This window comes from Chiroxiphia lanceolata, chromosome 5 (genome assembly GCF_009829145.1).
Source record: "Chiroxiphia lanceolata isolate bChiLan1 chromosome 5, bChiLan1.pri, whole genome shotgun sequence".
NCBI classification, from domain to species: Eukaryota; Metazoa; Chordata; class Aves; order Passeriformes; family Pipridae; genus Chiroxiphia; species Chiroxiphia lanceolata.
Window position 1 is genome coordinate 52,265,387 of NC_045641.1, and position 141,151 is coordinate 52,406,537.

Consider the following 141,151-nt stretch of genomic DNA (forward strand, 5'->3'; position numbering starts at 1 on the left):
CTCTCAAAGCCTTACTCAGATGTAAAACTCCTGTTCTTTGATCAGTCTAATCAGTTATAGGTCTGTGAGGACCTCTCTTCCTCCTAACAGTAACTGACCTCCACTGTCCCCCATGACATGTTGATGGAGGAGTGTGAAAGCAGGCCAGGGTGTGATAATGCCCCTGTGGTACCCTGCAGCCTCTGGCAGCTTGAGCCTCAAACACTTCCCAGGCCAGAAGTGGCCTCCCCACACTGAATAGCCTCCAGTGGATTTTTCTGCTGTGAATTTGTTTCTCAGCTGCTCTAGGAGCCTTTGAGACACTCACAACTGCGGGCCCTGGCAGCGCATCAGAGGTCCCATGTCCACACATAGACTACCATGTCCAAGGTCACTGGGGATGCCCCAGGGTAGCGAGAAAGTTGTTGCACCGAGAGAGGATCCTGAAACTCTTATGTGCTCACGCAAGTACGTTGTTCTCCTTTCCCTGAGGGAAAAGCTTTTTTGTGCAGCTGTTCTGTTAACCCTGGCCCAGCAGTAGGATACTGCTTCACATAGTTGCCCAGCCTTTGCTTTACTCACCTCTAGGCCTGTTTTCTGCCCAGCACCTTCTCTGCTGCACTCTCCCACTAAGGCAGAGGTGCAGGGCTGTGTGTGTCAGACCGTGTTTCTTCCCTGGGTTGCAGGTGGACCAGCTGAAATGCAAAGTCTCCAGCCTAGAGGAGGAGTGCAGCCTGCTGCGGAAACAGGCATCCGCACCACCCCAGCGGGAGGCGGAGGAGCAGGGCCACCCCGACACCGTGTCTGAGCTGTGGGCTGAGAACCAGCGCCTCACGGCATCGCTGCAGGAGCTGCAGGGCATGTTGCAGGTACCTGGCAGGGCAGGGCAGGCTCTAGGTCACCTCCTTTCCCGGGCCACCCCCTGTGCTGGTTACATAGGCACTGGAAAGAGGGGGAAATCATTATTTTGGACTGACTTGTCCTGTCCTCTGAGCATATTGCTTGGCTGTGGTGGCTGCCATTGCTTCCGGGTCTGGGTAGTGATGGGTCCTTGTTTCCAGCCCTGTAACTCTTGGATGTGCTCACAGGTGTGACTTAGCGCCTTGGAGTGCACAGTAGATCAATGCAGGAGTGATGATGGCAGTTGTGCCAATCCTCCAGTCATTGCCCTGGTCTGGTACTCCCTTGGTGCTTGTGGTGCAGTGACAGTGCCTTCTCACCTTCTAGACACCCGGTGAGGGTCCAGTGCCAGGCTCTGAGCAGATCCTGCTGGATATCCTGGAGCATGACTGGAAGGAAGCCCAAGACGACCGGCAGGATCTCTGTCAGAAACTCAACTCCCTGCAGAATGAGCTGCAGTGGGCTGAAGAGCTGAGGGATAAGGTAGAGCATCCATCACTGCCCCCATCACCATTCCCCGTCCTTGCACACCTAACAGGGCCTGGAAGAGAGGGAAGGGAGGGGGCTGTGAAGCCACAGCAGTCACTTTCAGGAGAGCTAATGCTTGCTGCTTGCTGTTACCAGTACCTACAGGAGGTGGAAGATCTGCAGCTGAAATACCGGACGTTGCAGAAGGACTGTGATCTCTACAAGCATCGTATGAACACAGTGCTCCTGCAGCTGGAGGAGATCGAAAAAGAGCGGGACCAGGTAAATTGCTTTCCATCTCCCAGCACGGCATTTGTCTCTGCTCTGGATACCCTTTCCTTCTCCAGTGAATCTTGTCCATCCGTGCCAGGGTGGGAGTTCTCTGCCTTTTCTCACTCTAGCTCCTTGCAGGCAATCCAGAGCCGTGATGGGGTACAGCTACAATATTCCCAGAGCCTGATTGAGAAGGACCAGTACCGCAAACGTGTGCGGGCCCTGGAGGAGGAGCGGGATGAACTCCTAAGCAAGCTAAGCCAGGCAGAAGGGCTGAACAGCACGCTGGAGGCACAGCTGCAGCGATGCCAAGGCAGCCGCATCCTGGGCAAGGTGAGGGTGGCTAGAAAGAAGAGGGAAGAGAGAAGGCAGAGGGGTCAGAACTCATTTCTGGGGGATATAATGGGATGATGGAGTCCCTTCTCTCCCAGATGTGCAGCTCTTCCTACTCCCTCTGCTCCAACCTCAGCAGCACCTGGAGTCTCATAGACAACACTACGACTGGGCTCATGGATGCTCTGGGGACTTCTGTTACTCCATTCCCAGGGGATTCAGCTGTTCAGAGCATGGTGAGTGCTTGGCTGTGAGAGGCTGACCCTCAGCATGAAGGCAGCGGAGACCCACACTACTCAGGAGGGGCATTTGGAGTGGGTTCTTCATGGGGCTGTGACTTGGTGGGAGGCTGGGCGTGGGATCATATGTAAGGCATGAACCGATCTAGCTTGTAAAGCTTTGCTCTCTCAGTCTCTGACAAACTGGCCTATGCTGCAAAGTGTGCAGTGCTCAGCTGAGTGGGGAAGAGGGGGAAGGAAAACTCTCTTTGTCCTGTATGACATGCTAGAAATCAACAGCCTTATGTAATATATTATCCTCCCCAAAATACTGTTTAATCTATGCATTCTTGGGGAGAAATCCAAGCTCTTTTGAATCCTGTAGCAACATCACGTATTTAAGAGAGTCAGGTTCTTTCCTTTGACTCCTTGAACTATCATCCTAGAGCACCCAAAAATGGGCAGTCCCACAGGTTACTCACACCTCTAGGTGCTCAGTGGCTAGAAGTGATAAGGGCAAGATTAGATATTCTCTTCATCTGCTACTGCTCGCACAGCTTGTACATTGCAAAAAGATGGGGATGCAGAGCCATGGATCTCTATCTGAGCTATCTGCTTGGGAAAACAAAGTGTCTCTGGGAGTTTGGAAGGATGTAGGTTATCCCTAAAGATGGATGTGGTATCTGAGGAGCTGTTTGCAACCTGGCCTGATGGGAGGGGAGAGTTGGTGCTGGGTTGATGTTAGCAAGCATCTCTCTTTCGCTCTGCCCAAGGACGTGACTCCTGAGAGTGAGAAGGATATCAACCGCCTTTCCACCTTCCCCTTCCCTCCTTGCGTTGGCTCCATCCTCCGTCGGCAGCGGGAAGATAGGTGCATGCCCTACAAAAGGTGATTGCTGGGAGCTACTGGAGTCTGGGTCTCCTCTGTGGGGTTTGTGGGGGCCAGGGAGAGCTGCCTGGCACGGTTAGGAGATATCCTGGAGTGGGAACTGAGAGTGGGAAGGCTGGCTAGGAGCTGTGTGCTGGCTGTGGGGGTGCTTGTAGGCGGCGGGGGAGTCTGTGGAGGTGGGATTGAGAACAGAATGCAAACAGGCTTTGGAAAAGCTGCGGCCTTACAGATCCATTTTGTGTTTCCTTTGTAGCTTGTCCTGTGGCTCATTTAGCAGCATCGAAGATGGAACAGGTACCAGGGTGGGGGCTTTCCACAAAGGGGTTAGCTAAAAAGAAGTGGTAGCTGTGGGGAGAGAGGTTGGACAACTGACCCTCCCTCACACCTTTGTGCAGCTCAGTGTGAGGGCTCTGCAGTTGTAGCAGGGTGCTATGGACCCACACACCCCCCCATGCCTTGTTAGGCACAGCAGCTGGAAAAGCTGGCTTTTCCTCTGCAGAGCAGGTAGCTATGCGTATCAGCTCTGTTTTATTCATCGAAAGCTGTGTTGGTGGTGTGGATTTGGGGGAGTAGGTAACAGGAGAGGTAAATGCCCTTGCCCTGGGTTGTTATTGGATATTCCCTTTGTCTGCTACTGCCTGGGTGATGGGTTGTAAATCTTCTGGAGTGAAGCTCCTGATGCTGGCAGGTCCTATGGTGGGCACTGGTGGCTGATCTCTGGGCACATCCAGGTGGCCCAGGCTGCTGTTGCCTTCTGACCAAAATGCTGACAAAGGGAATGAAGATTTGCTTGTTGGAAAGCCCTTCCCATGAGAGTGACTGTTCAAAGCCTCCCTGCAGCCTCAATTTTCCAGTCAGATGCTAGAAAACAGCCAGGAGATGGTGACAGATCCTTGCCACCCTGAGAACATTAGCTCCCTGCAATGTTAGGAGAGGTGATATGCTCCCTCTCTCCCTTTTGCTCTTTCCTAGGCAGCAGTTTTGCTAGCACCTTGCTCGGGGCCTCCTCCTCTTCTTCCAGCAGCAACTACACCAGGGTGAAGTCTGAGATCTGCTTGTCCACGCTTCCCAGCCGCAAGGAGGTCACCAGGAGGTGACTGCTGCTCTCTAACCTAGGCACGCTGTGCCAGCTGCTTGAAGGGACATTTTGTGGTGTCAGGAGACCATGCCTGGGAGACCCTTCCTTTCTGCCTCTCCCCTTGCGGGCTCTTTCTCACTAGTAAGAGAGGAGAGAAATGAAGACCCTACAGTCCTTGCTTCCTAGCAGGACTTCAATTTCTTGTACTGTCCCGTTTGTTATGGCAGGGGTGTGGGGATGTTGCCCTGGGCTGGACATGCATATGTCTAGGTAGGGAAAGGACCATGAGGGCCCAGCTTGGCTTCAGTGTTGGGGCTGGTGGGATGGAAAGGGCTGTGTGGGTTTGTAAGCTCTGGTGCACTGTGAGTCATGAGCTCTACACTGCAGTAAATACCAGGTAGCTGGACACAAGGCATGGGGGACTGGTTCTTAGAAAAGGCAGTAAACTTCAGTTGCCAGACTTGGCATTTCTCCTTGCCAGGTCACTGGTGGTACAGCTCACTAGTGTGGGTCACCCCAGCAACCTTTCACCCCAGGAGAAGAGGCTTGGATCAGACATCTCCATCCTTGGAGGGAACAGGACAGGGATTTATGTCCAGTGGGTCAAGCCAGGCTCACGGGTCATGGATGCAGGACTCAGGGAAGGGTGCCGGCTTATTGAGGTGAGTCTGGGAAGGGCTAACTTTGTGGGTTTGCACGGCACCTGGGATGTTGCGAGGGGTGTGAAGTGATCCCCAGTGCAAGCTGACCTCTACCCAACTTTAAGTCCACCTCCATTTCTCTTGTTTCCCAGGACTGTTCCCTGCCTAGAGCTTTATACAGCACAAACACCCATCCAGGTCTCATGGCACTCAAGTGTACCTGTGCATATAAAAATGCTGAGACCTTCTGAAACACTTCCTTGAGCTGTGGGTGGGGAGAAACAAAAAGGAGTCACACGATTAAGATGTGTGTGTCCCTGGAGTTGTCTTTCACCTTTTAGGTTTTCAGAGCAGTTCGCATCCTGCACATGCCCATTGCAAAGCAATCAATTTTGGAGCACGATCTCTCAGACCTTTGTGACCCTCCTGAGCTACAGAGAATAATTGTTCTGAAGAAAACTCCTGGAGGGAAGGAAGGGCATTTGTTTTGCTAAGAATGACACCACTTGAAATACAGCTACACTGCTTGAGTTAATATCCCACCTGTAACTGAAAACAAACCAGTGCTCCTGCTCCCACACGCATTCACGCACACGCGTTTCCATTCATGGCAGTCCAGCATCCAGACTGGGTAGTGGCCGACAGCAGGTATTTCAGAGGCAGAAGAGGGAGCCAGAGGCAGACTGAGGATGCCTTGCCCTCGGGTGTAGCTTTTCCCAGACCGGTCTTACTCTGTAACATTTCTTGTGTAACCCTGATGGGTGAGGAAGCTTGGGGGGAGCCTGCTCTTCCAGACCTTATGATTAACAGCATTGGGTCCTTGCTAGCTGAGGGTGCCATCGCTGAAGGAAGAGGTGCTTTCCCTGGAGAACTGCACACGGGAGGTTGCCTACCTGAGCCTGCTGCACTGGGATGAGCCCTCTAGTCTCATCTTTCAGCTGGACCTGGAAGGTAAGGTGCTAGCAGATGGGTCTCCTTTGAGCCTGAGCTCTCTGCCTCCCCTTCTAGATCTTCCACCCAGCCCTGGAGATAAATCTCAGTTATTCTCTCTCCTCTCCTGTTTGGTCCTAGGCCACCATGTCTGACACGGGTTGGCCGTAGCTCCAGTAGCTTTCCCTGTCTGGTGTGACTTGTGCATCCTCTGAGTTACGGGATGGAGGTACAGACCTTCTGTCTGTTTGCCTCCTCTGCACCCCCCCACCCCAATCCTTAGTGTCACAACTGTGCTGGGGACTGGCCTATCTTATTGCTGATGGTTGTCTCCTGTGTCACCACCTGTGGTGACCCATGTTTTGTGCTCCAGGATACCAGCCTCTGCGAGAAGCCCTGGAAGAAGGGAAGAAGTTTTCTGGAGACTCGTTCTACGTACGCACCAACCTGTCCCTCCTGGAGCCATCAGACCCGTATGCACTGTGTGTGAAGTGTCGGGAGATCCTCCATGTCACGGACACCATGCACAAAGGGCGTCTGGAGTGGTACTGCTCGCGTGTTGATCCCTTGACCATGCGGGACCTGGACAAGGGGACAGTGCCCAACTACAGCAGGTAACTAGGGTGAGGAGGAAGGCAGGGGGTACCTGCTCCATTTATCTGTGGTGAGCATCCCCTAACAGTCATGAGGAGTGCAGACTGGCCTCTCAATGGTGTGGGATGCCCAAGCCTTGCATGGGGACCAGCGTGGTAGTGTTTGGGAGCCCTTGAGAGACCGGGAGGTTGAATGATATGCCTATGCTTCAGCAGGTCTATAGGGCCGGTGAAGAAGATCACAGCAGGCTATGGTCCCTAGGGCCTTTGGAGTTGCTTGAGTGCAAGCTCTCTGTCTTTTCAGGGCTCACCAGCTTTTGAAGATCCAGGAGAAGGGCCAGATGCCTGGGCAGCAGAGAGGCCACAGAAATAACGTAAGCCAAAGAAGCAGGCAATGAAAGCCATGTGTGTGCTCATAGCCATCCCACCACCTCAGCATGCAATCTGCCCCACTCTTTTGGTAAAGCAACCCATACAGAGGTGGCAGATGGGTTAGAAAGCAAAGCAGGGGCTTATAGCCCAGGCAGTGTTACTGCTCTGTGGCTGCTTTTCTACCACTTCCCCACATCTCAGGCTGAACCCAATGGGCAGCAGATCCAAGCCCATACTTTTTGTAAGAGTGCTCCATCCTTTTTGCCAGAGGGTGTTCTACAGCCAGTTCTGTGTGTGTGTGTGTGTGAAAAGATCAATGTTCTCAGCCTTATGCTCTTCACTTTCTCCTCAGCTAAAGAAACGGGCCTTGGACCAACTGCGCTTGGTGAAATCCAAACCACAGAGGAGCCCAGAACAGCCCCCTCAGCAGCTGTGGCTGGACCCCTGCTCAGGTGAGCTGTTAGCCCTGCACCTGCCCTGTCATTCTTGGAGACCCAGTTGTGCCCTGTGGGCACTGAAGGGACACTGGCATCTGAGATGCCTCAGTCTTTCTGCCCAGGATCCCTCTTATAACTCTGCTAATGGAATTTTGAGAAGTTTATGCATATTTAAAGTCTCTGCCCCTTTCCTCTGGTTTTCTGGGGCTTTCCATTGCTGCTGTCATTCTTGGGGTCATCTAACTTTTTATGGAGAATAAACTGGTGTGTAACTCAAGGGAGTCCCAGGAAATGGGCAGAGGATCCACATCTAGGGTATCTGCCCATGAGCAAATGTTGTAACTGGGGTAGGATCTTTCCTGGGGTGTGAGATGGTTGGTAGGTACCTACATAATTCAAGATGAGGGGGTGGCACAGGAAGAATGGGATGATCTGTAGGCTCATTCTCACCTTTGGCTTTCTCTTCTTCGCTCCTGTCTGCCAGACCCAGACATGAACCTGAAGCCTTACAGCCTGGTGCGCCCTGTGGTGGTCAAGGCACCCCGTCCTGTGGTGCTGTCACCAAACTGCATTGTACCACGGCTCATCAGGAACCTGCTGGACTTGCCCACCTCTCGCCTGGACTTCCATGTGTGCCCAGCAGGTAGGCACAAATGAGTGGTTGGCACATCCAGGGCTGTTTTAGTAGCCTGTGGCTGAATGAGGTAAAGAACGAGAGTCTCCTACCTCCAAAGCCTACTTTCCCTTTTTTTCTCCTGCCACTTTTTAGCCATACAGTGGGAAGCTAAGATGTTGCCCAAAGAAGACAACTCCCTCTTTCCTTCTTGCTCCTCACTTCTTCATTGCTCTCCTTTCCCAGTGTTTTGAGTTCTTCCTTTGCCAACTGCAGGACTGAAAAATGGGCCAGTATATTTTTTGGAGGGGTGATTATGAAGGTACTGAAAAATCTCTGTTTTGCTGAAAAAGCATGGCTCTGAAAATTTTGGCCACTGGACTTCTTAGCTGAGTGAGTTGGCCATGTATCCCGTCCTGCTGAGCCCTCTGCAGGGTCCCCCTCACATTGCATGGGGACCTGCTTTGATGCCTTTACTGCAGATGGGAATTTACACTGAGGGTGAAAACCATCCCCCCCTGCCAGTTTTGCCTGCTTCATGGGAAGGAAAGTAATCTATGAGACCCAAGCCATATCTCTTTTCTTTGCTGCCTCTGTTTTCCTTTGAAGAACTCCTCAGCCAGCTGATCTTCCACAGGAGCCTGCTGCCTGCAAAGGAAACAGGGCTTTGCAGGATCCATGTCTACCTAGGAAGTACATGTGCCACCAGCCAGAGGTAGCAGAGGATGCCCGGCCAGCCTGGGCCTTGGGATAACTGAAACGTGCTCTGTACCCAGTTCCAAACATGCCTTCTCCTAAATATATCACTTTATTTCTATCTTAGGAATGAGCAGCTCCTAAAAGCCTTATTATATTCCCTCCTTGTGTTTCCGTGGCAGTGTGAGCAGCTGCCTAGAGCAGCATGGTCAGCAGGTAAAGCCCAGCACCTGCTTCAGCCACACTGGGCTGCAGAGCCTGTGGCTCCCAAGCCAGGTGTGCATTGTGTCAGCTTCTGTTGTGAGTTACTGCATCTGGCAGTCATTGCTTTGACCACACTGCAGCTTGCTGTACTGCCAGCTCTGCCTGCAGTTCTCTGTCTCAGCATCACCTCTGCTGCTCTCCTGCCTGGCGCTGGCTCGGCTGCTGGGTGCTCTCCCTCTGCCTCTGAGCAGGGGAAGTGGCTCAGGCTGCCACCAGCAAAAGGAGGTTCAACTTGCTCCCCATCTTCCTCCTACTCTCCATGCCCGGATGCACATTCCTCTTACCTCCCCACAGCTGTGCTACTCACTGGAGCCATCTATGAGGCCATGTAGCTCTCAAATCCTGCAGAAAAACTAACTGGCAAAAGAGAGTGGTTATTTTTCTGCCATACACTGTTGGGAGGCTTGGGATGGTGAAGCAGTGGGGAGGAGGGTGGATAATGTCCGTGAGCCAGCTTAGGCTGCTGTGGTGCAACACAAGGTGCTACTCTTGCCATGAAAGGTGTCTTCAGCTGTGATATCTTGTTTGTTCCATACCAGAAAGCTGCAGAAGATCCATGCCAGCACATAATGTTGTATAATTAGACTTGCTCTCCAGAATCCATAAACACCGGACTCAGTAAGCACCTGCTCAGCAGCAAACGTGCAGGATCAGAGGTAGAAAGTATTGCAAGACTGACGTCTCCCTTTTCATATCTCCTCTTGGCTCGCAGAGAAGCTGGCAGGAGGAGATCCCAGCGCTACCCATGCTCAGGAGTACTCTGTGTCTAGAACTGCCCCGCAGGACCCAAGGGAGAGCTGGCAAATCCGCACGATCCGGGAGGCGATGGAGAAGGTGATTAGCTTTTTGTCTGCAGAGAGAGAGCTAGGATGGGGCACCTCATTCAGATTGGAGAAGAGGAGAACAGGGGAAGAGGGAGAGTGGTGTAGTGATAGAGAAGGAGCTGCTTGCTTGGGGGCTGTGTAATTTGGAGAGTGTTTTAGATCCAGGTGCTGTGGAGTTGTGGAGCAGCAGATACGGACATTTCCTTCCCTGAGTCTCTGATGAGCTCAGATAAAATAAATGGCAAATGAGGATTCGTGGGGGAGGTGGTGGGACATGCCATATGCAGAAATGACCTGCCTGCTCTCACATTCCTCATCTTCACCAAAGTGGCAATAGCTCTGCTCAGGGCAGACAGAGAAGTGTGAGGCTGTGGGTGACAGCGATGACAAAGGGGATGTGAAGATGGGCTGTGGCTGAGAGAGGGGTCCGGTGGGCTCTTGGGCCAGGTTGGCAGTGATGGAATGGGCGACCCTGCTCTTTAATTCTCCCCTTCCCGCTTGATAGTGTCCATAAATCTCACTTTTAATGGAATTAGTATTGGAAAAGCAATGATATTACACAGTATGGGGTTTGATTTAATGTAACTGTCAGGGGCTGGGGTTATTTTTTCTCCATTTAAATCAGTAAATCTATTCAATTTCCCTTCCAGAATAAACACTGCCTGCTACAGCTGGGAGTTCAGGGTGTGAGGGATCTAATTAAAAGTGAAATATACCCCATCGTTATCCATGTCGAGGTCACTGAGAAGAACGTTAGAGGACTCAGGTAAGAAAAGACAGAGTGGCATGGATGAAGGGTATCACGGGAGGAGAGATGTCCAGAGGCTTGGCTCTGTTCAGAGGGAGAACAAGGACCAGGTGAGAGCACTTGATATGTGTGTTGGGGTTGGCTGCTATGAGGGGAGTAAAGGCAGGAAAACTGGCTTTTTGTACATGTCAGGGAGTTCCTGGGTGGTTTTGTCACCCCATCTCTCTGTGCCAAGGGTAACATTTGTCCCTGTGTTTTCCCCAGGAGCTTGCTGGATAAGGCGGGCCAGCGGGACTCTGAGGTGCTGAAGGTGTGCCGTGGTGTGGAGCAGGCTCTCCACACTCTGCCGTGCTCCTGGGCCCGTGTGGAGCCCCATGCCTGGACCCATGCTGAGGAGCTGCCTAAGGTTGTTCGTGGATGCATCTTTCAGGAGCAAACCCGCCCGCTGTGGATTGAGGAGGGCAATGACTGAGCTAGGGATAGCAGAGCGGGTACTGCCAGCTACTGTCCCTAAGAGCTGTTCTTGGAGGTCCCTGCCTCCCTGAGCCCCTCCAGGTAGTGTGTTCTTCCCCCCCAAGGGGATGCTGGCAGCAAAGGCCCCCAAGGGTAGCCTTTCTGGTCCCCTTGAGGGCCACCAAGAACTGGGAAGTAACATGTACTGCCTCCCCCATCTGAGCCTTCTGTATTTTATTGGAGAGATGTCTTCTGCCATCACGGTGGAAGCCGCCTTCCTGGGCTGCTCCCCATTACCTTGGGCTGCCCTTGTCTCTGGTACGTGGTCAGATGACAGATAGGGAACGCAGGGGAAAAGCGTGGGATCAGGCTGTGTAGGAGCATCTCTCACACACATTTGAAGTCCTTCTCCCATCGCCACCATCTCCCCTGCCCTGTGGCACCGTGTGCTCTGCCTCCCCTCTTCCCCTGTCTACCTCACCTCTGGCCCCAGGGCACAGGGAGCCTGGCTTATATGCCTGTGCCTCACTGCGGCTGGAGTGACACTAAGATTGCAACAAACCCTCGTTTTATAGGAGCTGTACTCTTTATTGCTTGTAAATTATTAATGGAGCCTTTTATTGGCAAACCGTGTGTAAAGGAGAATTAAATACCATTCATAATGGGAATGGGTGGCAGGCTGTGGGCTTGTGTGTTACTGGGAAGGTATGGTCGATGCACAGTGGAATATTTTTCTTCTCCATTAGGCCAGCCCTTTAGGGGAAGGAGGGAGCACTGAATCTGCTGTGGTAGGGCAGCAAGAGGTGTGGGTAGAGGACAGGCTAAGTGTGCCACAGACTAAGTCCCCTCTCTTTTCTACTTACTCCCTGGCATTCAGTCCCTTGCCTCTCCCCAGTGCTGATGTTGGCCAGGTTACTTTAGAAAAGTCAGAGAAAAGCTCACTTGATGTGTCTGGCTGAGTCCCTAGAGGTTCACATCCCTCCATGCCCTGATTAGTGTTAAGTGACAAGCCAGTTACCTCATCCTCCTGGGGGACAACAGGGAGACTGAGCCCAGCCAGGCTGCTAAGAGAAGGGGGGATGGTGTCCCTGAAAGAGGTGGTTCTCACCTTAACATAGGGCCAAGCATGGGTTCAGACTCTGGCAGAGGGAAGACAGAGGGTTTGGGTAGCTGCAGCAGTGCTCACCTATGATTCCTGACCAATTGCCATTATCAGACCCACTGGGGGAAAGGGGTGCCGGGATACCCATGCCGTGGAGAGGTGGTGGTAGGTGGTCTTTCCTGAGGCATGTAAGAAGAAAATGAAATCTGTGGCTCTGTGAGACTTCATGGGGCACGTGGTCAGGCAGAGAGCTGGGTCCACTGATTCTGAGGTTAATGGGAGAAGATGGGCAACCAGCACCACAGTCAAGTCCTCTCTGTGTCCTCCTTGCCCCTGTGATTTGGCACTGCTAGTGCCATGCACTTTTGAAGCTCTGAGCAAAGATTAACTTGCTGATGTTCACGAGTCCCCTGTGAGGTGTTATTTCAGGCTCTAAACCAGTTGCCTGTGTCTTTTATGAGGACGACAGTGAAGGGGGGAGGAAAGAAAACGAAGATTTTAACTTGCAGTCACTAAAATGTAGAGCAAAATCCTAGGTCTGCCCTGGAGCCATGCAACTCTCCTCTCAGGGAAGGGGGAACTGGCATACACATAGCTCCAGATGAAAGCTCCCAAGTGCCACCCACTCCAGGGGATGCAGCCTGAGCATCCCAGCACAGCCAGCCCCCTGGGAGGGTACTTGCCCTGCGGGCAAACAAAGTGGGACTCTTGTTGAGCTGATGAGAAGACAAGTCCCAAAACAAGTTCTCATCCATCCTGTCATGGGTTTGGAGATTAGAATTTGCAACTTTGCAGGAAAAAACATAGTGCTTGAGTATCCAGGAAAAACACTCTGTATGAGGCACTGACTCAGGGCTTGAAAATTCCAACTGCCCTTGCTGTCACTGAGAGCCAGCCCCAGCCCTATGGCCTAGGCTGAAGGTGGTAAAAAGCCAGCCCTCCCATTTTGGGCAGTCAGGCTGTGCTCCCAGCTTAGCACTTGCTGGTGCCCAAAGAAACATGTCCCCCAGCACCTCCCTGGGCCATCAGCTGGAGGGAAAGGGAGGCAAAAGAAGGTTGCTGGGAGGCAGGTTGGCACTGCTCAGGTAGCTGAGCAGCAGGAGGCACTGCCTTGCCTGCTTCCAGGCTTCTTCCAGGCTCTCTTTATCCAATTTGTCTTCCCCGAGGCTTTCAAAATCCAGCTTTAATTTGTTCTGGACACAGGTGAGAAGCGGGGCAGAGGGCTCCAAGGCAAACATAAATGCCTTCCCACTGCCCTGCACGCCCCAGCCCACCTTCTTTGTACCTTTGGGGGGGGTGGCTGCCTGCTTGGAGGAATGAGTCATGGGTTAGGTAACAGGCAGACTGCAATTAGCAGCCCTGGGCACCAACTACCAGCTGTAACAGTTTTGTGCAAGCCCCTGTAAAGAGTCACCAAGAACACCATTTTTCCCTCCAGGGAGGGAATCAGCATGGCATCATGTGTGTCACCCTGGGAAGTCACCAGCCCTGTCCACGCCGGCCCCCTGTCCCAGCAGAGCTTTCTGGCACCATGCTCTGTACAAGGTAGCTTTGAATTATATTTGTAACATCTTCTGGGGACATCACTAAGGCTCCTCTGCCTCTGTCCCATCCTTCCCTCCCAGATGATCTCCTAAGCCAGGTTGGGAAGTGCTGCAGGATGCCTGGGAGACATGGAAGATGCCTTTGCAACTGCCTGGGGCTGCTGGAGTGTGGCAGGAACACTCAGGGAGGTTAATTTCTGGTTCAGGAGCAGTGGCTAGCTGTGGGAACAATCCCAGTATTGAGCATAGAGGCAGTGGATCAGTCACACCAGGTTCACATCCCTGCAGTAATGTAAGGCCTGAAGGTGAATGACTCCCCCTCCCTGCCCCCTGTAAGCATCACTATTCAAAGGAATCTAAAAATAAAACCTGCAGGGACCCTCCAAAGGGATATGGGAGGTGCTCTGGAGATGTTCTTGCTTCAGGGGAAGGCTAGAGAGAGACTTGGAGAAATACAGTGGGGGAGGGAAGTGGATTCAGTGGTTTCTTCCTTACAAAAGAAAAAAGTTGTACCCAGGGACAAGGCTAGGGTGAAAGTGTGTGTCTGAGACCTGGGGAAACTGAGCACATGGTTTTAGCCCTGTGGGGCAATCTTCCCTGTGTGCCCGGAAAGTGTCTACGTCCGGACACATGGTGGGAGCGTGGAACAGAGGGACCCTGATCCCTGCCCTGCCCCTGTTTTCTAAGGTCCTATGGTCTGACATGTGCACAGGGAGGGGGTGCCCTTTTCCACATGGAGCCATTCTGCACTCCTACCATTTCTCCTGGGTCCCCTTCTTATTACTTTTTATTTTTATTTTTTTAGTATGCTGAGATTGGATGCCCACAGCTTGCAGCTCCCTGAGGAGGTGCTCTGATTTTGGCAGCTTATGTAGAGCACTACTATCCCCCACTCGCTGTACAGAGAAGCTGGGGTGGGGGTAAGGATATCATCCCCCTCCTGGGCTGGTTGTCTCTCTGTACCCCTCTGGCTGCTCTGTAGAGTGGCCTACAGGTAGTGTGAAGGGGACCTGCATGGTCATCATCAACCCCAAATCAAACTGAACCAGCAACAGAATGCAGTAATCTGCGGTGCTGACCCCAAAATTTCCCCTCTATGGTGGTCTTTATCTTAGGAGGAGCTCTCATACCTTTTGAGGGTCTCTGATATCCCTATCCCTTGTTGACAACCAGATGGCTGGGAGCGAGGGTGGCCAGGGGAGATGCACACCTGTGTCTGATGGTGCAGCGGGGCAGTGAGGAAGGAGCTGTAGGTAACATTTTGCTGCTGTGCCTATGGGTCTCTGGGGTTTTCCAAAGAGAGGAGATACCCCCCTTCCTTGCCCAGGAAAGGGGAAAAGGAAGCTTTGTCATGGACAACACAAGAGCCACAAAGGACAAGTTGCTGAGCTCAGCCCTGGTACAGCAGCAAGGACTTGGGTGGGATATAAACTCAGAGGTGAGGCTTAACCCCATCCCTGGAAGTGTTCAAGGCCAGGTTGGATAGGGCTCTGAGCAACCTGGACTAGTGGAAAGTGTTCCTGTCCATGGCAGTGCACTTGTAGCTGAATGATCTTTAAGGTCACTTCCAACTCAGACCATTCTATGATTCTATGATTGAAAGGGAGGCAGCAGGCTCTCCATCACACTATCTGGTGTACCTGTTCCTGTGAATATCACTGGTTCTGAAGTCACCTGGGCAGCAGAATGTCCTTGGGTATCCTGTGGGAATGTGAGATGGAGTGGAGGGCAGGAGTTGTGTGGCTGGAGGCAGAAGAAAAAAAGACCTTCAAGATCAGAGAGTATCTGGATCATGGTTTGGGAGAGGGGTGTCAGAAGTGGGGTTCACACCCCAACTTGAGACTCTGGGGCATGGGGGGCTGGGGGGAGGCCGAAGGGGACACACTGTCCTGCTTTGGGGAGGCAGGCTGGGATTAAAGGGCAGGGACAGCAATTCAGACCTGTGTCCAGAGGAAAAGTTTGGAGCTGAGGGAATTCCTGGGGTAAAAAACGTTCTTCCCAAGAACAATATAGGACCCTGCACCTTACCTTCACCAGAGCCCACATCAATGCCACCGTCCCCTCCTCCTTCAGGAGCAATGGGCTGAGCAGGGCTGCAGAGATCGCGCTGGACTGAAACAGAGGAGCGGGGAAAACAGTCAAGCAACAGGTTTGTCCTCCCAGATCTGTTCTTTATCACCTCGGAGGTGTCCCAGACTGTGGGGGACATCAGGTGAGACGAGTGGTGAGACAAACCCACTGTCAGACCCAGGGCTCCCCGCTCTCCATCCTTCCCCCCGCTCCATCCTCTTCCACCCCCGGGGCTGGCGCCCCGCCCCGTACCCGGAGGCGGGACCGGGGCTGGCAGGGAGCAAGAGCTGCTGGAGAGAGCAGGTGGAGAGGCAGTCCAGCCGCACGCTGGACCCCCGGCCCCGTTCCTGCAGCCTTGCGTCCGCCGCTCGCCTGCCGCCCAAGCCCCTGGCTCGGATGTGTGGGCTGGTGTCTGCTGGGGAACTGATGCCTTCGGTCCAGACTTCCCGCCGATGGCTCTGATCTCCTTTGCCGGCTCCTCAACACCCAGCCTAGGACCCTCGGTCTCTCTGTTGGGAGCGGGGATGCCCACTTTCCTCCTGGCAGGCTGTGCTAGCCACGTGCCAGTCGCCTCGGAGTATTTTCCCATCATGTGTTCCTTGCCTCGCTGGGTCATCGAGCCCTCTGTAGTCTGTGAAAATTACCCCTGCTTGACCTGTATCCTCCAGGTCTGCTGCCTCTTTGGCTTCCTGGTCTTCACCCCTCTTATTCCTTGACCACACCCTGCTCAGACCTTGCTCTTGGCTGATCCTGCTGTGTTGGAGGCTTTGAGAAGAGCGGATAGCTTCACGTGGAGATACAGGCGGAGTTTGTCCTTGTTCAGTAGAATACCAACTGCAGTGAGAACAGTTTGGGAGCCATGGGCCGTCGGCTCATCCGTGGTCTCTCTGGAGCTGCAGTCTTCCTTGCCAGTGTGGCTCTCCTTTCCATGCGGCACCGTGGGGCTCAGGAAACAGCTCGGTATCCAGGGCTCAGGGAGGGGATGTTGGAGAAACCAGAGCAACGAAGCAAAGTGAGCGCAGAGAAAGCTGGTGGCAGGGGGCAGAAGGACCTCAAAGTCCATTCTCTGGAGGAATACAGGACTGAGAGAAGCCTAACACTTGGAGACATTTTCATAGCTGTGAAGACAACCAAGAGATTTCACCAGAGCAGGATGGAGCTGCTTCTGGACACCTGGATATCCCAAGCCAGTGAGCAGGTGAGCGTCTGGATTAGAACTAGAGAGAAGGTGTTTGGTAATGGGGCAGGGATGGAGTGTCAGGGTAGGGGTATAAAAGCCAAAGGAAGGGGAGGATGGGCACTGTAGTCCCACTCAGTACTTTGCCTCATTTTCTGTAATTCTCACGTCTTTTCACATTGAAAGGGGGATGCTACCCAGCAAAATGTTTCACTAGTAGCTGCTTCGTGGGAAAGGCTGGCAGAGGCCGCACCAGACTGAGTGCACTGACCATTCTGGGGCTGCATGAAAGGGTGGTTTTCTACCTCCTAGTGCCATAAGTTTGCTAGGTTTGGAGCTGATTTGCTCTCCTGGCCCTCCATCAGGATGCTTGCACTGCACCTGGGCACTTGTTGCCCTGGGAAAGTGGAGTGCAGTGGGCAGGAGAACAAGGTAGAAGGACCTGGAAGACCTCCTGGAGTCAGCCCTGTTCGCTCCCTGGCACATCAGTGTAATCCATTCCTGTCTTTCTTGGATGGATGCTTTTAGGTGCATGATCTTGAAGTGATGAGGGTGTATATTTGTTTTTTAAAATATTTCTTTTAACTGGGGGTCTGATGTTTCCAGCCTTTGCTAAAACCATGTTTGAAGCGTTTCCTTCCTGTTAGAGGAGCTGATGTGGGGCACCACATTAGTGGTGCTGTGCAGACTGGCTTGCTGGTGGGCAGGAGTACTCCCCAGAGCCTGTGTGCTTTTCTCCCTCCCTCACAGAGCTACTCCTCAAGAAAAAAGAAATCCTGTGGTTGCCCTGAGGGGTGGATTTTTTTGCCTCTGCCTGTGTGTGATGGGTGCCTAGAAGGCACTTTCAGGCCTCAGTGAGGAAGGGGGATGAGGGCGGAGGTAACTGGGTAGGAGAGCGCTTGAAGCAATGCAGGGTTTTCTGGGTAAGGGTGGTTTTCCACTTCATGGCGCTGCAACTGTCTGGTCTGCTGCGGTCGTCACAGGAAGCCGTGTCCTATTTTGAGCACACTTCCTCTCCTGTCTGCATGTCCCTCTCAGCATCTGAGGTGCCCTGCTTCCTCCTCCAGAAGCACTTCTCTCTATCCAACCTCAGCCCAGCAACTCTTCGGAGAAACCAAACCCAACCACTTGGCTGCACTGGCATTAAGATATTGTTACTGGGGCCTTTGGAGTGGGTTTTTAAGGGACAGTTTCTTTCCTCATGTGTTTGACAAACCTGGCCATTCTGCTGATGACAGGAATTAGATACTAGCTCCCCATATTCATCTGACCCTCTCTGTTTGGCATGCAAGTGATGTCCAAACCTGGGAAGAGGTGTTGAATTTTCCATCCTGCTGCCAGCCTCTGGTAAACCTTCACAGACTGAGCAGGAAAATAGGAAGGAAGGATAGAGTGGGAGTGTCAGTCATTTTTAAACCGTGTTTTTTCAGTGTTACCAATTTTTGTTGTAAGCTCAATGTTTTCCTTCCCCTCCTCAATTTTCCATGTTTTTATTCTGCTCTTTTTACTAAATGGCTTTGAGGGAAGGGGAATGGGAGCAGGAAGAGAGATAAAGAGAAGTACATGAAAGTCAACCCCCCCTTTTTTTTTTAATATATTCCTGCTTGAGGGGTTTTTTGAAATTTAGGGGAAAAGGTTAGTTTTGAAAATTTTACAATACAGAAAACCTCACTTAGCAAAAAAAAAAGTTTTCAGTTTGCAAAGTTCATGTAACTGTTGTGGGGAAAGGGATAGCGCACCAGACCTATTATTGAGTTCTTAGGGAGAGGTGTAGGTTTTAGAAGCCAATCTTGGAGAGATCCAGGTCTAAGAAGTCCTAATGGACAAAGACTGCCTCCTCCGAAGGCTGACCCAGCATCTTTCTGTCTCACTTGCCCTTACTCAAGGCGGGAGACCAATTCAGTGAGTCCTTCTCCATCAGTGGCCAGCAGGGAAATTTTAGCAGCTGGCCGTGTTGCTGATGCCTGTCCTGGCTTCAGAGCTCATTACCTGCTTGGTGTCCTCCTGGAGGAAGCAACCCAGACCTCATAGGTCGGGCTTAGGTGACTGTAACAGGAGGCAGGAACAGCTGTGGTTTTTATCGCTAGGACAGACTGTATGGGAGCCAAATTAAAAGTCCTCTATGTTGGACTCTGTTGGGGTAGGCAGTGAGAGAGAGACATTTTCTCTCAAACTTCACTGCTCAAAGAGAAGATGTGCAGTTGGTGAGAGATTGGGAAGTGTGAGATGGGCACTCTTTGCTGGACCACGCTCTGCCTCTTGAGAACTGATCCATGACAAAGTCCCCACAGGAGATTGGCATGAAAGTCATTTTAGCAAAAGGCCTTTTCCTCAGCAAAAGTTTAATTTAAATAGAAGTGTTGTTTTTGATGACTGTTTAGGCTGGACAGAATCTTGGAGTCACTTACGTTCTTGGCCTCCATAGTTTTGGTGGAGGTATGTCTATCTTTCTGGCCTGAAATGGCATTTTGTTTGGTAATGTAAACTAATTCTAGCAACTCCTCCTCTTTTAGAAGCCCACATATCCAGCCAAATGAAATGAAACCTTTGAATGACCCATCCTGAACTGGCTTTTAGATTTTCAGTGTTGTGAATGCATTGTAGATTTTGAGTCTGTGCTCTGGGCAGGACACAACAGTAACCCTGCTGAGGTATTTGCGTTTTGGAGGGGGATTCTTCACAGGCAAGGGATACCCTGTGAGCCTGGGAGATGATCCTGGCCTTGGATTGTCAGGTTCCACATCTTTTTTTCATTTTCCTATTTTTTCCTTGCTAGCCTGCTTCCCCAGTTTGGGGTCAGGAGGTCTCAGAGCATAGTATTTATCCATTGAATGGGCTCTTATGTTCATGAAGAGCTGCCAGGCAAAGCTGTTTGACACAGTGGCTCCATATCACTGCTTGCACTGCTGTTGAGCAGACATCATTTCCCAGCCAGACATCTTGTCCACTCCAGAATGGAGGGACACTTTCTGTACTTCATCTCTCCTCGGGCCCAGATTGGCTGTCTTGCTGTAGCACTGACAGCTGTCCTGGCCCAGTCTGTGTGCAGAGGCACCACGATTGGAGATCCTGCATGGCCCTGTAGATGGTCTGATGAAGAACAGGAGAGTGGATATGAGGGGGAAGCTACTCCTGTCTAGCCCATTTGCCTACAGGGGCACAAGTGACATTAGATGATTTTCTGCTCCCACGTCCCCAGCAGGTGGAGTAGGTCTGGCAAGAGACCTTCTAAATCTCTTCCAAACTCCATTAGTATGGACAACAGTGACTCGTGTCTCCTTGAGAAGGAACTGCGTAACTGGACCAAATGGTCTCCAGGCAGGGCTGTTTTCTCTCTCTTCCATCCCAGCCATCGTGTGTGGCTTTGCTGAGGGACACATGGTGGTGGTCACTTGGATGCTGGCAGCAGCTGCTGTTCCAGGTTGCCCACTCTCAGGGATGTGAGGGATGGAGAGACAAGGATGCAGGCAACTGCCTGAGCTATTGTGATCTTCTTTAGGCATTTCTAGAGTACTGTAGCCAGGTTTGCCATGGAGGTCAGAGTTTGGAAGAGCCAGAAAAATCAGATATGCCAAGTCCCCACACTCATAACTCCCTTTTTCAAGTTATTTTGGACAGTCTAGTGTTGCTCATGGTGACAGTGTACCTTTATCATTGGGTTCCCACGAAACATGTTGGGTGTCTGTAAAAAGACGTTTCCCATCTTGCATCAAGAGAAAAGTAGGAATCTCAGAATATTTTCAGAATTAGAAAATTTGGGAAAAGATGCAGATTGTTACTTTAAGTCAATCAGATGTGATGTTTGGTAGACACATGTTTTCTGGTTGGTTTTATATCTGTAAACAAGTAATTTCCAGCAACAATATTTCTTGGGGTTTTTTGAAAATGTCAGAAAGTTTCAACAGTTTTTTTTTTCTTAAGATGAAATATTTGTCATAGTGGAAATTTCTGACACTGACATGCTGGCAAGGGAAATCCCATGACACTGACAATCCCTGCCTTGCCTGAAGGTTGTGCTATAGTCCCCTGATCCAGAGCAACTCTATTACCTGAAACTTAGCTAATTGCTTCTTGTCCCATGATTATCTTGAAAGTGATTTTAACTAAGAGATTTTACTGGTGGGAGAGGTAGGAATGTGTGCATGTTCCATTGCTGCAGCTCAGCTGTGGGAGAGTAGTTCACCAAGCCACTGTGGCACATACATCTGAGACCATGAAACCATCCTGCTGCCTCTGCTTGAGCCAGGTGATCTCTGAGCGTCCTTCATTGCCTTCTTTTCACGTACGGAACATTTCTCTTGCTGTGTCCTCTTGATAGGGATGTATCTCCCAAATGCTGGGTGGGTGTGGGGAGATGTAGAGACTCTTGTCTCCTTGCCAGAGCCTTTGGGAGGAATGATGGCTCCTGGGGCTGTTGTCTGCCTGCCTTGTTCCCTTTGTCCCTGTGCAGGTGCTGTGTTTAACCAGCCTGTGGGCAGCTGGTGGGGAGACTGTTTACCGCTCGCGACTCCTTTTTGATTTCATGAAAGCTCATTTTCTGCCTGAGGAAAGCTTTTTTCCACTGGCCCTGATCCTCGCCAGGCCCTGAAGAGGGGGAGATGTGCCACATAATGGCAGTGAGGGGGGTTAGAGAAGCCTGGGGGTGGAGGAAGAGGAGAGGAGGAGGGGCAGAAAGTGGCAGGGGGCTGTGCGCACTTAACACACAGACAGATGTTCTCCTTTTAATCCAAGCATCATTTAACCACAATGCTTTAATTTTTCTACCACTGACACCTAAGCCAGGGCTCCTCACCCCCTCACTCAGTGTCATGGGCCCCCCGTTCCCAAGGCAGTGGGATGAGGGCAGAAATGAAGCCACAAAAGCGCTGATGATTGTGCTGTGCAGGAAGGGGGAGCATAGCCCTCCTTCTGTTCAACTGCTGTTTCAACTGCTGCCTGAGAGCGGGCTACAGCAGCAGAGGATGGGGTTGGAGTAACCATATTGTGTATGTCCAGCTGTGGAAGAAAGGAGTGGGCAGCCAGGAGCAGCATCAGTCCATCCCTGAGAGTAACCTCTTTTCCTTGTTTTCTCAGACCTACGTCTTCACTGATGAAGAAGATGATGCCTTGAAAAGGAGAATGGGTAATGATCTATCCTATAATACCATGTTTCCACCCTGCTTTCAGCCTCTGAACGGCCACGACTTTGAGAAGGGGTCTGGCATGAAAACTGGCTTTCCTGCACCATCACTGCCCATTGAAATATGTGCCTTGCCTTTCCTGTGGGAGGACCTCAAGCTATGGTGGTGATGATTTGGTGTATTTGTCTTGCCCCAGGAGAGGCAACTGGAGGCAGGGTGCTGCCTGCCTTAAAGCATCTGTGGGTGGAAACTGCCCGTGACAGAGCCCCTCAACCTCTACATCATGGTTGGCAGTGAGCAGGGTGGAAGTGCGGATGGCAGGTCTCCTAGTCTTGGCCAAATTACTTGGCTTTGTCCAGGTTTCATCTCCTGGTAGGGGGAAAGCTGGAACCCATGTCACCATGGGCTGGGGTGCCTGTTGGGAGGCCATGAGGAGGCTGGCTGTGAACAAACCCCTTCCTTCCTGCCCAGATGTCCTTGTGACTGCTTTCCCTTGTGACAGTGCTTTCCCTCTTCTGGCAGGTGACCATGTGATCTTCACCAACTGCTCTGCCGAGCACAGCCATCTGGCCCTCTCCTGCAAGATGGCAGCTGAGTTCGACGCCTTCCTGGTCAGCGGCCAGAGGTGAGGCAGAGCTGCTGCGGGAAGCTCTTGTTTCCCTGAGAGCAAGAGGCACCCTCCTTGCCACAAACCTCTTGTGTTTTCCTATCTTCCCCAGCTGGTTTTGCCATTTGGATGATGACAACTACCTGAACCCTCAGGCCCTCCTGAAGCTCTTGTCCTCCTACTCTGAGACGTGGGATGTTTACCTGGGGAAACCCAGCCTGAACCGACCCATCCGGGCCTCTGAAACACTGCCAAACAACCAGACGGTACAGCCCTTGGTGGTGGTGCAGGGGCCAGTGGGTTGTTTTGGTGCTCTGGCTCATGGGCTGTAGACACACTACAAGGAGAGACAGGTCCCAAGAACAATGGGCAACAGTTGAACAGCTGAACAGCTGAACAGCAAAACTCGCCAGTGTTGTCTGAACACAGTTGTAGGTGTTGACTAAATTCGATCAACCTAGGGGAAGAGTCCCACATTGCTGCTCTGCCTTTGGCTGCCTGTCTGACAGCAGATAAGCCTGCCCTGGGCTGCCCACGTGTTGATACCAGCAGGAGCTTGGCCGTTCCAATTATGAGGAGGTCAAAATAAATGCTGTACTGCTTCTGGTCAGCAGGCAGGGGTCTGGGATGACAATAGGGCCATGTTTGTCCTGGCATCAAAGCCAGGTTTCCAACATTACCATCTCTGGGAGTATGGTATCATCTGAGCCTCTGCCATTGATTTTCTCTGGTGTTTCTCTCCAGAAATCTGTGCGCTTCTGGTTTGCCACAGGAGGGGCTGGATTCTGCATCAGCCGCAAGCTGGCAAGCAAGATGGTGCCGTGGGCCAGGTGAGCTGCGCAGCTGGTGAGCATGGGAGCCATCGGGGACGAACAACATGGCTGCACATTAATTCCTAGCAGTGTCAGATCTGGATTTGTACGTGCAGTGTTTGCAAAGATGCAGAGTGCCACATCCTACACATCTGAAAGCATGTGGGACTGGAGGAAGGAGGTAGTGGGTAGGTCTGCCCCTTGACTGAAAACAGGCAAGAGCAGGCACAGCAGCAAACATGATCATATGATGATATACATCCCTTTCCCCCTCTCCTTTAAGCTCTTGGTTACTCCCCACATTCTTTCCCATCCCTTTCAGCTTCCTCTGACTCTTTTCCTAAGTGCTTTCCCTGTCTGCCTATCTCCTCTCCCCTTCATCTGCCTCTTTGCTTAAGCTCCCTTCTAAGCTAATTTTCTGTTCCCTCACCCCAAACCCTCTTCAGCTTCTTAGAGTAGCCATTGTCATTTCCTCAGCTCGATGCATGGAGAACAGAGGTATGTCCCATGGTATTGTGTTAGCACAGCCTACAAGAAGATAATGTATTCCATGATACCCTAGGTTATGTCACAGGCTGTATGCACATATACTGGTAGGCATTGGCTTTGCCAGCTGTAACCAGATCTGAGCATACCCAGAAAGACAGGTCTGATCCACACCAGGTGGCTGGTTCAGATGAAGCCTGTGATACACATTTTATGGTAGGAGGAGGATGATCTGTGATCTAGCGTAAAATGAAAGTGGCACAGAGGATAATGCCTAACCTGGCAAAAAGTCTGCCACTGTTTTTTTTAAAATGCTTAGAACACATTTGAACTAGCTGAGTGTTGTTATAGTAGACAGTGCTTCATGCTGTGTAACTGATTCCAGTTACAGAGGCCTTAAAATTGGGTATAGCCTATCATCAAAGGATGGCCAAGCGTGTGGTGTTACATTACAGTGGAGCCATGGATGGCTTATGCAAGCTGCAAAACTGTTTCTTCTTTCTCCTGGTCCTGGCTGTGTGCTCCCACCGTTTCTGAGCCCTCAGGGGCTCAGCACCGCTCACCAAACAGGAGGAGAAGTGACTCTTTGAAGTCTGTCAGTTCTCTGCATCAGCTCACTGAGGAGCTGGTACATATCAGGGACAGCACCTGACAATTCGTGGGACAGCATGGCTGTGAATGCTCAAAGAGCAAACACATTCCTGAATCTTTGCAGGTGGAACTCAGGGATTTCTTACCTAGTTCCAGGATTTACTCTGGTTTTCAGTAATCTCCCACCCAAGTGGATGCCTATATCTGTCCCTACCGTTTTCCTAACCCACACAATCCTACTCTCTTCCAGTGGCAGGAACTTCCTGAGCACTTCAGAGCTCATCCGCCTGCCGGATGACTGCACCGTGGGTTACATCATTGAGTGCAAAGTTGGTGGGCAGCTGCTGCCCAATGCGCTCTTCCACTCCCACCTGGAGAACCTGCAGCTCATCCCCACCTCTCAGCTCATCCAGCAGGTGAGGAGAGGAAATGGAGCAAGAGGGAGATGTGTGAGGAAGGTGAAGTGGAGGGGAGCTTACAGGCACATTGCTCCATTGATGGCACTGATGTGCATTGCATCAATCATCTGCTCTTTTGGGGAGGCTTTCCTGACAAACGCTCCTTTGAAATGGAGCAGATGTTGCCTGCAGCACAATTGCCAGGCACAGTGTCCTGGGATCAGGAGTGGGGAGCACAAGTATGGGGAGTGATGGAAGGATTGAGGGCATCCCTGGAAGAATGTGTCACAAGGACAAGCAGAAATGATGATTGACTTGGAAAGGGACTTTGACATGGCACCATGTCTGCCTTGTGTGGGGGTGTAGGGGGCTTGGAGAGGCAAAGGACTAGCAGGGTCCTCCATGGGGAGGGAGACAGGAGAGATATGCAAGGCAGAGGCCAAGCCAGCAGAGAAAGAACCAGAATGGGACCTTCTGTCACCCAAAGCAAGTTCCTTGCTTTTCAACTCACCTCTACTCCCTGCTCATTTCTCGCCACCACTTTGTAGGTCACCCTCAGCTACGGTGTCTTTGAGAACAAACTCAATGTTATTGAGCTCAGCGGCCCCTTCTCACCACAAGAGGATCCCTCAAGGTATGGGGCATGTGGTGTGAGCCCTCAGACAACAGGTTGGGAAGGGGAGGGCAGCCAAGCAGCATGCAGGAGGCAGAGAGTGAGGGACAGAAACCTTACAGTCACATGGCTTATGGGGTGAGGTGCACACCAGCAGTAAGCTGTTTGTGAACGCTTACAAACTTTGCAAATCTTTTTGGATGAGTGGGAGGAAAAGGAGCATTCAAAACATTTTATTTGGACAATATCTAATCCAAAAGTATTGCAGTTTTTCACATTTTGAGGCTGAACAAGCTAACCTTTACCTCAGGGACAGGAACACAAATGTTCTTTTAAACGCAGGAAAGGAAATTCTGCTTGCTGTTTCATTTTATGCTTTGCTGAGAAAACTGAAGGGAAAAAAGAAAAAGGTTCACTTTGGGCTGACTGCAAACAAAACTGTTCTTTGATTTACCTTCTCCTCTTTGAGTGAACAAACCTAAAGTTGTTATTTGCAGAGCACGGATAGGAAGATCCTGGCTGGAGATAGCAGGGGTGGGAAGCAGCTGGGTTGATGAAAAGAGCATCAACAGAATCATGTAGCAGGGACTAGTGCAGTACCCATCTCCCTGCCTGTGATCAGGGTGAGCTGTGGGCTTGGGCTCCATGGGCCAGAGCTGGATTTGGGTATCAGAGGGAGGCTTGTCTGCTTAGCTTTGCTGAGAAAAGACATCTTGAAGTGAACAACCAGTCCTGAGCTCTGTGGGGCAGGTTGGGCACCTGATGTGGAATGGGATGTGAGGAAAAGGTCTTCCATTTTACAGCTGTGTGCTGGTGTAAAAACTGTTACCTGACCTTATTTTGCTTTCTTCCCAGCAGGTTTCGATCACTCCACTGTCATCTCTATCCCGACACCTCCTGGTGCCTGCAGCCTGTTGGCTGGTGATGCCTGAGCCTCAACTACAGTTGGTCCTGGTGATGCCTATGCATCTTGTAGGGGATGGGACAGTGAAGAAGCTTGGTGTCCTCAATTTTGCCTTTTCTACAGTGGTCGTGGGGCTCTGTGATGGCTTTTTTGGTCCTTGCTCAATACTGGTGACACAGGACAAGAGACAGGATCTGTCCCAAAGATGGATAACATGGGCTGGACACATGGATGAGCTTCCTATCTGTGCTGGGATACATACAAGGGATGGGAGCAGTATGCCTTCTGAGCAGATGAAGGACCGAATAGTAACTGCTGGGCATCTTGGTAAAGATGAGGACTTGCTACTCTGTGCTGTGGCTGCATCTCATTGACTAGAAAGTCCTCGGGCGTGTGTAACCAGTGCATAGCTGAGGATGGCTGGCAGCATGTCATTGCTCCGGACTCTGAGCAGGGCCTCTTCCTCCACATCTGCTTGTGCTTTCCCTGCTTGCAGCCACTGCCCTACTGAGTCTCTGCCTAGTCAAGGTCTATAGAAATGGAATGTGACCATTTCTGTCTTGAATGAATCCTGGAGAAGCGTGGTCCTTGCTCAGCACAGGGGAGATGGACAGGAAGTACAAAGAATCAGGAATCCCTCGCTCTGCTGGGACAAGAGAGGAAGAATGAAAGGGAGCCAGGAGAAGACTGATGGAGTTGAGGACAGTTCCCGGATTGAACACTGAGGGTCTGATCTTGTATGGTGCTGCATTATTCCTCTCTTTTTACCTTCTTGATGTGGGGTCAGGATAATCTCTTGCTCTAATTACCAACCTGTCGTCTGAGATTAGACTCCAGCTCCTATCTGTGAGAGGAGACATAAAGGATTAGAACTGGCTGAAAGAGAGGAGAAAGGAAGAGATGGAGAAGGAGCTCTCAGGAGTGGATTAGGGGTTACAGCTTTATAATCTTTTCTGTCTCCAACTAAAAAAATTAAGTCATGAAGGAATGGAAACAGCAAGGCAAAGAGCTTTTTATCTCTGCGTTTCTTTACTCCAAAGGCTAATAGGAGCTTTCTGCCTACCTGCTGTCCCTGCCGAGTGCAACAGGGGGAAGGAGAGGCCCCAGATAGGTTTCAAGCTTTCTGGCATGTTTGTGAAGAGTCCTATACTAAATAGAGAGCCTGGCGTGAAACCTAGGCAGTGCTGCTTGCTGGAGAATGAACTTTGGCATCATTTTGTCCTTATACACACGGTTAAACAGCCAGGGGAGAGCATTGCAGGGTAAGCTAGAAGGCAAACAGACTGTTTTAAATGGCAGGTGGTGCCACAAACAGGTATTTCTCTTTAAAGAGCATTTCAAAACAGACTGCTGGGATCTGTGAGAGGTCCTGTAATCTCGAGATGAAAGGACAAATGCCCTTTCTCCAAAGAGCTGCTCAGCTTTGATGCTGCTGATGTGACTAAGCCTGCTGCTGGTGGGCTGGAAGAGCCAAAGGCAACTGTCACTGTGGCTTTGCTGTTTTGAAAACTGGCCACTCTGTCACCTCCTTCCCCCCCCAATGCACCAGCATCTCCTACACAGCACACATGAGGTTTAAAGGAATGGCATCAGAAAGACGTTCCACCTCTGCAAAGGGGATCTAGAAAGGAATGAGCACTTTAATGTCAAGAGAAGCAGAGGGCAGCAGCCTGTAGAGCTGTTTTCCAGCCTGGTCATTCTTACTGGCATATAATCAGCTTGTGTAGCAGCAGAGACCCCTGCTTTCTTCTGTTGCACAACATACCTTTGAACTGGAAATTCATCCTGAGCAGGGACAGGGGCCAGCTGATGCCAATGGCCATTCCTTGAGTTGTGCAAAGCACTTGGCTCACACAGCTGAGCTCACCAAGGAACCACGCGACACAGACACACAGCTATCGGAAGAGAGATGCAGCATAAAGAAGTCCTGCCCCACAGGGCAAGCAGTTGGGTTTGAAGAAGATGAAATACACTTTCATGAGAAGAAATGAGTCTTCAAGAGAAATCTACACTACTTGGATATATCCTTTTTCCCCATTCAGACTTTCAGCTGATGTTATAGAGACTTTGAGTTAAAAAGCCAGTCCTATCTGTAGATGTCCTGGTGACAGTCAGAGCTAAATGCGATTCATGTGAGGGAAACTGGTATAGCAGCTTCACTTCCCGGGGAAAGGCAAAGCAGAGAAACTGAAAGCTTGCTTTAGATCCTGGCCTCAGCTGGTCTGAATTGACCTGGTGCCTTTTGCATGTCTGAAGATCAGATGTTTAATGGGTTGAGTCCTTGAGTGGCTGCATGGGACCAAGACTGGGCTACGTGACTGAAGCAGTTAAGTGTCACTTTTGTGGGAAAATGTCTTGTCTTATAAGAAAACAGAACAGATGAGATGTCTGGGGCAGGGCATCTCTTGGGCTATAGGGAAGCGAATGATAGAAAATCCTGTTATGCCTGTGACGACAATATGCTGGAAAGAAAATAGCTTCTCAGAGTCGACAAAAGAAACCAGGTTTTCTCTATGAACAGAGAGACAGCTTAACGGGACATTCACCACATGAAATCTGATCAATGTTAAAACATGAGTTTAAAATTAGTTTCAGGAATGGTTCTTGCCCCTGGGGCTTGCTGTCGGATGCTATGGTTTTACAGTCTCATTTTCCTTGTTTATTGAAATGTTTAGCTGCTTGGGAAAATGAGAAACAATCTCGTGTGAAACTTTTCAGGGGACTGTCTTTTTTTTATTCTCTTTCATGATTTTCTGATGTAACAAAGATTCTGGAGAGGTTCCACTGGGTCTATTAAATTTCTATTTTTTTCTTCTCTCTTTTTTTTTTTTAATATCTCTACCTTTCTCTAGCTCACTCTTCCTTTTCTTATTGCAGGAAAAAAAAAAAACCAAAAAAACTCTCCAAAGAACGAAAAGGAATAGAGATGTGGTCTTTATATTTTACTGGGAAAAAATGGGGTCAAAGTCAAAGGTGTTGGCATGACCCTGCTGTTGTACAACATTAAGTGTAGTTCAAGGTTCAAGTACAGAGACCTCTGCCTGCCCAGCACCATAGCAACCAACACTATTAATGATGTTTAAACTGTATACTGAAAATTCAGAAAAAGGAGAAGGAGGGGAAAAAAAAAGCAGTTACAGTATTTGAAATGTAAAATATTAAGTGAGGCTTTCATGTTAACAATATCTTTTCTTCACTTTCCCCTTAGCGTGAAGAATTTTTATAAGAAAACCCCTATTTGACAGTGCAAAAAAAAATGCTAATGACTATCCTTTCTTTAGGGGGAAAAGAGAAGTTAGTTGAAATAGGTGGGAAACTGCAGTTGTTGCTAAAGACTTGAAGGGGAGAGAGAAGAATAGTAACACTAGACAATGCTTCTGTCTCTGGTGCCAACTCCTCTTAACAGCTCTGCTGCCGCAGAAAAACAGATTTTTAAGCCACTGTGGGATTTACCCAACTTGTACCCAGATTGCAGCCTTCAGCTCTCTCCCCAGGCTTCTTGCTAAAGAAGCAGCCTTCAAAAGACAAGCAGTTCATTAGACAGAAGCCAAAAGATGAGAAATAGGAACAGGAAGAAAGGAGATTGGAAGGAAAGAAACCACTAAGCAGGGCCTTGGAGGAGAGCATGGGAATTTCAGCTGTGCATTGAAAATGGTGTTTGGGAGCTGCCCAGCAAGAACAGGAAAAGGGGTGTTGCCTGCCCCCACCCCACCCCACACCCCCCAGCTCTGGATGCTTTTTTGTGATCAGGACAGCCGCAGCTCACCAGTGCCACTGAAGATGCCAGCCTGTGAGTCAGTTCACCTTGGAAGGGGTGGTTTGGTTGGCCCTGAACCTCTTTTTTTTTTTTTTTTAAATATCACTCCAGATAAGTCAATGTCTTTTCATCAATGTTATACTCAATTCCTTACAGCAGATTTAGCTTCTTAATTTTGATACTTCTATCCTTGCTTACAATGCAGACTTTTCAGACAGTCCAGGGTGGGGTCAGCAGCTCCTTTCATTAATTTAATTTATTTCTTTTGTCTTCAGTCTCTGAAATTGAGATTGACAGCTGGCTCTACACACTTCTGGGATGGATGCAAAGCTGAGGGAGGGTAGGTGACTGCTCCATTCAGTTATTGCATGGTCACAGAGAGGCATGGACCATCCTTATGTTCTTCCTGGAGGAACCTGCTAGCAGTTGGTGCCAGAGATGGAATCTCATACTAACTGGGACTTTCTTCTGTACCAAATCATGCTCATAATATGGCTCCACTGAAGAGGATGCAAGTGTTACCACAGATATAAACAAGACCAGGAAGAAGAACGCCATCATAAATATGCAAGTAATTGTGCCTGTTCTCACCAGCTCATGCAGGAATTTTTCCTGTAGACTTTCTACACAAATACCTGGGAGGTTAAAGGAGTGCAGAGCTGAGCTGTTGTTGCTCAGATGGCATTGCCTCTTTAAGGCTGTCCCCTATGGGCCTGAGATTTTTGTCACTTCCTGCTTGATCCAGCTTGGACTCCAAGAAAGCTGAGAACTCCTCTCTCTCCCTGTATGTGATTAATTACAGACCCCGAGAATGGGCTCCTTGCCTGTCTCTTGTGTTTAAATTGCCTTCCAGCATTTTGCAAGGCTAAGGAGCCTCTTCAGATTTTACATCTGACTGTGCCTTGATCAAGCCTCCCTTGGTTTTGTTGGGAGCTGCATCTGATCCATAGTGAACTTCAGGAACAAATTAAACTGTGTGCTTTGTACATGGATTTGCTGGCCCTGACCCTTCTGATGCTGCTTGAAAAGAAGATGATGTTGATTTTAGCAGTGTAGGAAAAAGAAACAGGACAATTGGATGGGGGGAGATGCTGCTATTCTGAAACTCTGCTTTTGCTATCCCACCCCCAGAAGTGGGGCACAGAGAGAATCTGCAGCTGGTGCCTTTGGCCATGGTGTATCAGATGGAGGATATGCCATGAAATACCCAGCAATTGCACTGGCAGGGAATCCAGCAGCTCTGGTTATGAGCCAAGGCCAGCTTGTACTTCGTGCTGGACAGGGTGCCTACCCTGAATTACTTACAAACAGAGATAGGATGGGGAAGGAGGGGAGGGCTTACGTGATTCATGAGACAGTATTGTCATGTCTAAGCAGGAAGAACAAGATGATCTTTGGGCCAGGGAGGGGCAGAATTCGGGAGCAGAGTTCCCTCTTCACCCAGAAATACCATGAAGTGACAGATCTGAAAGATATTTGATATAAGCACGTGGGAAGGAAAAGATGAAGAAAGTGGTTTGATAAGAGAAAGAACCAGAACAAAATCTACATCCTCTTCATGGCTATGCTGGCAAATAATGAATGTTGGCCTGATGACCAGTACCTTGGGGCTTAGGGGTTCAACAGAAATAGAGGAAAACTGGAAAGAAAAATGCAAGTACTGTACCTTGTCTTCACCTACCCACACACTTAATGCTGGCTTGTACCTTCTCACTCATGGCTCCCCCAGTAGCATAGGAGGAGGCACGGGGCTTGGAAAGAGCATCAGCCTCTATTCTGTGCTGCATGTCTTCTGCCTGAGCATATCACATGTAAGTCAGCTTTCATGAACACCCAGAGAAGCAGCAGAATGGGGCAATGAGCAGAATGGATGTGCTGAGAAGAGTCTGCCCCTTCCACAGTTCCCCAGCTTTCCCACATCACCATCAGCTTTGGCTGGAGTAAGGCTGACTGCAGAAGCTGGCCAAGCTCTCTCCACTTGTGATGGTGTTTTTCCTACTTTGCAGGGGAGATCTCTCCTTCTGGGCTCTTGGACAAACCTGTTTCCCAAAAGTGTGATGTGGGGTGCAGACAGACAAGGTCTTGTGCAGCTGGTAGAGAGAGAAGGGCCCTCCCATGCCCCCCTCCCTTTACCCTGGCATATTCAGCTAGTGTTGGACAGTGTCTGTTTTTAGCAAAAGTCGCAGATTCAACAGCTGAGCTGATTTTCCAAAGGGACATATAAAACAAACAGCCTGCCATCTGCTCTATTGTCCTGGAATAGCGGCTTGGAGGGTGGGTAGAGGGAAGGAGGAGAATGAGGGGAATGAGAAATGGAGGTGAGGGAGAGGGTTGGGAGGAGTGGGAGCAGAAGAAAGGAAGAGGCAGAAAGGGGAGGCAGGGGAGGTCAGGCAGGGAAGGGAGGATTGAAAGTGAAGGTGGAGGTGGAGGCTGAGAGAAGGGTGATAGAGAAGGATGTAAAGAAAAAGGGAAGCTGTGTGAAAGTGAGAATTTGGTAAGGGGAGAGGACTAGAGGCAGGCATGAGGGCAAACACGGCTGGCTTGGGATCACCCTGGCTGGATTTCTATCAGCACCGTGAGCCACAGGGGCAGGCACTTTCAGCACCCCTGTCCTTGCTGAGCCAGAGTGTTACTGCAAAAGAAAAAAAACTGGACTTAGTGGCCTGGATAATCACTCCCCTTCCTCCCACACAGCCCTGCCTGCTTGCCTGCTGCACACCCCCACCTCTGCGCTGGCTTTTATTGAGTGCCGCAGGGCAGGGATTGACTCCAGGTTTGGCAGCAGAGTAAATAACAGCAACACTGGCCTCTCTGGCCCGAGGAGGAGGGCTGGTTTTAATCAAAGGTAAATAACAGTCAGTATTGTCTGACCCTTAATCCAATTTCCTAGAACTGGAGAATTAAGTTCCAACTTAGACACATGGCACTGGCCCACTGGAGAGGAATGGCTACTCAGCAAGCCAACTGCTGGGCACAGGACAGCCAAGGAGAACAGAACTGGGGGAGATACCACAAGGCAGGTAATGTATCCTGGCTGACGTGGGACTGTGCTGTTCTGTTCTGACTCTTTGTGGTTATTTCCTTGCTTCAGTCATCCCAAAGATGGGGCTGGCTTGCTGACAGGTAGCACATCCCCATAAATGTGGACCCAGTTGATTAAAAGCTCCCTGATTTGCTCTGTTGATAAGAGGGTTGGAACCCAACTGATGCCCTGCATCTGCATCCCTGAAGGTCATTTTGCCTTTCATGGTGACCTGGAGAATGGTGCTTATGAAGCATTTGCTGTTATATGGTCATGCAAAGAATCACTATGAGTTCCTGCTACATGTAAGTTTCAGTGTTAGAAAGAAGTGTTTGTGTTGTTGTTATTTGGTAGCACAAGCATCTGTGTGACTGGAGAGTGTGTGCTCTGACTTGGTCACATATTAGAATCACAGAGAGTTAACACAGTGGTGTTATTGAGCTGTGAGGAGGTTGTCTAATCCTGCAGCAGGGCCAGTCTCCTTATACCACTTCTTTCAGATGTTTTTCCAACTGACTCTTAAAACATGTTGTTCTGGTCCAGACTATTAGTGTCAGATTGGAAAATCAGGTTTGCTGTTAGCAAAGCACTGATACCAGGTTGATCTTGGAAGGACAGGTTTATTCTGCAACTGTGTCCCAACACCATTGTAGATGCCCATTGAGCAGCTCTGTTAGGGTCCTGGGCACTGCTTTCGCCCCTGTGGGGCAGCTGATTGCAATTCTCTGGAACAAAATGGCCTAGTGAGGCTAGGACATGTTTAGAAAGAGGCAGATACACATACTAGAGCTGAGGAGGCCAGCTCCATTCCATCTTCCACTCCTTCATCTTGCAAAATGACTTGGCAGTCCACAGCAGGGGCTTGAACTGCTGTGGGGGCAGAGCAGCTGTCCACCCTGTGGGTGGACCATGGTTTTAAGACCTCTTTTCAGACTAAGCCTTTTGTAACCATGGAGTGAAACCTCCTCACCAAAAGCTCCCTCGGTGGTGGACGTGGCCCAACCACACGCAGCACTTGCGTGACTGCCATTTCTGATCGTGTAATCTGGACAGATGAGGTGCAGGTGGTATAGCTGTGAGTCCGTCCTCCCATCTCAATCTCTGCTCTTTCGGTGTGGATGCTGAGAGCCTGGGATCCAGCAGCAAAAAGGACAGAGAGCACCCAGACACACCCAGGGCAACACAGGCTAGGAGTGCTGAGAGCCTAGCCCGAGGAGGAGGGAGGTCTGTCCTTCACAGAGAGGTGAAGACGATGTCCAATCCTTACATTTTACTACTGGTCATCCTGTCCTGCCCGTAGAAAATGCAGCCCCACGGCTGAAATTACTGGCAGGAGAGAGGAATGGGAAAAAATATCTTTTATATCTATTATATCTAGTTGACTGTGTGTTTCTCTTTCCCCTGCCTCGAGCTCACTCCAGGAAGCACACTGCTTTTGTAGGTGCCTGGGGTCCCTGGAGTGGCCTCTGCCCTCTGTGACGGGAAAGAGCAAGAGGAGGAGAGGGGCCGGGGCTGGAGGCGGCGGGCTCTGGTCAGACCCTGGACAGGGACGAGCCCCCCGCCCCTGCCTGCCCTTGTCTTGCCTTTCTCTGCCTTGCCTTGTATAGTTTTTCTCTTGCCTTGCCTTCCCTTCGTCATGGTCCAGGCTGGTGGGCAGCCCTCCTGGTATGTCCCGACCCCGCTTTGCCTTGCAACCTGCACCAGCTCATTTTTGCTCTTGCTTAAGAGCAAATACACAGTGCTGTGGCTGTGTACGTAGCTGCTCTGAAGCTGTGGCTTAGATCTGGGTTATTTTTGCAGATAATCCTCTTTTCTATCAGATTTGACATCAGGCAATCCCTCCAGATCCCTCCGTTTCTCCCTGTCCTGACTTCCCCCTTCCTTCCCTGTTCTGTATTCTCTTTCCTTGCATCTGTGATCTCCCTCTACGTGCCTCTCTCCTTTTCTTTCTTTATAGCTGCTCTCTGTGAATATCATTTCATCTGCTCACTTCTGCTGCTCTGCATTTCCACATTGCCTTTGTGTCTCTGCTGCCCTCAAATGGATGCATTTTTCTGCTTTCCTTTTTATATCTCTTTTCTCATTTCCTCTCCTGGTTGTTTCTCTGTGGTTATTTCCACAGTGCTCCGAGTTTCTCAGAGAGCCCTCTCTGCCCTAAAGTGCTGCATGTTGAGATCAGGTTGCAAAATACCTAGTGTGTTCTTGTTTTTTTGGGACCCCGCTACAGCTACTGGAGCTTGGCGTTTTCTACAGGGACTTAACTGTTTCACATATTGCCCCTTGCCTTCCAGCAGATCTGAGGAGGAACTTCCAGGGTGGTAGAAGCAGAAAACCAATCACAGAGAAGGAATTAAAGCTGCAGGCAGTCTGGCAGACAGTGGGAAGTCACTGGCTAATGGATGGGTGGATTGGATAGGGCTCTGATAAAAAGCATTTCCATATGTCAGAAGAATGCTGGCCTTTGTTTTCCACATGATCGTGCCCACACAGAACAACCAGCCTGGGAATGGGGCAGAAGACCATAGAGGCCTTGAGGGAAAGAAGCTTGCAGAGAGTGTAGTCAGGGTTTATTCCAGAAATTCAGTGCGATATCTGTCCTCTCAGCTCTTCTCCTGAGAGAAGATTTGATGGCACAGGAATCAGCACAGACTTCTTTCCCTGGGAGCTCTGCAACCCTGAGATGTCCCGAAGCAGTTCTTCAACACCACTGCAGGACACCGATAAAGTGTATTGACTTATTGGTAGGAGCTGGTACCTAGTGGGTGAAAAACAGGTGCTGAGGCTTCTGTTCTACTTGGAAGGGATCAGTTTGGGATAATGGGATCTCAATTTCAGTTGCAGAACATAATTTCATTACAGGAGCCCAGGGAACTCCCAGCCTGACACCACTTTGGTTGGGATTTAGCCAGGGGACCATGGAGAATGGGATTGATGCCAACATCTAGGGATCTGAATTTGTTGGTGAGGAGAAAGCGAAGGAGGTCTTGGTTGCCTTTCCCTTGTCTTTTGGTGCTTTTTTTACAGGAGGCCCTTGGGCAGGGACAGGCCCATCCGGTGACAGATAAATGGACTGCAGCAGATGGAGAGTGAGTAGATGGGTCCTGGAAAAATAGCGGTGTGTTCCACCTTGCTTGCTCAACAAGCCATGGCATGGCATCCAGAAAAGCTCACAAAGTATTTCGAAGAGGCGATGGATTTTCTGTCAAACTGTGGTTGTCTTCTGTAAAGTGACATTTACATTTTTGCCAGACAAAATTTTTCTGGCCTGCAATTCTTCCAGCACTTTGGGTTAATAGGAGCAGTGGTTGGCTCTCATTGTCTGGTGGCTCGACATTTAGATGATGGTCAGAGAGGGAGAGAGGGCAGTGGTTTTCAGCAGTGCTTAATGAAAAGCTGAAGGAAAAAGAAAATTTTTACTACTCTTTGGATGCTGTCATCTTATTTTTTCCATTACTTTAACAAAGACCAGGGGAAGAATGAATCCACTCATAGTTTTTCTCCCTGGCAGGGAGCTGCCATGCATGGCATTTCAAGACCACAAGCAGTCCCAGTGAGGGTGGCAACACTATGTGTTAGTCCCATGCTGAAGTCTTTTGATGGACTGCATGTGTAAGCAATTTCAATGTCTTCTTCCAGTGCAGAGCACAGCACTGTTACACTTGATGAGGCTGTGGGACACCTTTTATCTCCTTTAAAAAACCTCCTTCCATTGCATATGATTTTTTTTCTGCCACTGTTTTGTAATATTTATAAAGGGCAGTTCCTGATGGAAGTACTTGCAGGGCTCAGCTTCCTCCCCCATGACATGTGGGAGGAAGTTCTCCTCAGGGACTCTCCTTCAGGGCTCATCTGGGACTCCTTTCTGCTCTGTCAGGCTCACTCATACTGGCGTGTTCAGCACCTCACTGCATCTCTCCCTCCTAGGCCCCCAAATACCTCAACACACACCACAGTCCATTTCCCAGGATAACCAGTTTCCATTACCTCTTTCCAACTAACAGTTGCCCTGAACAGTAAATAGACCTGGTATTCAGCATTTCTGCAGCACTGGAACTTTGGAAGGAGCCCGAAGAGAGCACTGCTAATTAGGTCACATCTTATCTGTCAGGTCAGTGGATCCCTGCTTGAATGACTTAAGATACCAAAGTGCAAGAGTGACCAGCTCCACAGAGGGACCCAAACACTTAGATTGTAATCTTGCTCTCTCCTTTTCTCTTCTGCTGATAGCACTGAAGGTCACCTCTGTAATTCTCGACCCAGAGACAGTGTGTCAGGGGTAAATCAGCGTAGATCCACAGGACTTCAGATCACCACTCTGTATGCACAGTCTTGGGACATTTCTTAGTGTAACTTGGGAATCACTGTAGGTCAAACCTAGTTGTCCTGAGTCCAGGCAGAATGATTCCAGTGTTCCCTGCCAGTTTCACCATGGAAGACTGGGTAGTCAAAACACTGGGAGATATCTAGGGGAGCTCTGCAGGAAAATTTTGGGTAAAGAATAAGGCATGTACATCCCAGGAAGCTCCAGCCACCTGGAACAGGTAAATGACCAGGATGTGTTGCCCCAGCTCTGTGGAGACTCATTTACAGGGTCAACCATCTGAATGGCACCAAGCCTAAAGGAGAGAGTGTGCTCCTTCTCTGCCCCTTTCACCACATCTCTGATTTTCTTGCCTCTTGGAGCTAAGGTGCAGGGGATTGGACTTTTCCTCCCATGGATTGGGATCATACCCAAAAAGCCACTGGGAGTATCTGCCACATCTCCGCCGTAACACTCGAATGTAACCATGAGGGTGGTCACTGACATAACCTAGTTGTTTCTGTCCCTGCTTCCCCATCGTGCTGGCTCCTCTGGGCTGTGACCCTGCACTGGCAGGGCTCCCTGCTGCTCGTGGGCTCACTCATGTTGCTGCTGGAGTAGTGCCCACCATGGCAGGGTTGTCGGGGCATGGCAGGGGCAAGCGGAGACCCAACTTTCCAGAGGTACTGGGGGTGTGCAAGGCTTGGACAGTCCAAATAGTCCGGAAATGGGGCCAGCAGAGGGCACTCCGATACCACTGCTCACCCACCAGACTGAGCCTCAGATGGGGAACAGGGCTGCCCCCAAAACCCTACAGCCCTTGTGGGCTTTGCCCGACTGAAGGAGGAAACGAGAGAAGCGTAGCAGCCTTGCAGTGCTGTTTTCATCACTGCAGGAGGGGCAAGGAGAAAATGGGTAAGGAGCAATGCAAGGGAGAGATGTCCCATGAATCTCCCATGCCTGTCTCCATCAGCCACAGCAGTCCCATCACTCAGACACAGACATAGTTGGTAGATACAGTACAAAGAGCCTAGGGTTTCCTGCCTAAGGCGATGGGACAGCTGAGGGAAAGGCACTGCCTTCCATTCCTTGGAAGGACTGCTAAGCTGCAGGCTCAACAGTAGGACCCATCAGTCCCCTTCCTTTCCCAGCTGCCTATCCTGGTGACATCCCTGCCACTGTGATAGACCAGCTCTAGGCACATTCCAGCCATCCCTACCTTCCAGACAGTGTCATCAGGACTGACTCGCAGGCGGAGAATGGTCAAGGCTGGCCCTTTGGCAGATTAGAGCATTGCCCTTAATGGAGAAGACAGGAGCCATTTCAGCACTGCTGCTCATGGCATTGGATGGCCACAGCATTGGAGAGGGACCTGGTGAAGCCTGATGGGGTTGAGACATCCTTGTGAGAGGTGCCTGGCAGCAGAATCTTCTGGAGAAGTGTTTTGTGCGGGCCACAGTGCAGCAAAACCAGGCTTGCTGGTAAACCTCGCAGGAAGTCGAGGATCACTGTGGTGAGCCCTCTCCTGTCTCCTTATCACCTGGAAGCAGCTCAAGGAGTGCCATATGCTAGTGCAGAAGGTATCACTAGAGCTGCGCTCACAGCAGAAGTGGCAGGATGGTGCCTTGCAGTCATCTCTGGGCTGCAGCCACAAAATCAGAGGTGCCTGAATTAGCCTCCTGCTTCTTGCCTGAGGTCTGGACACCTTCCCCATCATAAGTTAGTACGACAGCTACCTGGGAAACTGGGATTCCCTGGAGCTCTTGGGAATGAGGGTCTCCCTGGCTCCTCTGCAGAGATGGCAGGAGCAGAGCACCGTCCTACGGCTCTGAGAGCCTGAGTGCCTTGTGGTTTTGCTGCAATAAATCTGGAGCAGCTATAAATCTGGAGCAGCTGGCTTAGTTCCTCAGGGTTCAGAAGAAAACACATCCACCCTGATGGTGTTTTTGTTTGCCCACTCACTGTGTTTCCTAATTGGAATGTCTGTAGCTCGAGAAATTGCTTCTTAGACTACAGTACCCACAGTCCTTCGCTGGCAGCTTGGCACAGCCTTTTAGGGCAAAGCAAAACCCAGATCTGAAGTGGGGGCTTTCTTACTGGACACATGCAGTCAGCTGGAGGTCTTCAGTCAAGCTGGCCGACCAGCAGGTGCACTTACTTGGTTCACTGCAAAACGACTGGTGAGATCAGTGAGTGAGAAATGTGCTGTGGTTCCCCACCTCTCTCAGAGACCATTTCCAGACCCTGATCCTAGCAAGCAGGTTCTCCTGAGTTTATTTCTTCTCCATTTCTGCACAGTCCCACTCAGAATTTTTTCTAAATGAACCCTGAAGTCCAGTTTGAGAAAAGTCGCAAGGCAGAAACAACAAGCATAATGAACCATATTTAAAATGATATTTTTTCTGCCTTTGGAGTTTGGTTAATTTATAATCTATAAAAGTCTCTGCATAATTGTATCTTGATTAAAATGGTATAATTAGGCGCTCTGGATCTCTTTCCCCTTTCCCTAAGATTATTTCTGTCTAATTGCTTTAATCTGTGTTTTCATGCACCCACTAGAAAATCAAAGCATGCTCCCATGAGGATGTGGGTGAGAGTGAATAAAGCTGACGACTCATTAAGTGCAGCAGAGAGAGGAAACTGCATCTAAATCACCACTACATTAACGAGGTAAAATAAAAAATCAAAACCAAATAAATAACAAAGAGATAGAGGATTTAAAAAAAAAAGGCAAACAAACAAACAAAAACAAAACCACAACTAAACAGCCTGACATAGATTTTAACATTAATTAAGAACATATTGAATAGCAAATTGTCTGTTCTTAAAGCCAACTTCCTCCATTGTTGAAGGAGAGCAATAGTCTGGGAATTTTAATTTTCCAAGTCTGAAGGTGGTTTGTGGAGGGGGCAACTTGTGCAGAATAGAGCCCTGCTAGGGGCAGAACAAAGTTCACTGATCAGAGATAGGAAGACGTGGGTAGGAAAGGCATCAGTCCAATACAGCAGTTTAATAACAGAGCGCCACAATTAGCCTCAGTTTTAGTGAGAACTGGATTAGACTCCAGGGAGACCACCGTCTGGACTCACGCAAAAAGTAATGACTGACTGACTGCTTTGCTAGGGAAGCTTGACAAATCCCTCAAGAGTTGACCAAGTATCCTATCCTCTGTCCTAAGACCAGAACAGCTTCACCTCTACCTTCTAAGTGATTTCTATCTTATTATCAATGATGTTCAGGTACAGACTCTGCCAGCTAGCACCAGTACCTACAAACAGGTCACTTACTTTCGTCCAAGTGAGAAATCAGGAAAACAAGACATCTAAAAAAGATTCTGGCTATGTGAATGGTCTATTAACATCTGCTTTAGTCTCCTGAGGAGAAGGTCAAGGTAGTGCTGTCCTCTGGCCTCCTATTGCAGGGGAAACTAACTGTGCCATTTGCTATTTGCCTAGCTCAAGTGCAAATTCCCACCCGTTGCAGTGCAGAGAGGCTGATTTGTGCCCCAGATGTGAGTGGAGAACTTTGTCACCAAGCTGTGCATGGCACTGTTTATTTTCAGCAGTACTAAGCCATCCAAACAAGACACTGTACTGACGCAGCCCCTCTCTTCTGGGATCTGGAGCTCTACACTGTGTGGCACAGAGGTGGTCCCTGGCAGGGTTGGTGATCCAGCTGCCCAGGACATGGGTGCACATAATGATTTCCTTCATGGCAGCTGACAGGAAGATACTGAAAAAGAAAGGAAGATCAGCTGCTTTCAGCCCTTGAGTTCAAGAAGAGCCTAATCTAATTAAGTGGAGACCACTATCAAATTACCAGCTCTCTTTTAACGTAGCCATTTTAAGTGGTTTGGTGTATTTATAGTAGGCAAGTTAGAGAGGGCTTTTCTCTCTTGAGGTTATGCTTGTGTGTAAGGGAGAGATGTATAACATTAAAACTCCTGCTTTGACTTATTTCTCATCCCCAGCCTAGAAAACATTTTGCTCAAGGTTTAAGACACCAAAATCTGCTCCAGCCAGCCTCTTCTTATGCCTGTGATTGGAATGTTTGTCTGGCCTGTTCCTGAATATTGCCCCAAGCCAGCAGCAGGGAAGTTTCCTCTTGGGATTAAGCTTTCCTTAAAGCAAATCCTTGTGCATCTATCTCGGGTCAGTTGGCAGCCTGAAAAGGGCAAGAGGAGGGGCTGGCTTGCTATGGTCAGAAATCAGCAGCCTTTTTCTGCTGAACTTTGACAGGAGTGGGATGCACCTGTCACCAGTTGTTAGGGAGTGAGTGGAGAGGCTCTTGGCTCCACAGCCCAGTGTGCATTGCTGGTGGATGGAGCGGCCCCAATTTTTCTTCCCCTCATTAGTGACTCTGGCAGCCTGCAGCCCTCTCTGTTACTCTCCCTATAATTCTATCTCTGGGGGAGCTCCCGTGTAGCAGGATCTGTGTCAGATGATCCCCCAGGCTTACAGGAGGGAGAAGATGGGAAATGCTCGTTAGGAGTTGTTTCCATGCATAACGACAGTAATAACCCTTAGCCCTTTATCTAAAGCTTTTACGAATGTTAATTCATTAACCTCTTGAAATCACCCTCTGAGGTGAGGATTGTTATCCACAGGATTGGACAGATGGAAGAAGCTGAGATGTGGAGTGCCCAGCCTGAGGCTGTGGGACAAGTCAGTCAGTGCCACCAGGTCCTCCTTTGCCCTCCAAGAGCTTGTCTCTTCTCTTCTGGTAAGGGGTGGGCTGGCTTCTACAGGTCACCCTGTGTCTGACAAAAGGAAACCTGGCTGGCAATGTTTGCTGTTTGACTGTGGCTGCAGAAGAGCCTTTCAAGAGGAACTGGGGCACTGAGCCTTGTCCATCTGTGCCACCATGGACTGTCACCATGGGAGGGCTTGACCTGCACCACACATAGGCCATGGCACTGCCCTTTCTCCAGGTGCTGAGGCCCCTGGAGTTTTTCTGTGTCTATCAGGTCACTACCTGTATTATTGCTTGTAAGCAGAGAGGAAAAAGGAAGGAGGGGAGAGAGAGGCACAGAGAAAGAGAACAAGGCAAAAGGCTTAGAAGTAAAAGGACTTTTTATCTCCTTCACCATCCCCATCTCCCTTCCAACTGGGTTTTCTTCTACTCTTAATGATGTGTCTCATTCCTGATGTGAAAGATTAAAAACCAAGAGATTAAAAGATTACACAAAGTGGATGAGATGGACTTTGCTGCCTCCCTCCCTCTTGCTGGGACAGACCACTGGGAAACCTCTCTCTCCTGCTTTTTCCGTCTTCCTTCCCCTCCCTTCCCCTCCCATGCCTTCATCTTTGCAGATCAAAAGGCCCTTGCCTTCTGATGGTTTTAGCCATGCTGGCCACCTTCAAGGCCACTCTCTGATGCTTGCTCAGGGGCAGGTGGAGAGAAAGGATATGTGTGAGCTTGGGGGAGCCACTGACACAATGCCTTAGGTGTCCATCTTCAGTAACTCTAGCATTTCTTCTCTGAGGAATTCTCCTTTCCCAGGCAAGTCATTTTTGCTGGAGAGATCTGGGATAAGGCAGGAAAAAGGTCCAAGGCATCCTGAACCCATTTTGATGAAGGTACCACCCATGGTGATGTGAAGGCCCCCTTGGGAGGTAAGTGTGTGGAAAAAAGCAGATCAAACTGGTGTCGGGTTTCCTTGGCTACTCCTCCTCTTGCAGAGCAGGTGCCTGCATAGGTGAGGGACCCCCTGAGTAGATCTTCAGCACTGACAAAGAGATTTTTTCAGCAGCAAGTCTGATATTTGCTCCTGTTCACTCCTGAGGTGTTGGGGATGTAGAGACCAATATGTTTGTTGCACTTTGAGTTGGAACTTCTGTTCTCTGCTCTTTTGCCTCCAGAGTGCCTTCTGCTAATGGGGCCTTTGAGGGCTTGAACTGTCCCACTGTAGTTCCAGATCAGGCCTGGAAAAATCCAACACTTTTCTGCCCTTTGATTTTGTTGCTCCATCCTTGCCTGAGTTCACTGTTGCTCTTCTTGATGGCACAAGAACCAACAGAGTTAGAACTAAGTCTGGCTCACCCTGAGCAATGTCTACAATATCCACATCCAAGGGAGGGAAGAAGGTCAATTCTGGGCCAGGAGTTGCTACCTTGTCCCAGGAGAACCTTCTGTCTGTAGCATGCTCACCTCTCAGCCTGATAGAGACAGCAGCACACAGCCCTTGCCCTCTCCTCTACATCCACAGCTATAAGAGGAGAACCTGGAATCACTTCCACCCTGGAATCTGTAAGCAGCTTTGTGGCCAGTGCACTCGTGGCATGTTATTTCCAAATATGCTGCCCCTTTGATTTGAAAAATGGGCCCCCCTCCATTTGGCAAAGATCAAGGCATTAGCATAACAGTGCAGGAATTGTTCATGGTATGTGTGCCTCCGCAGTCCTTGCTGTCTCTCACAGCCACTGCAACATGCATTTACACATGTAGAAGGAGCCTCATGTCTTTATTCCTGACAAATGTCTGACCCTGGAAAACAATCCCTTCCCTCCCTCCTCCTGGAGTCCCAAAGCCAAGCTGGGAGGTTGGGAGCGCACGAGCAGGGAAGGAAATCTGCCAACTTCGTCTTTCTCCCTGTCGCTCCCTCTTTAGCTGCCTGTGAGCGAAGTTGCAGTAAAATAATGAAATAAAAGCCAAGGACCAGAGAAAGCTGATTCATCCACAGCCCAGGGCCAGCAGCCGGCTCCAAGCAGAGCTGTAAAATCAATCTGTCACTGCTCACCGCAGTATAGATCAGTGGAGAGATTCTGACTGCAACGAGGGCAGAGCCCAGCCTTCTCCCTCGGCCCGTTTTCCCCAGCCGTGGGACCCAGTTGTACTCTAGTGGGAGACAGGCAGATGGGCAGGGGAAGAGGTAGAGAGGGAGAAAGGCTGACTCGCCAGCTCTGTGAGCTGGAAATGCTCCCAGTGAGACTCCCTTCCCTGGCAGCACACAATAAAGGCAGTGCAGGCAGACTGTGTGGCTGCCTTCCCTGCCTGACTCTTCCTCGTGTGGGTAAATGGCACAAAAGCCAGGTGATGAGTGAGGGGGTGAATGGCTGTCTGCACTCCCAGCCCCTGCTCCCTACAGGTACCAAAGGTCCTCGTTGAACATTACCTCTGATATTTCCCAGGTTGGGCACAGAGGGTTAAAAAATTGGTTTTGTCATCACTTTTGTGGCTCCCAGATTCTGGGCTATTCTGGGACTTAACAGCTCCCCGGCATATGTTGGAATAACACTAGGGAATTACTCTAATAAGGTCAGCTCCCTTGTTCACCCCTAACAGCATCTCCAGTCTTAGAGGATGTAGCAGCCCAACAGAGCAGCAGCTGAGCAGAAAGGTGTAAACCAAAGTGGGTTTTGGGGCTATTTCCTTCCCCAGTAAGGGGGCAGAGTGGTAAGGCATGACTGGAAGGTAGTGTGGTCTCAGAGACATAGGTACAAAAGAATTAGAAGGTGATTATTTTTCTGTATGCCTGGACATAGGGAATGAGGCACCTCTGCAGCTGACTGAAAGTATCTATGACGTCCTTAGGAGTTTTTTTTTCTCTCTCTTAGTGATTTTTTTTTTTTTTTTTTTTTTTGCGAAGGAAAAAAAAACAGAGTCTTTCCAGGGCTTTTGGCAAGGACAGAGCCTCTGCAAAGCAAACACAAGGGTGAGCCTCTAGATCATCTGTAATGGGACAAATAAGCATGGGGGGACTGGCTTTGAATCAGATCAAGGACCCAAATGTCCCACACCACTGGTAATGTGGTGTTTGCTTCTGCTTGTCTCTTGGGGCACTTCTATTCTGCTGGAGTTAAGTGTTGTTCCTGGGTCAGTGGGAGTATGAGCAAGTACCATTTGACCCCCACAGGCTCTGGTGGGGGATCCTGCCCCAACACTTCTGAGTCCTGAAGGGATGTGGGCCAGCAGGAGAGCCTCTGGGAGACTCATCACGAACAGACTGCAAGATGATCCTGGAGGAACTCAAGCAGGAACAAATCCTGCATTAATTTGGAGTTGGAAACCTTTTCTCCTACTTCAACACCCTCCAAAATTAGATAATGTCTGTCCTTGGAGGAAGTAGAGGGATATGGAACAATCTCTGTTCTTTTAGCTTTTAGCTTCAAAAGAGCTTGGAGGAAAAACCCCACAGTCATAACTCCCCAAAGTGATAAAGGTAAGGAAACTGGAGCCTGTAGTTTCCAAGACAAGCTTCCTTCTCCTCTGATTCCAGAAGGAGTGACTAGTGCTGGCATTTAATCCACCAGGAACCGACATCTACAGATGGTCCAGGGAACATCCAGGCATGTCCTCAGCTCTGCACATCTGTCTTTCTGAGGAGCCTGTGTGTGTGTGTGTGTGTGTGTGTGTGTGTGTTTTCCCACTTGGGGTTGCAGGTTTGGAGTACAAGAGGGCACAACAAGCTTCCTATGTGTCAAATAGCACTGATGACCTTGTGCGTTTGTACCTGGTGGACCAACTTCTTTCTTTTTGTGTGTATGATGCCTGGAGTTAGTTTTGTAGGTGGGTCCTTTGCACTTGCCTGTATTTTGAGGGAGGCAACTCATCCCCACAGGGCTATTTATTGTTTCCCTTCCCATGTACAGTGTTTGTGGGTTTCGTGTCCTGTCCATGAGTCTGCTGTATGCAAGTCAGAAGGCTAGGAGCAGTCCTCTGCTTACGGGGATTGGATTTATATGAGATTATTTCTCTTCCAACAGAGAAAAAAATGCACAGGGCAGTCAAAGGAACTCACCTTCCTTCTGTAGAGCTGCAGGAGTGAGGGAGATGGGGCAACTACATTGTTCTGTACCTTAATATTAACTAGCAGGATGGAGAGGTAGGCCACAGGTGAGCTCCTTTAGATGCAATGGGCACCACAATTAGAATAGAATAGAATAGAATAGAATAGAATAGAATAGAATAGAATAGAATAGAATAGAATAGAATAGAATAGAATAGAATATCCTGAGTTAGAAGAGATCCACAAGAAACATTGAGTCTAGTTCCTGGCTCTGCACAGAACAACTCCCAAAATCACACCACGTGCCTGAGAGTATTGCCCAAATGCTTCTTGAACTCTGTGAGGCTTGGTGCCATGGCCACTTCCCTAGGGAGCCTGTTCCAGTGCCTGACCACCATATGGATGAAAAACTTTTTCCAAATATCCAACCTAAATCTCCCCTGATGCAGCTACATGTCATTAATATAACACATTTGATAACAGTGCTGCTTGCAGTGGGGTGTGTGTGTCAGATTAATTCCTCTTTAGTTTTTAGACTGCATGAGGAAAGTAATTAGTTTCCCATTAGAGGTTTTACGTGTTTGTATATCTGTACCTGTGTGCACATGAGGGCTATGGGTGGTAGGGCTAGGTGTCTATTTACTTAAAAGCTGTTGCAAGCATGTTTGATATATATGCTGAGAGGAATGTCTTCATCCAGATGTTGCTTTTGTGTATGTCTGTGTGAGGCAGAGTTGCAGATGGTGTCTGTTCAGGTGGAAGTGGAGGTTTCAGAGCAACCTCTATGAATGCTCGCGTGAAGAATGTGGTCAGCCGGCACAGGAACATGTGGGTTTGAATTGGACATTAATAAATGCAGATATTAGGGCAGGCTTCTAACATCAAGGTGGCCAGAGGCCAGAACAGCTTCTGAGCAGGAAGCAAATAGTCTCACAGTACTCAGATGGACCTCGAGACATTTGTGAGCAAGACTGTATAATGTGGTGGCCCAGAATAGCAGGAGACTGGATTACACATCCCAGGAAGCCAGCTCCCATCCAATGTTCCCAAGTTTTTTCATCTGTTGAATGTGTACATGTGTCTGAGTTGAGACAGACAATCTCTCCACTGCTGTGGTGAGTGAGAGAGATGCATCATGTCCTTCCCATTGTGGTCTTGCATGTCTGTGCAGGGATTATTTATGTGTGTCATGTGTGCTTCTGCTTTTTGTGAAGGGACTGGGGAGTAATCTCTTAAGAGTCACTTTGTGTTTGGTAAGGTGGTTTCCTAGCAGGTTTGCCTGTGTGCAGTATTTGGGGGCCAAGATGTGGTTGATTCCCCAGCACTGGTGCACATGGATGCTTGTTTCTGACTGTGAGCAAGATATCCACTGGTGATGGCACGTATGGGTACATGGAGGTGGAAGGTCTTCCTGCAAGCTGTTGCATGTACATAAGGGTATATGGCTCTGGGTGGTTTCCAAGGAGCTGTTGCATTTCTGTGGTGGTGATTTGAGAAGGTGTATGAAAGACAGTCTACACAGAGCAGTCACACGCATGTGTTTACGTATGGATGAAACGTTTCTCCCGCCTCCTGTTATAGTTTCACGTGTCAATTTTTTTAGCAAATACCTCAGGGGCATGTATCAAGGTGTAGTTCCCCACAGCTGTTGCCATACCTGTGTCAGTAGGTATATGGCTGCTGCATGCATATATGCGTGTATGTGTGTAGCTCCCCAGGAGCTGTTGCTTGTAACTGTGTGGTTCCTAGAAGTTGTTGTATTTTCATGTGGATGACCTGATCCTAAGAAGCTGCAGCCTCTGTGTGTGTGTTTCCCCAACAGCTGTTGCTTCCTGGGAAGCTGTTGTATGTGTTGTGTAGCTCTTAAGCAGCTGTAGTAGGGAAATTGTGTGTGTGTGCGTGTGTGCGTGTGCGCGTGTGTGTGTGCAGTTCCCCAGCAGCTGTTGCATGCGTGTGCTCATGTCTCCGGTGGAGGCCCACCCCTTTCCGCCTGCACCGGAGCAGTGGCTGTGCAGACGAGGAGAGCTAGGAACTGGCTCCATGGGAGAGGGTCCTTCTGCTGTCAGAACCTTCCCAGCTGGGAGAAGCAGTGCCGCCGGCTCTGATCCCAGAGCCCTATCAGCCGAGCCTGTGGTGAATTAATCACTTGCGTTTTAAATGCCAATACAGCCCTTTCTGCCTTCTTCCCCCAGTGATGCGGATGCGGCGAAGGCAGCAAATCCTCCGGCTGTGTGTGCCCTCCCCGGACTGCTGCTCCATCCCCGCCTGTCGTGCCCGCGCGTGTGCACGGCTGGGAGTGCTGCCTAGGTGCGGCCAGGAATGAGACAGCTGTGGGGCACGGAACAGTACAGCTCCAAGGGGTGACACAAGTGGGGGATACCCCCCCCCCTCCACACACACATCTGCAGGGCTGCAAGTTGCTTGAAGACAGGGGTCTTTTGTGCCTCCACTTCATCTCTGTCATGCCCCATATGGAAGCAGGGAGCAATCGCCCCTCCAGAAGCAGGTACGTGCATGTGTATGTGTGACACGTTTTTGTGTGCAGTCCTTGTGCAGCTGCCTCGGGTGTCCTCGGCTCCTGGCTGTCATCTGTGTTGCCTCTCGAAGAAGCGGCTGAGATTGGAAAGGGGGGAGAAGGGCAGGATGCATGGATTGCCCTTTTCCTCCAGCTCGTGCACGCACTCCCTGGGGGGTGGATGTCTCTGATCTGAGGATGAAGGCGAGGGGTGAGTGTAAGGGAGATGGGGAAGTGGTCCGGGGGGGTGGGGAGGGGGGAGATTATGCCTACATGGGGTGATGGGAGGGAGGGAGAGAGGCTTGGAGACAGGTCTGTCTCCCTTTCAGTGTGAGTGGATGTGTGAGTGTGTGCACTTGCTTATGATCAGGATGCTGAATAGGTTCAGGGCTTGCTGCACACAGCTGGGTTTGACCCATCTGCATCTATTCAGACCTTGCAAGAAGAGGGGACTTGTGTATATGTGCATATATATGTGTGTGTGTGTCTTTGTGTCTGTATACATATATACATATAGGTATAGCTATAGGTAAATGTATATACCCCCCACATACATGCATGTGCAGATAGATACACAGATAGACCTCTATGTATATTGTCTGCAGTTATGGGATGAGAAGGAGACAGCCTCATCCCACAGCCCCCTGGACCCTGCCTCTTTGCAAACTTTGTTGGGGAGCCTTTGCGGGCAGTGATGTGTGTGTCTATGTGACTGTCCGTGTGTGGTGTGTGAATATTCGCCTGGTTTGCATGCAGGGGAGTGAGTAAATCTCTGTTCTTACACTGCTCTGCTGGGAGGCTGACTGGCTGCAGAAAAGTCATTGCGTGGTGTCTGTCGGGCGTGTGAATGTGTCTGTGGTGGTGGTGGGAGCTGGGTGTTTACGTAGGGGCCCAGGACAGCTACTCGAATGCATATATAAGTGCATATGTATTGCCTGCAGGGTGTCTGCGTGCCCATTTATTCCACCAGAGAAAGCATGCCCACATTTTTATGCACAAGGATCTTCCTGCTTTGGGGCATGGGATGGGGGGGAGGAGAAGCTGAATGAATGAATGGGAGCAAAAGGAGGGGGAAGGAGGAGGGGGGGTGGGGAGAGAGACGAATAGACGCATCCTATTCTCATCCCAGGACAGGCAGGAGTGTACAGCTGCTGCTGTTCCCATTCCAGAGCTTGGATCTGGCTGGGGAAAGGCAGCATAAATCTGCTAATGCTGCAGCAGGCAGCATATTCGTGAGCTGCTGGGTGTAATGCCGTCTCATGTGTGTGTGCTGGTGTGCCCCCCACCTCTGCACGCATGCACTGCGAGCACACGCGTGTGTATTCCATGTGTGTGTGTGCATGGGGGCGGGGGTGGCTGTGCATAAACAATATGCTCGCAAACATCCTCGCAAGCACCCAGGGAAGGAGGTGTCGATGGGGAGGAGAGCATCGCTCGTGCGCTGCGGGCGCGTACATCCTGCAGCCGTGCACAGCTCGTGGTCCAGTGGCACCAGCTCTGGGCTCATGCAAGCACAGTGGGTCCACACAAAGGGGGTGCGCACGTGCAGGCCAGACTCAGGAGCTGCTCCCCTTCCTTTTCACTAAAGGCTGGAGAGCAGGACCCTTCTCTCCACTCTGGAGGTAGGGAGCTATAAACCAAGGTGTGGAGCAGGGAGAGGATTGCTGAAATTGCAGGGGGGGTAAAGGTTACGTAGGGAGTGGGGAGAAGGAGGGGGGTCCATCTCCCTGGAGGGGGCCTAGGGGACTGGGAAACCTGGCTGCATTGCACGCTGCGAGCCAACGAATTTGTCATGCACCGGGAGCTTGGAGGGAGTGGGAGCGTGTGTAATGTGGGGGAGCTGGGGTGGAGGGGGAGAAAGGAGGCTGTGTTGAGGTATGAGGGGATTTCTGGTGAGCCTTACCTCCCCACACCCGCCCTCCTGGGTCCCCACACATCCCATCACTCCTGGGTCCCGAGAAGCGCAGCCTGACAGCATCGCTAATGTAATATTCAAGAGAAGCTTCATTTGCATGGAACATGCATTATTAATATATTTAAATACAGCCCCCCTCTCGCCTCCCCCCTCTGTGCAGACGGTACTAGCAGCACTGAGGAAGCTGCAGGGAGTGGAGGGGTGCCGATGCAGTGCCAGGGGTGAGAAGCAGCTACTTTAATCCTACTGAATTCCCCAACCCAGAAACCCACTCCCACTCCCAACCTCTTCCCCACCTGCCACCCTCCTCACCCCATTATTTTCCTTTGGGAGGTGGTTGGGTTTCAGGGCACCCAACCCACAAGTATGCAGATTTTTCGGTATGAAGCAAGCTGCCTTAATTTCTCTTTCCCCCCCCCCCATCAAAAACTACGACACCAAGGGAAGAACTGTGGATGTGTGGCCTTTCCCTCTCTTCATCCAGCTCCAAGAAAAGCGGGTATTTGGGAATATGCTCTCTGATCTGCTGCATCGGTTCAAAGCTAAGCTGTGGAGCAGAAGCCACTTGGAGGGTAGAGGGAGTGTTTGGGAAAGGGGGGCATTGGGAGGTGTAGTTTTTGCGGGGGGGGGGGCAGCTTGTGGTTAAAATCGGAAAGGTGAAAATCACAGGGAAGGCAGAAGGGAGGGAGGCATAGCTGTGATGATGTCTGTGATGTTTGTTCTTACCTGGGTCATGTCAGAAGCCAGATGCAGCTCCAGGCAGAGTGCAGCTGCCTCATCTGACCCTGCTGAAGAGTAGTGGAGAGCACTGCCCACCTGGGAAAAAGTTAGTGGTCACATCAAGGCCTGTTGAAACCTTCCAGTGCTGTTATCAGTTGTGTCAGAAAATATCAGCATATTTGCTGCACGAGAGAGAGCTGGCTGCTCTCTCCCTTGTCCCAATACAATAGTTTTTTTCCCTTGGTCCCGTGTGTGGGCCTGGGCTAAGTTGTTTCTTTTATTAGTGTGAGGTAGGGCAGAGGACATGTATGGAACACCTGTGTCCTCACACTCTTGTGAACTGATGAGGGGTGCCCTGCACTGGTAAAGGGATGTGATGACCACAAAAACCACTTGCAGTCCTCGCCCATGCCTGGGCACCAGAGTAGGACAGAGCAGCTTAGGTGCAGAGCAAATGTGCTCCATCAAAATATCCCCTTTTTCTGGGAACAGGGGAGCTTTTGCTTTTCTCCTCCATGGAAGAGCAGAGCTGTCCTGAACAGTGATGGATCCCCGGGCTGCTGGCAGCTATGGGGAAGACTGGAGTTTCCTTGATAGGAACTGCAGGTTCTGCCAGTGGGTATTGTCCAGGCTGGTCCTGATGATGTTAGGGTGGGTGCTTGAGCAGTTCTGAAGGGGGAGAGCTCAGTATCCCCCAATGCCTTTCCATGTGGGAAGAGGGGTGAAGGAGAGCATGGAGAGAGCTACTGAACACATGGGAGCCACTTCCCTCACCAGGGAGGGAGGCTGAAATCCTTTTTATGGGCTGGAAGAGGAGGGTGCAAAGCTCAGGGAGCAGATAAAGGGGCTGTGACCCACCTCCAGCCCTTTCTCTGTGCTGGGTCAGGATGGGTTTCTCACAGCTGTGAACCAGATGAATGCTGTATTTAAAGCCCCAGATGAGTCAAACTTGGCACTTTGGAGGTGACAATGACTGTGGGACTGCTGTTGTGTTTGCTTCAGCAGTGAGATGGTCTGGCAGCAGCTACAGCTTCACTTCATCAGAGCTGCATTTGTGCCCTGGCTTTCCTGTGCTCCCCAGCTGATGCCTTTCTTTGCCATTCCCTGACCTCCTCTTTAAGGTCTCCTGGGTACCTCAGGGGTACCTAGTCATTGCCTGAAATGAACTGTTTTCCTCACCAAATAATTTTCTGTCACTGAGGAGAAATGACCTCATTTTCTCAACACTCATAAGCCAAAAGGAAACCGAGTTCCAGCTGACCAGCTGAGGTACAGAAGGAGGGTAGGGCAGTTGTCACTCTTTCCATGGTATTTAAGAGGTGGGAAACAACTACCAGGAGTCAGGTTGAGATAGATGACAATGGATTTCATCCCCAGATGTTGTTTCTTGCGGGGGAGTCTTTAAAGGTTTCTGGGCAGCACTGGTTTGGGTAGTCTCAGTGGCTACATGGTGCCTTATAGCAGTCAGTCTGATAGCAGAGAGGTGGAGCAAATACAGTTGTGAGAAAGGATCATCAGTGGCATGACACAGGGAGGGGGTCACAAAGTAGGAGGAGGGATCCCTAGCTCTGCCACAATGACCCTGTGGAGAGTCCCTTTCTTCCCCTCTATGCTCCTCAGCTCTCACCTCACTTCTGAATAGTTTTGGTGGCAAGGTAATCACCACGGAAGGTGCTGTAGATATGAAGACTCTGCCTCAGTATGATGTATGTGATACCAGTTGTCTTAAAGCAAGGTGTCATATGTTTGTATTCATTCTTTCCATGGCTCATGGGCTCAATCTGTAGACCAGATGGGTCAGAACTGCCTGTGTATTTTTAGGTTACTATGAGACTCCATGAGCTATCTTTCCTCTGGGAGTGTTGGTTTATGCATGAGAACATGTATGTTTGTGAACAGGAAAGCACCATTTTGTGCTAGACTTTATCTGTCCTGTCCTTTTGTATGCACAGATCGTGTATGCTTGCCCAAAGTCTGTGTGCACATGTACGTCATTCCTGCCTCATCTGTATTATCCACGTGTTCCCGTGTTCACTTGTGTACGTGCCTGTGTGTGATGCAGGTAATTGTATGTGGGTTTATTTGTGGAGTGAACAGGTGTGTACATGTGTATGTGTGTGTGTATTCACCTTTCCATCTCTTGGGCTTGATGTCTTTTCTTAGTATATTAGTGTGTTTGTAGTTGTGCTCCTTGTTCAGCTGCAGGATATCTGTCCTTCCTGCCCATGTACCTTCTTCTCCCCATCCCTCATGAGTCTGCTTCTTCCTCTCCCTGGGGAGATAGCCTTGAGTTGTATTACCTGGTGTCACATAGATGAGGTGAGCTAGCTTTCCTGACATCCATGTACTCAAGCACATCCAGAAATACCAAGCCTTGAAGCACAAATTCATGTTTTCCCAAGGCTTTAGTGAGACCACTCTGGAAAACCTGGCATTCCAACCTGAGTGCTATACTAGCTGAAGGAGGGTGACAAACTGGAGGGAATTCAGAGAAAAGCAATGAAAGTTATGGAAGGGCTGAAAGTACTTATTTATGAGGAGACAATAAAAGAACAAAATATGTAGAGCTTGACTAAATGATGATACGTAACAGTTAAGATGTATTGAGGACTGTAAACACCAAGGAAAGGAAGACATTGTTTAAGATGGCAAAAAATGGGTAAAGTCAGAGGTACGGGATGAAGCTGAGAGAAGAGGAGAATATTTGTCTGTCTCTTAGGGATACATGCAAGCTTCCTGTTGTGAGTGCTCAGACCAACTATGAAATAGTGTGGCAGGTTTATGGAAGCACAACTGCTTGTTGCAAAGAAACGTGGTGGTGAAAAGAGGTGAAAGGAACAAGCTAGGCACTGCCAATGGTGGAAGTGGAGTGATCTGCAAGGCCTCTTCTTTATATGCAGCATTACCAGGGAAATTTTGAGACATGTTTGATTGTCTTTCACCTTTTATTGATTCCCTATCTCATGGCTGGGAAGAACCTGCAGACACTGTTGTTGAGGGAGCAGAGGTGATACAGGAGAAATGAGCAAACAGAGTCTGATGAAGGTGGAGGACATTATTCCCCTCCATCTCTCCACCTCTGGCTTGAGAGATAGTCTAGGAAGCAGTCTTGTAGGAAGTGCCTGTAGGTGAAAAGGGGCTTTGCTACAACAAATTTTCAGGACAGTACAGACTGAACCTCTCAAAGCAAGGGGTTGACAGTGGGGTCAGAAGGATCAGACTTCCCTCCTCTAAATTCCTAGTCACAGATGGTCCAGAATTGGGACAACAAGGTCAGAAGGATTAATACCCCTCCTTTTTCTCCTCATTGCAGTCATAGGCCAGGAAAATTGAGTGAGATCATAATAAAAGGATTAGTGTGGAGAGGCTGCCATGAATAGTGTGATAGACAGGTCATGGAAATGGAAGGGAATTCAAGGGGGTTAGACCTGTTACAGATGGTTTGCTGAAAAAGCTCTGTGTTTATCAACAGGCAAAGGGGATTTGGTCTTAGAGAAGTCTGGAATGAGGCATCAAGTGGGCTAGGGCTCAAGCAGAGATGTTATTCCTAGTAAGGATCTGTATGGAATGACTGGTTTAAATGACCTCAGACCTCCTTCAAGCTTTAGGTCGAAGGAAAACAAATCCTTCTTGGAATGGGCTCCGTGGTTTGCTCCCTTGTCTGTCCATCTCCAAAACGATGTAATGCACCAAAATTATGCTGTTACTCAGAGCTACTCTTTGTCCATGACTTATGGGTCAGTCTGGCTTTGGAAAGCCACAGGAACATCAAAAGGACCCTACTGAGCCAGGTCTGAGATCCTTCCAGTGCAGTATCTCCAACTGTGGGTTGAAGAGGGAAGGGCATACAGACAGGACAACCATGGAACATCACTTCCTCTGAACACTCTTTCAGCCTCCAGCGATGTGTGTCTGAGGGACCTGGTGCTAGAAGATCTGTTGTACACTTCATAGTTGTCAATGGACTTGTTCCTTCCCTGAATTTTTCCAGCTAATTTTTGGAATTGGGTAAAGTTAGGGTCCTCAGAATCTCATGGTAGGAACTTCTGCAGCATAAACATGCAATTTGTCTTGAACCTCTAACTTTCTGATTTAATTTCCTGACCCTTGATTTTTGAGTGGGAACATACAGTTAACACCTCTCTCCTCTACTCTTCCTGTGTCATCTGTGGTTTTATAGACCTGTCTCACTTTATGGTCTCTGCTGTCTCTTTTCCAGCATCCCTTCACCTTTCATCTTTCTGCATCTGTCAGCTGCCTCTTTCTTGGCTACAGTGGTGTAGCTTTTCGAACAGGACATGGGGCATTGCTAGGTGGGAAGCACATCACAGCAATGAGTTGCACCCAGGTTCCCACGGAGGGGAAAACAGTCAGCTGCACTGGCATGGGGTAGGAGGAGATGAAGAAGCTGGGCAAAAATTCTGAAACCAGTTGAGGGTGCACTTGGCCATCGAGGCAGAACTGGGCAGGCTCTTAGGAGGCTTGAAAACTAGGAAGGGGATTGTCCATGATCTTCCCAGGCACAGAGGTAATGCTGACTGTTAGTTTCCAGGGTTCTCCTTTCTACCCTTTATAAAGATGGGTACAATGTTTCCCTTTTTTCTAGTCACCTCGGACTTCATTTTAGTGCCATGACTTTTCAAATGTCATGGAGAGTAGCTTGGCAACTATATCAGCCAGTTCCTTCAGGATTCTGGGATGCATCTTGTCAGGCTTCTCAGACTTATGTGTGTTCAGGGGGTCACGAACCTGAACTTTACTTACAGTGGGAGGCACTTTGCTCCCCCAGTCCCCATCTTGCTGTCCATCCACTCAAGAGGTGTGGGAAGAGACGTTGCAATTGAAGACTGAGACAAAAAAGGGTGTTGAGTACCTCAGCCTTCTCCTCATTTGTTGTTACCATTTTTCCAGCATTGTTTATCACTGTTTATCTCTAACCTTCTTCTTCTGGTTAACATACCTGTAAAAGATGAATGAAAATGAACATCAGCCATCTTGTGAGTGGTCTTCAAACTGAATAGGTTCAGAAGGAGAAAACAGGCTCATGCCAAGGAGCAAAAGGCCCTGGTGGGGTGCAACAAATATTGGAGGGTACGGGGAAAGAAGAAGGTGCCCTCAGTAGTCCTTATGACGTTTCCTACAAAGGAAAACTGTTCTGAGTAACCTTCGAACTAGTGGCTGTACGGCACTGAGGGAAGTGGTGGGAAGTCTCTTCAGATGCAGTCAAATGCAACCTGAGTGAGGACAGGCCACAGAGAGAGTGAGGGACAGCACTAACAAGAAGGGAGGAGATGAAGGGAGAGGTCTGGTGTGAAGGAAGGGTTAAGGGGTGAAGGCAGAAAGGCCTGAACAACATCAGATGGAGAGATAGTAATGAGCTCTGTAGCAGGCACTTATAATTTGAGATTTCAGTCAAGTCCCCCACTGTGAACCTCTCACAGAGCAAGGACCTCTTCCCCCGTCCCAGTACCCTGCTCCCAGCCTGGTCACACCGTGGGAATGCGCTGCTGCCTTGCTCTTCCTTACAGAACAAGGAAGGTGGTGGGACACGTTATATAACACTGTATGTGTACAAAGCTTTTCCACCAATATTCAAGTGTGGAGATGGTGAGGGAGAAGTTATTTTTTCTTCCTCCCCTCTCACTTTCAGTCCTTTCTTTTGTTTTGCCTCCTCCCCCATGCTGGTTGTAACCTTTCTTCCCATCTCTGTCTGCTCACCTAGCACCAGCTGCATCCTGTGTCTCTGTTTGTTTTCCTTTAATCCACGCAATGGATCAGTGACAGACCCTCACTGTAATTTTTTAAATCAGAGCCCTTTATCTTGAATTGAGCAAGGTCAGGGGAAGCTTCTTAAGGCATCTTTTTATTTTCTATCTCTGCCTCAGAGCAACTTAAAGGATGGCTCAACAGGATTAGTAGAAAGCACAAGATTGGACAAATGGATTTGGCAGGGGCTGGCTGGTGGGCCTGGGGGAGTGGGAGCTTGCTGTGCTGCAAAGTGGAAGAGCTGGGCTCTGCTCAGGGCCTCCATCTTTGCCTGCTGCGCCTCTGGGCATGTGAAGGCAGCTGGGCTGATGCTGAGTGCAGTCCTGGGAGAGAGCAGCCTGGCCTGAGGCATCGCTCTGCACTAAGCAAGGATACTTAGCACTGGTCTGATGCTCCAGGGCCCAGGCACAGGGATATCACCCTGTGCTTCAGGGATGGTTGCCCTCAGTGCAAGCCCTTCTGCAAAGCCTGGAGGGACACACTGATCACAGTGGAGGTATGTACAGCTGGAACAGAACAGTTCAGGCCTCAGGAACAAGCCAGGATGCCATTCCATGCTGTTGCAGGTCCCCAAGGCAAGCTTCTCTCTTCACCCCCAGCCTGCTGACTGCTGCTGGGGGTGTGAATTAGCAGTCCAGAGGTCCTGTCATTAGGCTCTGCTTCCTTCACTTGGCTTTTTCTGCTTCCCTCCTCCCCTGTTTTGTCTTATGGTTTTGAAGTTCATGTATTAGAAGAAAGTGTCAGGCTTGCGATCTCTCCTTGCACAGCTGATGCACAGTGCATCCCTGACCAGTTTGTGCCCTTTGCTCCCCCAGCCCCTCGGTGCTGCTGGCAGCATCGGTCTTCCCCTCCTCTACCCAGGGTGTCTTCTCCCCAGGGAACAGCTGCCTCTGCCTGGGCTGGGAGAGGGTTTGTGCCAGGCTGCCCCTTCACCTGTGATGACCAAGCTGATTTGACCAGCTACTCATGCAGCCAGCCACCAGCCTGTCCCAGAAGGGACTTGTCCCTTCCCTACCACATGGTCAATCTGCACCAAGTGGGAGCCCCCATCCATTAGTTCTTTGGTTCCTCAAGTGACTGCTTCTCTCCTTCACCTGAATTCCCTCTGTCCTGTCCTGTATTCTCAGCGTACTGGGACTCGGTGGTCAGAAAGGAGATACAAGAGGAGCATCTTTCCCAGCTGCAGTCAGTTCCTACAGCCTGTTCCCCATCAGACAGGCAGCTCCTCCTTACATGCAGTGTTCAAGTGCCTACACCCATTGTGTTATCCTATGTGCACACATACAGCAGCGTGAATCGAGCATGCAAGGGAATAGAGATTCACATAACCTTGCCCTTGTTTTCCCAAGCCTACCAGAAAGATGGGATGGCTGGATTAGCCAGAGACGTGACTGCTCCTTCCCAGTGAAAGAATTTCCCTCACAGGACTTGCCACACTGTAGTCTTCCCATTAGCAGCCCCTCTTCTCCCAGGCAGATGAACGGTCTCTCTGGGATCTCGTTTCCTTTCCATCGTCCTCCTGTCCCAGCCTAACCGTACGCTGCAGGGTTTGTCTCCAGTCTGGGGCACCCCAGCCCCTCAGCATGTGCTGCCAATGGGGGAAGCTCATGCTGTTTCTGCACAGAAGAGGATTTGCATGCATGGTGGGGGAGAGACAGCCTGCCCTGTTTATTCCTAATGCTCCATATTATCTCCATTAATAATGCCACCTCTGCCTCACATGCTAATTAAAGCTCAAGATTGTTAATGTAATAGGGAATTTGGGCAGAGACCACACAAGACTGGCTGGATTAAGTTAACCTTATGGACTGTTAATGGATCTCCTGGAGGGGCATTTCTGCCTAATGAGAATCCAGCTTGAATGGTAATCAGGGGCTCACTCTCTGCATGCCTGGTGGGGCCTGGAAAGCGAGTGGAGCTGCAGGGCAGGGAGCTGCAGGGCAGGACGCAGGAAAGGCATCGGCAGGAGCTGCTCATGAAGCCGAAGAGGGCTGGAGGGAAAGACCTCAATGTGAGGGAAGAACTGGGATGAATAAAGTAGCAATGCTGTGGTCCTGCACAGCGGAGAGCCCCAAACAGGCTTTGAGACTGGCTCTGTGCTTTTTGTGGCGGGCATTTAAATACCACAACAAAGGGTTATTTTTCTGGTTGTGATTGCCAGCAGTGAAAAGGTCACACAAACTGTGTTAGCCATGAGCAGGACTCCTCTCTAGGGAAAAAAACTCAGCAAGATCCTGACCTGTCTCCTGGACACCTGCACTGTGGGTCATTGCTGCTACACTGTGGGTCTGAGAGCCAGAATTTCCCAGTCTGTCTTGTTGTACAGTGTGGAGAAAACATCAGGGAAGGGATCTGCCACTGAGCACTCTTATGTGTAGGGTGAAAGGCTGGGTTCAGAAGAAACCTTGAGACAAATTAAAGGGGTCAAAATAGAGCTTAGAGGCTAGGCTTTCAGTGTCTGGATTGGGTGAAATTTGGTGATACCACAGATCCAGGATTGCAGTTGAGGAAAACGAGATGATGCTTAAGTGTTAGGCTGCATTTCAAGGAAAAACTGTATATTCCTGGGCCTGGATGAAACCGGGTCTTGCTGGGAGCCCATGAAGCCTTCCAGGGAAGGTGTGCATATTTTCACAAATGGCTTCTGTGTACTAGTTTTGTTCTCCAGAGGGAATAGGTGTGAAGTGGGATATAGGGCAAAAGCGAAGTCTGAAATGGAGGCCAGTTGTTCACATTTCAGTTTGGGGAGTAGAGTAATTTAGATCAGCCCCAGAACAAACAAGTAGAGGTGTTTGGGAGGAAGGTAGTGATTTGGAGAACTAGTTAAAGGAATAAAGAAATATCTTTGGGGTTTTCATCTTGCTCAAGTCCCACTGCCCCAGGAGGTGCTCCAACTGGGCAGACTCCATGCTTTGGAACCTAGCCTGAAAATTGCTCAGTACATGCAGGATCTGGCCAAAGGTTTAGCCTTCTTATGGCACCAATGACAGAGCAGCTAAGACATGTTGCTTTGGCTCCAGAGGGGTGAATTTGAGCTGTGCTGACTGCAATTCATGCACAACATTTCTTACACCAACCCCAGCTGTGGGTGATTCTGGCTGGGGAGCTGAGAGTCAGGCAGGCATCACTGCAGCTGCAGCAACTTCTCTCTACTCCAGCTATAGGGACTATTCTCTCCTAACTCTCTTACCTTGAGTTGCCTTACCTGAGATGTGTCAGCTTGAGATGGCCCATGGCTTCAATGCAAGATATGAGTCTGGTTTGTAGTGCTTGGGGGGCTTGGGGGTGAAAGTTTGTGGCTTTGGCTGAAGGTCTGTGAGTTTGTGATGCTGTACCTGGGGGTTGGAAAAAGATGACAAGGACATGGAAAGGGAATAGGTCCAGTTCTGGTTACCCAGTGAGGGTTTTTTTCCACTTTCTGGCTCTTGATACTGGAAAATACCAGGGAACTGCAAAGAAAGGAGTTCCCTCGCTGTATGGTGTGTGGGAGTTGGTTCCCAGGGCAGAGCATGCCGCTGCCAGTCAGCAAGGGGACCTGAGGGAAGGCGAGAAAGGAAAAGCAGAGATCAGGAGGAGATGCAGTGCAGGAGCCAGACGGACTGTTCCACCCAGAGAGGAGATCCCGTCCCTGCAAACCTGTATGCTCCCAGGGGTGCATGGAGCACATGCACACTTTCCAAAGTTTTGTGCTGTTGCACAGCATTGCTTTCAAAAGGATGCTCACTCTGCATGTGTGCAGTAACACACTGGTGTCACACAAAAGAGTAAATGCTGCCACACAAACAAGGCAACCCAGAGAGGACACATTGCTCCCTACGACACCTCACAAATGCACCGCTGTTTTCAGCAAAGAGCAGATTCACGCACACAGGTGCTGTTCACCCTGCAGTACAGCACTTGATGCACACATGTACACATGCACGTCCTAGACACCAATGCCTGGTGTCCGCTGCCCACAGCAGGCACATGCAGAACACCAACACACAGATGCTCACCACAGGCCACACATTCCTGCACAGCCATGTGCACACATGGCACCATATTGTCCATGTTACCCCCTTTCAGCACCATCCCAGGCAGATGGACTCACTCAGGGATACATTGACAGACAGCTGTATGTTTGTGTCTTCCAGATCTCCCTGCATGCCAGCACAAAACTGGAATGTGAACGTGAGGCAAAACACATCCCTTTGAGATGAGCAACATGAATACCACACCAATGCACACATACAAACTTACATATGCATATCACTCAGGTCCTGTTTGCCATGCTTTTGCAACCCCTTTTCCTTTGTTTAGCCAGTCACGGTACTTCTTCCATGCCTCTGAAGCACAGGAGCAGATGGTTTGGAGGTTAGTTTAGGATGGTGGTTACTTTTTCCACTAGTGGCTCTCTTCAGCTGCTTTGGTCAGTGCTAAGTGTCTCAGAGATGAAGATCCTCCTTGCCTAACCATGCCCAACACCTCTGTGGTACTTCTCAGCCACTATTAGAATTTCTGACTCCAAATGCCTCTTTGAAATGCCTTCATGACCATACTTTAACCCAAGTAGCATTTCAGGCCATAGTGACTTTTCCAGGTTTGGCAGCATCTGTTAGGTTTGACCAAATGAGGCAACTCCATCTCCATTCTGCTCTGTACACATGCCTTGCTGAGACCCAAAAGAGTCTCTCTTGTCCCCTTTCAGCATGAATTATTCATCTCCTGTAATGCACAATGGAGGTTTGTGGGAAGCGGCAGGCAGGTACAATTGAGCACAGTGCCGAGGAACCGATGTTCCTAGCAAACTTGAATTGCCAGGGTGCACAGGTCAGGTTTGGCTGAGAGAGAGCAGAAATTTTTACTCCTTCAAAGCACTTCAGAAAAGTGAATGGTGGTGGCAGCAGTGGAGGCAGAGGGGAGGAGGGGGTGTTTTGGGGGGGTCGAGGTGGTAGTGGAGGCTTCCCCACATGTTTCTTCTGGCTCCTTTCATGCTGCTGCATGAACATGCATGTGGTGCATGCATGGGAAGGTGGGAGTGCTCTGGGGGAAGGTGGGAAGTAGGTGGCTTTTGGTTGTGGAGAGTTGGCATGCCTGAGCAACGGTGGGGAAGGTGTAGTCGCATGCTGAGGGTGTTTGGTGAAGGACTATGGAAGCAGGGTGCTGGGGCACACAATATGTGTGAGGGCAGGGAGCCCCTGGAAGAGGCTATTGCAGTGTATGCTCCACTGACCTACACTGAGGTGTATTCGTATGTGCTCAAAGCCCATGCCTGTCCAATAACACAGGACAAGAGCTTTTGGGACTCCTTCCATATTTCCTCCATGTGGCTGGGGCTAGACCCAACTGCAACAACCCCTGCATTGCCTGTGTCCAAGCCATGCCTTCGTGTCTGTGAGCTCTTCCTTTTGTATCTGTGCCACCACTGCTCCAGTGATCCCAGGACAGCTATGGATCCCTGCACCACATACCTGCTGTTGCATGCACACCCAGCTGCTCTTCCCCCCGGAAACCCCATGCTTTCCCATGCCTCTCCAATTTCCCAGGGGCACACAGGTACACTTGCTTGTCCTGATGTTGAACCCTGGTTGTTGTCCGTCACCGCTAGCAGCATCGTGCTGTGACACTACCGAGCTTGTTAAACAAGCCTGGCAGAGTGTTCGCTGTGCTGTCCCTGGTGCCAGGCCGATCTCCCCTCATTCCCTTGCTCTTTCTTACCGATGTTGTGTATCTCCTTGTCTTTCCTCAGGCCTGGGGGAAGCTGGCACCTTCCCGACCAAATCTCTGCTTCCCATACAGGTCTATGTGCATCTTCACTATGCTTAGGTTTTGCAGTCACATCCCCTGATGTCCCTATCAGCCAACTTCAGAGCACTCGGGACAGGTGGGACTGCGCACTCTTCTTTGCATGCAAATTATGCACACCTAACACCAGGATGGAGGGTAGGAGAAGGAATGAGTGTGGATGCTCTTCTGGGATTTCTGCTTCAGAGACTTCGCTTCCATGAGCTGCAACATGTGTCAGTGGACAGATACATAGGAGACTGTAGAATGGGCAGAATTAGAGAAAGTGCAAAAAAGGGAAAATCTCAGAGATGGAGGCAGTTAAAACAGAGTTGGTGTGGCAGCGGTGCGTGTGTGCATATGCACCCGTGCAGTTGCACAGAATACAGCTGTCTCCAAAGTTAGTTCCAGCTTCCTAATTTTCAAGAACATCTTGTCTTTGATTTTTTTTGGGTGAATGATGCTGACTCTCTGTGCTTCATGTGTAGTTTGTGTTCATCTGCCTGTGTTGGATGTTGATGAGTATTTGTGTTTTCCATGTGACAGAATATGTCTGGTGTTTGCTGGGGCTAGTGTTTAAGATCCAGAAGGATGCTATGCCACTGTGTGGGCTGAGTTTAGGTAGGTAACAGTATCTGGTACGATCAGTTTGTATGCTGCAGGCAATTCATAAGTAGACTATATTTCTGTGATATGCAGCCAGTGGTGCTTGCTTATGTTCCTGAGTATGTGAGGATGTTTTATGTGCTCTCATTTTCTTATAAATGCGTGTGTTGTGATTTGCTGGTGCACTAATATAGATGTGTGTGTATGTGACACTTTATGTTCATGGTCTTTGTTATGAGAGTGGGCTTATTAAATGTTGTGTGTTTGTGCAGTGACAGTCACGTATAAGGAGTCAGGAGTTTGTGTGGTAGATATGTTTGGGTATTCAGCGTGTATTTGTGCAGGGATCGCTATTTGCTGTGCCATGTAAAAATGTTTTTGCTGTGTACTCATACGAGTGGTGGAACAGGCTGGGTGGAGCTGATGTGGTTGTGTGATGGTTGTCTGAAATATCACATATGCATCTTAATAGAGATGTGCAACCTTGTAGGTGCAGGATAAATGTGAAGAAGGGAAGTACCTCATCCTTTAGAGAGGCTCTGAATTTTTAGAGGTTGTACACAAGGTGGTGCATGGCAGTGTGTAAAGACCAGTGAGTGTGAATGTGTGTGCATGTGTGCGTGTGTGTGTACAGTGTGTATGTTCTGAGTGTGAACAGCATCCTTGCAGGGGGGCGTGTCTGGGTGATGTGAGCAGGGCTGGGAGGTGGCGTGTCTGTGTGCGTGCAGCCGTGTGTGTAGGCACACTTCACCTTCTCCCAGTGCGGCTCCGTCAGCAGCACCTTACCCTGCGTTGGGTCAGGTGCTCTCTCCTTTTTGTGTGCAGTGGGACAACCAGGCTCTTAGGATACCGGCCAATCTCTTCCCATCCTTTAAGGCTCCTTCCATCTGGCTGTCTGTCTGCTCTGCTGCCTGTGTCCAGTTGTCTGTTCCCCTAATCACCGATACGCCCTGACTAGCTCACACCCCACACTGCTTGTGGACTCAGCAGCTGTGCATCTCTCTGTCCCTCCCACACGCACACACATTCACACACACACACCCCCCCTGGATCTTCATCTGTGGCATATTCAGTTGCCATTGGAAACCTAAGAAAGAAGTGAATCTACCCTCCAAGTCTTAAGCTGGTGGTTTTTCTCCTTTTTTTTTTTTTTTCCCTCCCCTTTCCTCCTCTCCTCACAGAAGGCAAAGTCGTTCGCAATGAATCCATGGCAGCTTCGATCGAGCGGTGAGCTGGAGCACCTACTCACAGGCCACTCCTTGATGTGACTGAACAGAGACCTTGCCCAGCACTCGCCGAGGAGAGCAGAGCCCCGGATTTACCTCCCGCGCACCCAGGCACCCCCAGTGCAGGCACCGTGAGGTAAGCCAACCTCGGCACCTCTGCCTGCTCCTCTCTTCATCCCTCCCTCTCTCCCTCTTGTTGCTTGTTCCCCAGAGGTGTGAGGGAGGGGAAGGGCAGGGGTTTCTGCTATGCTGTGAACAAAATCTAGGTTTTCATCAGCACCCTCCCCACAATGGAGAACTGCTCCCTCCCCCCTGAGCCCCTTTTTTTGCGGCCCTGCAGGCATGTGCAGGGAGGGGTTGTTTGCAGAGCAGCCGAGGGAAGCGCTGCAGGTCCCCTGCACACAGTCCTGAGTGCATTCCGCCCCTTTCCCATCCCTCCCTTGGCACACACCTGTCTGCTCTTCTTCATTCGTCATTTTCCTCCACCTCCCCTGTTTCTCGGGAGAAGGGGCAGCCGGGCTGACTCTGCTGCAGCCTGGCCAGCAGCATGGCTGGGCTCTGCAGCCCTGGCCTGGGTCCCCTCAGGGATGCAGCTTGCAGCAGAGCAGGAGTGGGCATCATGCTACTGGGAGTGGGGCATGCAGGGGAGAATTCCCCCTCCCTCCTCATCTATGGATATTTTGGGTATTCCAGTTCCCCACGGAAGATACTGGCCTCCATTTCCTAGCGAGGTACCTCCTCTGAATACACAGCCCAGCCTGGCATAGCTTTTGGGGTGATGAGCACGCTCTTTGTCACTGCTTATCTGCTGTCCCCTGGTGCTTCTTCCCAGCTGGAAGGGATGTTTTCCTACTGGAGACAGTGCGTTTCATAAGCTGGGAACGCCGTGTGCCCTGCACAGGCAGTAAAGGGGCCCTGTGCTGAGCCTGACCCATTTTGGGGCGCAAAGCTCTTGGGAGCACCTGAAAGGGCCTCCTGCTGCCCGGGGCTGCCCTCAGTGCCCCTTTCCTCAGCTCCTCTGCAGGGAAGGCAGGAAGATCAGCTGCACTATTTCCATGCCATGTCTCCATGCTGCTGGAGCTGCTGCGGTGTGGGAATGGGAGGGGAGTGGGAGCAGCTGTTTCTCCCATTGCCTGGGCAGGCCCAGACGTGCTGCCAGTCCTCGAGGAGCACGAACGTGCCTGGAGATGCCTTTCCCCAGAATAGATCCTAAAGAAACGAGCTGCTGACAAGGCAGCGGGCAACCTCAGAGGAATGGATTTTAGAGGGGAGGTTTGGGAGTTTGCAACCAGCCAGGCTGTGCTTTCAGGTTCTGGATAGAGTCTAGAAGAAACCAGGATTTTCTGAGTCAGATTTTGGGGGCTATTGTGTTTCTCTGAGGGGAACAAACTGGCAGGGTCTGTGTTGCTGTGCAGCCCTGGCAGTGGTGCTGGTGTGGTGTCCCGTGAAGGAGGTGATGTGTTGCTCTCCTCCTACCCAGGCCCCACCTGGTGATGCTGGCAAGGAAGGTGTCTTCCAGGGCATGTTCCAGTGCATCTCCCTGCTGCCACCACAGGACCCTGCTGTCAGTTCTCCACATCTACAGTTCCTCAATCCCCCTGTCCAACCACCACAATCCCTACCCTTCCACATGAACTTCTGCCTTTTAACTTCTCTTTGGTGGCACTAAGGTGTTTTTCTTCTTCTTTCGGGGTACCCCAAGCCGTACTTTTCGCTCTTTCAGCATCCCTTCCTCACTTTTCATCCTTTGTGACTCCCATGCTGGGCAGGACCAGCTTTGGTCAGTCTCGGGAAGGGCTGACTTTCCCCAGCGGGATCATTTCTGGATGCTGCTGCCAGCTGACAATACTGTGAAGTGATCTTTTCCCCTGTGGTTCACACCCTATGGTGTGTGCGCGTGCGTGTGTCTTGCAGGTGATGGAGTGACTGTAGCATTGTTGATGTGTCACTCTTCCTCTTGGCTGGAGCTTGACAGGGAGTGTGCCCAGGCAGTCACACTCAGTTTTGTTGTTGGGGAGTTTGCAGAAAGCAAGCTCTTCCCATATGGAGCCTCCAAAGTCATTTGGCATTGGTTAAGTTCCTCAGCCCTCTCAGGACATGGCTTTGGCACTGACACAGGGTGGACATGACAATAAACCCAGCTCTAGGGAGCTTGGTACTGGGTCAAAACTGCTGCAGCTACATGGTAGAAAATGCTGATCCAGTATGAATTCACTCTGCTGTTTCAGATTTGTTTAGAAAACAATGTTGGCTTAACTCTGTACTGGCAAGGTTTATGTTGTGTTGGGTATTATCTGTCTGCACAACTCTAGCTTGACACTGGCTCTAGTGTTGTTTGTGTGCCACATCTGGCACACACTCTGGATCGTGTGTGCTTTGGCTAATCTGACAGATGTAATTGCACACTGCAGCCAGTCTGGTTCAGTCCCTCCTGTTGGGCAAGCCAGTTTGAAAGAGGGTTACATTACAGTCTGGGAGCAAGCCATGTCCCACACCAGGCAGCTGCTTTCCCCTCTCAGGAGTAACAACAGCTCTGGTCTCCCAGGTGCCTTGAGAAGTGATGCATGGGGATGCAAAAACCCACCTCTCTGTTACTCCGTCTCTCCTAGTACCACCCCAAGTCCAAGGAGATCCTAGAGAGACAAATGTGTCCTCTGGCTGGTGGCCACATCTCTGGCTGGCTCCTCCCAAGGGTTTTTGAGCTGTGTTTCCACCTCTGCTCTGGAGAACCTGGACGAGAGGAGGGCACCGGCTTGGAGGAGGGCAGGCATTGCGCTAAAGAGGAAGGAGAGGAAAGCATTGTCCAAGCAGGAGGATGTTGTTCTCCAGCCTTGACCGCTCCACAACCCCATGGCCAGTGCCTGGGAGAGGCATTATCATTCTTCATAGGATCATATAGGCAGAAAATGGGGCTGCACCACGAGTGGAAGCTGAGACAGCCCTATTTGAAGCAGGTGCTCATTAGGACAGAGTATGAGTTCAAACCCTTCTCTGCTGCAGGGACTTTTTCCAGATCTGTCGCTCAGGTGCTTGTCTTGCTGAGGGAGGTAATTTTGTTTGTGCTGAGGGGCTAAAGGGCAGAAAGGTTCCCCTAATGCTTGTGTGTGGATGTGTGCAAGTTTCTGGTGATTAGGAGGAGAATTTGTTGATTTGGTATAGCAATCTAAAATGTTTTACTTTAAAGCCCAGAAAAATGAACTTTCAGGGGTTAAAGTCAAGAGGTCACACTGTGTACCAAACCTTGTTGCTAAGGATTCGTGACTCCTAATTGTAGTGAACTCTCTCACTCGTCACCATACTGTGTACTGTGCCTCAGTTTCCCCTGCCTTTACATGGGACAGACTGTAGGCCCAAACACTGGGGGAGAAGAGAGGGATGGGAAGGAGGGATGTGAAGGCATGCCCAGTGCTTCAGGCTGCACAGAGGGATGCTGTGGGGAAAGGGAGGTTCAGCCTGTGGACTCTGCTGACATGGCTGAGTGCTGTCGTTCGCAGTGGGCTGGATGCCGGAGGAGAATCCATAATGACCAGGGGGCCGTGTGCCAGGGCCAAGGCAGTGATTCACTCAAGCCTCTGTTTGTTTGGGAAGAGAAAGGGAGTTTGTGGCTTGTCACTTCAGAAACAGAGTAGAGATTCAGTGGTGAAGGACAGGCTTCTTGGCTGGGCCTCCCCAAGCAGCCACGCCGCGTGTCTGTCTGTGTGTGTGTGTGTCAGGGGACCAAGGGGACCCTGGTACAGGCCATGACTGGCAACTGGCCATCCCTGGCACTCGTCACTTCACCTCCTCCTTGTACCCTCTGCACAGCCACCACTGATTGGCCAAGGCCCTGAGATACACACACGACACACCAGTGCCTGTGAGGAGAGGGAGATGATATAAAGCCTTGCTAGAAGAGAGCTGGATGGGATTTGAGCTACCTCCCTGCCTAGTTTATCCTGCATGCGGTAGCACAGCATCTGTGCAAGTGTCCATGTTGCTTCATCCCGGCCCAAACAGGCACCTTCAGTAGGGCTGCATCTGGTGTGTGGGGCCGGGTCACAGGCTGGAGAGTGGTGTTGGGCTAACTCAGGGGATGAAGAAGACCTCTTTCTTCCCCGAGTTCCTCCTCTGTCTCAACCCTGCTGTGCCTCTTCCGATGCAAGTCCTGCTTTGCTTCTTGGAGGTACAGACCTGCAGGCAACGGAGGAAGGTGTCAAAGAGAGAAAGGGAATTGCGAGACACATAGAGGTATGGAGAGGATGAAGTCTCTGAGAAAGAGGGAAGACCTGAGGAAAAATAGGGCAGAAGCATCAAAGGAAAAGAGGGATGCTGAGGGAGGCAGAAAGAGGCAGTGCATGTCCATGCAGTGATAATGTGGTGTGGAAGTCTTTATATTGATATTACAGACTAGAGTTTGACCTGACCATGTTTGTACTGGTCAGGGATGTAATCTGAAAAGCTGTGGCAGGAGGACCAGCTCTTCACAGTGAACTGCTCATCTTCCATCCACCTTTTTAATCCAGGGAATAGCCAGCCAGAGATTGTCCTGCTTTGAGGTGCTTTCTCCTGTGCATGTTCCTCTGCTCCCGATATGGAGGAGGGCACATGGCTGAGAAACCCGTCCCCATGTCCTCTGTCCTCCTGGGCCTTGCCCAATGGAGCCAGAGGAAGTGAGTGTGCTGCCCAGCATGGCTGAGAATTGCCTTGTTCTGTATTGAAGGGATGTTGATGAGGTCTTAGAGGAAGTCACAGACCTGCTTCTAAATGGCTCCCCAGAAAAACTTATGGCCACATTACCTCACACAGACAATGGCTACAGGCAATGAATACAACAAGCTACACGAGGCAGTGTTTTTTCTATAACTGCCCCATCAACGTGTCCTGTAAGAACTGAACAGCAGCAATTTAGATGAGGGATTTGTGGACATTTCTCTTCCTCTTTTATTAAATACTTGAGTACATATCTGTCAGAAAAGGTAGGTATGCCAGGTCTGTCACGGGGTGGGTAGATTTCATACAGATGTTCTCAGAGTCACTTTTGATAGGGGTGTGGTGGTTTCCAGAAGCTGGAATGCCAGTGTTGGCTTGCAGATGGGTTGACAGGTGAACATGTACCCACAGCAGGTTGTGTGTTCACTGTGATGTGTTCACTGAGACATAAAACAGTGGGTGCTTCTCACTCATCTTGAGCTTCCCCACTGACCCCCTGTTGTAGGACCAATGGTCTGTGTGGCTTGAAGTTAGTGGCATATCAGGCCCATCAGGCTGTGCCCTGATCTTAACTCTGATGCCTTTTACAGCCAGCCAGCATGGTGAAAGCTATCAAGAACCAGTTCGGCACAAAGAGAAAAACACTCATATAATGGGGCTACTTATTTGAGTTGCCCAGCATTTCCCATTACATTTCATGTCTTGTGGCTGAGTCAGTTGAAAGGCAATCACCAGATATAACAGCCCAGCATTGTTCTGCTCACCTTCTGATTTACTTCTTTTCATCCTCGCTGGGTTTCATCTCCTCCCAGGTTCATGCATCCCCCAGCACCGGGGTCACTTTCTTTTTATTGCACCTTAGGCTGTATATAATCAAGCTAGCACTGTTCCTGCCCTGAATCTTCTGGGGTCAAGATGGAAATCACTATTCAGCAAGAGACCCAAACAAATGAGCAAAACTAGCCTGGTTGGTCAGAACAGGGTGGAAGTTATCCAAGAAAACTCGCATTGATCAATTCCAGTCACCTCCTGTGTTTAAAGTGACTCAGTATCTCCATTTTTAGGACGTTGCTGGGAAGCTGAATTCTCTTATGATTTCTCTTGTATCAGCTGTCCCTACCAAGGGTGTTTGTGAGATTCTTTTCCTATATCTGCTTATATGAGGATCTGTTGGAAAACATGCTGGTAGAATAATGGGAGCTGGGACAAAGCCAGTCATAAAAACACCCAGAACTCACTGAAAAAAAAACAAACCACAAAACCTCCCCCTCCTTTCACTGAACAATAAGTTATCAAGTCCAGATGGTTAAATCCGAGATTTTGGAAGGAGATTAAGTGATTGAGCTGCTAACAAAAATATGCAATCTCTTGTGAAAAAAAAAAAGCTACTGATTCGGGGAATTGGAGAACACCAAATGTTGTACCTATATTTAAAAAAAGGCTTCAGTGATGATCCGGGGAATTAAAGATCAGTAAGCTTTGCATCTGTATCTGGTAAACTGGTAGGAATGATAATTAAAAAGCAATGCTTGAAGACATCTGGAAGATTGTGGTCTGATAGGGCCTATCCAGCACAGGTTCAGCAGCAGAAAACTGCATCGTGTTAATCTCCTACAACTTTTTGAATGTGCCAATAAGGCAGTGGATAAAGGAGAACCAATTGATATAAGATATTTAGACTTCCAAAAGGCTTTTGAAAGATCCTGCACAAGAGCTACTAAAGAAGCTAAGTAGTCAGTGAGAAACAAAATATTGACATAGATCAAAAACTGAGTAGGAGACTGAAAGAATGAGGGGATTAAACAGTCAAGTTTCACCATGGCAAAAGGCTAATGCGGCCTTCAGGTTCTCTTCTAAATCCCTTGTGATTTACCTTATTGTTTAATGACTGGGAAAGGTGGGAGGAGAGAAATGCTGTATGAAAATCAGCAGATGAGACAAAGTTATTAAGTTGGCTGTGGACAGAAAGGGCTGTGTGAAATGCCTGGGAAAGAGAATTAAGTTAAATGAACGCACTGTGCTCTGGTGAATGAAACTGAGCAATGAACTGTATGTTCAAAGTAATGTGTGTTGCAGGGCAGACTCAAAACTCTTTACATACCCAAAAGGTCCTGAAACAAGGGTATCAGCCAAATGAAAGTGAGGGTGAAAGTGAGGGAGCTCTTCATAGCTCTGCCCCATGCTGTAATGCCCTTGAGCAGGCAAATTAGCTGTTTGGAGGCAAAGACAGTGGGTAGAGAGTGCTCTGGAAGAACTGTGAGGCTCTTGATACAGCTGCAGTGCTGCCTCATTTGGAATTGAATGCTGGACTTGGATTAGACTGTTTCTAAAGGGATACTGGAAAACTGAAGGGCCTCTGAGGTGAGACAGAAAGCCTGTGAACACCCCCAGGTGAAGACATGGAGGAGACAGGTTGTCAGTGTCAGACATTGGACTGGAAGTGGATGTTGGGAGAAAATAAAATTATGAGACATATGAGGATATCTGTCCTTCCTTTCCTCTTCACATAGGAGTGAAGGAACACACAGTGAAATTAAAATGCATGGGATTCTGGTTCACAGGGTTGCGCTGCAGAGCTCTAAGGCATGAGAATTTGCCAGGTCCAACAATTTGGAAAGGTTCATATGGGATTGTGTGTTTTCTGGAGAACAAGAATACACCAATGAGCTTCAACTAATGACGAGGCCATTTTGGAGTCTGAACCTTCAGGTTCACTCTTCAGAGCCTATATTGACCTGTAAATCATAGCAGCAAATGAGAAAAGTAAGATAGGAGCACATTGTCCCTCATTTGTCTGTTTTGATGTTTTTCCATCTTCTTCCCCAAAAAATCTGGTGAGGTGTTTCCTGAGAGCCAGCATGGACATTTCTCTGACCTGGAATGGTTTTCCCCCAGTGTTCACCTTACCTGCTGGGACATGAGCAGTGATATTCTGTTCATGTCTTAGCTCTTTGTAACATTACATATGTTCAAGTCAAGGTCAGGGAAGAATGGGCTCAGAATCTCTTCTAACATAACGTGGCATTATTATGTTGACTTTGAACTCGATTTTGGCAAAAACCAACCCCCACGCCCTCCCACAGAAAAGGTGCAAACCTACCTAAACTTTTGAAATTGCATGAGATCAGAAACCTAATCTGCAAAGTTCCCAGACATTCCTGGGAGATTGCCCATGCTTCCATCTTCCACCTGAGTTATGGATGTGGGAATCAGGACCAGGATAACAGGGTATCACAGACTTTCCAATTGCCAGGCCAAGCTGGAGCCCAGAATTAAAAATCCGCTGGGGCTTACAGAAGAAGAGAAATCCCTGAGCCTACAGAAGCTCTGAAACCTTATCTGATTATTTCCTTCTTTCTTCAGTGTAAGAACCTAAATATACAAACACCTGCTTCTCTGTCCAACATTTTCCCTACCCAGGATCATGATCCCAGCTTTTGGGTTTTTTTACTGAGTTCATGACATACATTGCTGAAGTCTTCAACAGCTTGGCTAACTGAGCCTGTTTGATTTCTGGCTATTTTGTGTAGCTACACATGTGTAGCTACACACTATTTGCATGTGTAGCTACACATGAATCCCAGACTCTCTGTAAGGATGTCTGCTTCCTGGACAGCCCATACAAGGTGTGAGCAGAGTGACTTCTTGCACTTGGAAATGTTTTTAAGCCAGAAAAACAAACACTGAGGATTGTCTTCGCCTGTTGCTCTTTGCTGGATCTCTGAGCTCTCTTGTTTTCTTAGAGCTGTGATTCATTTTGGTGGGTAGCTTGGAGCTACACCAGCTGCAGCTGATGTGGATAGAGTGGGAGCAGTCAGGCTTGTGTCCCAGTGCCGAGAGACCTGGGGTCAATATAGCACCTTTCCACGTGGTTCAAAGTTGCTGTGAGGCCAGAGGGAACTTTGGCAGCGCTTCAAAGCTGACATCACCACAGCCCCTGCAAACCTCTGGGGTGGAAGCAACACCTTCAACACCTCTCCTGGAATCCAGGAGCTGGGGACTGTCGGGGCTGAGAGACACTGACATCACCCATGCTGTGTGCCAGCAACCCTGAGGCTTTGGAGATGACTTGATCATCACTACTCTATTGTAGCACCTGAAAAGACCTTTGGGATTGAAAGATGATTGCATCTCTCTGCTCTATAACAGCAGCCAATGAACCTCCGGGGTCAAAGAATAAATACACCATCTCTGGAGTATAATAGCATTTAGAAACCTCACTCACTGACTCACAGCTGTCTGACCCCCTCCACCACCACCTTGTCTCGGCACCCAGCCACCTTCTCCGCTGAGGTGTAGAGGGATAATCCCTGTGCTTTTACAGTTACCTGCCTGTGTGCAGCACTGAGATGAGACCACACTATCTTCTCACTTATTATGGTACTGAGGAACACTGGTGGTGTGATGCATGTGCCAGCCATTTGCTCCATGAACGCAGCAAGGAAGGAACCACTGCAATAAACCATTTCCTCTCTTAATACAGCATCTGTGAAACTCTGGTACTGCTTTGCTGTGGCAAATTATCTGCTCTCACCTGTTACACAGTGGGGGCTCTTCTGAGACTGCTGGGGGTGCTTCAAAAGACAGCTCAGCACCTGGAAAGGGCTGTGTTGTACCAGCAACTGGAGTGCACTGATGGGAAGGGGGATACTTTGATGACCAGCTATCCTGGCATTTAGAAAGCATGAATTAATTTCTCAGACACCCTAGAGAGGTGGAGTTCTGTCATGTTATGAACCTGACTTGTAGATTCTGGGGAAAATCCTAAAAGCTTTTGGTAATAGAGGTTTTAGTGAGTTTAATGCCGATGGAATTAAAAGTCTCTAGGCACTCGTTGTGAATGGATTTACATCGGGGAGATTAGAAAAGGGAAAACATTATTGGTGTCCAGGAAACTCAGGAGAGCAGCTGTCAGCTGGTTTAGATGGAAAGTTCCCCAGTGGCAGGCGTCCTGGCAGCCAGGCAGCACACACGCACACCCTGTGGGGTCGGCTGGCATGCTCACAGGCTGGGGACACGTCCCAGGGTCCACTGTGGGTCACGTCACATGAACATTCACAATAAGCTGTTTGCTCTAACCAGTTTTACAGACACATTGGACATAAGTTAACGTGGGAATGGTCTTACACAAAGACTCCTATGCCTCACCCAAGTGCTACCGGCCTGACTCAGCAGAGTCATTACTGTTCGGCCCTGCTGAGGAGCATGGGGAAGAAAGACCTGCCCTCCTCCTTACCTACAGAGACATCACATTGGAAGGACTGCAAAGCAATTTCTTCCTTCATGGATAGGCCTTTTACAGTCCCCTTTCTTCCCACCAGAAATGCACCTGGTGTGTAACTACGAAGGGCAGTTAAAGTGAATACGGGTCAAGATCCTTAAGGATTAATTTTGTACGTTTTTTTAAATTCATAGTTAATTTCGGCAAACTCGTAAAATCCACCATTTTCAATTTGTCTGTGAGACTTGGGGAGGCATCTCTAAATTGACCAAGTTCTGCTTCTTTTTCCCAAGCCTCAGTGTTTGTCACTGCTGGAGAAAGCATCCTGGGGCCAGATGGCCCTTGCCCGTGCTCTTAGATAAGAAAGGCATGGTCCTGTAGGGTTTGGCCTTTCTTGGACTACCCAGCTGAGACTGGGTTGCTGAGGCTGTGTACTTTGCTGAGGGATCGGGTAGGCAAAAGAAGAAAAGACACCAAGAGACCTACAGGGAGAGTGAGAAGGGTTATGGCCTTAAGCAGATGAGCTGGTTATGCTTGTCTTGGGAATGCTCCAAGAGATGATTTGTCTACTGTTCTCCTTATTATTTCTCTCCAAAATCCTCATCACTTGTTGGTGCATATTTTCGAGAGCAAAGATCAGGGTTCATTCACCCTGGCCTTCTCCGTAAGTGCTACGTCATCAAGCTGATGACTTAATTCAAATCCTGTTTTGAAGATCTCTATCTCCTCTGCTGCCCAGGAGAGCTCGCTGGGAGATCAGGCTTTGTTAAAGCAGGGAGATCCCTGCCTCAGGGATGATGGACAGAAAGAAGAGCACGGTGCCTTGCCAGGACAGGATCTGACTTTTATCAACTAAGTACCCACAAGCAAGCCAAGGGCAGATTTACCCTTGCTTTGTACGATGAAGGTAATGCCCTGTCCACAACATATGACAGGGAGCTGGCATTCATGCTATCCTTTTTCTTTCTGCACAGATGGATCACTGCCTGTTGACTCTGGGGGGTGGGCTGGGTGGGCAGGAAAAGCTGCTGAGGTGGTTGACAGTGCCCTCAAAACAAGGTATCAGGTATTGAGCACCAGGGGCAGGGCAGACACAATGTTTCTGGTGTCCCTCCCAGTGAGTGGGTAGATGCCACCAGGAGGTCCACAAAGAGGGAGGAGGAGATGGTAGAAATAAAAGAGCTAGGAAAAAGGGTGAGCAGTCTCTGTGCCTCCCTAGGGGGCCCCTCTTGTGCTGGCAAGATGTGATGGGAGTGCAGGGTGTCAGGGAAGGAAGTAGGAAGGGGAGATGCTCCACTGGCAGGCTGGCACCCCTCGAAGTGGTGGGGAGCCAGCGGGCATTGTAGCAGTCAGCCCTTGTCCCTGGGCTCCCATTCATCAGCTGAGAGATGCAGCTTGGAGGGTAGGGGGGCTTTAAGTAAAGCACAGAAGCAAAAATACTAATATGGCAATTGGGGCTATGGCAATGTGCAGTGAGTGATCAGCAGTAGTGTTCATGCAGGAACTGGAGCTACTCCTGGAGGTGTGGGCCTAATCTGTGGTGGGGAGGGGAGTAAATCTATTGCTTTGACCCCTTATCCCAGGAAGGTGCCTGACCTGGCACTGCTAGGGATATACTTGTCCTCAAATGTGCAGCATGTGAGATGCTGGGTGTGCAGGGGCCTGCCTGTGGAGGGTACACAGCAAGGCTGGGGCACTCTTCTGCATCAGCACTGACACAGCCAGAGCATGTCAGCAAAGAGAGCCCCTCCACTTTGCAACTGGCTCTGCAAAAATGTTTTTGTCCTTTCTGCATCCTGGCTGAAAGAGCTTCTATCCCACCATCACCTTTCTTGAGGCATCTCTGTTTCTGTCAATCTATCCACCAATGCAAAGAAAACATTGGTGCAGGTATCCACCCCGTGCCAGACAGCTGTGCTGGCTGCTGTAATAAGCTCATTCAGGCAGGATGTATTCACCCCCTCTAAACAGTAGTCATTGTCTATTCCCAGGCAGAACTGTGCTTCTGGAGGACATCTAGCACAACTAACTCATAATGACAACCAGCAGCAACTTCAGGCTGCTTTCACAGAGCTGTTTGTGGAATCACCTCCACCCTTTAGCACAAGATGTACACTTGCAATAAGCCCTGCCACTACATAAGAGAGAGGCTTCTGTTTTTGGCGAGTTGTGTGTCCCTGGCAAATGCTAGTCCATGACTAATGTGTTCATTGCTGACAGGTCAACGTGAGATGGGAGAAAGGGGATCTTCAGCTCAGTGGGATTGCTGAGAGCGCAGGGGCTTTGCAGCAGTAAGGATGTGATGAAGTTGTCAGCTACAAAAGACTGTGGTCTTTAGGCCTTGACCTAGATGAGGACAGGCTCATAAACACAGGATGGGGCACACTCACAGCTTTCTTGGAGATGGGAAAAGTTATTTGAAGGCAGCCCCTAGGATTTTCAGGACCTCCAATTGCTTTCTGGGGATGAGGAAATCTGACATGTTCCTGTTGGGACTGACTAGCAAAGATTCCAAGTCCTCTCATTTGCATGATTAGCAGTGTTTATGCTCACTATTTTTTCAGGAACTGTCTTGTGTGTGAAACTGTACCCTTGCCACAGAACACTGGGCTGAAGAGAGTATAGCGGAGGGTGGAGGCTGAGTGCACCTGTGATTTATGGGAAGATTACCACATTGCCTGCAAATCCACGTGGATGTCAGCATGGTTTATATTATCTGCACCACCGTGGCACATTACATTCTCACAACGTGTGGAGGGTGAGAAGGGGCAGACTTTTCATAGGGAGCTGCCTCTGGGCATTGCTATTTTGTACTTCATCCTTGGAGCTGGTGAGCCTGGTAGTGTTGCAGGGTGACATGTATGAGGAAACCCGAGACCAAGCTGGAGGATCTATGTGGCTGTATATGATATAGCCAACAAAGTGAGCTGCTTGCTGTTGCTTTGATGTGATCATATGACAGTTTGATGCTTTATTCAAAGCACTGGTTACAACTTCCTTACCCTTCTTTCCCAAGCACTTCGAGGTCAACCAATGTATTAATAAATTAGAGGGATTAAAATAAACAGTGCTTTGAAAATCATTAGGCATCCCAAATGCACGGAAACAAACAGCAGTTGGAGCAGAAATACAAAATGCAAATAGGCTAAGAACTGGGCCATAAAATATTGTATCCTAGCCCTGGGGCAGCTCTAGAAAGGAAAAGTGTGTTTTTTCCCTTATCCCTTTGGGTTGGGACAGATGAAATAGTGCCAGGGTACTGTGAATGAAGTATGACCTCTGCCCATGTTCCTGCAGTGGTACAGAGCCTGCCCCACCAGTGTCTTTACTGGCTGCAGAACAGAGATGTGGGGAGATGAGGCCACAAGCACCAGCTATGAGGCTGGAGCTAAGGCAAGATCTGAAGGCTACAGACCGGGGACCATCTGGGTGAGCAGCTGTCCTAGGCAGCTCCTTCTGCTGCTCTTGGTCCTGACCCTCACCCTCCAGGCACTGCATGCCCAAGTCTCTCCTCCTCTCAGCTCATTGCCTTTCTCACTCCAAGTCTAGCTCCTCTTTCCTTCTCTGAAGACCCAGGGACTGACACAGCCAATTTACACAGCATCCAGTTCATTTTCCCTTGGTGGTACCAAAGCAGGTCCCCAGCACTGATGGCCACATCAGAGGGAGTTCTGGCTGCTGCCAGGGCAATGAGAGACCACGTTACTCAATGACCTTTCCTCATTCTGCATCCTGGCTGAAATGATGCCTTTATTATTGCCAACTGCCTTTTTCTTGTCAATCTGTGCCAGCTCACAGACACACTGTTACAGCACTGTCCCAATGAGGAAATACAGTCCCCAAGAACATCACAAAGGGTGTGAGTGGATGAGAGTGTGGCTGATGATCTGATTGTGATGTTTTGGGTGGTGTTTATATGGGGATTACTTGAAAAAGGAAATTTTTGAAAAATGCATCAGAGCAACATACATGTCTTTGATGTGTTTAAAAACTGGTGTGGTCTTGCTTAAGAAGTGGAAGTAATGAGGGCAATCAGTCTCAGCTCAGTAAGATGATTTTTAGGCCAGAGAAATGCTAAGGAACCACAACTGGCTGCTGTTCCCAGCCCAGCAGAGACCAGGGAGATCCATTTTTCCAGGCCTGGAAAGTTGGAGGTCCTGTGTTGGTGAATGAGATGTTCGCCGCCTTTAAGACTGAGCATCCTATCCATACTTGGAGATGACTGTATTTGTGAGGAGGAGGAGGGGTTCAGCTGCGAGAAGTCTGCCTGATTCAGGAATTGTCTGGACCATCTTGAGTTTCTCTTGCGTGACAGACTTCACAAGCATCACTGGCCAGGGAGAAAGCAGTCAGACAATGAGAGAAAGCTGGCCTAAGAAAAGGCAGAGCCTGTCTGATAATTGAATACTTCTCCCTGCCTGGCCAGCACGCTGTGAGTGGAAGGCATCGTGAGGCCATGCCTGCCACTGCCAAGGGACTTTTCCACTCCACGCAGCCACTGGGATTTCTAATCCAGGCTGTATAGGACAATGCTGTCATGTTAGTAATGGTATAACTCTCTTAGCAGTCTACCGGTGTGACAGAGTCACAAAGAGAACAGTGTAGGCTGAATATGCACTCATGCTTGCTAAGCCTGTAATCCCAGCTTTGATTTTCTCTCCCTCTTTTCTTTTTTTTTTTTTTTCTAAATAATCAGTTCAAACTTAATAATAGTGATTCACTAGTTGCCTGTTTATCTATCCTTGGCATGGTGTTCAATTTGCATTGCACAGGGCAGAAGATGGGGGGCGAGGGGAGAAGGAAGAACTGGGAGAGGAAAGGGGAAGCTGTGTAGTGTTCCTGTTTCCTCTCTACATGGAAACTAAGGCTGGTATCTTTCTGTGAATCTGAAAGTCTTGGCTGTTATTTCCCCCATGGTCAGAAGAGGCTGGTGATCACCTCTGTTCTCCCAGTCAATTTGTATATTTTGTGGCTTTCTTAGTAAAGATTCAGCAGCTGTTAGCAGCTGATGGGAAGTGTTTGGTGGTCTGTGGGATGGAAGGAGGCAGGGCTCATGAGTGCCCTGGACTTGTCTGGACTATGCTGTGGTTGTTACTCTTGGATGAGGCAAGGGTCAGTGATGGAGCTAAGCTCTTCTAAGGCTGTGTCTTGCAATTGCATCTGAGACTGTGTCTGTACCTCCTTGAGGCTGGTCCCTTTTCTCTGCAGATCCTAGCAGACTCCAGGTGTTCCTCAGCCCAGACACATGCAAGACCTGCAGTGGGGCTGATTCCAGCACCATAATGTGTTTCTACATCCAACCCCCTTTTGCCTCTTGTCTACCCAGGAATCTGACCACCTCTTCTCAGAAACCACTTGGGCTGGGCAGCAAGATTCACAATCAGGCAGTAGTAAGTAAAAACAAGGAATCATTGGGTATGCATGTGAAGACTGTCGCTAAAGAGCTGCTGTTAAGAACTGCCTTGCACTGTTCTTGCTCTGGGCAGTCACTGGCCTCAGTCACACTTCAGTCAGTTTTTCCCCAGGTGCTTCTTCCAGGGTGAGCCTCCTTCCTCCTTGTCACCAGTCGTAGACACAGCCCTGCTGAACTGCTCTGGGCTGCAGGTGGCTGTGCTTTTGTCTGGGTGACACTGAACATGGGAGACATGGAGCAGGCCATCTGGAATAAGCAGTTAAATGTGAGCTGGAGCATAGGAGGACAGTAAACAGGAGAGGGCAGAAAGGTTAGAAAAAATAAAGGCCTGGACAGCTGTGGAGACGTACTAGAGTATTACTGAAAGGTGAGTTCAGATAGCCTTCTGCTTCACCTTGGTTAAATATTGTGTACCCATGGTTCACCGTGGCAGGACTGATGCTGACTCCCAAAGAGCTGTGTCCACGTGACCCATGTGTGTTGCTGAGACTGCCTGGCATAGAGAAGACAGCTCCATCTGAAGCTAAGGGGAGCTGTGGGGCACTTTGGCAGCTTGTGGGGTGGTGAGTGATGGCAGGGAACATGCTGTCGTGCAGGATCAGTGAAGCACTGCTCATCTCTCAAGCTGTCTGCTTCTCTTGCTCTTTGTGAGTCTCTTCTCACTTCTTTTCATGTGCTCATATCACCTCTCTTTTCTTTTGCTCACTTTCTCACTCTGTGTGGTGCATGGCCCAGTGAATATAATCCATAGATAACCCTCTATTCTCTCTTTTCTCTTCCTCACCATCTTTCTCACTCATCCTTTCTTCCTGTCTCTCACTAACGCTCTGTTGCTCTCTCTGCCAATTTATTCTTCTCTTTCCTCCCACACTCTGTCCCCGTTTAATCAATCTTAGCACAGTTCTGTTTTTCACCAGAGCTGCTGTTTCATGCTTACTTCCACGGAGGGAAGGCAGGCAGGTGTGGAGTTAGGGTACCAGGTAGGAAGCAGGAGAGCTGAGCTGAGACTTTCTTTGGTGACCATGGCTGTCACATCACCCATTCTGTGGCTTGGCTCCTTTCCTTTGACATGGGAACACTACAGCTGTGAGTTAACGTGCAATGCTTAGAAGTTGTATGGCCAAGCTCTGTGAAGCTCCTGGAAGTGGACTCGAGCTCTTTGGGTGCCCAAGCAGTGCTTGTTTGTCTTTGGTGCCCAGCTAAGCCCTTGTGCCTAGAGTGACACATTGGAGGCATATTCTCAGCCCTGCCCACTGTCCTATTCACAAAGTCTGCCCCATCTAGTCTTTCATAAAAAATAACCCCATGGAATACAATTGACAAGACTCAGAAACGGAGTTTTGATCTGCGGTGATCCCGAGCTTTATCCTCGCAAACCCCTGGAGACTTCGGGCATTTCCTGTTCCTGTTGGTGCTACCTTTGTAAACAAATCACGTGGAGTCTCTGCTTCTCCCCGTCCACCTTTATCTTCTTTTCCTTCTTTCTGCCGTGCCGCTGGTCCACCTTTGCATACCGGAGCCTGCAGTGCCTGCTGGCTGTTGAGGGCTCGCCCGGAGCTGCCAGATGCTTGCACCTTCTTAGCTCTCACGGGTAGGAGTTGCTATGGGAGACAGCGAGAAAGAAAAAGTGCCTTCCCCAGCAGCCCTAGGAGCCAGAAGTCTTCTATTGAGTGGAGAACACCCCCCTCTTGTGCTCCTTCCTCCCCTCAGCCCCCCTTTAGAGAGCACTCTGCAGAAAGCCGCCTTTGAAGCCCCTTAATTAGTGTCCCGTGTGTCCTGAACGGAGCCCTTCATTACCACCAGCAAGAGGCACAGACTGGCATGTGTTTCAGGTTTGGGCTCAGTGCCAGAATTTTGTTCCAGTCCCCTCCCTCCAAACCTCTTCAGCTTCCCCCCTCCTCGGCACACATGCTTGCACACACACATTCACTTTCTCTCACAGAAAAACACACGCACGCACATACACACAAGGGATCCTGCCAAAAAAAAGAGAGACATCCCCTTTCCATCATTCCAGGTTTGAGAGAAAAAACCCAAACGACAAAAGGTCGCTCTGCTCCCTGCTTCCCCTCCCCCCCCCCCGGTTTGCTCTTGGCTCCGCTGACCCTTCAGCATATGCAACTGCAGGTTGGGGGTCATTATCAGTCCCAGAGTATCTCTCGCAGCCTGTGGATGTGCTCAGAGGGTGCTAATTAGTGAGAGAAGGGCTGATTAGGTTAGAAATTAAGTGTTTATTTCCTCGTCTGCTTTTTTTTTTTTTGTATGGGTGTAAAAATAGTGAGGCCAGATGGAGTCTCAGGAATGATGGGAAAAAAGGCAGCCAGGAGTCAAAGGGGGTGAATCTGTATCCTGTCTCACCTCTCCTACACCCCCTGGATGGACAGGCACTCTGCAAATTCACAGCATCCCTGTGGCACAGTGGCAGCCACCACACATACCCTGTGACTGTCCTTGTTGGCATTGAGCTGGACATTACCTCTCTGCACAATGTTCTGTAGAAGTTTTCATGCCTACAGAGCCTCCCAGCTCCAGCGCCTCATCTTTTCCAGCTCAATCTTAGTGCCTTTGTTTCCACCCAACCCCCTTTTTTTTTTTTATCTCAGTGCCACTATCAGCAGCAACCAATGGGTTACTGGCATCATCAGCCTCTCAGACACACCCCTTGTCTTGTCTCAGCAGTGTCTCCCCCCATGTCGCTGTCCTCAGAGAGACATCTTGCCCTGCCAGACTGAGAGAGGCAGACTGAGAGGAAATTCCATCTGTCTCTGCCATGGACTTTGCCCCTCCATTGCAGAAGTTGCATCACAGAAGCCAATTAGGAGTCTGATTTCCAGGAATACCAAACTCTGTGCCTGAGCAAACTCTGACATTAGACCATTCTCCCCTGCATCCTTGGTATTTCAGCCTGTTATGGGCTGTGGGATAAGGAAGACCAGATCATGGCATGGCTGAATAGCAACTTTGCCTTGCTACGAGGCTATTTGTGCTTCCAGCTCTCCAGGGAGTAGCTTCGAGGCTGTGAGGGGCAGTTGAAAAATTGTCTCCTTCCTTGTACTTGACCTAAAGAAGATCTCTGGGGCCAATATTTTGGATTCACTGGACATGGAGACTTTCGCCAAAGGCCAGTTTTTAGGCTGATGATACTGAGGTTCCAGCAGGCTGGAGGAGGGGGAGGGAAAGAGGCTCTACAGCTGGCTTCCTGGGGTGGAAATTGTGCTGGCAGACTCAAGATGAGTCCACACAGTTGGAGGTTGGTGTCTGCAGCAGGCCAGTTTATGTGACCTGAGGGCTCACTCTGATGTTGGGAATGAAGGCCATCTCTCCCAGCTATGGATATGACTGCTGAGAAAGGGCTGAGTTTATTTTGTTGATCAGCTGAAGGGGGGTGGAGGTGGTGTGTAAGAACCAGTCACTACGATGTGCTGGAAGAGAATTTGCAGGGAGGATTATTTACTCGGTAACCAATAGGGGGATTGTGATCCCTTAGAATCATAGCTGGTTGGGATGTGTCGATCCGATGGCAGGGGAGATTCTCTTGCTGACACAAGCTGGTGAGCCCCGTGACTCTCGGTTGCACTTCAGACCCCAACTAGAAAGTATCTGGTGCACAGGAGCTTTGTACCTATGAAATAAGAAGTCCAGCTTCTTTTGAGAGTGGGAGAGCAGCTAGGGGACCCCCAGCTCCAGAGGTGTACTTGTGGTGGGAAGAGAGGACATGTGTACATGCTGGTGTTCCTCAGGCTGTGTGATGTCAATATGACTGCATGTGTGACTGTTTGGCTGTTGCATGAGAGGAGGCTGTATTTGTCTGGGTACAATTCAGGCCTCATTCCCTTTTCATCATGATGGTGCTTTTTTACCATGTGGCTCCTGCAAACAGCCAAACAAACAAACAAACACACACATGGGAATCCAAACTCCCTATTACCACCACATTGCAGATGCAGCCTGCTTTGGCCTGTATTTCTCCTGTTGCCACAGCAACGGTAAGCCAGAGAGTAAATCAGAATATCCTTTCTGGTGCTCAACACCCCCATATGGCAAAATAAATGACAGTGTGGAAAGCCTGGTCTGTCTCCCCTAACTCTCCTTCCCAACTCGAGTTCAGCACAGACCCTCCAGAGACCTGTCATATGCCTGTCAGAGCCCAGAGGAGATCACAAGCCTCCTCCATACGGCATGAGGGAACACTGTCTCTGCTGTGACCAGCAATCCCCCTTATTCCCTCCTCCAGTTGCCGTGTCTCTCATTGAGAATGTTTAGGTCTGAATCAGTGTTCACTGTTCATGGTCTCAGCTCAGCTGGCTTTTAACAAGATGAGTCCCGTCAGCTCCACTAGAGACCAAACAGTATCCAAACCAGGCTTAGCAACCTGCTTCTTGCTTCAGCAAACTCTGCTTACAGCTGGGAGAAACAGAGCCTTTCGAGAGGAGCAAAGCAATCAAAGCACATTTAGGACCAGGACTCCTGTCCAGCTGAGCTCAGAAATATGCTCGCTGGGACAGCTGCCAAAAGGCTCCACCAGCCACGTTTTGTGTTGGCCTTGGGCACTTCTGAAGTCAGTGATGTGCTTAAGAGAGAGATCTATCTGTCCAGAGAGAAGAGTCCTTGGGAGGAGAGGAGGGACACTGTTCCTAAGAACTGGTGTGGGGCAGTCCCCTAGAAGTAGAGAAGAAGCCAGACCTGCAATTTCTACAGTAGCTCTTTCTACGTGCCTCCTAGTTTGGATATTTCAAGGTGCTACTAAAACCCTGGAGGATGACCTGCATCCCCTTTTATGCCAGCAGGTGATTAGAGCGAATCCGTCACTTCTGCCTCCCCCAGCTTTGGCTGTGACTACCTTCATTGGGAATTTCACTCTGTTCTTTGGCTCAGTTTCTCCTGAGAATCTGATTTATGGCTCCCCAGTGATTGCTAATGTGTAAATACAGTGTGCTTCGGCATGGCAATGTGAATGCCCTAGTGCATTGAAGCTGTTAACCCTTCAGCAGCTGAAGATCCTCCCCACACCTCCCTGTTGAGAGAGCTGCCTTGTTAAACAGAGTGAGGGTCCGTGGGAGCCCAACCTGGCTCTCGGCATGCTTACAGACAGGTGCAGATGGCTGACCCAGAGCTCCTCAGGCTTCTGTGGTGGGAAAGGGATGAGGCAGGACCAGCCCAAGGAAAAAGCAGAAAGGGCCATTTCATGATTAAATGCTGGAGCACAGCAGCAGTGTAAAAATATACATATATCACAAGCCTTAATTAACACAGGCGAAGGGAAAAGGAGAAAAAAAGCCACTTTTTAAAGGTTTCACAGAGACTATAAACTGGCAGCAGAGAAAAAAAATGTAATACATGCAAATTAATGGCATAAATTTAGGGTTACTTAACTTCACAAATGTTAACAAGCTCATAAAAAAAAAAGTTATTCTTTCTCAGTTTCCTGTCACTGTTTGTTTAATTTTCTCTCTCGCTCTCTTTTTTCCCTCTGTTGAGAAGATTATGTTTTCAGTATATTCCTCCTAAATTAATTCTGGTTCTCTCTCTTCCTGCTCCCTCCCTCCCTCCCCTCCTTCATCTCTTTCTCTGTACCTACCTCTGTCTGTTTGCCTTCCTTTTCTGCCTATCTATCATATTCTTAGTGTCCCCATCATCATAGTACCTACTCTTGGATACAGTACTTTCTCCTTTCTCTCCCTTTTTCCTTGCCTGGCTCTCCCCTGCTTCCAGCCCACCCTTTGCCCTAGCTCTCAGGCTGCTCCCTTCTTCTCCTGGGGTTTTTTTTTCCACATTTTTTTTTGCCTCAATTTTTTTTTTCACCTCAATTTTTTTTTTTCCTGTAGCAGTCTGTATAACTCCAGCCCGGTAATTTCCAAACATGCATTTTTCCCTGCCACTGGCAGACAAAGAAGGCAAGGAGCAAATTAAGTGGTCTCCGGCTTAACTGCTCGTTTATCAACCGTTTGAATGGCTGTTTGTTGCTGCAGACTGTATAGCTGGAGGCAGTGGTAAGGGTGTGTGGGCAGGCTGCGTTGGTACGCCGCAGCCCCACTTTGAAACAGCTGTCACAGTTCCCCCTACACCGTCCCCTTTATTCAAGGCTCTACCTCTGTACAATGGTGTATAATAAAGGGCACGGTAGCTCCTTGCTGAGCCTGGGAAGTCATGAGCCCCTGAGGTCACGGTGTCTCTGCTTCCCGCGTGTTTCTTGCTTTGCTTACAGATAAAACTAAGTTTAGAAAACTCAGGCAATTGCCAGTTTAGCTCTGCCAAAACTCATTTCTCCGGAAAGAGGACATATGCCTTTTGTTCTGCTTCTTTTAAAGGCACCAAGGACACCCCAAGTTGCATTACTTGTGACGTAACTCGTCCTGTCCATGATGCTACAGCGTTCTGTTCTTAGGCTCTTGTTCTCATTGCTTAAAGGGAGGATGGTTAAAAAAAATATCTCATTTTGACTTATGGACCAGACTGAGTCATAGGAAGACATCATTAAAAAAGAGAGGGGGTGGATATCATCGTTTTTGGCCACAAGCCATCCTTGGAGCTTTCAAAGTCGCCTGTAAATATTACTGCCAGCTCTGTTTCAGTATCAGAGACAGCAGTCCTGGCCAATAGCTTTTCTCCTCAGTGGCCCAATTCAGTATTTCAGAATACTGGAGAAAAGAGGGGGAAGTTAGTGTTTTATTCAACATAGCAACCTCAGGAAATGGGAGGTGAAATTACAAGTTGGAGTCCCCAGGCAGCAGTGAAAATATGAAAATCCAAACAAGCAAAGGGAAAGAAAGGAAAAGTCTGAATTTCTCAAAGCAAGAGAAAGGATGTTGGTGAGTGGGTAACAGAGAGGTTAGGAAGAGGAAGCACAGAGGGAGAATCTGTTATGTTTGGAAGATGTTGGAACCATCAACACAGATGTTGCAGAAGAAAGCAATTGAGAAGCTGAATGGGACTTGCATGGGTTTACAGTTGGGTGCATGCTTAAGTATGTTGCTAAATGGAGACCTGAATGAGTGAGAACAAGAAATAATCATGCGGGAGTCCCCATGCAGTATCAGTCTGTCCAGATTGACATCACAGGCTTTCCCACTGATATAAATCGTTGCTTTTCCTGGGTAGGAAATGAGTCAGGGTGACTCTGAAGCTCAGGGTTTGGCCTATGCAGATTAAGAGGAGTAGTAAGGAATAAATAAAATATGGCATATGCAAGGGTGACTAAGGACTGGAAGAGAAACAAAGAACAGTGTGGGGGAAGGAATAGGGCCACAGTGAGGAACAAGGAAGGGCTGCCAGATGAATTCCTTCCTGAGGCTACCTGGAGAGAGATTTAGGGGGATGTGGCATCATTCTCTGGCCATGAAGTGCATATTACCTGGGTTAGTGGGTAAGATGTTTATGTGCCCCTATTAGCTGAGTGATACTCCTCTTTTTTTTGGTCTTTTCTGCTTGGAAACAGTCTGGAGCAAAGTTTTTTTCTCACTGAACATATTTGCAGCACCTATGAAACCAGAGGCCCAATAGCAAATTCAACCTCTATGTACTCTGCTTTTGGCAGCATTGAAAGAGTCACAGCAGAGAATAGGTGGGGAAAAAAGATGGAAACCTGGACTGAGCAAGAACAAAGGAAAGGGTGGAGTGTTTTTTAAATTAAGCTGTCCCCTATTTTTGATTACATCATAGCTAGAATTAGCTTTGGCCTACATAATTAAAATTGAGGATGTCAAGGTACCAGCAGGAACAATTATTTTGTTGGGTTACGTGCATGTATCATCTATTCGCTGCACAGCTGCTGTAGGAAATGCAACACCATGAGTAGACATATATAATTGTAGAGAGGGGGGGATGAATAAACGTGTTTCAAAGAACAAGGAGAATTCTAAATGTCAGCAAAGGGGTACGTGACTCACTCATTGGGAAAATACTATTATTGGATACATAAGTAGGACTGTACAAAGCACTCAGAGGAGGGATGCTACTAGAAAAAAGGAGAATTAATAAATGAGGGTAACATTTGGGTAAGTGACAGTGAATGAATGAGGAGATGTGCTGTAAGTGCCATGAGCCAACACAGGGCCTTGAAGGGAAAGCAGACGGAGAGTGTGGGGTGAGGATGGCGAAGGATGAAAAGAGAGAGATCATGGATGCTGAGGAGGTGCATTACTGGAGACTGCTGAAATACAATGGAACGGGTGAGCGTTAGTTAAAAAACTACTTGGCTTTTGGCAGAATAATGGTGACAGAGAGTGTCTGTTCTACTGAGTCAGGATTAAAGAAATAAATGAGGTGGAACTCCATGGGAGGAGAGGAAATGGCTGTGCTGAGGAGGCAGGAGGAAGCCCGGGATCCAGCTGGAGGTCTGCAGAGGTGGGTTAGGCTGCAATGGATGAGTGGTGTGGAGGAATCCTGCCCTGTTTCTCAAAAGGAAAAGGCAGTGTCTAACTGTAACAGACAGTGTTGTATAGGTTACAGACATGGTTGAAATGAGCAGTCAGGATGAAGGCATTTTGCATGATTTCAAGGCAGGCATTGAGAATAATTAACTAATGCTCCTGGTGCAGTTGACAACGAAGTTGCAGACTTATTGAGTCCAGAACATGTTGAACTCGAAACTTTTCAGTTGCCTAATCCAGGACACCATCCCAGCAGATCCATCTCACATGGCTCTGGCTGGTCATCCTCACAGGCTGAAACTCTGTCTGCTAGCATATCTGCCCAAGTAGAGGCCAAGGAGTCCAGCCACTTCTGTGAATGGATCAGTCCAGTTTACATCTGGAACCAGGGGATCTCCAGTCCTGGAGGAGGAGATTCCCAGAGCCTTTAATTTGAGTCCAGCTGGGAGCAGTTCTTATTTTGGTTTTGAACCCCCAAATTTCCAGTAAGCTGCTTTTCTGGCTGGCTAGGGTTGATTGAGTCGGTAGAGAGACAGATGTAGGTGGATAATGGGGGAAGGGGGTGGTAAGTGGCACAGCTATTGCCTTCGTGAGAGGCAACGATGCCGATGCCGTATAAGTACTGCCAGTCCCCATTCAGTGAGCAAGCGGTGAGTCAGGGGCAGGTACTGAGTCAGCAAGAAGGCGGACGGGTAGGTGGGTGGGTAGAGCACCCTGGCTAGCTCAGTACAAACCACTCAGCTGCACCGTTGCACTCAGTTCCCTGTGGGAAAGTTGCAGGCAGTGGTTCAGACTGCTGCATCAATTTCTCCCCTTCCCATGCAATTCCCCTGGCTCCTTTTTTGAGCCAGTGGGGCTTCAGAGAGGGTCCCTGCCCATAGCTTCTGATGGCCAGATATTTTCCTGACGTGTTTATGAATCTACTTGCAAACGCTACCTCTCTGTGAGGTGTGATAATAAAAGAAGAGGAATAAAAACAGCTGATGAAGGTAGAGACAGCCCTTCAGCCTGTCTCACCCCAAAGATACCACTCATGCAGTCAGGGAGGTGGTGAAAGGTAGGAGGGGGGAGAGAGAAAAGAAAGAAAGAAAAATAGAAATGAGGTAGAAACGAGAACGAGAGAGAGAAAATATTTGAGAGATGAAAAGAAATTACCATACGGCAGGATCCTGTTATTCAACCTAATTTTCAAAGGACTGCAGCTGTCGCACTGAGATAATCTGTTAATTATAACAGTCATTGTGTTTTGGCAATGGAAGAAAAAAACAGGCTCTAAACAAGGCAAGGTAGTGGGGAAAAGAGAGGGGAGGCAGGGCTGTGTCGAAATGCATGTCAGATGTTAGCTTGAAATGTAGGTGGGTGAGCTGGCCGGGAGGAGGGTCCCTTCCCAGCAAGGCTGAGCTGTGCCACTGCCTTGCAGGTGGAGGATGGAAGGAAGGTAGAAGTACCCATGTAGAAACGTAGTGCCCTGTCCAGTGTGGGGCTACTCCCCTTGCTGAATCAAGGCATGCATTGACCAGAGGAAGAGCTTTGAGGGGCTGAAATGTCCCCATTAGCCTGTGCTGCCGCAGCATTTCACTCTTGGGTCACCTAAAACAGCTTCCCCACACCTTTCCTCTGCTTCTGCCCTACACCAGGTTTGGACTGCTGTATTTGAACCACCCTCTGTAACAGCCTCTGCTTCTGGTTGACCCTCCATTTGCAGAAATCCTGATCACAGGGGCTGCCCCATCTTTTTACATCTTGCGGATTAATGACTGTGGATAACAACACATGACTGTCAGAGACACCCTGTCTGGGAAGGTCATGCAAGGGCAGTCCCTTCCTCTCACAGAAGTGGTGGCTTAACCTCCAGAATTTTCATGCTGGAGTGGCTGCTTGTCCTACTTGGAGAGAGGTCTCACTGCCAGCGAGGGAACCTCTCTCAGATGGCGCCCAGGGCAAGGTTGACTGGAAGGCAAGAGAATGTTGAAGGATGCTTGAATGCCAGTGCTTGTGCTCTGCACGAGTTTGCAGGCCTGGAGGTACCCTACACAGGACAAATGGCTGCCAGTCACCTCGTGAAGTGATTGCCACTCCAGGACCTATGTGATTCCTTAGGCTCTGAGTCCCTCCAGTAAGAGACAGCAGTGAGCTATAAAGAAGGACCCATGCCCTTTCCTGCCCTACCTGCAGGGTAGCATGTTTGAGGGCACTCCAAACTGGCACCACTGGGTTGCTGAGGATGTATGCAGCACCCAGAAATACTGGAGGTATGCTTGGTTTGAGTCAGGGCATCGCTCCAATAGCTTGTGGTCTTGCTGTTCATAGCCAGATTGGTGAAAGCCAGTTGTTGTTGCAGTAAATAGAGCAGCAAGGCTAGCACAAGACAGCAGAGACATCACAATGACCCTGAGGGGATGGAGGTCTTCGCAGTGACATCACATATAGGCCAGGAATTTTTCCTGGTCTCATGCCAAACATGCTGCATGGGAGCATACAACAGACACAGTGCCCCCACCCTGCTCCCTGCAACAGCTCCCTCCCATGCACCCAAAGCCCCCATTCCAGGCCTGTTACCTGCAGCAGCTTACACACACATTCATGCAGAGCTGCCACTCCTGTCCCTTTACCCCTTGCCAGCTCACAGAGAGCAGAGGTCATTCCTTGTCCCCTGCAGCAGCTCCTTCCCACATGCCTGCCCTCACACACTGCTCCCTACAGTGATTCACATCAGGGGACACATACAGAAGGAGTGCTCCCACCTCTTTTCCTACAGCCTTTCTCCCATGCACACACTCGCACAACCATGGTTGTCTCCCATGATCCACGCACCCCCACATGCAGCCCGCGCTCCCATCCCGTCCCCTACGGCGCTTGTCACACAGCCAAACACTCCCACCCCTTTCTCCACAGTGACTACTTCATGCAAACACACATGCATACACATATACACTCACAAACAGCGCTTTGCCTGGTTCTCCATGGCAATTCCTCCCTCCCCAGGAGCTGGCACTCATTCTTTGCTTCACAGAGTGATTAACCCACATATGCTCCCAGCCCACACATCCACCCCATCATCCATAGTGACTCCTCCACATGTACACCCCCTCCACCTCGCACTCCTGGAGCCGACACTGCCACCTCTTTCTCTGCAGTGACTGCAGCCATGCACGTGCACAAGGCAGAGCCAGCCTTGCTGTTGCCCTCCCTATGGCCGGTCCCTGCAGACAGTCACACAGAGCCCATGCTCCCTCCCCATGGCCAACAGGAATTATTTCTAAGCCTTTCTACTGCCTCATGTCTGGGCTCGTGGGATGACAACAAGGGAGGGGGTGATGTTTCCCAGGCCCCCCTTTCCCTTCTGGAGGAAAAGAGCTGAAGGCAACCTTATTGCTGATAATATTTTTTTATGGCACCTGTAATCTCTTAACATTCTCTTCTACCTGAAGAATGCAGTTCCCTAAGCCCACCCCCATGTACAGGCTTCTGTGGACTGCTGTTGCAGGCTGTCTGGGTGGAGCTGGCTTGATGCAAATCCCCCTTAATCTTCAATAATCATATTAATATAAAAGGTAACCATTTCACTTTGGAAAACAAAAGTGGCTTTCTGGCCTGCCAGGGAACCACTGGCATATGAAAGACCTTTCTGCCAGTATTTATCACTCTAAAATAAGATTTATGCTTCTAAAGCTCCCTCTTTTCTTTCATGCTTATGAGCTGCTTCATTTTTCTCCCCTGAGCCTTCCCATTCTCTCTCTCTTGCTGCCTAACAAATTAGGCATCTAATCGCTGTTGGGGAGGCGCGATGGGAGAGCAGGGGGTTTATATACAGCATCGTGTTGGGTTTTTTTCATGGTTAGTCTTTAAGCTGTTTGGACAGAAGAGGTTTGGAGTCAATGGCTGTGCATTTCTTTGAGTCTGGGAGCGTGTGTATGGCATCTGAATTCTTCCCATGCCCCAAATTGGCCAAAGGGCAGGACTGCAGAGCAGCATGTCCTTGGGGCAATACTATAACCTATATTTCAGCCCTTTCCCCTTCCCCTTCTCCATCGTTTCTGGATGGAATTTGATCTTTGTGAGCATCCTTGCAGTGGTGTCCTGCAAGAAGCAGCTGAGACCTTGTTTGGCTTTTTGTGCTTCCTCACCGCAGTGTCCTGCTGGGATCCTAGTGCTTTGGGCTTCCTCATGTCAAGGACAGATGGAGTTTGGGAGCTGCAGTCTTCCTCCTGACTCATGGTAGGGCAAGCCCAGCTTTCAGAGGGATGATTTTTTGTCCAATGGGCACTGTGGATTTGTATATGCTGAAATGAACCTGACCAGAGTTGAAGTGTGAGATTTCTCTCGCAACAGCATTCTACCAAAATTCACAGAGCCTCTAATGTTGAGTGGACACCCTTCAGCAGAACTCAGAAATCAGTTCAACCCCTGTAAGGGATAAAGGCTTCGTATGGTTAGTGACATGGGAACACCATTTTGGCGTGGCTTTCTAGTGTGGCTCTACAGCTCCTGTGACCTCGATTTTTGAAGCTACAGGGCCAATTTTAAACAAACGTGACATTGGGATGGAACTCAAAGATGTTGAGATCTTATGTGTTCCATGAAATAGGGGAATAAATTAGAGAATAGAGAACATGAAAGAGCAACCTTTACTGAGACCCATTAAAAGAAAGAGTATTGTGTGAGCTCAACCCTTGGTGAACATCAGAGAATCTGCAGTAGAAGGTGTTCTCTGTCTCTCTTTCTCTCTCACAAATGTCTTCCGTGCCACAAAACTGCAGGTCATCTTGCTTTCTTCTCCCTCTTCTCTTGGTCTCCGACTTCCCAGGGCTTCTGAAGCACCTCTGGGCACAGTCACAGGTTCTTTACTGCGTGACTTGATGGTAACTCCTGCAATAAACAGGAACATCCCTGGAAGCAGCAGGGCTGAGAGAGAAGGGGCTGCTGTTGTGTAAGTGTCAGAGCAGTGCTCAAAGCTTCTCCCATGGCACTATACTTGCACTATAGCCAGGTGCGAAAGCAAAGAGAATCTCTGGGTGGTGATTTGAAGTGTCTACAGTGATGCTCAGACCATTGTGTATTACAGAAACTACCCAGCAGGTACAGAGGGTCCCTTCAAGTAGAGCACCAAATCCCATTGTCAAGCACCCCTGGGAAAGGCCACTCTTCCAGAAAATAGTTAGAGGACTCCTAGAAGGATCTTAAAGCCAAGAAGGAGAGTCAGAGCCCCCTGGAGATGATGTTTGTGCCTTGAGGCCTGCCAGGAGCAGGCAGCACACTGAGCTGGGAAGAGGGATGATGCTCAGCTGCAGCATGAAGCTTAAGAAAGCAGCAGGAGCTTTGGCCTGGTTTCGGGGTGTCCCCAGAGGAGTCAAGAGTGTTTGGCAGGTTTTTAATGCATGCATTTGTAATGGGAGGCTCTTAGCACCGTTTAAGCAATGGTAGAACTAAGTGCAGGCTTTTCCAGTGCATGGAGCCCCAGGAGGACAAGGTTGACAAGGTCAGAATTTCAGGCCCAAATTGCTGCTGTATGTAGCTTTTCTGGTTTCTTTGTATTCTCTCTCAGTTTTGGCCCTTCCACTCCCTTGGGCCCCATCTTGCCTCTGTCCCTCCTATCCTGCCTGTCCATACTTTCACTGGTTGCATTTTAACCTGTCCTCAACCTGGTCATCTAATTAGTGACTCTAATCCTGTGTCTCCCCTTGTGCCACCTTGATGTCCAAGTCAAAGGGATGTCTGTGGCCACCAGGACACCCAGCTTCTGACTCAGATTTTGGCTCTTCTCCCTCTGTTTCACCTTCCCTTCTCTTTCCTCTGAAGAGCGGAACCATCCCTCCCTGTGGCCTTCTGGTTTTCTCCAAACAAAGTGGTGCAAAGAAACACTGAGGCAGCCAGTAGCGAGCAATAAACAAGAGCGGAGAATAAAATCGTGGGGAACTCAGAGCTGATGGGTTGACTTTGTGCCAGCCAAGGAGAGTACAGCCATTCGTGAGTGCAATGTCACAACTGCTCCTTGATGCTCTCAAGTACATGAGGATGGCCAGAAGCTCATTGTAAGACCCACCTTGGGTGACACTGAAGAGTGTTGGAACCCTACATCTGGGTAAGACCAGCACATGGAAGTGGTGATCTTGTACCTTTCCTGTAAAACATATCCCATGTCCCAACTTTTCCTCTTGCCCATGAGTTCTCCACAGCTCTCGTATCCCCTTCCTTGGCTCTCCTCTGTGATGGAGTTGTTCATCCTTGCTTTCCCTGCCTACCTTCCATCCCTGCACCTTCTTGCTCTGTTGCCTGAGAAGCAAGGGAGGGAAACAGCCAACTCCATTGTCAGCACCTTTCCAGCCAGCAAAAAGGACAGTGTTGCTTCCTTGTGCTGTTGGACTCCAATGCTATATGATTTATGTTCATTTGGCTGTAGACAGCTGAGGGAGGGCATGGTGCTGCCCCCCATTCCTTGCTTCCCTTTGACTATAAAACGCCAGAGTCAGGAAGCAGCTGCTCCCTAAAGGGCAGGGCATGTCTGTGGGGGAGCTGGCATTGGCCTGAAATGGGGTCCTGGGCCATGGGCAGGGGTGCAGTAGGCCACAGATTGGGCTGGCCTCAGGGCCCTTGAAACCAGCGTGACAGCAGGGAGACAGGAGCTCTTGGGGGAAGAATGGTAGGGTCTGTGTGTTTCTCACAAAAACTCCCCTAACTGGGGGACCCAAGGGGAGCAAGGATTTTGGCTTGAGGAATGGCTTGACCCTTCCTTTGGCCTGTGGGTGAGGCAAGGCTACACGGCCAAGGTGGGAAGTGGACAGGAAGTAGTCTCTGCATGGTCCCCTTGTTTTTGACACATAGCAAGGATAAACACCACTTTCATATCCATCTACCCCCTAACTCACTCACCTCTTCCCTTTGCAGGCTAGTAGGACATCTGCCCTTATAAACCCTCACTGTTCTGCCTGAGTGTAGCTCCTTGGGAGGGATGGGGTGGCTCTCAGCAATTGCTGGGGCTGCTGCAGAGAAACATGGTCCTGGCCTCAGAGTTTCTCTCTGTGCACCATGAACAAACTACAGCAAGCAATGGTGACTTCAGCACACCATTTGGAGCAGCCTGCACTACTAGAAGGGGTCAATGTAAGGGAGCTGGGATGTTCCTGTATGGACTTGGATATTGTGCAGAATATTTGGTGAGGTGAGACAGGCATAATGCTCAGAGAAGGATGCTGGCTAAAATTAGGGCAAAACTTTCTACTGCTAGCTCAGGGGCTGCTCCTGGCCTCTTCTTAGGGTGGACATACCAATATGCAAAAAGCATGATAGTATCTTCCACTCCTTTGTTCAGTGGAAGAGATCAGGCAAAGTGAAGGAGCAGTAGAGAGGAAAGTAAAGGGACAGAGATGGTGGGGAGGATCGTATCTGCACAGAGTCACCTCTGGAAATGGTGGGACAAGGCGGGGGACTGGCGTTGAGGAATATCAGAGGCCTGTGGGTCCCAACCTTTAGATGTGCCTCCTATTTGATGCATCTGGGGAAACAGTGTCAGGAAATTATTTCTCATTGGATTGCAAGGCTGAGAAACAAAGCAACAGACTGTAGAAACCTCTGCCTTCTGCTTCAGTGCAGGCTGAGGCAAAGCTGGGGCAGCAGCTGGAGGCCCTCATATGACAACCATAAGTGACATGAGTTTGGTGGCCTCAGCTGTGGGCAACAGAGGCTTTCTCTCTGTCTTTTCCATTGGTCTAGCTCTTCTCCCCCTCCCCTTCTCTGTCTTGGCTTTACTTTTTGGATTATTGAATATTTAAGTGTTTCTCTGTGACACTATCTCTGATCCCTTAATCCAGCTGGCCTGGTAATTCCACAGACCCAAATCAGCTCAGATTTCTCCACGGACGTAAGCCTTGTTCCTCAAGGGTTCACTCCTCCCTCATTTATCTTCCTTCATTTTATTTCTGCCCTTTGTGTCTCCGTGCTAGAAATTGGTTCAGCTTTTGCAGCAAAAGCTTCGGCAATATCTTTAGTGAGCAGCGTCACCCCAAAATAAAGAGGGCCAGAGGAGATCTTTATTTTTCATTAGCCAAGAATCTTTTTATCTTTTTTTTTTATTTATTTTATTGTTTTCTTTCTCCTCAAAATTAAAAAGAAAAAAAAACAGCACAGTGCTCACATGTTTTATCTGCTGCATGAAATTATTTCCTTTGCTCTGCCTGAGGACACCTCTGCCAATCTCCTGTTTCAGCACAGTGGGAGAAGGGTTGAAGCTGTAGCTGGAGAGAAAGGTGGTCCAGGCTGCCCTTTCCAGTCAGAACCAGGAGCTTACCCAGAGCCCAGAAATACATTTTTTGTGGTTTAACAAGCAAATGTCATGTTGTCTGCACGGTGTGTTTTCTCACAAAGGGGCAGTGTTCATAGCCCCCAAGGAGGTTGTAAAGTATGAAGGTGTACGCTGTGCCCCTCTCTGTGGTGGGGGTTAGGTGGGTGATGTGCTTCAGCTCAGGACTGCTGGCACTACTGAGTGAGAGACTGAGGGCTGCTATTTGACACACTGCCTGCACCCTGCTCCCCACCTCCCCATCATGCTCAAGACAGACTGGTTTACCTCAACAGCATTGTCCATGCACCAAGAGGCAGGAACAATTTTTAGAGCAGAAGTGGTTACACGTGGCTTGAATTATTTATCCCTCTTGCATCAAGGGAGGAAGCAAGAAAAAAAAAATTTTTTTTTTTTGAGGAGGGAAGCTTGTCTTCATTTTCCCTGCTTCACGCATTCTGTGTAAAATATTTTCAGGCAGCTGAAAATTCATGGCTTTGGCTGTGCTTAGGGCTTGCCTTTGTTTACACTAGGAGTTTTGAGCCCCCGCAATAACAGTTTTATATTTCCCACTCTCCCTTCCCTTCCCCTTCTACTCCCACGCCACTACCTTCTCCCAGGTCTCTGGCTGTGATCACACTACTTAAGGAAGCCCAGATACCCTTCTGCATACCCCTGATATGAGATTACACATCGTGAGGGTTCCCTTCTCAAAGGCTTATCAGCATGACAGGCACTACCACTCCTCTCCTATTTGCACCTCCCCTAATGCTGTCTTTTCCTCATATCCCTTTTCTCATGAAACACTGCTATCTATACTCTTATCTCAAAGACCCTTCCAACTGATGTCTCCTCTTGTCTCCTCTCTGTTTTCTTTTCCAGATTCCAGTGACAGATGGATCTTTCTTGTGCGCACTTGCTCTTTCCCTCTCTTTATTTTTGTTTTCGACATGTTTGATCTGAAGCTCTGAAGCTTCTCAAAGGGAACCCGGTAAAGAAGGAAGAGAAGGAAGAGAAACTGAAGGAGCGTGAGCAGCAGAAGAGGCAGCCCTGCCTTGTTCATCCAGATCACACTGTGAAGGGGCAGGGGAAGACTAGAGCAGAGGGAGGACTTGTGTTTGTTTTGGGGTGGGTTCAGTGTGGGTGGGGGGTGGGAGGGAGAAAAGTGGAAAAGGTATGTGAGTCGCTCATGAGCATCAAAGAAGATTTATTATCCCCAGCCTGAAATTTTGTTTAGAAAAGAAGCACAAAGTAGTTCCCTTCCAGACCAAACATCCATGGTCATAGATTTTGGGTGTTCTGGAAGAAGATTGCATGTGTTCCCCCTCCTCCATGCTCGTGGCTTGACCCAGAGGGCAAGAAGAAATAATGGTGATGACACCTGATAGGACTGGGGTGCTCATGCCCTTCCATTGCTAAACCCCAGCTACTGCCCCTTAGTTTCCTTTTGCTGTGGTCCTGAGTTTTTTGTTGGGGATTTTTTTCCCCGTCCTGATGAGGGCACCACTGCAGACCATGCTGTGCCTGGGGTTGTGGGCAGCTGCTCTGCTCTGCTTGTTTTCCCCTGGTACCGTACGAGGTGACTGCTGGCTGATTGAGGGGGACAAAGGTTACGTGTGGCTGGCCATCTGCAGCCAGAACCAGCCTCCATATGAGACAATCCCCCAACATATCAACAGTACGGTGCACGACTTGCGTCTGAACGAGAATAAGCTCAAAGTGGTGCTGTACTCCTCCCTCAACCGCTTCGGCAACCTGACTGATTTGAACCTGACCAAGAATGAGATCTCCTACATTGAGGATGGGGCTTTCATGGGCCAGTCAAACCTCCAGGTTTTACAGCTGGGCTACAACAAACTCACTAACCTGACAGAGGGCATGTTGCGGGGCATGGCCCGTCTCCAGTTCCTCTTTGTGCAGCACAACCTAATTGAGCTGGTCACCCCTACTGCCTTCAATGAATGCCCCAGCTTGATTAGCATTGACCTGTCATCTAACCGTCTCAGCCGTCTGGAGGGGAACACATTCACCAGCTTGAGCAATCTGATGGTGTGTGAGCTGGCTGGCAACCCCTTCAACTGTGACTGTAGCCTCTACAGCTTTCTTAACTGGCTGGCTCTCTTCAACAACGTCACCAAGAACTATGACCGCCTCCAGTGTGAGACTCCAAGGGAGTTTGCTGGGTATCCACTTCTGGTACCCCGTCCTCACCACAACCGCAATGCCATCACCATCTTCCAGTCCATGTGCAGAGGTGGCACCATTCCCTCCCTCTCCAGGGTCAACCCCACTCCTTATACCCCTGACTCCCAGCGAGACCTGGATGAGGGTTCAGCCATCAGCCCTGGGGACTTCCTCTCTGTCAAGCCTCCAGCCTCCTCCACCACTGACTCCTCATTCAGTCCCAGCATCAAGCTACATGACGTCACCATCACTTCAGCCATTCTGATGGTAACCATCCCCATGCCCTACAGTAAGATGTATGTGCTGGTCCAATACAACAACAGCTACGTTTCTGACATAGCAACACTGAAGAGCAAGAAGGAATATGTTACTGTCAACAAGCTGAAGGCCCACACTGATTATACATTCTGTGTGGCCTCTATCCGCAACAACAGGCGTTACAACCATACTTGCCTGACCTTTGCAACCCGGAGCAAAGGCAGGGAGGACCCTATTTCCAGTACTTCCACCACCACACACTATATCATGACCACCCTGGGTTGCCTCTTTGGGATGGTCATTGTCCTGGGGGTGGTGTACTACTGCCTGCGAAAGCGGAGGATGCAGGAGGAGAAACAGAAGTCCCTCAATGTCAAAAAGACCATTCTGGAAATGCGTTATGGATCAGATATTGATACCAGTACCATGGTCCATCCTTCCCAGAAGCTGGGTGAGCCACCTGTCATTCCTGTCTCACGGATGTCCTCCATCCCTTCCATGATTGGAGAGAAGTTACCCCCATCAAAGTCAATAGAAGCTGGGATGGAGACTCCTAAAGTCACCACTAAAGGTAACTACATTGAGGTGAGGACTGGTGGTGGGGATGGGCTGGAGAGAGCCCAGCGGGATGAGGACCTGAGGGAGCTTGACAATGGGCAAGGCTCAGCTGCTGAGATCTCTACTATAGCCAAGGAGGTAGACAAGGTCAACCAGATCATCAACAACTGTATTGATGCCCTCAAGCTGGACACAGCATCCTTCCTGGGTGGTGGGACTGGTGTTGACTCAGACATGGCCTTTGAGTGCCAGTCCATCCCAGCTGGTTCCTCAAGTGGGCTAGAGCGGCCCAGCTTTCTTTCCCCACCCTACAAGGAAAGCTCCCACCACCCCTTGCAGCGCCAGCTTAGTGCTGATGCTGCTGTGGCCAGAAAGACCTGCAGTGTCTCCTCTAGTGGTTCCATCAAGAGCGCCAAGGTCTTTAGCTTGGACGTGCCTGACCACCCACCACTCAGCAAGTCTGACTCCAAATACATTGAGAAGGGCAGCCCACTTAACAGCCCTTTGGATCGTCTTCCCTTGGTGTCTCCAAGCGCCATCCACCACTTGGAGGTCAAGCCTTCTTACCATTGTAGTGAGCACCGTCACTCCTTCCCGGCCCTGTACTATGAGGAAAGTGCTGACACCCTGAGCCAGCGGGTGTCATTCCTCAAGCCACTGTCCCGGTCCAAGCGAGACTCAACATACTCCCAGCTCTCCCCCAGACACTACTTCTCAGGCTACTCCTCCAGCCCTGAGTATTCATCAGAGAGCACCCACAAGATCTGGGAGCGATTCCGGCCTTACAAGAAGCATCACAGGGAGGAGGTTTACATGGCAGCTGGGCACGCCCTGCGGAAGAAAGTTCAATTTGCCAAGGATGAGGATCTGCATGACATCCTGGATTACTGGAAAGGAGTCTCTGCTCAGCAGAAGCTGTGACTCTTCCTCACAAGGAAACAATACAAACCAAGACCCCCCTCCATGAACCAGAAAAATAAGCCACTTGACTGTGAAAAATAAACCAACAGCAAAATACTCCTGACAAATACAAAACTGACAAAATCTTTTCTTAAAGTTTACAACAACAACAGAAAACTCTCTCACACACAGACACACACACAGACACACACACACACACACACACACCGAATTGTCTCTACTGTGTTATGGGGACCATTGTTCTGCCTGCAGATGGTTGGGAGGAGCGTCCTGCTCTAACACTGTGGTAACAATATTGGAGTGTGGGTGGGTGGGAATGGCCTGGGAGTGGGTGGTGGTGGTGGCAGGGGAAGGGCAGGAATGGACACTCACTGGACATGAAACTCAGATGCGAACTATTCCTCTTTCTGTTCCTGTTGTGGGCTGATTTTTGCTTTTGGGTAGGAGGGCAGGACTTTGGCTTAGAAAGCTTCCCCTGTCTACCCTGATGCGCCTGCTATTTCAAATCTTCCATCACTAACTTTTCCCTCATTTTCTTTGGCAGTGGAGGCTTTTCTCTCTCTCCCATCCCCTTCCAAGACAGGTGGAATTTGTTGGAAGAAGTTCTCTCACTCTTTTTCCTTTGCCCTTTCCTACCCCTCTCTATTAAGGCTCCCTAGGCTTGCACTTTCTGTCTAGGTACTTCATGAGCCTCCATCCTCCTCAGAGGAAGGAGAGAACATGTGAAGGACCAAGGGAGGTAGGACCTGCCATATAATAGGCTCTGTGCCCTTGCTGTTCCTCCTCCTTCCCTTCTCATGCCATGTTGCTGCTGTTGAACACCAGCAATTCTGGAGTGACAGGCATTCTCCAGGCCTGCTCAGAGCCAGTTTTCTGCCAGTTGGTGGGGGGAAAAGGGTTATGAATGTTCTCTTCATTATGGCAAGCCAGGTCCTCAAGGAGTGGTGGAGGAAAATGTAGGAAGGTCTGGTCTCCCAGAGATATAAAGGGTTCCCATCTCTCCATGAATGTCACAGGTCAGAGATCCTCCCCACCATACACACCTATGCTCAGGCTGCCCTTGTGCAGTAAGTTTAATACTCTCTGTTCATGTCCCCGTTTCTATGAGGAAGGGACCTGGAGAGGAGCTCAGCAGAACAAGTTCTACATGAAGCTTCTGCAGCTCTTCCCAACTGGCTTGCACCATGGGCTCTGGGGTGGGTGGGTAGGTGTGCATGAGAAGAGCATCACCCAACCTCCTCACTTCCTCGTGGATGTGAAGAATAGGATTTCAGTTGCTCACCTCACTGGGTTGGCCTCACAGAAAGTCTTCCTCTTAGGCCATGGACATCCTGGCATGGATAGGAGACAGCCTAGGGTGAAGACAGGGTCACAGGAAACAAATGGGATGTGAGAATAAGGCCTGGGTGTAGCCCCAGAAAGGTGGCCCTGGTAGAAGCTCCCTGTGTGTTCAGCCACATTTTGTGTGCCAGGATAGAAGAAGACACCAGCCTCTGGTGGATGGCAGTGTTGCTTTGACTGCTTAGAGGCCCTCATGAGAGTCAGAGCAACATATCACTTCCTAACTTCTCCACCTCCTCACAGTTAGGTGTTACAAACTTTTCTTAGGGATCCTTTCGTATCTTGGCAAAACCCCAGTTTCACTTGTTAGGTCTCAGCCTCTGTCCCTTGGATAGAAGATCTGCTACAGAGTTGGGAATGAGCATACTGCCCTCTCTACCTAGTCCCATTTCTAAGCAGCCCAAGAAAGCACAATCTTGGCACCATCTCCCCCAAAGTTTTGTTGTCAGGCAGGGGTGCTGCCTATTAAGCATGTCTTTATGCAGCACAGCGAGCCTCCTCTCCATGAACTGCCCTACCCCTGACAGTTGTTCACCTCTATCCAGATGAGGATGAGGGCCTCTCCTGTGTTGGCCCTCCCTAAGTGGTTATTTCCTCTTTGAGGTGCTCCTCAGAAGTCCCAGTGTTTTTGGGGGCCTGGGAGAAGAATGAGGGTGTAGGAGCTTCTCTGGGAGGAATTTGCATGCTGTGTACAAAGAACTTACCTGTTATCTGTCAAGTAGTAGTACTGCCAGCTGTGACAGCTGGTTTCTATGCCACTGGTGATATCATTTTGCCTTCTGTAAGTGAGGAACAGCAGTAGGCAGAGACTCCTTTTCAGTAATACAGGATGTCATGCAGATCTTGATGCAGAAAACCAGAGGGGGTATCCCAAAAGTCTAAACATGTGAAGATCTGTGGTGTTTCTTCTCATAAGGATGCTGACGGTAACAATCCTAAGCCAGGTCCTGATCCCATTGCCTCAGACTCCTTCACTGTCAGCCTGCTTCCCCACAGTAAAAGCATCATTTTGCCTTGAGTCCAGAGGTGTCCATGGTACTGACTCCACACAGTAAGAGCCAGTCCAACCCAGAGGAAAGGATGAGAGTGCACACGTATGTGTGTCTGTGTGCGTGTGCAGAAGGATGAAGGGAAGTCACAAATGGAAGTTATGTCACTGCTGCCAGGTGTCCCTCCATGTTGGGACCGTGCAGCAAATCAAGACAGGTAAATGCTGTGAGAGATGCTTAGGCACAGCAGAGCCTCTCCATCTACCACTTGGAGCAAGCCCAGTGGTCTTCCAGCATGGTAACCATCCAAGCAGAAAAGACTATTGGCTAGGGCACAGAACTGGACAGGAAAAGGAGGATGGCAGGCAAGGGGGGATGGAGTCTTTTTCCTCTCCCCACCTCTTCCCTCCCTGTGCTTCTTTGCTGTATGGTCTTGTAAACAGTTCTGCTCAATCAATACTTTAGGGAGGAGAATTGACCTGTAAAGGTTTCTGCTCCCTCTCCCTATCACCTCAACGAGGCAGAAAAGAAAGGTCAGGGATACAGCTATCATCAGGCCCTTCTTTTTCCTGTGGTAGGGGTGAGGCTGGATAGGGGGGACAAGCCATTTCTCTCCCAGTTGTAGCGCCCCACTCCAAACCAGTGGATGAAGTTTGCACAAGATGGACTGTTCTGTGGGAGGAAGAGGACAAGGAAGGGAAACAGTGTCTCACCTTCCTTCCTCCTCCCTTCTTCTTTGTCCTGCTCCCTTCCCAGGGACGAGGGCTCACAAAGTGATGCCAGCCCTGAGGGAGGAAAGCAGATTTAACGTTCTATTTGCATGACGATTTTACTGTATTTTTCTGAGCAAACACCTGTTGTGTATGTGCCAGTTTGTTGGAATTTAACCTCCTTCCTCAAAGTCTCTCCTGTCCTTGTCCCTGTTTTCTCTCCTCCTTTCATTCATCCCTGATGTGATTTTATGAGACACTCCTATCAGTTTGGGAGGGAACACGCCCCAAAGAGAACCCAACCCAATCAGCCCCATAAAACCTTTTCCTTCTTCTTTCCGGGGTCTCCCTCCCTTTACCCCAAATGTGGTTTCTCAGCTGCTTTTCAGGGTCATGTGCATAAAGGGGGATGTGTTATATACCAAAGGCCTGCTCTTTCTAGTGGCTGTCTTTTCTCCTAGTTGTTGAGAAACAGGAGTGAGGCCAATCAAGATAGATCTCGTAAGAGAAATGGTCACTACCATCCCTGTGCCCTGGTTGTTCTTTCCTGAAATCTACAAGCAAGGTTGTTCTTGGGGGAAACAAGAAATGCTTCAGCTGCAGGGAAACCTCTGATACAGTAAAAACTTGATGTGGAGCTGGTTACAATCACTTAGAAGACCTTCCACCACCTTCCTCTCATTGATTGCATGGAGCTCTGCATTAAGTTTGCCCTACGCATTCTCTACCCTGGGTGGCCCTGGCAGAGAACAGGGCATGATGAAACCTGAAAAGCCTCTTTGTTGGGAAAAAGTATGGAGAGACTGTCTGAAGTTTCTAAGCCCTCTATGGTTTGGCTTTGGCAAGTCTCTCAATGCTGCCTTCTCCCAGGGCAAAGTGGATTTCTGGGGAAGAACCAGGACCAGACTCTTTCACACTTTATTTCTGGCTTGATGACTCTTGGCAGGGACAACGGGGGTTTAGTTCACCTCACTGGAAATTGTGAAGGGTGAGGAATGAGGTTGGGTGCAGACCTGCCCTCTACCCCCAAGAAAAGACTTGGGGGGAAGACTTGGCTTGGGTTCTGCATCCAGAAGAGTGAAGGTGAGACCCTAGGTGTGCTGCTCTCATGGGGCAGAGCTCTTTCCCATACCTGATGTTGCTGCCCCAGCTTATGCTGTGGTGCCACGTTCCCTTCTCCCCCTCCCCACTCTTTCATACTGAATAAATCCCTCTCAAGGCAGGTGTGAAATATTCATGACTGACAAATGAAGAATTATGTCGGGCTGAGAAGGCCTCTGTGTGTTTGCAATGCTAATCAGCCTGCCTTCCTGGAGGAGGCTCTTCCTGGCAGGCTTGAGGGAAGAAGCAGAAGATGCAGGAAGGAAGGTGGAAAAGGAGCTGAGAAAGAGAGAGGAGTGGCAGATGCAGCAGGGATGAAGAAGGTGTGGTGAGACCAAGGAGTGGGGAGGCAAGGAGGAACAGGTAGAGGGAAATGGAGAAGGTGGACAAGAGGGACAGGCTGGAAAGACCCAGGGAAGAGATGGCCGCAGTGGAAAGAATGGGATGGTAAAGGGACAAAGGGACTAGCAAGGACAAAGGGACAACTAGGGTTCAGGGGGTTGAGGCTCTCTGAGAGAAGGTGGGGAGTTAGTCAGCAGTGCCTGGACAAAGAAATCTGGGCGGACTTCTTGATGAGCTGTGACCCCTCTCTGTAGGGCAGAGCTCAGTGCTACAGGGTGGGCAGCTGCCACACATGCAGGAGCTGGACCCAGAGCCCCAAAAGACATTTGCCATGCTTGTTGCTGACAGGAAAGCTCAGCTGCATCGGGAAGGACACACAGTCTCCAGGAGCTTGGAGAATGTCCCTTCTACCACCACCACTGCCTTCGGCACAAGCTGCAGGCAAAAAGAGCTGACGGAGCCATGTCCTCTTCCTGGAGCCAGCTTGCTGCTGACCCACCATCTGAGCAGGAGGGAGCATTCTCAGGGTGGCTCAGTGTGAGACAAACACTCTGTGCCACCCTCCACTGGGCTACAGAGGTATCTTGTAGGGCTGGCAGAGCCTGCCCCACCTCAGCCACCCACTGCCCACCCTGTATGAGACAGATGGTTTTGGGTCCTTCCCCGAAGGAAGGGGAAAGGGGAGTGTCTGTTTTGTCCCCCCTACACATGCACGCACTCCCAACCCCGTCCTTCCAGCCGCTTTGGCCTTGTACTGTGAGGGGTGTTCTTGGTCTGTATCCCCTTGACTGCCCCCGGTGTGTGCCCTGGAGAGGTGTCTCCATACCTCTCCCTGCACCATCCCACCAGGGCAGCTCTCTGCAGGGCTGCCCCAACCCATCCCCAGTCCCCGGGCGGAGATAGGGCATTCTCTGCCCAGCTTCTCCTTCTCCCACTTCTCCCACTCCCTCTCCTCCCTGCCCCACCAGGGTTAAGTCCCCCTTTTCCCCCATTATGATCCCCCTCTGTATGCCCCATCCTCTCGCGTTCGGCTTGGCCTTTGCCTCCCCCATAATTACCACCGCCACTGTGAGGCCTTGCTCTTGGGTGGCCTGTCCCCACCGCCTGCTCTCCATCTTCCCCATGGGGAGGAGGAAGGAGAGTCCATCCGGGTCAGGCCAGACCCTCCAAGGCTGGTACGGCTGGTCCATCCACAAGCACAGCATCTGGGGTGAGGGGGTGGGAAGGGGCGGGCAGCTGCCAGGCACAGAGAAGGGGGCATCAGGCCTTGAATGTAAGGAAGGGCCTGGGAGGCAGCTGCTGGGACTGGCCTCTTTGGTGTTCCTCCTTCCGTAACAACCCTGTGACCCCCTCGGTTGTGTATGGACAAATTTGAGTTGGAGTTATGTTCTTTTATTTCTTCTTCTCTTTTTTTTTTTCTTTCTTCTTTTAGATTTGTATTTCTTTCTCATTCTTTTCTTTCTTTTTTTTTTTCTCTCTTTCCTTCTTTTCCTGTTCTAAAACTGAATGGCACGAAATCGTTTTTCCTCAACTCGGAGATTCCTGTATGGAGAAAATCAATTTCTATATTTGCAATAAATTTCTTATTTAAAAAAAAAAAACTAAAAAAAACAACAAGCAAAAAATACAAAAAGCTTCTTCTGAGTCTATTTGTTCCAACCTTGTCTGGTAGAGGAGGTGGGATGAGATGGGATGGGATGGGATGGGATGGGATGGGATGGGATGGGATGGGATGGGATGGGATGGGATGGGATGGGATGGGATGCAATTGAATGGGATGGGATGCAATTGAATGGGATGGGAGAAAATGGAATATGGATGAAACTGAGAGAGCTGGGTCAGGCCATGTGAGAAGGATTCTCCCAGAAACCCAGTGGCCACCCACTACCCCCAAACACACTTCTTCTCTGCCCTTGGCTGTTCCCTTTTTTGGATACATCCTCATTTTTACAGAGTCATCAGTTCTGTCATGATACCAGTCCTCTCCTGCACTGATCAGCACTCAGTTCCTTCCCCATCCTGGGCATGCATGCAGCACTGCCTAGGTGTAGGGCAGTGCTTCCTTGCCCATCACCTACACAACAAATCCTCAGCTGGCGGTGAGAGGCATCCTCTGCTCAAGCCCCAAAGCTCTCTGGAGGAGGGTAATCCAAGGCAAGTGATCCAGCCATGGGTAATGACTGAGCAATCTGTAGCCTAATCCACCAGCAGATATCCTGATCTCAGCTCTTCCAAAGCATCAATATTTAAAGTCAAGAGTGCAGCCAGCAAACCCATGCCTATTGGTGCATTTATACACATAATTAGGCCAATTTGTGTATGGTGACATAGCAGCCATTCCCTCGCATGTCTTGTCTCTTCTCTGCCTCCAGTTTCTTAATGTTTCTAGTTTCTCCCGAGAGCAGTATGGCTCCTTGGCTCAGAAGGTTTCTTTTTTTTGCCCTGGCAGATCCAGCTTTAAATAGACAGGTTTAACCATGGCTTCTAGGCTTTCTTTTTGCATGTGCTGAACTCACAACCTCTGCTCCTCGTGTAGCAAGGGATGGGAATAAATGGTCCTAGGGAGTTGTGAATATGGACACAACAGCTCCTGGATATATATGCTACAGTAGCTGACGACTCTTATTAATGCTTGAATTGATTTCAGAGCAGACTTAGGAGCAGATGCTACTACAGGCAGATGCTTCACAGTCTGACATGTCCTCCAGTGGACTTGGGAAGAATGATTCAGTGTGGGAAGGAATGGTGCTGGGCTGTGTATGTCTGGGAGAGGGACAATGGTGCATAACAACGAGGAGCTCTTCTGTGGTTAATCAGAGTTTCATCTGCTTGGTGGAAAGCTGGATCTTTCAGTCAAAGTGGTGTTCCTGGAATCTGCATCTCTGCAGTGCGGGGATACAGGCCTTCTAAGACAGGGAATCTCAAATCTTGGGAGGAATTAATGCATAAATTATAAAATGGCGTAATCTAATCAGTAGAGAGCCCCCATGCTGTTTATTTTGTTGCTAAATTCAATTTTGTCTCCACAGTCCTTGCATTTCATTTGGTTGCTCTGCCACGGGGATGAGAAAGGACAAGATATATTTGCAAATGCTGTCTAGGGGGAGTGGGAAGCTTTGGGAAGGGAAGACTGTCAGAGCTGAAGTCATCACAAATGTCCTGAAGCCAGGTGAGGACTCTTGGGCTTGGGGGGGACACGGAGGCACTGTAGTCAGCCCCTCTGGGCCAAAATGATCTGTGATGAAAGAGTTAAGCAGTGCCTGTATTTAAATAGCCTTTGGCTGATTCCAGTCAGATACCTTAGCACTCCTCTGCTCTGCAGCATTGTGTGAGCTGGTGTGTGTCTTAGGAAGGGATGAGGTGTGAGCTGCATCTGTGAGTCTGCATCGTTCTCTCAAGTGTCTCTGGAAACAACTGTGTTCAACTGATCACAATCTCTGCAGCAAACCACACTGACCTCTGCCTCCAGAACCTGCTTGGTGGACTATGATGTCCATGGAGTCATCACGAAGTGAGAGAAGGGCTCACAGCTATGCTCTGGGCAGTGAAGGGGCTGCAGTGGGCAGTGTGAGGAAGGGAGTCATCTAGGTGGCCAGAGTGAGTTGGCCTACTAAGCAAACCCATCCTGGAGAAGAACAGTGCAGCTTTGCATAGCCTCATGTTTTAGGCTGGCTGCAGACTCAGGAAGACCATTTTGTGTTGGCTTGTGGTTAGTTAATGCTGACATGGTTATTTTCCACCCCCGTGAAGTTCGGTGACTTATCCAAGCCATAATTTGCAGCAGCACAGAAAGAACTGACTTAGCCACAGAGCCTTTTGCTGGAAATCATATGGGACAGTTGTCATCTCTTTGCCTCTGTGTGTGTGTGCGCGTGTACCTGTGTTGTGGTACGGACAGGCATGTAGGCAACATTGCCCTCTTCTGGACTGACTGCAAGGACTGGAAGAGCATCTCTGATGGAATTGCATCCTGGCAGATGAATTCTGTTTCCACTGCAAACGTAACAACATTTCTGGGTCTTGATTTCCTATCCAAATCCTAGTGACTTTGGATCAATCAGTCATGAGTCCTCAGGGTCAGACCAAGTCTAAGAGAGCAGAGTGAGGAATCCCTCCTCTCCAGATAATGCTGGCTCCAATGTAACCAGAAACCAACAGCTCTGAAGGGTAGTGAGAAAATGGATGAGGGTGTGACGGTCATGCTGCTGACCTTTGTCCTGAGGGCTGTCCCTCAAGGGGATGAGAGCAGTGCAGGCTATGGAATGGTTAGGCTGACATTTTTCCCCAGGTCTTGGATGCACTTTCAAGTAAAACACAAAGGTGTGTATTGTGCAGAGCTGGAGGACAGACTGAGAGATACACAGAGTCCAGGGGAATTTGGAGCTGTAAGTGCACAGGCCATGCCTACCCTTAGCAGGTGGTCAGGGGATGTCACTGAACAACCTGTACATCTCCCTTCTCATCCTTGGAGAAAACACAAAGTGCGAGAAGGAAAACTCAAACAGCCTGAGTGAAATATTTAGGAGTGAAAGGATAAGACAGATGGAACGAGGACTTGAATACTTTTATACAGGGGCACATACGTAGTTAAAATGATGGATTAGTATCACTGGTGCTCCCTTATATGGACAAGCTCAAGGTTTTGCCACAGATTTAGTGGGACTGTGCCAAGGTGCAGAACTGCTCCATTCCTCGGCTTCGCAAATATTCAACAGGGACCTGTGTCTTCCCTTCCCTTTCCAGGTTTCCTGGAACAGGGTCTGTCTCTCGCAACATGGTTATGTGCTATCTCTTGCAATGGGATTGCCAGACTCCTCAGGGACTGGCAGTTAACATGCATTCTCAAAGGAGAAGGGAATGGCATTTAAAGTGAGTCCAAGGAGCTGCACTCCTGCTAAGCAAGGCAGAAGAAAGCAGGTGCCCAGCCAATGCAACTGTGGAAAATGAATCAAAAGCCTCATCACTTTTTCAATAAGAAACACTTCAAAAAAGAAAAGTATTCAGCTCCATCGCTCTGTATATGTTGCCAGAAAGGGCATCATTAAGAATTCATTGCAACTTCTGCACCCAATTTTCCGGCCCAGTGCCTTGTCCCACTTGTCTTGCTCCAGCTTCAAAGACAGTGGAGGCTCTGCCATGAGTATTGAGGGACAAACAGGACCTGAATAATAAGATGGAACTTGAAGAAAGAGTGGGGGGAGATGAGGACCACAGGTGAAGGGGTGAAGTGGCTGAAGGAGGGAGAAGAACAGTAAAGAAAGGAACATGAGAAAGAGCCAGACTTGCCCTCAGACTTGTGAGCAAATAGGCACAAGCCTGTCCCAGCTGTTTGCTGTGTCCAGCTCACATGGGCCTAGGGATTTCTTTCTACTCTTCTGTCTTTCTACTCTGTTCTTTCCCTTCTTGAACATCTGGAGTCGGTGAGTGGGGATTCCTAACAGCCCAAACCAGCATAGTTGGACCAAGGTTCTGAGCTGCAGGATGGTGATGCAGCTGACAAAAATGGCCAAGTCAAGCCAAACTGTGTTATAGGGCAGATTCATCAGGACAAGGAAGTGCAGGCTAAATCCATAAAGTTTGAAGTGGCTGTACTTGTTGTGTATGAGTGCCTTCAGGTGAAGGAAGTGTCATGATACCTACTTGTTTGGAGGAAAAGGTGCTTCATTCTGGGGTTTGTTCAAATTGAGCATTAGGCCAGGAGACATGAGATCTCAGCTTCTCATCCCTTCACAATAAGGTGGGGAGAGAGCTTTCACCTTTGTTTCTCTGCCATACATTTGCTATCTTTTGTCACCATCATCCACAAGATTTCCTGCTCTTGACACCTGTTCCTCTTTCTCTCTGCTTCTCAAGTGGCAGCCAGGGAGATAATTGGTATTTTTGACACTGTCTGTTGAGCTCTTTGTGGTAGGAACTGCCAGAATGAAGCCGTGAATTATATAATAAGGGTTAATTAGAGGCTTTTCAGGGCTATGTTACCGTACTCCATGAGGATGTTGCCGTCCTTTCGGGGCTGTTGTAGGAAACGGTGCCTTTGGGGGACAGGAGCAAGGAGGTATCAAAGCTATTGATGGTGGCTGTGGTGGCCAGGAAAAGACTGTTCTGGCTCATTAGTGGCACCAGAGGTGCTGGGGTGGACCACACAACTCAGGAGAGTGAGAAGCAAAGTTGGACACAGACTGAGGTTTAATGACTGATGTGGTGGAGGTGGAGGGTTTTTAAACTCCTATAGAACTGTGGTCTGATGTTGGAGGGATAGCTGGGTGCCAGGTTCCTCAGTGGTCCTCATTCTGTGAATTCACAGTTATAGCATAACACACCCTCCTGGGTCTGACAAAACCTGAAGAACTCCTTTCTGGCTCTGGGGGAGTAATGGACTTCCCTGAGTCTCTTGAAAAATTACATCCAAGTATTACATCCAATGAAAGATCTTTGGGAAATCAGAGAGATTTCTCTCCCTCACTTTCTCTTCACACCACTAAGTTTCAAGTCTTGTCAGTGTGGTGGGTGGAGGGTAGCAACACATGATGACAACCAAACCTCTGGGCTTCTTCTGCCTGGCTGCTTACCTGTGAGAAGCAGACAGTCACCTGAAACTGTCAGAAGAGGACACAGGTTCTACTTCCACCTCTGCTTAACCTTCTAGGCCACCAGCTCTCTCCTCCTTTCTTGTCTATTGTGCTTTCCTCAGAATTTCCAACCACTCCCTTCATCCTTTCCCTTTTTTCTGTTTTCTCTGTTCTCCACCTTCCTTCATTGACCCTCACCTCTCCATTCCCTAGGGAATCATGATTTTCTCCATCTCTCCTCTCCTGTACTTTTTTGATACCTTCACTCACCATCTTCCATCTGTTGTCCTTTTCCTGTTTCTCCTTCTTTCCTTCTATTCAGCCCCTTCTATCTCCTCCCATGTCCACATATTGCACCCTCTCATATAATATCTAATATAATTCCTCACATCTTGAGTCATCCTAACCTGCAAGGAAGTGGTTTTCTGCAGGGAAACAGAATGTGAAAAATATCTTTGTTCACCAAAAATTAAATATTGACCATATGGGGTGGAAAAAAGCCAACAAACTAGGCAAAAAAAAGTGCCAGCTCATTGCTTAGAAAGGGATGAAAAAAGGCAAAACTTGTCTGAACAAGTATTCACCACTGGGTTCAGTGCATTTCTGCATCAGTGTGCACTGAAAGCCTTGCTAAGGTTCTCAGACAGAGGCACTGCAGTAGGGCCAACCTAGACTGCACTGGGGTGGACAGAAGGTGAAATCTGGGATTCAGGGATGCAGCTGAGATACAGTTAGTGTGTGAAACAAACTTAAGGTGTCTCTTACACACACACACACAGAGTCCTACAGTTTTGTCCTTCTAGGCTGAGTCAGTTGGATATTCTCTGCTTCAGTCATTTCTGAGATGATGCCTCTGCCAAAATTACTCCCTTTGTGACTCTTCCAGAAATGGCTGTGACTGTGGGGTAAGAAGGTCAGGGATAGGCTTCTTCTAACATGGGGTCATATCATCAGAAATAGGAACCTGGTGAACACTTCAAGCATACCTGGAAAAGTACTTCCACGAGAAATCAGGCACTTTCCCTTGCAGACACATTTCCCTGACATTTCCCCAGGACTCTTCTGCTTCCTTATTGAATGTTCTCAACAGAAACCAATTTCTCCCACACCTTGATCCCAGAGATGACCTACTGCAGTGTCTGAGCATCACCCACAGGCTGAAATTTCTTAACAAAGGCCATAGTACAGGGTAAGTCATATAGATTTGGGCAGGGGCATCACCTCAGAAATAACTGAAGGAGAGAAAGTAACATACTGTTCTTACAGGCAGGGGACAGACTTAGCATCACACAAAATGACTCAGAGAGTAGCTTTGGTGGGCAGAGAAAGAAAATCTCAATGAATCCCTCAGACCTTTCTGTTTCAGTGATCTATTAAACAAGTCATATCTCTGTGTACAGCAAGTACAGGATTAATCCCACATGATTCTGGTATTTTTAGCAGCTTGCTCACAGCTAGGGTAACTGGGACTTCTTTCTTGCTTCACTTGCAGGAGCCCTGAAGCCAGTCTCCAAAGGTTCCTAGTAAATAGGTAGATCTCAAGTGAAAATCCAGGTCTCTGAGTGCTGCAGTGAGAGATGCAAGATGTTTGATTACAAGAAAAATGTCTTGGGATCTATCTGAACCAGCTGTTCTACAGCTGGATCTTAGGTTAATTCACTATGTGACCCTGCTGGGATCCATGAAAATGAGCAGAGGATGGAAAGGCAGGCATCTGCTTCATCAGTGCTTGAGACAGCACTTCGTGTAATGGTGGTGGGGCAGTGTTGGGTCTTGATGCGGGGTGAGGCTGCATACAGACAGGAGACTGGGGAAGGGACAGTAGCAGAGTGGTAGCAATGGAATGTGCCTTCTAACACAGACCTTGGGAGTGTGATCTTGCTCTGCAGGGCCCCAGATCTCTCTCCTTTCCCAGTTTTTCACAGCCCAAACTGAATGGGACACAGAGTCTCCCAGCAATGCAGAGGCTGTGGCTCTGCTGCCAACTTCTGATGTTCTGGAGTCAGAACCTATCATGAACAGGCTCTGTAGTTGCAGCTGGGTTCCTCTGATGTGTGATGGGGAGCATGTGCTTCCCACCCACTGTTATAAATGAGGGGATTTGGTGGGCAGGAAAGGATTCCCCTTATGGGTCGGCTCCTTCTCCTAGCTTCTGCTGACACCACTTGGAACCATCTGGACAGAAGAGATTCCTTGGATCTGCACCAAAGTTCCTTGGACAGCACACATCCAGAAGACTCTTGCCAGAAACAATCCCTGCAGACAGCCATAATGTCAGGGTTTCTCATCCTCCAGATGAGGCAGCCCTCATAGATTATTACTGCACTGCTAGCATTTCAGGGAGGAAGAAGGCCCAGTGGAAGAAGGCACATGTTTTCTGGTCTCTGTATGATCATCACCAGGTGACCACCACGGCAGATGCAGCAAATTTATCTGCCCAGGAATCATGACCTTTCTTCCAAATGCAGGAAATATTTTGTGGAAAAGCAGCAGAAAAACTGCCATATCAGCATGAATCAAAACTGTCTGCGTCTTCTTCTCCACTGAGGATTCTAAAATCACAAATAGTTTGAAGAAGGCAAGCAGGGCAAAAGTATTGTCTATTCCTTTCAGTGTAAGAACATTGAGTATCCTTGAAACGATTAGGCATCAGGTTTAAGACAAAATTCAAGGAAACCTCATATCATAGTACAGAAATAGCTGATGAAATTCCTTGCCAAAGCCTTTAAACCAAATTTCTGGAAGTCTTTAAACTGCTGTTGGCCAGTGTGAGGGAGAGAGACAGAACACTGGGAGAGATGGACCTTCGTGATGGTCCAGTACATCCGCCCTTCTGCATTACTGCACATCTTATCCAACCTCTGGCATCCTTGTGTCAAGGTCTGCCCAGCAAGGCTGCTGCAATGGTCTGAAATGCCAGATAACTGTTAGCTGATGCTAAGATCATCTGACAGACCTGATGGGAAAAGAGCTGCATCTGAAGCTTCCCAGTACCGCAGCAGTGAGACTCATGGTTTCAGAACAGAGTTTCTGCAGCTGCTGTTTCCAGTTCTACCAGCACATAGTGAGCACCTGCATAAAATTCAGGCCTTATAATTATTTGGCATGGATTGAAAGAACAAGTGGTAGAAAAAAGCTTGAATATACACAGCAGTAATCAGACAAATGAACAGGAGAAGGAACTACTTTTAGCTTGGGCTTCTCATCAAATCAAACCATATGTCAGGACAGCCCTGGAGACATGCGTACCTTGGGGACAAGAGTCTTAACAAATGGTCAGCACCTTGGCAGGTGTCATGACCAAGACAGAGGCACAGCAGATGACATGAGAGAGGGAGAACCATGGTACCAGGGCAGTGGAATCCTCCTATCAGCAAAATTTGCCTCATGACAAGAATGCTGATGTCAGTGATTCCTGATACAGGGAGTAGTAGGATAGAAAAAAGCCCAGGATTTTATGGGTAAAAATAGACAAGGAAGAAGCTGAAACCTATGGCTTCACAACCTAAAGCCCCTTCTGAACCAAGATAGGTCTTGAGACAGGAAAGTCCCTGTGGGATTGATCTTGGGAGATGTAGGACTATACCAGATGTGCAGATGGTAGGTATATTCTGCACTTGAGCAGATGGCAGGTATGCTCTGCACTACTCACCTGTGGGACACTGTGCTGAGTATCTCTGAGTAAATCTCCAGGTGAGTTCCCTATGACTGTCCAGAACCTTAAAAATAACAACAATACAAAAGTATGTAAGGAACAAAAGGAAGACTCAGCCTTTACTGATAATACTGACCTTCAGAAGTGCCAAGTCCCAGAGACCAGGGGAAAACAGGGAGCAACTTGACCTGTGTGGAAGAGGATAAGAGAATACTTAAGGAAACTAGATATATGTAAGCCCATGGGTCATGATGAGATGCAGCCAGCGGTGCTAAGGAGCTAGCTGATGTCATTTTAAGGTCAATCTAAATAATCTTTGAACACTCATGGTGACTAGGAGAAGTGCCTGAGGACTGGAAAAATGTAAATGTCAGTATGGAAGTCTAAGTCTATAGGAAGTCACGGGAAGGATCTTGCCAACTGGAAAGCATGGAACTGAAATTCCTCTGTTTTCTAAAGGCATGCACCTCTAAGAAGGGTGATGCTGCTATGAGGAATCCATGCATTTCTGATTCCTGCCAAGTTGGAATGATGTTGGTGTGGCAAGGTTTATAGGGGAGATAAATGGCTTTTTTTGGACAAGCCAAATTGAATGTAAACATGGACAAGGTCTTTTTTGGGCTTGCTGTATTTACCTCCTCCAGACCCGCATATGGGCCCAACATCCTGCCCATTTATTTCTGCTTGTATTATAGCTGATCCTTTACACTCTTACCATCTTCAGACATCACACTTAGAGCAGTCCTGATGTTAAAATGTGAATTCTTATTTTCACAAAGACCCAGATATAAAAACTACATACCCTACCCTCTTTGGTGAGCTGGGGAGAAAAGGAAGGAGAAGATTAAGGATTTATTTGATAAGCCATTTGCATATGAGTACCCACTGTGATAATCCACACCTGCAATAAGGAAGAAGAGGATCAGCTGTTCTTCCAGGTAGTTGAACTGGAGTTCAACAGTTAATCTTTCAGAGCTGATCTTTGCTTCTGTATAGCTTGTTCTCACATAAAGCTCACCTGGTGTTCAGGTTGACTCATGTGAACCTGCCACATGCTGGAAACATCACTTTTCTGACACCAAATAAAGCAGAGTCTAAAGCAAAAACCTCATGGACTTGCCAATGAAGGGAGGTGTTGGTGAATCCTAGGAACTGCAGCATGTTTCTTGATAAGCCATAAGGGTTTGAGCTCCTCCTTAAGGGGACTGAACTGAGTCCAGAGCAAAGCAAATAGCAGTAATGTAGAAAACAAGCAGTACAGACTAGCAGGGAATGAGATACTGTAGAGCGAATAAGACAGCCTTGTTCCCTGAAACTCCCACCAACACCCAAAAGAGAAATAGCCAGAAGAAAAAATGTCTGCAAGCACAAGTGTGAGGGGGAGAGAGAGCATGTGTGAAACACACGTTGTGTGAGGGAGATGAGTCCTATACAATGCTTGAGAGACACGGGTCCTGTAGCCTTTGTATTTGTCTTAGAGCCTGTGTGTTTGAGACAGTGTGAGGGAGCCTGAGACAGCTACCCCGTGACCCCGTGCATGTGAGCAGCAGCATGACAGCCAGGCTGAAAGAGAGGGGTGAGCTGAAGTGGAGCCTCTCCAACTTTCTCCCTGCCTGGGAAGCTGCTTCAGGGGCTTGGAGTTGCGGTGGGTTGGCACATTTCAGGTGAGGATGGGGAGTTCTAAGAGCTATGTACTGACCCTTCTGGCTGGAGTCAGTGATGCCCCAGGAGCTGGGGATTCACCACAGCCTCCTGTCTGTACATATGTCTTCCCTGTTATGGTGGTCAGCGTCCATCCCCACCAAACCTGAAATATCACCTGACTGGTCTGCAGCCGTGAGGATGGGAATGAGGAAGACTGGTCAAATAAACCTTTTTTCTCTTCCATGTACACTGAGAAGCCCCCAGCAGATACTAACTGCTGTCCTGCCCCCACAGCTGGTCATGCTGCCTTGGTATTTGTGCTGTTCAAAAGCAGAAGGCAGAAGGCCTTCCTCTTTCTTGCAGGAGACTCCTCCATAGAGCCAAATGGCCAGCACAGCATAGCCAGGTCCTGCAGCTGTCCAGATCCAGTCCTGTCTCACCACAAACTCCCAGGCTTGGGGAAATGGGAACATCATGTTCCTTCCCAGCACCTGCTTGGCTTGAACACATCAGCTATTGTGCTCCTGCTGCCTCTGCAGAGGGAATTGCCTGCCATCTGGTGCTCAAAAGACCCCTTAGTTTTGGTCAGGGCTTGGTGACAGACCCTTTTGAAGCCCTGCAAAAGTGAGGGAAACATAAGTGTGGTGGCAAAACAAGGGCTTCTGCAGTGCTCATGTACTATGAAATGTAGCTCAGCTCTCTGCCAGCTGGAGGGACAGCAATGTGAGCCAGATACTGGGAACAGCCTTCCATGTTTGAGTGGCCATCCTCAGAAGAGAGGAAAAGCTGGAAGAAAGGCATCCCAGTGAAGCTCTGGAGATGGGAGATGGCACCATTACTGCAAGTCTTCAGGGATTTAAAATGTGAGATTCCGGTTTCCAGAGCCATTTTTAGTGCCTTGGGCTATCCAAAATGCTTGCTCAGTGCTGGAGAATACCACATAGGACCTGTGGGAGTTATTCTGGAGGAGAAGCTGAAGAGAGGTAGCTGACCTTTCACTGAACACCGGTGTTCGGACCTCTGACTCACTCCTTGACTGACATAATTTCACTAACCCTTAAAACCAGGGATAGCATCAGCATTGCAGATTTTCAGAGGTATCATGTGACATCATCTGGCAGAGCTCTTCTAAGCCTGGGTGATGTCATCACTGCAAAGTCTTGCTGTAGGACTGATGAACCTGTTCTTTCCTGGTGAGGGAGCAGGTCTTTCCAATAGCTTTCAGCTAGTTGCACGTTCACACCTACCTTCGCACTGCACAATAATAACACAAAGTGGATTTCAGTGCTGTTTGGAATAGTTTTTGTGAGCTGTGCCTTTGACTGAGATTGTGATGACATATTCAGAGACAGTGGCACTGAGGCATCTCTTGTGTTGCCCAGGTGCAGGTCTTTTGAGCATGCCAAGTGTCCGTGACATGTCCCAGGCTCATGAGCTCTTCCAGGCTGTATACACCCTTGCCTTAGACAAAAAAATGAGGTCATGTGTGGCATCCCTAAAGATGATTGCAAAGACAGACCATCAGTATGAGCTTTCTAAGGAAATGAAAATATCATGCTTTCCTTCTATATCAAGAGACTGTGAGTAGCAACTTTTAACAAAAGGCAATGGTATCATCCACGTGAGCCTCTAAAGAGAGTGAATGATGTCACCAACTTGTGCAGCAGTAAATTGCAAGGTCAGTTCTAGGGACTAAAGACTGCTGAACCACTTGAGCACAATGTAATGCCCAGCTGACCACTCCTAATAAGTAGGATATCCCTGCAGGCACTAATGAACACTTGTTGTGATTACTGAATCAGAGCTGGCTGGGGAATTTGAGCACATGCCTTCTTATTGTAGTGCAGGGCAAGTGTCTGAATGCACTTACCAGCAGGAGGGCCTCAGGAGAGAGTTACACTGCTAGATAAATGTCTGGTTTTAAGCCTTCCAGAAAGCACTGGTCTATGTTAGAGCCATGTGGCTGTAGCTCAGACCCAGAGAACCAAATATCCCTGGCCTTATAGCTCTTCCATTCAAACATGCACATTGCTGTTTGTGGAGTGAGGGAGCCTTTCTTCATCACTGCTCCCATTAGAAAGAAAGCATATCCTTACCTGTAAGCTTCGGTTGTAGGAGAATTCAGCTGGGCTGCAATCTTGAAGACCCTCTAGGGTCTGCACACCCTCTAGGGGTGTGCAGATGTGTCTGGAGTGAAAGCTAAGCCCAAATCCTATGTACAAAGACTAGGATAGCTGTCTGTATTAAATTCTGCACAGTGTGCACATGTGCACAAGGAGGTGAGATGTTATTCTCACTCACACCAGTCTCCCCTTGGGCAGTCCAGCACTGCCCAGGGTGCTTGCTGTGGTAGTCTGCCCTTCACAGCAGCTTCCTCTTCTCAGAGCCAAAAAGTGAGGCATGCCTTGATTGTTCCCTCTTTGTCTATGCTCTGCAATGCCGTGTTCCACTACTTCTCCCTCAGTCCTGTGTCTCCTCCTTGGTCACATTCCCATGCCCGTGACCTCCATCAGTATTACCTGTCCATCCCCATCAGCCTCTGAAAACAGAGAGAACAAACTGACAGGCAAGAGCCATTCCTGATGGAAGGAGGAAGATAGTCCCCACAGCTCTCTCATCAAGAGGCCCCTCTAAAACCATCCTAATGAGATTCTCCTTAGGGCCCCTGTCAGCTCTGCCTTTCTTTGCAGGCTCCTTTGACAGACGGATGTCAGTTCAGGGAAAGCTGTTTGATGTTCTTCATCTTAATGAAAGTGATCCTCCAGCAGGCACTGTCTCCTTTGCCTCTAGGCAACTGTGGTCTAGCAGTGTCAGGCTACTCTGTGCTTTGTCATACTGGATCCTAATTAGTAGCTGGCTCCTGCTGCTTCTGGAGTCAACAGGGAAAACATCCCTCTGGCTGCAGTGGAGCAGGAGGTAGAGGATGGGAAAGTCAGTGTACAGAGAAATGGCAAGGGTCTGTGTGAGTTCCTTCCCATCCTTTTCAAATATTGTCTCTTTTTCTCTCTGAAGATGGATATGTAGGCAGCTCTGTGTTTTCTCCCTGGCTACTGTTGACCTGTTGTGCACACTCATGCTGTTGTGAGTAAGAGAGAAAAGGTAGCATCCCACTCAGGATAGCTAAGTGCTGAGAAGAGGTGAAACTAATGGAAGATGTACTGTAGAGTGAGAAGACACAGATTACAGGGTGCCTGCTCTAGATTTATCCCCAGATGATGCGTTGCGTTTTTTTGATTCAAGTTGTTGGCTGAAGTTCAAACTCTTGTATTTTGTTTTCCTTTAAGGAGACATATTAACAATAGATCAAGGAAGTCCTCCGAGAACACTCCCTGTTTCCCAAGGGACTATAAAGTGCTGCTTTGATAAGTCAAAAACTAGGAGGCAATTTCTTTGCTGCCCAAAACCCTTTCTTCAGGCTGTTCTTAGTAGTCTTTTGCTTCCTATCTGTAGTCTCACTGTTTTATCAGACTGCACTGCTTTCTTTAGTCCTCTCTCAAACACAGCTCTTCTATCACAAACCTTCTTGTTTTGGGAAGTGGCATATGCCTATGTTTAGATGATAACCACTAATGCTGCAAACAGGAGGTTAATTGTGTCCTGGAACCATCTTAAAGAAAGGCAGCAGCTAAATCCATCTGATTAAAGGACATTCGATCGGTTTGTAGCAGAACTTATTCAAAATCTAGTCAGATCCTCCATCCTCATCCACAAGCAAATGCAGTCTCCCCAGCAATCATTATACCTGCAGCATCTCTTTTATTCAGCCCTGTCAGATATGCACAGCCCTGTCCTGTATTCCTCCCTGCCTTCCCAGTGGGGTGTGTGTCCATCTGTACAGTCCAGCATCTCTTTGTGCTTGTGTACTGGAGCTTTCAAAGTGATCATTATATTGCTATATATGCAGCACAACGAATGACTAGTTTCTTTCCATGGCTCTCACTATGATTTCTCTGGGATAACTTTCAAAACCCCATCTCATTACAGCTTTGGAGACAAAGTGTACAGTGGGCTGCCTCACCCTTCTGCCTCTGTCTGTCAGGCCACTGTGGGTACATACAGTCTGCAAGAAGACCAGATCTGACTGTGTTGTGGGTATGTGGCCAGTCAATCAATAGGGGAGGCACTGCTGGGCTTTGGTGCCTCAGGGCTACAAGCTGGACAGCTGAAGAGGTTTGGTAGCACTGCCTAAAATACCAGATTTCTGGAAGCTACTGGAAGGCGTAGACAGATAAACATCTTGGGAAGCATGTGATGCCACTAACACTGAGATATAATGAAATTTGGGTTCCTACAATTGAGATATGGTTATTATAATGAATTTTAAATTATATTTGGAACACTTGGTGGGTTTTTTTCTTTGAGCTTTATTCATTTGTGGGCTTCTTATTGCCAAACTTTTCTCAGCCACAACTTTCCTTTTACTTTATAGAAGCACATATACTTTTACATACAATTCTCAAGAATTCAGAATGTTGCCCTCTTTATCTGACATTAGTAAGTGGTTCTTTAAAGAAGAATAGCCACTGAGAGACTTGGAGGCAAATTGCTGGGCTTAGCAAGGGTGATAGAGAAGGAAGGGTAAAGAAGATTACAAAACAGAATCCATAGCTGCTATTTGGAGAAGATGGAGGGAGTGGGTGGGAGTGTAGAGAGGGAAATAGTTGTCCTTATAGAAGCCTCAAGTCAGGGAGCTGCTGGCCCCTCTCTGGCGGGCTCTGCTTGGCTGGGCAGCTTATTAATTGAAATGGAGAGAAAATGGAGAAGATTCAGGGCAGCGCAGAAGATAGAGGGGCAAAGGAAGGCCTGACTGATGAAGGAAGATTAAGAACTAAATGTGTTTATCTTTCCTAAGTGATGACTAAGAGGATGTGTGATAACCATCTTCCCATCTGAGAGACATGAATAACTGTGCAAGTGTGTGAGTGTGGGCATGCTTCAGGGCAGCATAGGGACAAGGCAGTTCAAAGAGCCATACCGCAGTGGTTACCTTACCCCTGCAAAGGCTCAAGGGAGGCAGAATCCCCTCACAGCACCAAAGAGGGACCAGTCCTGCTGGGAGTTGGAAGAGATGAGGTTCATGGGTTTGAATCAGGTGGGAGATGGGATGGGAAGGAAAATAAGGAAATCTCACTGCTCCATTTCCAGATACAGTGATCTCTCCTGCCCTGCCCCTCCATTTTTCGTATTATCATGAAAAACTACCCTTTAGTTACTCTGCCTCAGTTAGTCTCCTCACCTCAGCCTCTTCACAGCTCACCTCTGCTCTTTTCTCCATGTTTCCGATCTTCATTCTTGCTCATTTTGTTCATAGTTTCTTCTCTCTGTTGCACATGCCCTTTTTCTCCTTGTTTTCCCTTTCCTTTGCCCATCTCCCCCGCCTCTTCCCCCCTCCCTGTTTCTTTTTCAGCAGGTAGATCTGTATCTGTGATTGAAGGTTCATTTTCCTTTCATTCTGTGGGTGACAAATTCTGACTTGGATAATCACTTGTGAAAAATTAAGAGAGAAGCAAGCTGCTCCAATGGCACAGGAACTGGCCATGATGTTCAGGAGGACTGAAGGCAGGCAGGGTAAAAGTTGGGAGGGTGCTGTGCAGGGCAGGAGGGTGGAGGGGGGGGGCAAAGATGCTGAACAGATCTAGGGCAAATGGGAACTCTCTTCCTCGGGCAATTTTGATTGAAGTAAGTAAAATGGAATCTGGTTCCTGAGATCTGATCTCATTGGGAAATCAGGGTTTTGACCTTCACATTAAGGGGGAAAAAAGGTAAAATCATGTAGAGGTTCAACCACACTGAGAGATGCAGAGCAGACTGTGTTTGTCCATATTGCTGGCTCTAGCTTCAATTAATGTGCCTACAGTGAACTTAGGTGCTGCTGGTATACCATGTTGAAACAAGTATTTGAATAGGCCTTGCTCCATTCAAACTGTGTCACCATGCATCTGCTAAGATGTCACCATGCAGGTGACATCTCTCCCACAGAACACCAGCAACCTCTTTGCACTGGCATGAGTGGTTCTGATGTGAACAGTAAGTCTAGTTCTTCTTCACTGAACCGGCTTTCTCAGGATTACCCTCCCACTGAGCTCAAAATTTCTCTCTCTAAGGGAATGGCTGGATGCAGTATGATCCTTCCTTCTGTCTTGCAGGAGCTGAGTCAGTGCTGTTTACACAAAGAGGGAACCCTCTGTGTCTCATGGCACAGTGGTGCTCACAAAAGCAGTCATAGCTATGACACAGGGACTCTGATGTTCCTCCCTCCCTTGGGGGAACTTGTCAGTCACCAGTGTCATACAGAAGATCTAGGATTTCTGGTATGGCACAGTGAGCCTCAGCACCATCAAATGGAAATACTTGCTTCTCTATTCATGTAGGGCATGTGAAGTCACCAGGAAGGCACAAAGTTCTCAATGTGAATAAATCCTCTGAAGTGAAATGTCCTCGTTTCTCCCACAGGGGCATCCCTTTTGCTTTTAGGCTCTGGGGCTTTCAAAGCCAGAGGTTCACCACCTTGCTGTTGGTGAACAGGCAGAATCAGCTCTGTGGCACTAGGAGATCATGGCAAATCCAGATTGAAAAGCACCATTGATCACTCATCTGTCTTTTTGTTCTTGGCAGTTCAGTCCTTGGAGTCTTCAACCGGCAACCCCAATGACATGGTGACACTTATACTCTCAGCACTTATATTTCTGTCTGAGAAAGCATTCCCCTTCGCTCTGAAGGAAGCTTTCTTCCTGGGACACAGGGGAATGAGCACTGGGTAAAGACAGATGGTAGGAACAGGCAGACCTTTAGGCTAATCTGCGCTGTTCCACCTTGACTTTTCTAAGGCTCCTCTCCAGTGCCAGGAAATTCAGTGTACAGAGAGGTGGGAGAAGAAGAAAGGTGTTAGATAAAGAGAAAGAGGAATTTGGGAGTAGAAGGCAACATGGCTAAAGGAGGTAGATAGAAGGCAGATCTGGCTGGGGATAGAGATGACTGGGGACCTGGGCTGGTATTTGTGTGGAGCTGTAGCCAAGCAGAAAACAGAATTCAATGAAACATGGCCATGAGGGAGCCGCAGGGGCAGAAACTATGGGAATTAGAGACCAGCAAGAGAGACCACAGTTCCCTTGACTTAAGATATCATTCTCTCTGCCCCCCAACCTCCCTCTCACCTTAACCAGACTGCAAGACAGGTGCTGCCTGACTCCTCCAAGAGCAGCACATATAATCAGCCCCAGCCTCTCAAGCCCTTCTAGGATCAGACCGAGGGAAGGAGTAACTATTTTGTTAAAGCATATATATGTGTGTTAGCACCTGGGGCTGAGAGAGTCCCATGTTTGATGAATTACTGGAGCCCTAATGTGAAATACCAGTACACAAAACACATCCTGTAGGAGACAGAGGCTGGGGCATATGGGTGGTGGGGAAAGGAGGGCTAACTCATTGCCAAGGATGCTAGATCTGTCCAGCAGGAATCAGGGAGGAAGAGGCTGTGTGTGTGCACGCATGTGTAATAGGGGAAAAGGCAAGAAAGAAACAAAAAAAAGGGCTGTGTGTCTTTGTTCGCTGTGTGTCTTTGTTCGTTCTCCTTATTGCTTTATTAACAACAAACTAATGACTTAGTGTCCCTCTCCTGCTCCAGTTTGCTGACTGCCTAGCCCTCCGTCCAGCAGACTCCACTGATGGAGTGGGACGATGCTACTGAGGGTGCTTCAGAAGGTGCTGAATGGGCTGCTCTGGCTCTGTGGTTTTCCTTCACTCCTTCAGTCTGCCTTTTATCATTCACCAATATGGCTTTGATGCGGCTCAGTGAGAATTTCCATTTATATTTCAGCCTCGTCTGTGACACCGTCCCCGAGTCCCTGCAGCTCTGACGCATGCTTGCCCGCTCTCCCAAATGCTCTGCTTGGCTCAGCCCCTCCTTCTCATCAGCCTCTTTGCCATTCCTCATCCAGCCATGCAATCTTCCCCTCTCCCTCCAACCATCCCCCCATGCTACCACTGATGCCTTGCTCTCTCAGTCACTCCATCTTTCCCTGACACGTCTCAGCCTCTCTCCCTGTGCTGCCAATTAGCACAGTCACCAGGTTTAGCCAGGCAGCTGGTGCGTCCAAGGCTGCACAATGAAAAGATGGGGAATTCTGCTTCAGAGCCAAGCTACATGCAGGCTCTCTGGTACCTGAGGCTCCTCTTACAAATGTTCAGCCTTTGGCCTTGCCTTGCAGGGAAAAAGTCATAACCCAGGTTCCTAGGGATTGCCAACAGGCAGAGTGATCCTCACATTCCTGTTCATGGCTCCACTCAAAAAGTCTGTCCTACACAGCTAGAAGCTGACACACTGGATGTCCCTTGCTCAGCTGGCTGGCTAGGCAACTGGAGGAGCAGAGGATCCCCCAGAGAGACTTCAAAAGTGTAGATGTAGCATGTGTACTACATTTGTGCCCTCTAGATTAAATAGGCTGGGTTGGCCCATGCTTCCATGGGCTTTTGAAGTGTACAGGCTTTGAAATAACCTCTGGAGGATTAGTATGACAACCTGAGCATCAGATCTCAAACACCCAGAGACTGGGGGGCAGAGTTTTGCAAGTCTCCTGCACAAGCAAACCTGCTCCCACCCACAGCCAAGAGAGCTGTTGCAGTGATTCACCCTCTGCACCCAACATCTGGACAGAAGAACAATCCTCCAGGGGTGGAGGCCCTTCCATCCCTTTGCTGAGCTCCTGTTGCACTTGCTTTGGGAGGGTGCTCAGGGATTTAAATGAGGGGTGGGGAAGCAGCTGTTGCCCTCATTAGAAGAGAAAATGTGACATAGAGAAAAAGAAGGAGAGAGAGGGGAAGGGAGATGGAAGCCAAATGTTCTCGCTGTCAACAGGAAAAATTATCTTAGTTTTGGGAAGGTGGGGTGTTTTCCTGCCCTGCTCCCCTCTTGATCAGGATTAGAGTGGTGAGCAGTACAGGCAGGCACAGCCTTGGGATGAAAAGTGAAACATCTGAGCGTGGCACTCATTACACGTAGCCAAAGCGGATGGGGAGACACCAACTTAGAAGGACATAGAGTTCCCACACACTGCAAGGGCAAGCATGGCAGCACATAGCTGGGGGCAGGGCAGGGGCCACTTGCCATCCCTCTCCATCCAGCCTTCTCCAGTGACTTTCACCCACCACCCTGCAGTTACTCACACACAGTGAGCTGGTGATCCTGCACTGTTCCTTACAGCAGTCCCCGTGAACCACACACTGAGACTGTGCTCCCAGCCTGCTCTCTCCACCTCAGGAAACAGAAGCCATCTAAGGAGCCCCTGGGCAAGGGAAATGTTGCATCAAGAGATTCTACGAGTCCCTTTCTACTTAAGTATCAGGTGGGGTTCATGATGATGTAAAGAAGGCAGAATATCCAGCAGAAACAAAACAAAAGAGTGAACACTGGGGACCAACACTTTAGGAAAGTTGGGGTGCTTGGAAGCTTTCAGAGAAGATGCAACATGGTATAGTGGCAGACACTTGTCACAGGCAATTTAGCCTTGGATGGAAAGGCTTCATCTGCCTCTGGAAGTAGTCCCAGCTATGAGAGGGAGACATTTGGCTGATCTCACTACCTGCAGGGACCATGTATGATCTCTACCTGTTCCCCCAACCCTCAAAGCAGCCACTCAAGCAGAGAAGATCAAAGTCTGCAGTGTTTCAAAGTGACTGTCTCTTTCTCCTGTCCCAAACTGTGGTTCTTCTTCCCTTCCCTCCATCCAGCCCCATGCACAATCCCTCCAGAGGGTAAGCTTATTGCAGAAGCCCTGCTCATCAGCACAGTCAGCATTTAGAAAATACCACAGCTGAAATTACCCTGTGTTCAGGTCTCTTCATATGGAGGCTGATGTGCCAGCAGCCAAGCAGCAAAGGTGCCCTCCCCAGGACCCCTTCCACTTCCTTCCCACCTCCAGACCTCAGCCTTTTGGTATATCTAGCAACCCCATTGCTCTGTTTAGCTTACCTACTGTGAGCTCTCTAAGAGTCTTATGTGTTCCCTTTATTTCAGCAAACATCCCTTGAAGCACCTGAAGCACAAGGTATATTCCAGCGCTTCCCCCCAGCCACACGAGGAGTCTCCCTGCCACTTTCATGTTTGCATCCCAGTGACAGTGAAGGGCAGCAATTGTGAGAGCTATGTGGTAAAGACGCTGAACTCCAAAACTTTGTGTTTACTCCAGAGAGCCAAAGAGGGAGCGGGAGTGGCCACCCAGAGCTACTGTTGCACAGGACAAGGCTGAGTCAGATGCTAAAGGTTAAAGGAGCTAGGACTGATGGCCATGTTAGGAGCTGGATACCAAAATCACAGCAGGCTTCTTTTGAAAGCCTCAGTCAAAACACTTCTGCAACTCTGAAGGAGGCATTTGATTTACCGATTTTGACAGTTAAAGAGTAAACTTGGTACTTACTGAGTCCTGCACCTGCAGGAAAAATGATGTGAAGAACAGAAGGGGATTTCCCTGGGGAACATCAAGAGGTAAAAAGGTAGTGGAAACAAACTGGGAAAAATACAGTCCCTGGAAGACGAATCTGAGAAGGTTGGGAATGGAAGGTAAAGGGGGGAAGGCAGCCCTTGAGGAGCAGTGGCAGAGCAGGGGATAGGGTTCTAGGGTTGCAAGAAAAGGAGGATGGGCAGGTGGGAGCAGTGGAAGACAGAGCTTCAAGGTAACAGTGAGGTGAGGCAACTCACAGTGTTCATGTTTCGTGCTGTGCAGACATAGGTAGCAGTGTAGTCTGAACACCAAAGGGTCTGATCCCAGAATGGAAGTAAAAAATTGATATTCACAGGTTTGTGGGATGTTCTGACATTGTTTTGCACTTAGATCACTACAGGATAGGAAGTAACACCAAACCAGGCAGTTACCTTTAGAAACCCTTTCTCAGCAAATTAAGATGCGATGGGATGAAAACAGGGAGTTAAAGAAAGGCTCTGAGAAAGGGTTAGCTCGATCCCAGCAGTGTGTCCTACAGCACTGGCTGCAGTGAGGTCAGAACCCTACCTTGGAATAATCTCCCATGGTCTTCACTGTGCTGCCCCAGGAGCCCACTCCTTTCTCCCAAAGGAGAGAAGATTATTGCCCTGGACTTCTCTTCATTAATTTTAGAGGTGGCCTTTTCTGAGAACCTCTATACTCATCACTCTTCTGGCCAAGTCCGACTTGGCATTGAGCTTCTCCAACAACCGGATAGGCTGCTGTTGACACCATCAGCAGCTGAGGAGGCACAACCCTTCATGTAGGAAGACTCTGAACATCCTTGTCCTTTCCCTTCTTTTGTCCTCTCCTGACTGAAGAGTTTACAAGCTCAGCATTGCTGCTTGTGGGTCTCCCTAAAGAGTGTCTCTGAATTTTTCAGACAGTATCCTGGAGAGCACTTACTTTCTGATTAAAGAGATGAGGCTCCATTTGTGGAGAGAGGGAGCAGAATGTGAACGAGAGTGAGAGGCCTGCCATCAGGCAGGGTCCCTGTTCAGTGCTTTAGGCTATCCCCTCTATCGGTGCCATTCATCAATTTAACCCAATACGATGCCATGGCTTTAAGTGACTCCAGCATTAGAAAATCTGTCAGGCGTGAGATTTATGGGGTGATGTGCGACAAAGCTGCTTCTTCTGCCAAGTCACACATTTTACTCTTTTTCTTTTCTTCCCAATATTTGTGGAGCTAGAAAATTGAGTCCTCACTGATTCTTCCAGATCATTTGTAAGATGAGAGAAAGAACCACTATTTCAGCCGTGGATTGAAGGAAAAGGGGGAGGCTGTGGAGAATGGATCAGTGTGGGGCATGAGGGGGCCAGAAAGACTCAAAATAGACTCAGAATGGTTTTCAAGAGTAATACAGAACACTTTTTTTTTTTTTTTAGGTTTCTTTTTAGTTTTTCTGTGCTTCCTCCCAAAACACCTATAATCTATCGCTATCTACAAGGGTGAACTTTATGCTGAGACATCACAGCATAAGGCTCACTAGTAATGTCAGAAGCCTTTTGGGAAGCAGAAACCCAACAGTTCTCTGTGATAGCTGGCAACTTACCTGGCTCTGGTCTCCCAGAGTGGCTAAGGCCAGAGATGTTGAATGAAGTGTGGCATCAGTTGTGGATGACTGCAGTCACCTCTCAGATTTCTTTGCCAAAAGATATCCAAAGGCCAATCCCAACCACACTGGCAGCTCCAGCCTTCACAGGATCCTGACTGGGTGCTCAGTAGGGTCATGGAGGGAAGATACTTTGGCAAAAGCATGAAGGATGTGGTGGAGGTGGAGAGAAAGAGGAGGAGCAATGGAAGACAGGAAGAGGGACCCTGAGAAAGGCAGCAGGCATGAGAGAAGAAGAGTGTGTATCAGTAGCGTATGAACCAAGAAGTGTGCAGCTCTCAAGTGCTTTTCTTTCCTGATGCTCTTCTGCTTAATGCACTCTGTGCTCATCCCCCTAGATCCCATTTCTATCGGATTTAGCAGCAGCCCTGTTAGCCTCACACTAGGTAACCAGTTTGTGGTGAAAACAAGAAGAGAGAAGCCCCCAACCACCCCTGGCAGATCAGCTGTCAAAACAGATTGGCTTCCAGCCCCTTGCCAGCTGCCCCCAGCACTGGCTGTCTGTGCAAGTTAAGAGCCTTCTCCTGAGTTGCTGAGAACTGCCACAGCTAGCCTGTATCATTCACAGCATCCATGAGCATGGAGCTGCTGTCTGGACATCACGTGCCCTGCAGCACTTTGGGCCCTCAGCTGGTACAGAAGGGAAGCAGGATATATTTTTGCGCACGTGCGCACAGAGACATGTGCACATACACACACACTTAAGCTGCACAACTGTGCAATGGCACCCTGGGATAGCACCTTGCAGGCACAAATCCAAGCTGCCACTTAGACTTGCACAGGGTCACACTGAGCAGCTGGGCACATGGGGTGGGTGGACATAGAGAGACCATACACAGAGCTTGAGCACGTGGGCGATGAGAGGTCTGCCTGTGTAGGGGCATACAGCACGTGAGCACAAAGCAGTGTGCACACATGAACAAATGTGCACAGTGAACAAATGTGCATAGGTGCATCACAACCTGTCCTCCCTACCCCTCCATCAAGTCACTGTAAGTAAAGCTTGTTTTGTGCTGTATAACATTGTGTCTCCCCCTGCCACATGATGGTTTTTATCCCCTATTCACTTAACTATATGAAATGGGCTGATTTGGTCATCTTACACCAAAACCTCCTGCCAGTTCTGTATGCCCATGCACATGGTTCTGTTCCCCTTCCACATTGCTCATCCCCATCCTCTCACCTTCAGCCAGGTGTATGCCTATGGATGTGAAGGCCTGGCTCTCCAGACATGGATGAGGTTGTTTATTCTTTGTCAACGAAAAACCTTATTCCTGAATTGGTCTGAAAGAGCAAAAAAAATCCTTGTGTGCTCCCCTCCTCTCCCTGCCCCATGCCCCTGCATTTCTCACCACCCCTCATGGGGTCTGGCTGTTGCTCTGGGATTGAAGACATTATTAACATTACAAAAAGGGTTACCACTTCACAGCAACTGTGTGAAAAACAAAAAGTCACTGCAATTAGGAATTTGTTAGGGAAGCCAGAGTGAAGATGCACCTATAGGGTGATGGAGAAGCAGTGGGCTGCCGTCATCTTCCTGTCTGCCTTTTCCTTTCCCCTCCTCTCCTGCCCTCCCTATTCTTCCACTCAACTGTCTATCCTCTCCTCTTTCCCTTCCCTGTCTGTTTGCCTCCCTGCTGATGTCCTGCCATGGCCCTACCTGCCACAGGCAGCGTTGCTGCACGTTAATGAGGTCTTGCACAGTTCTGCAGATGAATGCCACTGTCAGCTGGAGCACAGCTCCAGCCTCCCGACCTCTGCACACACAGGCTCCTGCTTCCTCTCCATCCCCCGGTAAATAGAACTGTCAGGAGACCATTTATCCATAATGATCCTCTCTGATAATAAATCCTTTTTTATGGGGGTATCAAGGAAGAAAAGGCAACAAAAATGAAGATGGTCCTGTGATAGTAGAAGTTACCACATCAGGTGATGTCTGTGGGGAAGCTTTCTGGGAGAAAGAGCATGAGAGTAAGGGTGAGTGAAACACATGCAAGGCCCAAGGGTTTATCTGCTGATCAAGCCAAACCTTGACTGACTTTGTCAAAAAATGTAGCCTTCATCCCTCAGACCACTCTCATAGCATTCTGGCATCTTGCACAGTGATGGAAGAAGGAGGGAGCAGGGCTGGAAGGTTGGGGGAGAATTCCCAGCATAAGCAGGAGGCAGGACAAATTCTGATTGTCTCTAGATGAGAGGGACATATGGCAGGTTGCACATGGAGCCAGATGTGAAAGGATCAGGAGCCTTCCTGGCATGTTGGGCATCCATTGACTCGCAAGGGAACTCTTACTTCTCCTTGGTCTTTCAGTCTGGCAATTGGTGAGGACACTCAGCAAAATGATGATGTTGTGGTTTAGTGTCTGGAGACCATAGATGCAATAAAACATGACCAGTACCACTTTTTCAGGAAAAGATTATCCAATACGGAGAAACATCCCCTTGTCAGTGCTTTGGGAGAAAGAACAAGCTGAGAAAATCAGACAGAGGAGACAATCACCTCCTGAATGTATGAGAAGGGATGCTGGAACTGGAGGGGAAGAAGGGAAGGAGGTCTTAAAGCACATCAATTAAAAATATGGGAGGTGGAGGGAAGGAAGTGATGCCCTGCATGTGAAATGAAGCTCTTTATTCCCTTCTTCTTCAGTTCTTGGCACTTGAGCCAAGTTTATCTGTCAATGTGCAATTCCATGATCTCTGACTGCCCTGCCACAGCATGGCAGAACTGGCTGTAGTCTGCACGAGGCTCCCTGGACTGTGGCCATCCTTTCCTGCCCTGGCCTCAGCTGCAGATCACTAAAGGCTACTGCAGCCCAAAGGAGGAGACAGTCACAGGACTGTGCCAGGACCCAGAGGGACTGTTTCTACCCAGAAAGTGCTGAGGCAAGGCAACACTTCTACCCAACTCTGGCAAAAGCCCTGGAAGCTCCAGCAGCAGGTCATGACAACACCCTGGATGACATTGTGGGTGCTTGTTGCTCACAGGGGAGGCAGCCTGGGAGGACAGATTTCAGCTCTCCTTGTCCTGTCACGTCCCCTTGCCTGCCCTGTTTTGACTCAGATCCATTACAGTATAACGAATCTGTTACTCCCCTCGGGATTTCACAGTTGTTGCTGCGCTGTGTAGCACAACTGCTCACAATTTCACGGTGGTGGCAAGGCTGATGCTCATGCCCTCCGCCCTGGAAGGGGACAGAGAAAGAGCTCTTTAGGCTACATTTGAGCTTCATCACTCCAGAACACTTCTCAGCTCTGCTCTGCAGTGTACCCCTGTCCTGTGCTGAGCCCAGGGGCTCTGAGACCACCACATCTGTGCCTGCCTGATGTGGCAGGGCAGGGACAGAGTGGGTAGGGAGCCATGGCATGCTGCAGTCTCCCTGGCTTCATCAATGTAGGATGAGATTACCATCGTCATATAGTGCGGCCTGTTTTTGCAGCCCAGATTATATGGAGGAGGAGGAGCGGAACTGAATCTCATAGAGAAGAAAACCTTGAGCCTTCGGCAGAGGCTGGTGATGCACAAACACATACAGCATGTTTGCAGACAGGAGAGGCGCTGTCCCTGCCTTCATTATGAAACCTTCTGTCTCATGAGCTGGACACAGTACAGATAAATTTAGTCTAAGTTGAGCTGTAAGTATGATCCCCTAAGTATAACACAGATGGTTTAGTCAGAGCTAAGCATGACCTAGCGTAATTAGGACATCACCTTGTGTCCCTTGTGCTCCTTAGTCCCTATTCACCTCCCAGAAAGGACCAGTTTCTCTTTTCAAACTCTCCATCCCTCCTTTGCCTGGATCCCCACCTCATCAAACTCTCTGCCTGCCTGGGCTATGTTTTTTAAGCAAGCTCTGCTCTGGCACCCTGCCCTCTCTCCTGTCCTTGCCAGATAGCCATTGACCACTGTCTGAGGACAGCAGCCTACACAGCACAGGAATGCTTCCTTCTCATGATTTATCACCACAAGTTCTTGCCTTCACATACCCATGGACTCCTCGCCCCTCTCCCTGCCTCTCTTCTTGCTGACTGTGTTTGGCAATTACCTCTTTGTCTAGCCTTTCTTTTCAAAAATTCTTTTTCATCATGCAGAAGCTTTTTGTGTTTTCTTTTCTTCACGGGGAGGGGAGTAGGGAGAGATGGTGTGCGGGGAGGGCACTAGCTCAGCCACTGCTAGAAATACAAAGGCAGTTTGTGCACAGCCTGGCTCTTAATTGGCTATACTCTGGGGCTTTGAGGCCTGTCCTCAGTGATGAAACAGAGATGTGTAGTTCCCTCACAGTGGAGAACATTGAAAAGGCAGAAATTCCTGTTTAAACGGGGGGAAACAAGGTTTGAGACAATTTGTCCAGAAGACATAGAGTGAGCCCAGACAAACCCAGCTCTCCTCTCCTCTTACTGCACTGGAACCAGCTGTTTGCCTCCCTGGAACTTTCTCCCTTCCACCCCTTGCATCTCGTGAGTTTTCCCAGGAGGCATCATCATTAAGTGTCAATGTGAGAATGAACACACAGTCATTAATTGGCTTGCTTGTATAAATAACTTGGTTTCAGTTGGCAGGGGAAGTTGGACCCTGTATCTTGAGTGCCCAGCCCTGAATTTTGGTAAAGTTATGGGGGGAGTGGGTCTGTGAGGCCCAGTTCCAGATACATCACTAGAGGGAGTCAAAGACTTGTCTTCTGCTGCAGCTCACCTTGACCCAGAAGCTTCTGTTGTTGGACAGAACTGCTCACTTGCTGATAAATGTCAGGTATGGAAACTCCCAACCCCCATAGATGGCAAAAAGCTGTGGCAGGGTGGGGTTTAAGACTCCCCCATCCCTTGCCATAGGTCCTGGTAAGGACAGCCCCAATAACTGACCTATGTGACCTGTGTGAGATATAGCTACTACTCGGCTGTGATGCAGCACATCAAAAGGTTATGACAGCTTCCTTCCTGCCTGTGACAGACAGAGTTTCCTCATCATATGAGTCCTCTTTTTTTTCTGGTATTCCAAATTGCAGCGAGGAATTCACTGTAGGGGAGAAGAAACTACAACATACCCCCAACCCTCCTTTCCAGCAGCATGTGCTACCTGATGAATACTATGCCCACTGTGGCAGATCCACTATATAGCTTCCTCAAACCTATAGTAAGTGTTTTTCGGAGAGGTAACTCCATCATGAGATAGAAGGCAAAGTGCTCTTTTGGGTCAGATGCATACCTGAAATGAAAAATGAGCATTAGAAAATATGGGGGCTGCCTGCTAGTTGAGGACAAGAACAAGACAAGCTGTGGGGGTATTGTCTCCCAAGGAACATGAAATTAATCTGTATGCTGATGAGGTGGGGGATTTTCAAGTGGAAGAGGGAGAGGGGACGTCTCAGGAAGAGTGAGCAGAAATCTGTGGAAAAAAAGGGTGCAAAAAGCAGGTGGGACTTCACAACTCATGAGATCAAGGCTGGGGTGTTTATATCAGGCCATCTTGCCTTGATTTTATTCTAGTGATGAACGTGTTCTGAAAACAAACAGAACGTTGAGGAAGAAACTTGTGGAGCAAATGACTGTTTTTTTGGTTGCTAAGCCATCTGTTCTGCTCCAGCAGCTCACTGAGGGCTCCGCCGTCGCCCTCGATCTGCATGCATGTGTTTTTGCGTGGGTGGCTGGTGCTGGCTGGCGTGGCAGGAGGGAGTATCAGAGTGGAGGGGAGGATGTGTGTATGCTGGGGAACTCAAATGCTTCAAGCAAATTTGCTTGCGAGGGGAGGAGGAAAGTTGGCTGTGACAGTGTATGCAAACATTATGTGGCAGAGGCCAAGCCTAGGAGTGTGTCTGTGTAGTTGTGCTTTCAGTGTGCTGTGAGGCGTGCGTGCTTGTGTCCTGGGGTCTAGAATTACAGGGTGGGGTTTACATGAGGCTAAGGAACCACATCTCCACAGCCCTGCAGCTGTGAGTTGCAAACCTGCCTGCAGGTGGGGCAGAGATGTGTCTCTGTGTGTGTCAAGGAGGGGCATGAAGTGACACTCATAGAGAACATATGTAGGTGGGCAACATCACCATGTAACCCAAAAGGCTGAAAGAGGCCAGGTGGAGGTGTGACCCAGTGGAAGAAGGGTGCTGTGTGTCACACACTGCGAACGATATGGCCAAAGCAGAGAAGGAGATGAAGCCCATGCATGTGGAGTATCTGACCAGCCCATCAATGTGCAGAAACCCAGCTCTACTGTTCTTATGCCTGTCCATCCCACAGCAGTCTCCTCCTCTGCCATACAGCCCCTGCAGCCTTATTTGTGCTACAGTGAGGAAGGATGATGAAGGCTAAAGATCTCTGCATATTGATTATCTTAACCAGGCTGTGGAGATCTTCTATCCCCACTCCTTTTCCCACCCATGCCCTCATTCTCATCCTTCCTCACTCCTTGCCAGACAAGGCAGGGTTGCCATAGCAGCTGACAACTTGCACTCTCCTACCCCTCAGGAGCATAGGTAGCAGCAGTAAAAAGGATGAGTTGTATGAAGAAAGCTATGGCCTGTTTCTGTTCCTGTCTCCTGATAACAGCAGCTGGGATGCCTTTGGTAACCTTCTGAGGCTGGTGGAATTTACCTCAGAGCATCCAGTTGCTGTACCGAGGGAGAACTTCTAGTGTACTGGGCATGCATGGCACTCCTCACCCACAAACAGTCTTGTCCAGCTGCTGGGTTGGATTTGGCTTCTGAAAGCTAAACTATGCTACCATAGCACTGAATAAAGAATGTATCTCCAGACTGCTCCTAGCTGGCAGTACAGACATCCTCCACACTGAATTGTACCTCTTCAGGAATCTCACACCACTCAGATATGCTGCTGCGCTGCAGAGGCACATAGGGCATCACGTTCTGCCTGAGAAGCAGCTGCATTAAAAAAGGAGCTGAATGCCATCCCTGTCAGCACCATTTAGGGAATGCACTCCATTGGTAGCAGTAAAAGCGTTTGTGTTGTTTTGTACAAGAGTTGGTATCTGAAAAGATGACGCTCCATTTTGAGGATAATGTTTTATATTTTTATGTTTTTAAGCATTTGTTCCTTAGGGCCAGACCGTAGGTATTTGGCTTTCTCGATGTGGATCATTCTTACATTTTTACCATGTGATTGTGTCCTGGTGCACCTTCTCACAAACACTTCAATGGCCTTTATTTGTGTGACTCTGGGGCCTTTATAAAGGATGTTTCCCCCCTCTGAAACCACAAACCCCACAACTTTCCATACCCAACAAAAAATCCACTAAGATCTTAGCTTTGCCATAGACCTGTGGGACAAACCACACCCCACAGACAAAGAATTAGATTTAGAAGAAAGCAGTAGGTGAAGAAAATAAGTGATCTCTGCTGACAGTGAGAGGAGGGAAAAATGGAAAAAGAGTTTGGAAGAAGGAAAGTCATTGGAAAAAAAGAGGGGTGAGGCATATGCATGTGATGGGTTCTTCATTTAAATAGAAAGTGTGGTAATCTCTCCATGTTTAGGTTGTGTTTCAGAGAACCTGACTGGGATTTATTAGAAAATAAAAATGCCCTAATTGAAAGCGAGTGGAGACAATTTGTATTAATAATGGTAGAAATCATCAAATAATGAAATTGTTTAAAATCTATTCGTTTGTTCCATGCAGTGAGAGGAACGGGTTGATTATCTTGCAATAGAAAATATTAAAAGGAGAGCCCAGTCTGCTGGTCCTCTATGCAGATTAAAGATATAATTTATTGAAGCAATTTATTTTCTGTTGGGAAGAAGAGGGGAAAATGGAAAAGCACGATAAGAGCTGCAATCAAGTCTTGGATTCCTAATTTGAAGGCCTACCTCTTATCTGCCTTCTTTCAATCATTAGAAAAAAAATTACACATTCCTTCATTGGGTTTAAAGCTGCAGGAGCAGAGAGGATGGCTGGGAAAAAAAAAAGATCTCATGGGAGGGCCTGTTATTCACCTCTTGAGTGTTATATTATTGACAGCAGTTGCTTCAAATCCAAGGCAAATCAACCTTGGGCTGCCTGGCGTAGCAGCAGGTAGAACTTAGAGGTCAGCTCCAAGGCGTTGTCTATCTAACCCTTCCAGTTGCTAAACTGGAGATTAATTCAGAGCTGCTTCATTCATTCTATCTGTCTGTCTGTCTGTCTGTCTGTCTCTGTGCTCCTCTGGCCCTTACAAACCAGAGTGAGGGAATGACAAATTACTTTAGTTTTCACAGTTACAGTCCCTTCCAATCAATGGGAATTCCAGTGTCTAAATAGGAATTAGGCACTTAGTGGTGTGCCTGTCTCTGGTGCTCTCCCTTGTCCCATGACTTGACTGGCATTCCCACTGAAAAAACCTTGCAATTTGGTGCTTCTGCTGTTCTTCAGTTCTCTCAAACAAAGGCCTAGACCCCTTCTTGTCCATTTTCTCCTGTCTCTGGCACGATCCCCTCATCCAATATCATCACAGGGATCTGAGAGGACTCTTCCTGACTTCTGCTTCCTTGGGTCATCTGCTCACGCTCCTCTCATTGCTTCCTGGATCTCCATACTGGTTTTGGCTTGTAGGTAATAGCACATGAAGTTCTGCTGCTCTCAAGTAACCTCAAGCAATCCAGACCCAATAGTCCTTCCTTCCGCCATCTCCATCAAAAGCTGTCAGAAGAGAGCCATTATAAGGGGTAGAGTGAGGGAAGAGAATAATCAGAGACAATGAGATGGTCTTACAACAGCCTCAGTGCTGAAAGTAAAATGAGGGGACTCAGAGGCCAGACAGCAGCACAGTCTTCATTCTGCTCACAATCTTTTTCTGTCCCCCAGGTCTGAGCTCATGTGCTGTTCTCGAGCAGGCTGTGGCTTGGGAGAGGAAAATTTCTGGTCTGTTCCAGGGGCCTTGAGCATTTCCATATGCAGAGGAAGCAGTTCCAAGTGTTTTGCAATCCCATGGATTTTTCTGCTTGGTGCCTGAACGTTGTGTTGATAAGAGACATTGCAAATACTATCCTATGCTCCTAAAATAAATAGCCAGGTTCAGCCTTGAAAAACAGTAGACAAGGTAAAATGAAGACATCAAATTGCAATTTCAGATGTTTTAAGAAAACTATTTGAGGATTCAAGACAAACTTAGTACTGCAAAGACCATGCCTAAGAGTCTTGTCTGTAAGGATCCATTACATCCTACAAAGTGGATAAAAGATATTAGAGAAGGTACAAAGATAATAACTAAAGGCATGGTTGAAGTAGGTTTAAAACAAGGAAGCCAAAACTAAATGTACACTGCTAAGAGAGTCATGCTGAGAGGAAATTTTGGTGTGGGCCAGAGGTGGGATTTTAGTCCCAGCCTGAGCCAGAAAATACGGTTAGGGTTCATCACAAGAAACAGCCTAGATCTGCCATTGTATTGGGCCCAAGATGGAGCTGCCAAAGCATTATTTGTTCTGCTGAGAGATTTCCATATGAGATAATGACTTTTCACACCTATGCTTTGCTATGGAATTATTTCTACATAGTAGAAATTCTTCCCTTTTCCCAAAGAAGATGTACCTTTTAAAGACTTTATCTATCTAGATGCTTTGATGAACACTTATTTCCTTTATTCAAGCTTCCATTCAATTCTTCTTCTGTGTCTGTTGTCCTTTCAGACTTCTGTGCATGCTTCCGTACCCTAACACACATTCATTTCTTCTCTTTGTTTTTGCATCTTTCTTTTACCTCTGCTCTGCATAGGACAAGGTGACAATATCATCTGCTTGCAGGGAGAAATTTTTATTTCCTTTCTTTCTTACTGTGAGAAAGTCCCTAGTATATCCTATTAAAGTAAGTTCCAGACCAAGAATGTCTCCCCATCTTCAAGAAAACCCAGTCTTCTTTTCCCTCTTCCTAGCATGGCTACAAACTCTCTCATAATCTACCTAGCATCTTTCTAAACAGGGGTCACTCAAGCATGTTTGTACATTCTACTGCTTTTCTAGGTACAGTGAATGACATCTGCCTTGATTCAATGTCAGTCAAATACAACAGCTGAGAACAAGAAATTAAAAGACATTTAAGCCAAGGCTTGTCTTTCTGAAAAAGATTTTCCCATCATTAATTTATTTAAACTGGGACAATAGGAAAGGTAAAAATAACTCACCCATACTTTAGAGACCAGACCAAGTTACTGGGGGAGTAGATGGAAGCAGCTCTGTCCCAGCGAGGAGAGGACAACTTAACTGTTGAATATAAGCTGCTTCAGGCCACTTAGATTTGGCAACTGACATGTTGAGTTTATGGCAGCTTGACCAATGCATAGAGGGCCAGCTCCATTTTCTAACCTGGTCATAGGGATCAAATCTTACTCACTCTCCTCAACTCTGTTCACCCCCCAAAGAGAAGCCCTAAGCATCCAGACTGCTGGAGCACCCCTCCTATGAAGACAGGCTGAGAGATTTGGGGTTGTTCAGCCTGGAGAAAAGAAGGCTCCAGGGAGATCCTTTCATGGCCTTTCAGTAACTAAAGGGAACTACTAAAAAATTAGAGAGGGACTTTTTACAAGAGCATGTCTTGATAGGACAGGGGGAAATGGTTTTAAACTGAAAGAGGGTAGGTCTGGGTTAGATATTAGGAAGAAATTCTTTACTGTGAGAGTGGTGAGGCACTGGAACAGGTTGCCCAGAGAAACTGTGATGCCCGTGGTAGTGTTCAAAGGCAGGTTGGAAGGGGCTCTGAGCAATCCACTAAACCCTCTGGTCTAGGGGAAAGTGTCCCTGCCCATGACAGAGGAGTTGGAACTAAATGATTTGTGAGGTACCTTCCAACATAAACCATTCTATGTTTCTATAGTTCTATGATTCTACTTTTGGATGCTCAGTAGTCCAAACTAGTAGAGGCATGACAGGGATGGCTTTGACAACTCATTTGAACAGTACCTCAAAAACAAATCTTGGCAGAGGATTCTGCTGAGTCCTGCAATGCAGCCAAGAGGGAATGCCAGTATCTGTATTTCAAACTTTCTCCTTCCTTTGCTCCATTTAGTGCTTCATATCTGTTTCTTGGAGGCAGAAGAAAGAAAGTCTTGCCTTCGTCCTTTTCTAGGTATATGTCTGGGTGTGGGTCCATGCACACTGTGTAGAGAGACACTTTCCTCAAGATACAAAAATCCTTGAAATGAAGCAGTTGAAAGATGGCAATGACAGAATTGTTGAACAAGGGGGTTGGACCTGAGATAACTGATGTTGCCAGTACTGAGAAGAGCAGTTAGGCTGCGCTGAAGAGACAGAAGGAGGGATGGTAGAGGCTGAGGCTAGCGATCAGGGAGGGAACAGTCCATGTATCTTAGCTAATGCTCTCTGGCAGAGTAGCAGCGCTAATGGATATTAAAAGTGTCAGCCTCAAGATTTAGCAAAATGGTACCTCTCCTGATGCATCTCATCCTGGCACATAGAGCCCAGAGCAGAGAGAAATTAGGGCCAAGAGGCTGTATGTGCTGAGTACAGGGTTGCCCTTTCCTCTTGTCAGGGACCTTACTCCTGTTACTCCACATCTCATGATGACAATCCTATGCAGTGCTGTTTGCTAACAGCATGCCTGTTTCTAGGTAGGAAGTCATTCTCCAACACCCCCACAGATCTGCTCTTCTACACTATGCCCAGTGGTGCCTTTCCCTTGAGAAGAACAAAGGGAGACATGTCCATCCCTCAAAGGAAAAGAGGAAGCCTGTGTACAAAGCCATCTCCCCTGGAAAGAGTGGCTGGCTGCTGGCTGGAGCCCTGTTGGGTCTTTCCAGCCTCTTCTGGTGGCAGCACCATCCTCAGTCAGGTGTTACTTGCCTCTCTGCTCTGTGGCAGAGCACTGGCAAAGGAGATACTGCTATCCCCCAACCCTTGGAGACCCTCTGTGGAGAGATGGTGAGAGGAAGGGATTCACCTGCGTTTCCTCACTGAGGAGATGGGAGATGGCTGCACATGGGGTACTGAAAGGAAAAAGGGAAAGAAAAGAGCATTTAGGGAGAGAGAGAGCAATGTATCCTTCGCTAGTTCCACACACTCCCCTTATTCTTCTCTGTCGTCTCCTTGTATCTGTGGTGGGTCTCTTTTGGCACAGCTGTGGTGAAAACTGGTGTCTGATTTAGTGCTGGGAGGGAAGGTTAATGAAGGGATAACTATGATGCCCTGACCCTTTCCTGTTCATAGAGATGTTAGGTTTCATCCCCATGTATTCATACCCACACCTCACCCTCCAGAGTACCAGAGAAAAGACCCAACTGAGTTTTGTCCTTCTACTGCTTAGCAGCCTCAGCCTGGCCTGAGTTGGACTCCATCGCCCTCCTAGGTTTTCCTTGGCTGTGTTCTGATTTGATCCATCTTTTTGCTAAGTGGCTGACTGCCACACTGCCAGCACCGGAGATGGAAGCCCTTGTTACCCAGCCAGCTG

General features: G+C 48.9%; 3 protein-coding genes and 1 long non-coding RNA gene across 6 annotated transcripts in view; all 4 read left to right on the forward strand.

Moving 5' to 3' along the window:
• Positions 1–11,444, forward strand: part of CARD10 (caspase recruitment domain family member 10) — a 15,986-nt gene extending 4,542 nt beyond the window's left edge. For 2 of the 3 annotated variants that reach the window (XM_032687635.1, XM_032687634.1), the window contains 17 exons: positions 666–848; positions 1,207–1,362; positions 1,504–1,629; positions 1,759–1,953; positions 2,052–2,189; positions 2,945–3,060; positions 3,314–3,354; positions 4,033–4,153; positions 4,620–4,800; positions 5,607–5,730; positions 6,083–6,323; positions 6,607–6,676; positions 7,027–7,126; positions 7,596–7,754; positions 9,397–9,518; positions 10,159–10,274; positions 10,521–11,444. In XM_032687635.1, the coding sequence (XP_032543526.1) occupies positions 666–848; positions 1,207–1,362; positions 1,504–1,629; positions 1,759–1,953; positions 2,052–2,189; positions 2,945–3,060; positions 3,314–3,354; positions 4,033–4,153; positions 4,620–4,800; positions 5,607–5,730; positions 6,083–6,323; positions 6,607–6,676; positions 7,027–7,126; positions 7,596–7,754; positions 9,397–9,518; positions 10,159–10,274; positions 10,521–10,728 (2,397 nt within the window). In that variant the 3' untranslated portion in view covers positions 10,729–11,444. The remainder of the gene's footprint in view (positions 1–665; positions 849–1,206; positions 1,363–1,503; positions 1,630–1,758; positions 1,954–2,051; positions 2,190–2,944; positions 3,061–3,313; positions 3,355–4,032; positions 4,154–4,619; positions 4,801–5,606; positions 5,731–6,082; positions 6,324–6,606; positions 6,677–7,026; positions 7,127–7,595; positions 7,755–9,396; positions 9,519–10,158; positions 10,275–10,520) is intronic. The other variant, XM_032687636.1, reaches the window with a different exon arrangement.
• Positions 11,445–15,400: 3,956 nt separating this feature from the next.
• MFNG (MFNG O-fucosylpeptide 3-beta-N-acetylglucosaminyltransferase) lies at positions 15,401–30,704 on the forward strand. The gene is made up of 9 exons (XM_032687640.1): positions 15,401–15,504; positions 16,252–16,623; positions 21,676–21,724; positions 22,245–22,347; positions 22,442–22,595; positions 23,074–23,159; positions 24,469–24,634; positions 25,165–25,250; positions 26,088–30,704. The coding sequence occupies exons 2-9, from the start codon at positions 16,285–16,287 to the stop codon at positions 26,152–26,154; spliced, it is 1,050 nt and encodes a 349-aa protein (XP_032543531.1). The 5' UTR covers positions 15,401–15,504; positions 16,252–16,284; the 3' UTR covers positions 26,155–30,704.
• Positions 30,705–47,949: 17,245 nt separating this feature from the next.
• On the forward strand, positions 47,950–97,540 carry LOC116786733. The gene is made up of 3 exons (XR_004357056.1): positions 47,950–48,446; positions 64,407–64,587; positions 97,301–97,540. It is a non-coding gene; the product is annotated as an uncharacterized LOC116786733 (long non-coding RNA).
• Positions 97,541–97,576: 36 nt separating this feature from the next.
• On the forward strand, positions 97,577–106,447 carry ELFN2 (extracellular leucine rich repeat and fibronectin type III domain containing 2). Its single transcript, XM_032687637.1, has one exon. The coding sequence runs from the start codon at positions 97,913–97,915 to the stop codon at positions 100,337–100,339; it is 2,427 nt and encodes an 808-aa protein (XP_032543528.1). The 5' UTR covers positions 97,577–97,912; the 3' UTR covers positions 100,340–106,447.
• Positions 106,448–141,151: the final 34,704 nt, after the last annotated feature.

Excerpts from the sequence above, each read along its gene's own strand:
- ELFN2 (XM_032687637.1), top strand. The coding sequence starts at position 97,913 with ATGAGGGCACCACTGCAGACCATGCTGTGCCTGGGGTTGTGGGCAGCT.
- MFNG (XM_032687640.1), top strand. The coding sequence starts at position 16,285 with ATGGGCCGTCGGCTCATCCGTGGTCTCTCTGGAGCTGCAGTCTTCCTT. Across the intron at positions 21,725-22,244 it reads TGCCTTGAAAAGGAGAATGG|GTGACCATGTGATCTTCACC; the intron begins GTAATGATCTAT and ends CTCTTCTGGCAG. Across the intron at positions 22,348-22,441 it reads TTCCTGGTCAGCGGCCAGAG|CTGGTTTTGCCATTTGGATG; the intron begins GTGAGGCAGAGC and ends TATCTTCCCCAG.